Below are 140,092 nucleotides of genomic sequence, written 5' to 3'. Positions count from 1 at the left end.
AAGGGGAGAATCTACCTAAGCTGAGGAGAACCTGAGGAGCCTTCTCTCCTGGCACATCTCCAGCAAAGACTGCCAAGATGCCTTGGCCATGGACCAGTTAAGAGGGACTCAGCTGGACTTGGCGTGGCCTGCAAAGACCAGTGAAAGGAGGCCAGAGCCGTTCTGAGAGGTGCAGGAATTTGTCACGGGGCTCAGCTGCAGCTGTACACTGAAAGGGGACATTGCTGTGGGAGAGAGAGAGAGATGCTCAGTGCTGCAGACTCGGTGAGTATGGGCAAGAGCTGGACACACAGGATAGGAATCCTCCTGATGGCACTTCTGAGTGATTAGAAGGAACGGTACAATTGGTTTGTGGGACTGGGAAAATGGTTGCTAAGACCTGTTACCTGTTCACTTAAGGGGGGGCAGGTAGAGAAATACCACAATAACCATAGCCTGGCGTGTGGCCAAAATGGAGTAATTGGTGGCACCCAGTGAAAGCCCTCGCCCACCTTTGAAGAGGAAGAGGTGCAACTTCTTGACTGAAAGTATGAGGAACTACAGGGGTCAGAGCTGTTGACCTAAACATCTCAGGAAGGTGTGTTGGCTGTGGCCAAATGAGCGAGGGTTCACCACTTGTGAGGACAGTGGGTACCAGCTGAGCATACAGGTCCTTGGGTGGGCATGGGCTGAATTGAGGAGAGACCACAGTGGGCACCATGCAGCCCACTCCGCAGCTTGTTGTGAAAGGCCAGTGTCTCAACAGTGGGGTCTAGACTGTGTGGATGAAGTAGATGAGCTAAAAGATCTGATCTGTAGGGCGTGAATGACCTTGCTTAATAGGAGAAGAAGGTGTCACAACACCATCTGCACTCTACTAGTAAAAGGAAGCTGAGGAGTATCCAAGATGTGCTTTGAGAGCTGGGAAATCTTGGCAGTTAATGCTGCTGTGCATCAGGGGTGGCACCTGCATAAGCAGGTTGCTTTGGGGCAGCAGTGCAGGTTTGAAGCTGATCCCACTATGACCTCCATTCACTGCAGGCTGGCTCAGTGACAGAGCTGCCCTAGTGCGTATGAGCTTGCCTCCTGTCAGAGAACACTACTCGGGCAGTACCACTTGTGTGGTGGGGTGTTTGGTCCAGAGAAGCTGGACCCAGCCTCCCCAGGCTGCAGGCAGTGTAGATTTGGAAGCCAGTAATTGTTTCAGTCCCCTGTTGAGCCAAAATTCTTGCTAACACCAACACAGCCAGGACATATGGTAACTGTGCATTTGTGAATTATGGGCAGCAAACAGAGAGAGGGTCAGTGCTGGGTCAGGACGTCTTTTAATGACTCTAGTTAATGAAAAAGGCTATGAAACTGTGCCTCTGGTAAGGGATCAAGGATAGTTCCTCTGAGTCCTGAAGTCACTTGTTCTACTTCATAATGAAGACTCAAGGCTCATCTTTAGAGGCATTGACCCATTAAACTGCCCCACACTGTCTGGGGAGAAGGCATTGTACAGACCACTGAAGACCTAAAGGTGCCTTCAGCAGTAACTTGGATGTCGTCCACAGGTCTGGTGAAGGGAGGCAGTGGTGCATGCCTCAGTACAAAGTAGAACAGGCTGAAAGAAATAACACCGTGGCAGGTGCAGACACTGTCATGAGAGGACAACACCTTGGATATTGTGGTCTGGTTTCCATACTCGGTTTTAAGAAGAATTGGCAAGTGGCAGTGGAAGCAAAGAGCAGGGGTGAAGGGCAGGAGACAGCATTTCTACTGCGTCAGTAAGCAGCACTTGAAAGTGCCGGCTTCTGGCTGACACCGAGCGGTCTTGGAAACGGTCGCTGCAAAATAGGTCCCTCTCAGCCTGTCTGCTCTGCTGAGATGGCTCAGGGCACACTCAGAAACTGCTGGTAAGAAAGACGGCATTTACAACTAGCCTGGGATCAGATCAAGGCTACCACTGAACTTGAGCTTCCTGAAATGAGAGTTGCTTTGAAAAGGGACTACTTCTCATGGACACATAGCTCAGCCAGAGAGAGTTTTCTCTCACAAAAAGAAAAATATGGCCGTGCACAGGACTGGGCAGTTTCCCAGGCGGTCACAGATGTGCAGAGTTTTGTGGGGCTCTGCCTTTACTACGAAGACCTTGTTTGTGGATTTGCCAATATTGCAGACTTACTACCTAAACTGGGTAAGAAAGAAACACCAACTGCAGAGGCATGTGAGATTTAACCATTTCAGAATTAGGGTTTTTCTTTTGTCTTGGCAGATTCAATTTGAAAACCCCTTAGGGGTTTGTAGCCCCTGTGGGCCCATTTGCAGGTCCCTGCAAATGGGAGGCTGCTCTGAAGAAAGAATACATAGGCTATGTAAATGTGAAGATTTAATATTTAATTTATAAAGTTGAAGATCTAACATCAACAATGATCTAAGTAATCCAGAGTCATTCCAAGAGGTACGTTGCCTACAAATGGGAGAACTAGTGGAATATATAGTCACACCCATGCCCTGGAATAGGAAAAGTGTTACAAACAACTTGTCCCAGCTTCCTAGTGGAAGTCAGTTTCAAATGTTGCCCTGACAGAGTTTGATCAAGAGAGGCACTCTAGAAAAGAAGATAGTCCCTCCACTTCCATAACACGCTCAGGTTCAAAGTTTTCTGATGCCTGTCCTGAAAACTACTACTATATGCTGGAGAAATGTAAATACTTCCCAAAGTCTCTGCCTTGGATGTAACATGTTGAGTAACTAGAAAGTCTGTTGGCAAATGTTCTTATCCCTGAGTACACTGTCATTGTGGGAGACATTAAAGAGAAAATTACGAAAAAGGTGGGAAAACTTATCTAGAAATGGTTCTGGTACAAACTGGTGATCCTAAATACCTCATAGCCCAGTCCTGAGTCACTCGTGAGTTTTGAAATTTCCAGATATTTGGAGAACGCAAAAAACCTTAGACAAATATTAGAGGATTTGTGCTCAGTAAAATACCAGCAAAAAGCATAAAAAATTTGGCAATAAATAAGGTCTTTGCAATAACTAGGCTGTTGGAATGGAATAGATGTATGGATTGAGGAAGAAGCTGGCTAAGAGTTTATCAGAGAAGGGATTTAGAAAGGGAGCTCAAGAATTTCTTTCAGTCTCCTGGACTCCCCTTACAAACAGGAACATCCCCAATGAGGGAGAGAGTCTGCCACATGGCTGTACATGGCATGTGTTATACAGCTAAGGTCATGTCATCAGCTGGGAGAGAGCAGCACAGCTTCATTTTCTTTAGTGAAACAGCACCCACTCCCCCCTGCTGCAGATTTGATTCCTCTGTGTTCTTCTGCTCCAATAAGTGAGTAGGTTTTCCCAGCAACTTGGTTTTTTGGCTGTTGCTTTTTGCTGTGGGCACTGGGAGGAGAGCAAGATGCATCTTCCAAGAGCAGACTTTGAAAACAAGAAGATAACTCCTTACGCAGCCACCCTTTTGCCTCCTTCTCCTTCACCTGAGGTCAACACAGTGTGCTTGGTTAGAGCAGTTCTCTTACACTCTGCTGCAGAGAGGGAGATACCTTTCTGACTCCTGTCAGCTTTGCAGTGTGTTTAAGACCTTAATCTCAGTCTCAGGAAGAAGAAATTTTGTTTACTTTTTTAGGGAGCGAAAAAAAAAATTGAGACGGATTCTCTAAAGTTACCTTGTTCTGATCAATCCAAGTCCCTATTTATCCCTCCAGAGCACACAGCCAAAATAAAGTTATGAATAGAGTGAATAAAATGTAACCCCACCTGCTGCTGTGGGAATGGATGAGAGGGAAGACTGGGAGGGGATAGAATAAACTGAGAACATGAGGAGAAGACAGTGAAGGGCAGAGACCAGTTTGTCTCTGACATCCTGTAGACCACTTCACCCAATAACTCTGACAGCCAAGAGAGTGTGAAGCTTTTCTATGGCATCCAAAACTGTTGAGGGAGTTTTGGCAGGACTAAAGATATGGAACCATGTCCCTTGAGCTGGGGGGATCTGGAAGGGGCAGAGGCACCCATAGGGGAGGGAACAGAAGTTGGTAGGTACAGATTGAGGCAGAATGGCAAGTAGGAAAGAAGTGAGAGTATGTCCATTTTGCAGCACTAAGAGACAGTTCTGGGGATGGCAGGGGCCCAGCTGATGTGGAAAAGAGAAATCTCTGATTGGAAGGAACATCTGCAACTCAGTGTCTCTCCACTCTGACTCTGTTCAGCAATGTCTTCTGGTACTTCAGGATGAGGGCAGGAGTGCTGCTGGGAAACCTCTTTACTCCCAGCAGGGGTTGCTGCCTCAGCTCCTAGTCCTTGCTCTGGCAGTTCCTGGAGGTCCTAGGGGAGCTGGGGGAACCTCTGTGTTTAGCATCCTTAAATGTTAAGTGGGAAGAGGAGAGAGTGTTGCTGCCTGGGAGGGCTGTCCTTCTCCAAGGAGACCCAAGAGAGATACAGGTTTGCACTGACAACATGATGCTTCTCAGTCAATAGCACTTGCTCTAACAGCCTGCAGAACAAATGCTACTTCCTACCATGCCATATTGCTTACAATATTGCCACATATCAAATAAACTGAAATTCCAAACTTCCTAGGTCGTGAACTCTAGGCTGTTGCGGGCTGTGCCAGGGCACGCTAAAGCTCAGAGCACAGCAAACCTCCCAGAATCAGCAATCGCACCCACAGCCCGAGAAGGTGGCTCATTATGCCCTCCGCCAGGGCTGTTATCCAGAGAAGCTGAGGAAGATCCGTTCCTTAACTCTGGTGGGCTTGGGATCAGGTTTATATTTCTTTTGAAACCCTTGCCACATGTGCAAACAAGTTGCACTGGGTGGTGTAATCCGAGAGTGAAATTAAATGAAGAGGTGACGCGCCAACTGCACACACAAAACAAGGGAAGCGTTTCCAAATCACAAGCTGCCACGGAGCAACGAGTTTTTACATAATAACAAAATTAGGGTTTGGATGACTGGTATTCTTCAACAAACTTTTCAGAAATATTTCCTGGAGCAAACCCAAAGAGAGAATCCTCATTTACCCTATTCCTTTCAGAAGTAATTGAATTCACTTGTTTAGGGTTTCTGCCTCCTCCACCTTTCATTCAATGGCAATGTGAATTCTGCTAATCTCTCTACAAAACAGTCAATCTCCTCTAGTCTCACTAACCATCATTCAGCCACCCAGTAATGAAAAATTGCTTTGATCCTCTCTGTTTGCTTCCTCTCACAAAAATATCTCCATTTAAAAAAAAAAAAAATTTAAAAATCTTTAATAAACCCTTCCACCCAAAGGAATGTCTATGATTAGTTTGGTGGGTCTTTTTTTTTCCCCCTGCAATGGGTTGTTTGAGAAACCCTGAGAGCTAAGAAGATTGCAAAAGTGGCTCATAGCTTTGGGAAAGTGTATACAGTGTTAACATGGGTGTCCAAATGGTTATGCAAGCCATGGAAAATTACGTAGAGGAGAAGAGAGAAAATGCAGGGAGCTGACTAGTAAGCACTCTTTCTGGATACCACGTTTACAAGTATATGTGGGTTACAGATTTTTCAGATTACAGCCTTTCTGCTGTGTGCAGCTACCCAGTACTGTATTCACACCATAATATCCTTGGATAAGCAGGACAGTGCTTTTGACATCTATTCGAGGAGGAGATCTGAAAACCATCTCCCCAGGAGACTACGTTACTTGTCAATCATCTATCTACAAGCCAGAAACTTTCCCCACAATTTTTTTCAGGGCAGCTTACTGCAGCCTGTCCGTCTTCATTGAATGTATACTTTTCTACTGGTTCCTTTTCAGATATGAATTTTCACAGCAATCAGAAGAAATTAAAACCTGTTCTTGAAAAAACACCACACTCCTTCTTCTTTGCTTTTCTTGGGAGAAGTTCAGAATTGAGGAAAGTGTGAAAAATACTGTACTTCTGCCTGAGAGGAAGTAAATAAAAATCAATTCCTCCCAGTTCTCATTTTGTCCCGTTCCGTGGAAGGTACAAACACAGTCATTTCTTCACTAGTGAAAGTAGGTGCTTTTTCTCATTCCTCTTCGTTCCTTGGAAGAGAATACAGCCAGCCTCATATGGCACAAATCTCTGTTAATTTCTGTGATGAATTTACAGGCTATTTCCTCCTGCCTACTATTCTGGGCCATCAGATCATGAGATCTGCTGCTGTAAAGTACTCTGTAACACCTGGAAAAAAGTTACTGTGCTTTGAAGTCATGTAGCACTCTTCAGGAGAGAATCGCGAGGCACACTGCAAACACTTGGAGCCAGATCAAGGGAACGCTGCAAGTGAGTCATTTTACTTGAATGAAACACACTTTCATTCCCCACACAAATATGTGTCTATATGTGTGCTTTTATTTTCCTAGACACATTAGTTTTAGTTATTTACCCATTTGTGCTCCAGATAATTACATGCTGCGGATTCAATTGGATGCAGATTTATTCTTCACTTCCTGTCCTAAATTCTCTGCAATTAAACAGCTGCTGTGTGCTTGGTGTAATAAATTTACACAAAATCTGGGATGGTTTGGCATAGCAGAAAGGTTGTTTGGCAAAGGCTTAGGACAGCTACATTACGTACAACTTGCAACCCCTGTGCAGGTTATGCTTTCTCTACCAAATGAGAATCGCCCTACTGCAACCAGAACAGGTCATTTGCATGACAGAAATGTTTACAAATTTATAACTTGTTTTACTTGTCTGCTTTGAATGTTCTCTCCCAAACTGAAAAAGAAAATTTCCTTGGCTTTCCTGATTTAAGTCTTTTGAAAGACCCAGCTGAAAAGGAAAAAGAGGAATAAGTTCTTCAGGAACTCTCTGTCTGCAGAAATACCTCCACTTCATTATATCAGGCAGAGTTTTCTTCCTCCGCTGATGAGAATGGGTGGGAAATATGGGAGGGGTCCTTTTCACATATTTCTGTGTATACCATAACATTTTGCAGCATTTGGGAGCAGATCTCACAACCTCAAGTCAGGAATCTCCCCACTGATATGTGCCCATCATCCACACAGCATCTTCATCTCCTATGGCATTTGTGGCCTCAAATGGCTGTGGTCTGTGTGCCAGCATGAGCAACACACAGTCCTTTTGCGGGAGCAGATGTAAAGTCTGCTCTCATGGGGCCTGCAGACTGGAATTAGAAATGTACTTCTGTTTATGAGTTAGCACACGTGTCTTTTTGTTTCCTGATACCTTCTGCATAATGAAGTCAATGAGAGTTAAACTCCTCAGCTGTGATTCACATATTCATTAATCTCCTGCAGTAACAAGTACGAATTTTACAGCACGTACAGTGTGCTTATTACCAGTGTAAACAAATTGCTGCATCCAAAAAAAGAGTTGCAGGAATTAGGTCCCATTGTATCAAAGTGAAAGGAAGAAGGGTTAGAAAAATATGCTATGCACTGCTACCTAGCCCAGAATGGCTGTGATCTGGTTATTGCATGGCAGTAGTTCTGGATCTTGGAATGAGAGCTGGCCCCACGGTTTCCACAAGTGTCTTTGGGGTTTGCGGAGGCCCTGCAGGAATTAACAGGGATTTAGCAAAGCACGGGGGTTGCTAAAAAATGCCTAGAGAAGCAACACATCCGAACACAAGACAGATTATTCATTTAACTTATCAATTCAGCGGTGAAATGATGTCCAGGCAAAAGTGGAGGGCAGATCATGTTGGGTTTCTTCAGGAGGAGTTCCAAGGTGGTTTACTTTTCAGAGGTTGCCCCAGAGACTGACTTTTTGAGACACATGCAGAGGCATATCCCTCTCCCAGAGGGCTCTCAAGGCATTTCTGTGCTGTATCTGCTCCAAACCCATCTCCACAGAGTACACTATTGTGGTTCCCTTCAGAAACCCACACGTGGTGCTCGTGCAGCTGCAGGACCGCAGATGCCTCTGGGATTAAAGGGAATGTGATGTGCCCAGGGTAATCTTTCATAGGAAAGGCTGAAGAAACTCACTTCTTTTAAAGAAGAAACATCCATCACTTTATTGCCACTCTTTCCACAGCCTGTGACTGTGTCTACTCCTTCCCTGGGAAAGATCCATGTTGTTTTGACTTAAATAAACAATAAGTCAAGCACCCCCTTGGCCCTTGGACATTTGATAAAGGATCATTTTCCATTTCCCAAACCACTTTGACCCAGGTCCTGTTCAGATTATAGAGGATTTTCCCTACTTTTTTTCCCCCCAGCTGAGCTCTGAAGAGGAACAGGATCAGGCTCATGATATGATACAATTTCTCTTGTGTGTGAGAGAAATGCTCTTTAAAGATTCAACTCTAATCCACATATTCTTCCTCTTGTGAAATGAAGTCAGAATTATCAAGTCTTGTGGTCCAGCTGTGAGGAAGGTCTGAACCACATAAAAATACTGTGTGGATGAGAACAGGTAGCAGGTTATTAGCTCGAGGCTGCCTATAAAGATGCGTGGAGAGGACCATCTCTGCAAAGGCAGCTGACATGTTTAGTGACATAAAGTGGCTTGACTGTTAGCTTCTTTTTTTTTTTTTTCCCTTTCTAAATGACAAGACAAAGCCACCTCTGCTCTCCTCCAACTCCCCTCACCCTCCCAAGCCATCCCCTTGCCCCTAGATGCTTGGTGTTTCTTCTCTTCGAGGGGAAAAGAAAGAAAGAAAAAAAAAAAAAAAAGAAAGAAAGGGAGAGAGACATTTTCTTTCACACAAGCCCTCAGAATTACAGTTCATGAACTATTCAGTAAACTGACCGGCTTGAACCTCCCTTCAACGGCCTAATCTAAGGGGTGGATCTATGTGTTTTGTTGCTTGTCAAAAACAATCACCGCTCGGCCCATTACATTTACAGCACGTCGTCCTTTAATTGGTGTAACACACTGAGGGCTGAAAGGAAGAAAGTCCTACAAAAGCCCCCGAGTGAATGAACCCTGACTCACACAAAAATACTCTTCAGAAGTTCAGAGCTGGGCACTAACAAGGGAGGTAGAGAGTTAGTTTGAAAAGGGGTTAAGTTCAGAAATGTGCCACCTTGAAGACCCTCCCATCAAAGCCATGATAGCATTGACAAGATGCAGGGGGAAAAAAGTTAATATTCCGGCCTTTCGGGTTTGAAGGGAACGCAGGGAAGGACTGGAGATTCCTCCCGGCTCTCCTTCCCGGCCTAACCCTTTTCACTTCGGGGCCGTTCTCACTGTGTCCTTCGACTGCTTAAGAAAAATACGAGAGAAAAAAAGAAAGTAAAGAGCCCCATGAGACGCGAAACGCAGCCCAGGCCGGGCCGGGCCGGGCCGGCGGAGCGCTGACCCAGCCCGGGACAAAGCCCACTCTCCCCGCAGAACGCCGCCTCCCGCCAGGTTCCCTCCCAGGCTCGCTCTCCCCGGCCCCTAATGATTAGACTAATTAACAAAATCGATGTTTAAACGCCCGAAGCCACACTTAAGGGGGAGGCGGGGGGGCTCAGGGTGCCGGGCCCCGGGGCCCCACCGCTGCTTCCCGACTCCCCGGGGAGACCAGCGGGGGCAAAAGGGCCCGGCGAGGGCCGGGATGGGGCCGGGGCAGGACCACCGCCCCCTGCACCTTCTCTCTGGCCCTGTATCTCTGCTGACTCCTTCTCCTTTCCTTCTTCTTTCCCCTTCTCCTCTCCTCCACCTCTTACACGGACCGTTGCTGCCGCGGGATTTTTTTAATCTCTCTAGAGATACAATAACTATTTTGATGTAAATGGCGAGCCTTGGGTGGGTCCCTGGGGTAGAGAGTTAATGATTCTTCTTACACCGGGCTGTTCTTTCACTTCTCCTGCGCGCACCATGTTAATAAATTAATGCACCTTTCATTACTCCTACACGCATCAAACCTCAGCTTTGTATTTTGCGGCCTGACCCTCGTTCCTACACTTTTGTGAGCAAGTTGCCCCCATGCTAAGGCTGGGGCACTTTTAAATGCAGTCCCATAGTCCTACCCAGGTTTGTAATCCGTCAAAAAGCCGTTGATTGCTGCAAGCGTTACTTTTCATTAAGAAAACTTAGAAGCAATTTGGAAGAACCCTTCTCAATGAATACATTTACCCCCAAATGCTTTTTATTCTTTGCCTATACTTGATGAGTTTCTCTGGCACAAATCAGTTCTTACAGGCACAGAATGGGCAATCCCCTGATCCCCATCAATTGTCATCCAGAGTTTGGGCCACTTTGACCGCCAATAGTGGGGAAGTCAGAGCTAATCCTCAGAAGGAATCACGGGAAAAGAAAAGCAACAATAACCAAGTCAAGCGTAAAAAATGAAAGAGAAATCTCTATTATCACTCACTACATTTCCCAGCGATGTACTGAAAAAATCAGCTCGTTTGTCATTCGAGTCAGACACCCGGAGAAGAATATGGGGTCGTGGTGGGTTGGTAGACTCACACGACGTAAGGAACAATATTTTAGAGCAAAAGGCCTCTTCATTTGCCAAATCCTCCTCACATCCGCCATAACCATTAAATACAGACTGACTTTATTCTCTATGGGAAGAACAAGGGGAAAGGAGCCTTCAGCCACATAGCCAGACAAAAGTCCAAAGAGCCGGGGACCGGGGAGGCGAGGCGGGAGGATAGCGGCCACCCTCCTCCGCACCGGCCCCGGGCCCCGGCTCAGGGGGTGTGCGAGGGTACGGGGGGTGTCGGGGCTGGGAGGAGGTTTGGGAAGTGGGGTAATTGTCTGTCTGTCTGTCTGTCTGTCTGTCTGAGGGCGTGTGAGCAGGTGAGCTTGCAGGGAAGGTGGGGCTTATGTGCGTGTGAGTGTGCTGAGGCGTGCAGGGGGGTGCCAGGAGATGCACGTGGGCGGGAAGGGGCTTTGGGAATGTGAGGAATCCATATACTCCAGACAGCGACGCGCCGGTGTGCACTCTTGCTCGCTAGCGTGCAAGGAACGGAGGGGGAGAGGGACCTTCGCGGGTGGATACACGGGCACAGATCCTGTTCGTGAGCGGGAGATGCGGGGTGGGTGAGGAGGGACACGTGTGCGGAGAGAAAGGTGTGAACATGGGTGAAAGTGAGAGGAGGCTGTGAGGGGTGGGTGTAGCTGGGGCACCTGGTTCTGCGTGTTCAGGCAGGGCTGTGTGCGGCGGGGCTGGCCGGGGAGCTGCTGGGGGGCGAGAGAGACAGTGAGACTTTTGAGAGGCGGCAAACATTGCCGCTTTCCACGCTGACACCTACAATTAGCCCAAAGAAGGCCGTGAATCCTTTACTCCCCGGCCAAGCGAGGGGCAAAGTTAGCGCTGACAGCCAGCTGCCAAGCCTCCCGCGGCTGATACCTTTCGAGCAAGTAAACAAGTCGATAGCCATCAGCCCACTGCTGGCCCCTCGGTTTTTGAAGGGAGCTTCCCCAAAGCCCCACGGGTGTCCTTCCTTCCCGGAGGGCTGACTGAAGCTGGGTAGTTTTGCTCGGGTTTGGGTCTGTCTGTGCGAGCAGAGAGGGGGGGCGAGACAAGACAGGAGGAAAGGGAGAAGACAGTAACCGCGATGAAAGGAGGGGGCGATAGCCCCACTCGTGCTCCGTGGGGAAGGAGGTGCCCGGGACCCCGCAGGCAGCGGTGGGTCTGGTGGGACTGGTGGATCCCAAGCTTATCTTGCCTCGGCGCGACCCCCTGGATTGTGGGATCCTGGGGGCGCTCCCCGTTCTCCACAGAGACGCGGACCCTGCTCGCAGGTCGCGGCGAAGCGCTCTCCCTAGTTTTTAGCAACCCGCAGGCTCACGGGTACCTTAGTGCAGATTTTATTTTTCATTGGTGTGAGGCTTATTTGTTTTCACTTTTTTTTTTTTTTTTTTTTTTTTTTTTTTTTTTTTTTTTTTTTTTTTTTTTTTTTTTTTTTTTTTTTTTTTTTTTTTTTTTTTTTTTTTTTTTTTTTTTTTTTTTTTTTTTTTTTTTTTTTTTTTTTTTTTTTTTTAGTACAACTTACGAATAAACTTTTAAGCAAAGCTACGGGTTTTATTTTTTGGCGGGTTGGTTTTTTTGTTTTTGTTTTTGTTTTTCTTCTTCTTGTCTTGTTGCCCCACCTCGCAGATTTCAGGGCAATCCCTGTACCCGCTGCAGCCGTGTTTTCCCCCGTGTTACCCGGGCTGCTCTGGGCAGCCAGCGTCCCGCAAGCTCCATGCGGAGGCGGCCGTACACACCGGAGCCCGGAGAGGCCCCGGGGATCCGTCCCGTCCCCGTTCGGCAATCCCTGCCGGGGAGCAGCACCCCGGTCGCAGTGTCCTGGCCTGGATTTACATAAAAGTGCGGTCTCTTTGCATCATCCCTCATCTCGAAAGGGTGCTTGAAGAACTCGAGACACTCTGCAGTCCTAATTAGTGATTTTTGTCCTCTTGTTACGGGGCTCAGCATCTCATGCAAATGAACTCTTCATCGCCGTCACCATTACTACTGCGCCAGAATTAACTGACTCTTATCTTTAATGATATGCCGCTGAACTTCTCGGAGCCCGGCTAGCTTTTTATCTTGATTACTCTAATCAATAAGAAATGATAGAGTAAAATTATAAACTCTATTGGCTTTTGAATGTTGCCGACAAGCCCTCTAGATGCGCTCCCCTTTCATTGTTATTTATTAAAATGATCTTCAGCTAACTGCGGATGCAAATAGAGAAATGAACCGGCGAGGGGGCCTGGCACGGAGGGATCCCCCTCCCACTCCTTTAGGTAGCCCCGTCGGGTGGGCTCAGATGAGAGCAGAAGGGCTTCGTAAACAAATGGCTCTTTTTTTTTACCAGAAGCGCGAGTGGAAAAAAAAAAAACAACCCTACAAAACCCCCTAAACTAAAACAATAACAAACCAAACCACAGCCCCCGAAGAGCTCCCCTTGACAACAAATTAGGACGTAAAGTTTCCCCTGCTCCCCGAGGCCAGACACCCACGGGAGCTGCCCCACGGGGGGGTGCGAGGGGAGCAGGCATGGGTGGGAAACGGGGATGCTGCCACTGGCCGGTCTCTTCCCGTGGGGGCAGCACACGCAGGGCCCGATCCTGGGCGACCTCCTCCCACCCCAAAGGAGCCAGAAGCAGGAGTGCAGGATCCAGCCCGACCCCGCTGATTCCAGCAAGGCCAGCAAACACCCGCTCCTCGTCGGCGGCAACAGGGGTTCAGCATTAAACCAGCAGCAGCCCTAGTCGCCGTGGCGGAGACCTTTCCCCAGACTGATCGGTGCAGGGCTGGCCGGGAATGCGCCCCGCACTCTGCCGCCCCCTCGCCAGCCCCATCGGTCCGCCCGAAAACATCTTTTCTTATCTGTCAGCAGTAATTAGATATCCTTGTGGTGACTGAGGGATGCACGGCACCAGCACTTTGTCTCGGGGGAAAGGAATACGTGGATATGCTCGCACACACACATAAACAGAGAGCGCCGATTTTGCTGCTGCCTTTTTTTCCCTCCTTTTTTTTTTTTTTTTTTTTCCTTTCCCCCTCCTTTTTTTAGCCCCTAGGAGTGGCACTGAGCGGGTCCGGCGGCTGCCCGTGGGTCCCGAGGGCTCCCAGCGCCCGCTCCCCGGCGGACTGGGAGGCTTCTCACCCGCGGCGGGAACAACCCCTGCGAAGGAATTTGGGCACATCCCGGGCTGGCAGCACGGATCGGTGCTCCGCAGCCGCTCGTCTGTTCCGCCCCGCTCCTTTCCTTCCTTCCAGCGAGGATTCAGTTTGCTGTCAGTGCTCGAGATTTTAGCTAAATTGTTAGATGAATACGAGGAGTGGATTTAGGTGAAAATTTTTAAGTATATCGAACAGAAAAGGATACATTTAGTTATCTGTACGAAAAGGAAACCTCTCTAAAACGAATTTCTAGGGCAGAAACACGTTGACTGTAATAACAGTGGTCTGAGGGCCATCATTTCGTCGTTCTCTGATAGGCGAATTTCACGGCATTTCAGAACGGGGGACTGAAGTTCTCAAATTCCCGGCTCTTTACGGTCACCCATCGGAGAGACTTTACATATTTATTTCCACCCCTAGTCCTTAAGCCTGTTGAATACCAGCGCCTGCAGCTTTTTCTTTTTTATTTTTTTTTCCTTGAGAGTTTAATTACTTTAATATTTTCAGTATAAACCTGTTCTTACCTCTTAGGGAGAGAATTAATCAGAGCAAAGGAAGACTCACAATATCCAAGATGAGTTGGACTGCTAAAATAAAATTAGAAATCCATGAGGGACAAAATTGTTTTTCTTTCCATATATCGGACACAAGGTGGGTTATTTTCTAAATGTTCAGACGACACACAGGCACATAAAATATGTAATTGGCGTATAATGGAGCAGTACACAGGGGAAGACTAACAAAGTAGTCGTAAGCATGAAAATTGAAGTTCTGTGCCACAAAGGCAGACCTTTCCATGGGGGAAGGGCTGAATGCAGCAAAATCATGTAAAATCTCCGTTCTCAGTAACATCTCGTTATTAGGAATGATGACTAAACCTCCAGGATTATTCTGGACTGTAAGTTATCAAGAGCCCACTAATTTCACATTAAAACCCATTGACTGCAACAGCGTGATTGAAGGGTTTTTAACAATTAACATAATCAGAAAATGAGGGGAGATAATTTTTATTCAACTCATTACTTTTTAATCATGTATTTCTTTTAATTAATATCTGCTCCGTGAAAATAACAAAAAGCCGAGTCCCAGAGCGGCCTCGGGCAGGGGAGGTGACCCCGGCGGCGGCGGGGCGGGCCGGGGGGCTGGGGGCGGCGGGCTCGGGGGGGGCCCGGGGGAGCGGGGCCGGAGGGCGGCATTGCTCCCAAAGCCTCCGCCGGAGCTGCTGCCACGGCCGCTCCTCAAAACAACCCCCGCCCCATGCCAAAAAGGCCCGGCTAGTATCGGCTTCGGGCCCCCGCCTCCCCAAGCCCCGACCTCAAGGGGTGCAGGACAGCCTGGGCATATTCCAGATCCCCGACGCGGCACCGAGCGAGCTCTCCCCAGTCTCTGCCCGTTGCCCTATCCTGCCGAGGAGAAAGGGGTGGAGGGCTCAGGGGGGAATGGGAAGCCGCCCCCAGCCCCGGGAAGGCTGCCTGTGCGGTCGCCGGTGTCAACAGGTTGCTGCTGCCGCTCAGCCCCACAGCCCTCGGAACGCACCTCACCTGTGACAGGGGCAGGGTGCCCGGCTCCCGTGTGCGTGAGGCTGCGGGGTGGGTGGGGGGGAGGCCTGTGTACCCCTGTGTGCGTGCCGGGTTTCATCGGCGCTTATCCTTTCCTTTCACGAGCTTTTTAAGCCTCCCCTGTGACAAGTTCAGCGGTTGTTGTGAGGAAGGGAATACCTGACTTGGAAAAAAAACCCCAAACCCCTAAATCTGGGCTCCGGATATCCGCGCTCCGAGGGAAAAAAAAAGTCACAGCAGTTCTCCAGAGGTCTGCGTGGGAGGGAGCCCCAGTAGGCTGCCCCAGCACTGTCCTCGTCGAGACAGAGACGTGAAGAGGGGAAGGGTGCACCTGAAGTCTGTCCATCTATCTGTCCATCCGTCTGGATGGACATCCTATCTATCCTCTCCATCCCCGCCTGCCCCACTGCTCGACGCCCCCCGGGGTGCGCGGGAGGGATGCGGGGGGAGAGCACCTGTGCTCCCACGGGCAGGGAGCTCCACGCGCGACGCCGGGGCCACGCACCTTGCAACAAGGAACCATGGAGGGAGAATTCCTACGGCGGGTGTCCGGCTGTTGGACGGAGCTCACAGAAAGCGGGAGCTGGCCCCAGTCGGTGCTGGGACTGGCCAATGTGTGTATGTGTGTGTGTGTGTGTGTGTCCCTGCTTTCACCGCGAGCGAAGATGCTGAAAATCCCGTGGGAATTTTCCGGGATCAACCGTTCCTTTTTTTTTTTTTTTAATCATTTGTCGACAAATGTACCCAGGCACTGAATAGCTGGAAGACAGTGAGACATCAGTGCATGTAAGACAACCTCAGACATTCACAAACTCGTGCTGCTGACAAAGGCTTGCCCAACATGAAGAAGAATTGACAGGTTCATGTTGAATAAGTAACTCCTCTCAAACACTTCAGTTAATACAATGTAGAAAGAGTAGGGAAATCAAATTTCATTCTTTTATAAACCCTCACAGCCTGACCTCTTCTCTGTCTCTGGAGCCTCTTCTTGAAAATTTGCTTGGGGTCCTTTGCCCCTGAAAGGAGGCAGTGCAACTGTCACCTTAAATGTGGATTAGAGCTAAATCCAGCCAGCCAGAGACTTCAGGGGCGTGGTGTGAGCAGGGTGGTCAGGTTGCCTGCACTGGCCCTGCAGGTACATTTGTACAGTTCCACCCAGCAGACAAAGATTAAGTATGCAGTATTAGATCAGTTTTAAAACTGGAAATGAGTTGCGGGTTTTTCATCTGTTGCTGTTAGTCAGTTAGTTTTGGGTTTTTTTTGAGAGGGGGTGGAACTAGCTTTTTTTTTTTTTTTTTTTTTTTTTAAATAAAAACACTCTAAATGGAAAAAATTAATTTAAAAAAGAAACTATTACAAGTAAAACACCCATAATTATAATCTCAGCACTGTGAGTTACATTCAACTACATGTGATGTTTACAACTGAAACAGTATTTGCTGTTTGGTTTTTTTAATATAAATTCCATGTGAACTCTTGGAAGGGGGTAAGTGACTTTCAGGCCACAGCAGCAGGCTGAGGCTGAAACACGACAATTAACACTGTGAGGTGTGAAGGCAACTGTTCACAAAATTTCATCCAGTCTTCAACTGCCTGTAGCCTTTTGGAAGCACCTGTTTGTTCCTGCTAGCCATCTGGTACTCAGCATTATGTTTATAACCTCTTGACCAGAGCACACTCCCTTTCTTGCACACATGCAACCTCGGTGAACTCAGTTGAGCAGATTTGCAAAGTCACAGATGAGAAAGTTTAGCCCTTTGTGGAAACCACAATGGACCAGTGCTGGTGACATATCCCAGTGAAGGAACAACGCTTGGCTCTTCCCAGGTTCCTCACAGCTAACAACAGTGTGGAGGCTACAGCTGATGGAGGCCTGGTGGGATAATAGACTTCTCCTCCAGAGCTGTCTCTGCCAACTCTTCACCAGTAGGCACTTTGCTGTTACAATAACCTAAAACTGTCCTGAATAATTATTTTTTTCTTTTTTCTTTTTTTTTAACTTTTCCCATAGTCAACATAGATTAGGATAAGCAATGCTTGAATTTCAATACCTTTACTGAAATAACCTCTCATGTTTATGCTACTTTCTCTTATGGCTCATGTTGCTGTGATCTTTTATCCAGAGAAGAAAGAAAAAAAATTTTTTTTAGGGAATTATATTAGTTAATAGATTATTAATTTTCTACTATTATGGATGAAAGGACGTACCTAGGTACAATGCAAAGAAGAGATGTAAAGCAAAGAACTCCCCAGGACAGACTTGGAGACACCTGTCAAAATATTCTTTTTTCCTTAGCTGATTAGTTCAGATGTTCACGTCGGCTCCTGCACCATTGCTTCAACCTTGGCCATGTATATGCAGGAGGAAAGGGCTCCTGCTTCTGGAGCTTGTCCTCCACTGGCTCATCCTGGGTGGGCTGTAACACAAGGAGTGAAATGTGATGGGTGCACAAGCGGATCCAACATCTGCTGAAGCCCAGCTATTCTCTTCTCTCATGAGCCATGTTTTAGGTCTGTGCTTTGGGAACTTGGTAAAATTCAGTGGAGATATATGACCAGCAAGAAACAATCTGTGCAAAAGGGAAGAACAATTTTGGTTTGCTTTCTACTGTAGAGGAGACTGGGATGATACCACACTGACTCCTGGGTTACTAAAAGCAGAATTTGGCTCACTGGGTATTTTTTGAACATGGTCAGTCATCCACACTATGAAAAGAATATACCTTTCATATTATTTGTGTCAATCAAGAAGTTATTTGTGGTAATTTCACTATTATGGTGCTTCTAATGTTTTTGCTATGTTTTAAACATTATCTTCAAATGTCTTTTTTCATTCCTGCATACTTTTTTCCCCTATACATTGGTTATTTCATAGGTATCATCCTATTTTACTGTCATGAAAAATATGCAGTCTAACAGCTCTTCTTTCATTTCATAACAAATAGCACAATTAAGACTTAATTAGACTTAATATGAGTAAGGAAATGGCAATGCCACCCAGAACCTTAAATGTGATATCATTCAATTGCTCAAGTGCAGCATCCTTGGGAAAAAAAAGCGCTGAACAAAAAATCCCATCAACTTATTTCTAACTATATCTTTACAGACTGGCGTGATTGTCTACCGTCAATTATTGTTTTTCTAGTCATGATTCTAAAAATATAATGTACTTCTTTTTTTCCTTTCCACAGCAAAAACCTCTGACAGGTGCGTGGAAATGATATTTCTCCATGCAATGCATTCATAGAGAGGATAATACGCAAACATTTAAGGTCTAGGCAAAGATCATACAGCATTATATACGATTTCGGAAGCTATGATGCTGTTATACTCTTATAGAAAATAAGAGTCTTCATACAAAGGTGTGGGGTGGTTTTCTCTATTCAAAAGTGTGCTGGTGTTAAATAGGAAGAGGGTTAGCTGATTTCTGTCCCAATGTTCTCTCTCTGTTTCTTTGAGAATGGGGAACTTATTGATGGCTTTCTGGCTCACCATCGCAGGTCACTTCAATGCCTTCTGATACCTTAGCCACAGGGTCAGGACAGTGTCCAGGACTCCTCTGCTAAGCTTGTCCCAGCTGAATGTGGCCTGAGAATTCACAAGAGGCTACAAAGAACATAGGCTTCAGAAGCAGGTGGATATGGCAAATGGGTCCTGGGCAGTCTCTAGAGGATGTTGGGTGGAGGTTCATGATTCTCCAAAACGAGAATGTGGTGATTTGGCTTAGGTGAGCGAATAGTCTGCTTCACAATTAGCCATATAATTGCCCAAAACAAACACACTGCAGATCCTGGTTGAGTTGGACAGCCAGGCACAGTAGATGTAGTCCTACCTCTTTGGAAAACTGTGATGCTGTTAGTCTTTCCTTGTTTCATTTGGCAATTCTGGGAATAAAATGATTTTTGCAGAACATTCTTGAAAGAGCATTCTGTATGCGTCACTGACACACACTTTCCATAAGTCTAACATTGCTGAAGTTTTAGTTGGTGCTAGCAGTTTCTTGTATTCACCCAGAGAAAGAGGTTCCTGAGTGTGTCTTCACATTCGGAATGGACTGCCAAGAAGGGTGGTGGAGTCACTGTCCCTGGACATGTTTAAGGAAAGACTGGATGTGGCACTTGGTCTAGTTGGCGTGGTGATGATGGGCCATAGGTTGGACTCGATGAACTCAGAGGTCTTTTCCAACTTAAATGATTCTGTGATTTCAAGTGTCTGGCCTTTCCTGATTCCCTAGCAGCCAACACAACATTATTGCGTGCTCAAAGTGGGATTTGGCATCTGATTTGAAAAACCACTGATAAATTTTGGGGTTTTCTGAATAAAGACTGAAATTATTGTAAATCAATTATTTTTTTTCTTTCCTGACCTTTGAGTTCTTTTGCTTATTCTTCATAGATCAGTGCAGGTGTGACTCCGTCTTCTTGCCCTGAGTGAGAACGCTTTCATATTCTTTGCTATGCACATAAAAGAATTAAATGGGACTCCAATGGGACAATGTTACCAGGCACAGTGACTCAGGCTGGTCAGAAACGATGCAGCTAGACAAGTGTTTGTCAACTGCTTTTGAACTAAGATTACACAACCTTTGAAAATAAGAGTTGGCTCAGACCATTATACAGTATTGCCAGGATGAGTTTGACTTCCAGCCAACCAAAAATGTCTCAACATGCTGGCAGTTTATTTCACATACTTACTTCCTCTCAAGTTCACTGTCACGGATGTGATGATGATGTGTGTGTGCCCCCTTTATTAATTACATATGTGGTACTGTTTTCTGGACCACCTTCTGATGCTCTGTGGAATCTGGAAAAAAGTCACTTTAATTGAGTTACCTGCAGTTAGGCTTTGACATCAGTCACAACCAGGCATGAGGGAGCCAACACTGGCCCTGTGAATTAATAGGTACATGAAGAACTGTAATGGAGATGGGGAAGAAAAGCTTTCCATTGGCAGGGAACAGTTGCTCGTGTAATACACAGATCCTTTGTTCATGTTCAGCTTTGTCATCTTTGCAATAAAATTGGTCAAGAGATTTCCTTTTCCACAGTGCCAGAAACAGCTCTCAATGGACAAACCTCACACCTTTCTGTTCTTGCCAGCCCCTATTTCAGATGAGGAGTAGTCTGTCTTCTGTGCTGCAGTTTCAACTTCAGAGGCAGAACTCTTTCTCCCCTTTCTTCCTGCCCTCTGATCTGCAGCTTCCCCCAATCTCCCTTTCTGAGGCAATACTACTCCCCAAGCACCTAGCCTCCCAGTCATGCCTGACTCCTTTCTGTCCTAGCTATCACCTAATTTTCCGTCACTACCTTGATATTTATGGTCTGATCCTCTTCTCCCAGTCCTTTGGTGAAAAGGCTTTATCCAAGCCATGATCCTTCAAAGATAAAAAGAAAACTTGAAAAAAGAGTTTGGTTCTCAGCTCACAGTGGCATAAAGCAGGAGAAAGAATACTGAAGCTAACAGAGAGACAATCAGAAGTGAGAACCAGGTTCACAGATTCAAACTGTTAGTTTTCCTTGGTTCACACTGCCGTCTCCACAGATCCAGCAAGATGGCATAGGAAATCAATACTCATTCACTATGTTCAATTTCTGCACTTTTAAGGTAAGACTTTTCCTCTTGCTGGAGGACATACTTTCCTGTAGTCAGGGCAGGTATTGCCAAACACACATGGATGTGTTTTCAAGAATAACTGGGACTATGTAACCTCACAAGGTTTCTGATATTCTTAGATATTTCTGAGATCTGCTGGCCAAGGCCAAATTCTGCTTGCTTTAGTTGTGAGCACAACTCCTTTGATGAGGCTGAGCAGAAATTGTCACCACTTCTGCCTCTTAACAAAATTCATCTATTATCAGAGAAGGGGTTCATGCCTTCTTTAAGTCCTGGTTCTGAACCACAGTTGAGAAGTTAGTGACTTACTCTTTTTGCTTTGTAATACCATGTTTATTACTGATAATAAGGAGAATTATTTAATGACCAGACATCTTACAGCTCTGCAGCAACGCATTTATTAATGCCAGAAATGTTTATACTCCAGTTATGCCTCGGAGATTTCATCTAAAAGTCTTGAGCTTGGTCATTTTTTTTGTTGTGTGTTTTGTTGTTGTTGTTGTTGTTTTGTTTGGTTGGTTTTTGCTTTGTTTTGTTTTGTTTTGTTTTAATTCTCCTCCCTCCTCTTTTTCTTTTTTTCTATTTTTTCTTTCTCCTTTTCCCCTTTCTTTTTTTTTTTTCCCGTCTCCCCACCCCCTGAGACCGGTTTCCACACAGAGGAAGAACGCGTTCTCTCTCAGAAGAATATTTAAGTTTCTCAAGACATGGGGAAACGCATCCTCCTTGACCCGCGAAGATGAAGGTGCAGCTTTACCCTCTCCAGCCGCTCTTCCCCTGTGCCCTTGCAGACCCACGCGACGGATACCTCCGGTGAGGATGGTAAACGAGCCGTCCGGGCCGTTTTTCCATCTCTTCCTCGGGATGCAGCTGCTGTCGGGGCTGTGTGGGACACGCCGAGGGCCCTTTTTAGCCCCCCGCCGCCCCTCGGTGGGCGATGCGCGGGAGTTCTGCTGCCCTCTCCCGGGGGGATGCGGGCAGCCCGACCGTGCCCGGGGTCCGCACTGCGGGGACACCCCGCTCCCCGTGGCAGGACGGCGGGGGGCTTTGGTCGCCGGCTGGGCCGAGGGCGGCTTAGGGGCGGCAACCGACCCCTGTTCCCGTCTCCTGGCTGCGGGTTCCGGCTTGGTGCAGGCAGCACCGCCGCCCCAGGCTTTCTTGGTGCTGAGGCTGCAGCCCTGCTAATGAGCTAAGGAAAGGTGACCATCTTCTGGCCCGGCGGCCACCGGGACACAGGCGTCCTGCTAAGCAGCTTCAGGCTTCCACACGTAGTAGCCTTGCTAGCCATAGTTCCCAGAACAGCAGTCCCCGAGCAGCAGGGACTGGCGTCGAACAAAGGCTCGGTGGGACCCGCTCGGAGACTGGGCAGAGGGGCTCTGAGAAGGTCCAGGACCCAACCCAGGGCTCTCGCCCTGATCATTTGCAAGTACAGGCAATGCGGTACTTTTTAAATCAACTCTCGCATTTCTCTGTGTCAAACTCATGATGTGGTTTTAATTTGTTTTCATTCATTGCTTTGGAAGCCTGTTCTTCAGAGCTGAGGCATTCAGCCCACTCAGAGAAGCCAGATGCTCTCTGTTGGGTGCTCTTCAACTGCCTGATGGCATCTTTATTGCCTTTACTGTTGTGTTTTCACAAATCTAGCCTGGATATTTACATGCTGTGACATTTGATACATGACTGGCATAAGCCAGCACTGGGTGGGCCGGGTGACATGGAGCTGCTGGAGCTGGGTACGACTGTGTCTGTGGGGAGTTTCAAACAATCCTGAACTCCCAGCAGCTACCACTGTTGTGGCACCGTCAGCCAGCACTGTCTCCTGTCACCGGTACCATGTGTGCAGTACTGAATCAGCTGCAATAAATGGATAGGGCCATTTCTACTTGGCTCTGTTGTTCCTGAAGGCACCGTGCTATGGAATTGCAGGGCTCTGCTTTGTCTCTCTGGTGCTACTGACCAGAGCACTATAAACCCCAGACTCAGTCAGAAGCCCATGGAAATGGCTGAAAAGAGTTTTAGTCGGATGGGACAGGTATGGGGTCAAGGTGCTGCTAGATAGTCTGGCACTTCAACCCCCAGTGAGGGGTTACCTACTGCTCTACTCACTTCTCCTGAGCCGAGCAGAAGAGTTTTCCTTTGATGGCTGCAGTTTTAGTCAGAATCAGCCACGGGGAAGTTTGGAGCTAGGTACCAGCAAAGGTGGTACCTGAACAAAGGTGTACAGCTCCAGACAAGATGTGGGAAATATGTTGCCTGAAGAAAGTTGCAGTTTATTTCTCCATCACCAACTCTTTCTCTATTTTGGGGATTTTTTTTTTTTTTATTTGTTGCTGTATTTCAGCATATTTTGAAGTCGCTTCCCATGCCGCAGATACCCTTCGATTCCCTTCTCGGTTGGAGAGAGCGCTAAATGGATGAAACGCACGGCACAGACACCGCGCTCCACGCGGAGCGGGACGCATCCGACGCAGGTGCATGCCGCGGGCACAGGTACAGTCCCTACGCGCTCCGGGCCCTGCGGACGCCCTAGAGCCGTGTCCCGGGAGGAGATCCCGGGTCGGGATGCTGCTCCGAGCCCCGGCGGCTCCCGCCCCGCCCCGGGCCGCGCCCCCGGGGGCCGGCCAGCCTCCACCCCGCCCCTTGGCCCCGCCCCCTTCACCGCCACAGCCAATGAGCGGCGGCGCCCCGCGGTGGGGGCGGGTCCTCTCCCGGCGCGGCACTTCCGGTTCCCCGGCGCGGCCGCCATGGCGCCGCCGCGGTGCCTCCCGGGGGTGCTGCTGCTCGCCCTGTCGCTCGCCCCGCTCGGCCCCACCGCCACCGCCGCCACCGCCGAGGAGGAGCCGCGCTGGGCCCCGGCGCTGCAGGCGGCGGAGGGGCTGGCGGAGGAGCTGTGGGGCGCGGGGCTGCCCGGCGACCTGCCCGAGCTGGAGCCCGAGTGTCGCAGGCTGCTGGCCGCCTTTGCGGAGGGCAGCGCGGCGCTGACGGACTGCCTGGGCCGGCGCGCCCGCCCGGTGCGGTTGTGCCAGGGCTGCCACCAGCACTACCGCCGCCTGCTTGCGCTGTACGGCGGCATCGCCCGCGCCCTCGGGGTGCGTCCGCCGGGAGTGGGGGGCGAGGCTGCCGGGGCGGGGCTGTGGGCCTGGGCCTTTCCCTTGGGGCTTTCAGCCGTGGGAGTTCTGCGCCGGAGCACGTCGGGTGGAGGTGGGAAGGCAGTCTGGGAGCCTCACCAGGTTGCGCAGGTCAGCTTGGCAGAGGCTGGGAGTGTGTGGGAATCGCTGCTGCCGGTGACGGCCGCCTCCCGCTTCGTGGGGCGGCGTGGTCCGTGTAGACAGCTCGTGGCGTGGCCAGAGGCAAGGAGCTCTACCTGCAGAAAAAAGCTGTGCGAGTGGAAAAACTTGAGTTGTTCTTGCTGAGGTAGCAGTGACTGGAGCGGTGCTCTGGCTTACATGTCGTATAGCACTAATGGGGAACACTGCCAGAGCTTAGTTGCCCGACACTCCTTGGAAAATGGATGGTCTCTGTAGCTGTGCCGAGTGATGCACGTCATCGGTGAGGAGCCATGGCATGGTTTTCTTGGCTCCGAAGGTGATGGGAGTGTGTGGCAGCAAACTAGAAATCTTGAGCGCTGGCTGGAGTCCATGCACTCTCCTGGTGGGAGAACCTTGACTGAAGCTGGGGGTCTTCAGACTTTGATCATACTTTGATTAGTTTTTTTTTTTTTTCTTTCATTTCTTAGTGTTGGATGTGGTTCATGGCTTGTTTTGTTTGCTCTTGCCCAGTTTATCCATTTGTAAAAGTTAGCTCCTGGGATGATGCTAGGATGACATTAGTGGGTCAGAGGACCTTTGATCTGTGATGAAGTGAGTGCCCTGTTAAGAGAGCACATTTATAGCAGTGTGTACCCTGGACTGTGCTTCCAGTCTTGGGATTTCTGAATCCCAAAGTTTAGAATTGCCACTGACAGGAAAAATCTGTTGCTTTTTAAACCCAGGGAAACTTCAGGTGATGCAGAGTCCAGCTGCAAAGCCTTTCACAGCTTAGTTACCTGCTGTTGGAAAAGTGTTGCTTTTGGGTGGTGTTGAGTTGTTTGCCCGGTTCCCCTCACCACCCCAGTGCTTGTATTGGAAAAGTGCATGGATGTTCACTTGGTAATTGCCCTTTCCAGGGCAAACATGTAGCCACTGGTCTCTTGTTTTAGTTTGCAAGCATGTAGTCTGTTTTATCTGTTTCTCTTATGGAAGCTGTTTGTACCAGTGACTGGATAGTGTGAAAGGGTGAATTTAGTATGCAATTCTCTTGGGTACTTTTAGCATGATATTTTGGCTAGGAACAGGCTGCCAAACGTATTCCAGTACTTTGAATATGTCTGTACACACTGTAGCTGCTGTGCTTGAGCACTGGCAGCCTGGGAGGACTGGTCCACTCTGTGGTCTGGAAGACACATCTGTGTGAGAGAACGTTTGTCTTTCCTTCTGTGTGTGGATTAACTAACCAAGTAAATAAAGGAGGTGACCTCTTGCAACCTCAGTCCACTATTGCAAGTAGTCAGGTATCTGGTGTTTTTATCTTAACAATAGTTAGAGTGCAATGTGACAAGGGCAGCCAACTTGAGCTTTGGACATCTCTGAAATGTAAAATCCTCCTCACTAGGCTAATTAAAGAATCAATTAGGCAAACATGCTTAAGGAATTATTTTGGTCTACTTGATTCCGTTTTGATAAAGTGTTTTTTCCTATTCATGAGCCCAGGTGGTGAGGAAATTTCACAGTTAGAGGCCTTTGTGAAGGAACCAGAATTTCCCAGATAAGCAACATTCTTGCATATCTGTAACTTAGTAGAAATGAATGTCGGTGAGCCCAGGAGTTACCAGATATGGCAATATTTGACTTCTGCAGTTGAGCCTCCAAAGGAAAGTTCTTGTTTAACCCACCCCTCACCCCATTTTAACAAAGAGAGGCAAAAAGTGGATCTCTTGTAAAGCTCTGTAAGGAACAAGTTTCTCATTAAAGAGATTATTTTTTTCTATGTCCCACGTCACTTATCAAAGAGGCTTTTGGCAGCTTTGGCAATTTTGAGAAGTGCTTAAGTCAATTTAGCAGCCAGAAACCAGGAGCCAGAGCACGGCAGTCAGCTGACTGGAGGTCATGGTTCCGTATCTGAATTCTGATCAGGAGACTTCCTGTTTATTCTGTAGCTGCTTTTATAGTTGATCTCCACTTTTTTATGGGCTTGGTCCAGAGAATAAGTTGCTGTATGAGTTGTGCCAGAGCCTGTTGTGAGGTGTTGGGGTGGCTTGCCAAGAGAGATGAGCTTGGTGCCTGTGTGTGGGGAGGATGAGAGCCCATCCTGGGCAGAGACCTGCGGCAGTGAGTGCAGGCGCTGCTTCACAGAGGACTGTTCCTGGTGTTGCTGCACTGGGGGGAAGTTTGCTGTTGGTACAGTGGTTTTGGAGGCTGTTTTTCTGCTGTTCGGGTTTGGTTTTTTTGAGGCCACTCCATTGCTTCAGCTCCTTCAACTGTTTCTTCTGTCTAACGAGAACAACCCTGTCCTTTCCTCTGGCTGCACATGCCTTGAACTGGCTCCTGGGGTAGCGGCCCAGGAGTGGATGAATATGAGCCACCTGGCAGAGAAGGCCCTGTCTCTGTGCTTGTTTTTTTCTTTTTCTTTTGTCGTGTATTTTTGACTGACTTGTGTGCATTTCCTAGTAGGTCTTCAGAGACCATGTGCAGTAAGCTGTGTCACTCATAGTATGAGTTGGAGGATCAAAAGATTTTTGTTCTGTCTGTTCTGCCCTGCCTTTTCTGGAAATATTGATGCGATGTGTCGTGTGACTGTTTAGCTGTGCTTGTGCAAAACGTGTTTCAAATTTTTCCCTTCATATTTTTAACACTTTTTCGCTTCTTTTGTTTCTTCCTTTTGTTTCCAGAATTCTTCTGAGAGCCACAATTGTGCCAAAAGCATCTTGACCTCAGACAGGCTGCAGATAGTTGTGACCCTTTCGGAGTTCTTTAACGAAACCTGGGAGGCAGCCAACTGTGCAAGTACGTGACTCATTCTGTAGCTTTTGTGCTGCTGTTATGACTTAGCCCCAGAATTTGAACAGGTCAGAACTCTACTTATTTGTTTGAATACAGTCAGTAGATAACATGCAAATCCTATCCTATAGCCACTCCAAGAGTGTTTTCTTCTGTAAGGGCCAAAATTTGAGGGCAGTAATCTGTTGGAAAATTGAATTGTTATATAAATATTTCTTTCAGATTAATCTTTCAAAAAGTAGTCTTGCTAGTTTTCCTTGTGATTTACTTTGCTGGAGAATATTTTTTAGCTCATTGTTGTTTCTCCTCTTTTTCTGTCTTTCAGTTTTTAAAAAAAAACTTGTGTAAGAATCTTTTCCTTGTTTGTTAGTAAAGTTATTAACTCTGGGATCCTTACATGTTGAACAGTACCTGCCTCCACAGCCATGCTTTTGATTTCATTTTATGGGTGGAGGGTGTCTGAGTGTATACTTGCATCTCATGGCCTGATGCTGATGCTGCTGTGCCATCCTAGCAGCTAAACTGGCTGTTTGCCATTCTCCTGGTGTGCTAGGTGGGACCCTGCACGGACAGGTGCGCTAGGAAAGAGTGGGAATGGCACTATGGAGTTGAGTGGTAAAGATGCTGGATTTGCTGAAGAATCTTTTGAGAGCCCAGAAGAGTTTGTTTTCATTTGTGAGTCTGGGCTGTGTGAGGGCTGGAAAGGCAGAACAGGAGCAGCTCTGTGGACTGTTCTGTCCTGCCATGCTCAGCCTGTGACCTGTGTGCTGCCTGCCCGGTGCCCAGCTGAATGCTTGCCCTCACTGCTGATAACATTTGGTTCTTTCAGGAGCATTTTCTAGGATGTTGGCTTGCTCTCACAATGCTGTTGCTGAACACCTAAATTCCCAAATACTCTTGTTTTCAGAGGTTTGGCTGGTTAGAGCACCTAAAGCAGGGTAGGATGGATGGAAGCAGTAACATGGGTTGAGCCTATGACTAGGAGGAAAGCCCCAGAGCTCCCCTCAAAGCTGGTGAAAAGCTCAGCTCTTTTCTTAAAGAATAATAATCTACACTGTGATTTCTACTATTGTGTTTGTGGTCTAGCTGTTTCCTGGGTGCTCTCCGTTTCATCTCCACTGCTGGTGCACAAAATGGCTGCTACTGTTGCTGGGCAAAGCCAGATTTGTAGGCTGGAAAATAAAAGTAATGTCTTGTTTTATCTCAAAGTCCAAAGATAATTCAGTCCCCCTCTTCAGAAAGCTCTTGATGATAGTCTTCATCGTTCACTTAATCAAGGCCAATTAATTCTGAAAAGTGTTCTCGATGAAGAGTTAGGTCAGCAGGTCTGAGACATCAGTGGCAGGCAGATGAGGAACCGCAGTGTTGACTAGACCTGTCTTTTATAGTCGAGAGCTCTTTCTACAGGACTGGAGTGTCTGGGGCTTGCCAGCTGTGGAAATGTTAGGAATTAGAATATCCTGATGTTTTTCTTTCTCTTTGACAGATTGTTTAAAGAATAACAGTGAGGGATTATCGAATTCTACTGAAGAATTCCTGGATTTATTCAATAAATCTCTGACATGTTTTGAACATAACCTTCAGGTATTTGTGCTGTGTATTTAAGAGAAGCTCTAAATCCTCTAATTGCTACCAAAATCTTATTGATGTTGAATAAACCGCAGATACAGACCAGACAAATAAATTGCTGCTGAGTCTGTGAATTGTAGGCAGATAAAGGAGTGTTCTGTAAAATGCAGTTTACAGATTGAGAGCCTAAAATTAATTCTAATTGATACTCACCTTGACTTCATTTCGTATGTAATTGCAATGCTACATCACATCAGAATATCTGAACTCACTGTAGTTGATAATTATACAGTAAGAAATGTCATGTCTGCATTCTGTAAGTCTCTTTTTCTTTCATTTTTTTAGAATTGTTGTGTTTTGGCATAGAAATTCAGTCTTTGAATATCCTTTTGATAATATGGACTAGTTCAGAAAGGCCAGATACCTTAAATTGTTGTAACATTTCTTTTGACTCTTAAAATTGCGGGTAGTTAAAGTTTGGCCATATAGCAAAGGCAATATAGCTTCCTTAGTGAAATAAATATGGTAATTATCCTAAGAGAAAATGCCCTATTATAGCCTAAGAAATGGTGCATATTCCATTTCAATCAGAAACTAGCCAAGTTATGGGATCATTCAGTAGTAGAAATGGAAAGTGATGGGTATGGGGCAATCTCTGAGGGAACTGCTTCTTTATCATTAATGCTTTCTAGGAAATGTGCCTTTATGGGCTGTGTTCATTTTATAGGCCTTGTTCGGCATATTGATCACTTCAAGTGTGTAAACTAGAACTTAACCCTGTGGTCAGTGGGTAGCTGATACAGCCATTACTGTGTTGAAATATCTTCAGAGACTGTGGTTTTGTTTTTGAGTGCATTCAGGAGGTGCTGAAGGCCACAGATGAAAAGGGTTACTTAGTATGGCACCGTCTGTCCCTGTCAATAAAGCTCAGCAGTAGCAACCTAACAAATCAAACCAATTTTTTTGTAGTGCCTTAAACCAACATTCACACAGAGTTTTATAACCCTAGGTACAAACCGTTTATCTGTCACCAAATAACTACACAGAAGTGTGTAAGAACTGCAATGAAACCTACACAAGGTTGAATGACCTGTATAACAACTTGCAGAGGATGAACAGGCAAGGTGGAGAGTCTGGGCACTCAGCACACTTGTGTATTGATGTGGAAGATGCAGTAAGTGTTTATTAAGACTCAACACGGAGGCGTGGGGGTCTTTATTAATCTCAGCCATTTGTGCTCGTCTGGCCAGGGATTCCCTTTTCCCTTTGGGTGTGGGGCAGCAGTGACTTTGGCAGGCCGATGTCCCACGGTGGGAATTTAGCTTGGTGGGGCTGCCTTGCTGGGTCCTGTCCTCAGTCAGGGCTGCAGGAGCGTGACTGAAGCTCCTGATCTCTTGAGCGCGTTCCAGTTTGAACTGAATAGCCGCACTTTCATTTCTTGTTACTGTGAAAGGGATGGATTTAAAAAAAAAAACCCAAAAACAAAACTCCTAATCTTCTAGCTTTTAATATGAAGCTTTACTGCTATTGTTCAAGCTGGTGTATTAATTGATTCCTTATTGCAGCAGCTGTTTCTAGAGGTCCTCAGCACTGATGACATATGTTTGGAAAAAGCTTCTGTATATTGTGGGGGTTTAAGTGACTGGGCTAAAGGAGTGCTTGTCAAAAGTATGGAATTAGTCCTGTCCCCACAGGCTGTCAGTGAGCTCTTTGCCACATGCCTGTTTCCCAGTGTCTGCGTGTATCTGAGTATAGTTGTGTTTTTGAAGCTGGTAAAAGTTTTGATATGAAATCTTGGCCTTGTCTAAATTGTCTGTTTCTAGATTTCCAGGGATTTTCTTGCTTTTGGGGGGAGTTCTGTTAAAGTGCTGTTTTCTGAGGTGATATTTGAACACTTGAATGCCTCGAGGTCTGAGTGTTTGCCGTGCCATGCTGCACAGAAAAAATGCATGTGCTTGTTTTCATGGTTTGCTTATGTTTTCCTTTTAGATGAACATCACTCGGAAGCTTTGGAGCAGGACTTTCAACTGTTCTCTTCCCTGCAGTGACACAGTCCCAGTGATTGCAGTTTCGTCCTTTATTCTCTTCCTACCTATTGTTTTTTATCTCAGTAGCTTCCTCCACTCAAAGCAGAAGAAACGGATACTCATTTTGCGTAAGTGGTGGTGTTGGCATTTCACTGTAAGAGCTGGGTGGTGCCAGGGATTCGCTTGGCTCGTGTGGGAGAGGGGCCCAGCCAGATCTGCCTGCAGCTGTGCTGACGGCGCTAATAGCAACTATTAGTCTGCTGCTGTCCCCTGAAGAAGGGTAGTAAAGAGCTTCAGCCGCATCTTTTCATTAAAGTTTCTGGACGTGAACAGAAAGCTGTTTGCGAGTCTGTGTCGGATAAATAGAGGGAGTGGAGAGACTGGTTTTGTGGAATTCTTAGTGTTTAATTTTCATATAATTTTTCCCTTTCTAGCCAAGCGCATCCAGTCAAATGCCAGTCTTGTGAACATCCAAGAAAAATACAGCTGAGCTGCAAAACAAAACCTGAGAACTGCTGCTGGTATACAGTGGGTACAATTGTGTTGGAATGAGGCCGGCACAAAAGAGGAGTTAATTATGGTTTAGTGTAATGATACAGAGCAACACAAGTTAAACAAAATGCTGTCTGACTTCTAAGCGAGGATATTAACAAACATGACAAGGCAGGGCTGTGTGACACTGTATGGACTCTGGTTTTGAAAAATCTGTGGGTTGGTTTTTTTTTTTTTTTTCAGTCTCGGGCTGAAGCGGGTGTTTTTCTGTTTCTAAGCTTTTGTAGTTCACATCAATAGACTAGCTACACTTTCCTTGCGTGGTGTTTTCCTATATTCATCATATTTGTTTCACAAAAACCTGAGATTTTGAATCCTTTTGAGGTGATTTTTGAAAGACAGACAAAACTTGAAATAATGTTTGATGTTCCTGCTTAAAACATTATTTCTAATTTCACATAATATTCAGAATTAGGATGGACAGAAAACCTTTAAAAAAGAAAAAGTTCCCATCTTTCCTGTACCACTGTAAGGTCATGCTTTAAAAGCATGGGATCTGTTAAAAAAAAAAAACAACACACAAAACCAAAACAAAACCAAAAAGGCATGAAAAATGAAGAGAAAGTGGTAATATATAGTGTCCAAAACAGCAACAAAAGCAGCACAACTGCTAGTGCTGGACTTGAATAGTAATCATTGATGGCTACAGTATTCAGTTATCTCTGGAACAGGTGGCATATTTAGTCTTTTGCACACTTTAACCACTATAATAATTGCTTTTCAAATGCTATATTTTCAGAGGTTTATTTTATGTGTCTGCTTGGATAACGATGTTTCACTGTCTTTATTGTGCCGTTTTCTTTCCTTTTTAATTATAAAATGTTCTGGGTTTTTTTTAATGTTTTTGTAGAGGAGAAGTGAGGTAGAGTCAAGTCACTGGAGATGCTGGACTTCCTGTTCTAGAACTTGCTATGGCTTAATGCAGAGGTGTTTACAGGAACTTTGTAGGGGAGAAGTCGCCTTTTCTAGATAATATTTGTTTTAGCAGTAAGTGAACCAGAGGGTTCTCTAACTTAAAAAGTGTTCTGAAGGACAATGAATATACTGTGCTGGAAATTGGTGACTTTCAAGAAATAGTGTAAAAATATTATTCCTGTGAAATAGATGGATGTAAACAAATTTGAGCTCGCAGAGTTCCAAAGCTGATGGAGAAATTCGTGCAATAACTGCAGGAATGGGTAGTGCTTCTGTCACTCTGTGGGCACAATTCAATGGCTGCAGCAATACTGGCCGTTCAGGTTGTTTATTGTATTTCTGATTTGGGAGAGTGGTGGAATTGAAATGACTTACAGCAGTACCTGGGGTTAATGAATGTCAGAGTCTTTGCTCCAATTTTTAAATATGTTTTCTAATCTTGAGATTAAAAAATAATGGCCATTACAGCTAAAAAAATTCAAATTTCTCTTGCAATCTGTGTCTGATGTCTGTCAAAACCCCACATGAAATTGTCTTATGTATTTGATTTGCTTTGGAGCCTATAATGTTAAATTTTTCCTTTACTCTAAGGCTCAAATAAATCTATAACAGTGTAACAAAACAGTCCTAAAGCTCTTCAAATCATTTTTCTTTTTTTTTTTTTTTTTCCTGTTAGGACATACTGTTTATTTTGAAGTCAAGTTAACAGTATGTTTAATAGTAAGTAAAATACTGTGTTAGCAATTGGTCCCACCCACAATTGCCTTTTTGTGTTTTACCAGTAAGAAGTATCTGTCTCCTGCTGCTTAACATGTGAATTATGAGATCAGCTTTGTTTTAGGTAGCTTACAACAATAACATAAACCTGTTTCTCTTGCTTATTCCATAAAGTTATCTTCATGTGGCTGGGACAGGCATGCTGCCTTTAAATTAAAAAAAAGATTATTTTTTTATATCTATTATTCTTAAACTTCAACTTTCTGGGACTTAATTCAGCTGCCTGCTCTAATAGCATTACATTGATTTGGGACATCATATGATTGAGAGCTGTTCAAAGGAATCTTTCATTCGTGCAGATAAAGCCAGTTTGAATGTGCAGCATTTCAGAATGACAGCTTTTATACTGTAAGCAGTGGCTTTTTGAGCACATTCATGTTAAGTAGGTCTGAAAGTCATTACTTTTGGATATGGTGGTTAAGCACTTTAAAAAAAAAATCAGCTTTTCTTATTTTCCTCGCTCCTAAGCCAAACGGAAATACTCATGTGACTTTTGTTGTTTTTGATTTTAAAGCAGCAGCAAAGTTTACACTTGAGATTTTTAATAATACATCTACTATTTTCTCCTTTTTTCTTTTTTTTTTTCCCCTTACCCCAAACTTTGTACTACTAACTTTCTTTACACAGTGTTATATTTTTGGTAGGATATTTCATATATGAATTGATTGAATTATCTTTATACTCTATTTGCTAGAGAAATGTGGAAGCACACAGACTGTGTTGAAAGAGAAATAGAATTCTTTTTGCTGCTAGTCTTTCATCTTGGTTTATTTTTTGCCTTTTTGGTATTACATGTATTAAGTAGCATAAACTTTGAAATACTGATTGTTTGTATCTTTTTTGTGCAAATAAATATTTCTTACTGTGGGATGGCACTTTGATTCATATTTATACTTACTAGGAAACCTCTAAACATGGAAAGTCAGCTATAATAAAGATTGTTGATATACAATGATCAGTGTGGTTACTTATTTGCTTCATCTATAGTAGTTTTATCCTCCTGCTCTTCTGGGTTTGTGTGCAGAAGCACCTGTTTATTATTCCCCATTATCCATTTGCAGGAAAACAGCATCAGAAAGATGTTTTCAAAGCAGTGCTGTGCTGAATTACAGAGCAAATGAATGGCAACTGCTGAGAAAGGGTGGAGTTTAAGCTGGGTCAGAGCCTCCTAAGGTCTGTGGAAAGGCTCCTGTTAGTTGCAGTGGAGTTTCTCGGGTGGGTGTGCGTGAGTGAGGCCGGTGGGGATAACTTACTGTCCTTGTGGGGAGCCTTTTGGCTGCCTGCACTGGCCGCTTTCAGCTTCAGCAGGCATAGTGTTAGTGTTGGATTCCTGTTGGGCTGCAAGATTTCTTTAGAAACAGTGCAGTGCGTCACCATGCAGAGAGCCCGGTGTCTCGCCTGAGGGCAGGAGCCTTGTGCGCTAATGTTGGGATGTGGATTTCTCAAAGGCACATTTAAGTCTCAGTGCATCCCTTGCAAGGGGCTTCCAGGAAGGCTGGGGAAATTGTAATGCCGGTGCATGAGGTATGGCTTCAGCTGGACAACTAGGAACGGTTCTGGTTTGCCTGTATGTTTGGGGGAGAAGCTTGGAAGGGAGTCAGCACAGGGGAAGGGCAAGTGGGAAGAGCAGAGGATTTACCTACTGAGTGGAGCAGAGGCTCTGAGAGTAATTGGGGGTGGAAGTGGGGGTCTATAAACACACATGGAACCAAGTGCTTCTGAGGGAGAGGCTGCTCAAGTGCATGAGTGGTTGAAATATCCTGAGAAAAGAGGGTATGAATGGGACCTTGATTGCAGCTGAGCTGGTAGGGGGATGCTCTGGCTTCTTGGTGGAGGTGGGCCTGGAGCTGGAGGTAGGGAAACAGTGCAGCTGAGCCCTGGGTCCCCCACTAGTCTGTGATGGGACATGCAAGTGGGCTGCCTGCATAGGTCAGGAATGGGAGGAAGTAGTAGGATGACAACAGGGACTTGCTTCTGAGTTACTTAAAAGCAACTGCTTTCTTCTGGTAAGACACCTGACTTGTGTGATGGTGTCAAAATAATCCTGGTTCGAAGGTTCTTTACAAAGCTCCTCTTCTGAGCTGAGTGAGGATTCCTGTTTAGCACTAAACAAGGGACCTCTTCAAAACAAACCAGAAATAAATGTTTTTTTGTGTAATGGCTGTTCTTTCCATCTTTATTAAATACCTGCTACAATCACAAAATGGCTTCAGTTTCCTAATGTTTTGTTTCTAGTGCTTTCTGTCCAGTTAATCAAGTACCGTCAAATCTTTTTGTGTTTCTGCTAATTTATACCTTGGTTTTCGTGCCCTGAATATAGAGTTTCTCTGGAATGATAAAATGTGTGATTAGCAGAATCACTGCACTCCTAATCAGAATGTATGAGTAACTTACAAATTTTGTTCATATTTCATTGTGAATTTTCCTTCTGAGACTGTTGTAAGCTTTTTTTTTTGCCTGATCTTCATTGAGTTTGTACAGGATGCACATTCTGTGTCTTTGCCAGTGTCTTTACACACTGGAAGAGCAAAAGCCAGTAGATTCTGCAACTTCTCTGGAGCATTGCTTCTCCCAGCATTGTGATAGGTGTCTGTTGCTACTTTTTGGAGTCAGCCAGGATGATTTATGTGCAATTAGTGCATTAATGTGGCCTTGTGTTGTGCTGAGAGTTGAAATGCAGTTGCTATCTTGGAGGCCGTGGTCTAATCTAAGGCAAAAACAATATGGAAAGGAAGAAAACAGGGGTGAAGTAATCAGTGACCACAATCAGCTGTGTGATAACCTTTTCCAAGCACAGGTGTTTGATAGAGATACTAGCACCTCTGTTGGCCATTGTGAGGGCTCCTGGCACGGTCTGTACGCAGGACCGTGTGTGGGCTTAGGGAGCTGTCAGACCCGTGTCTTCTGCTGTGGCACACAGCTTCAGTGCTTTGCTCTGCTGGAAAGTTGGTGCTGCTCCAAGCTGGTTTCCCCCAGCACCTGCTTTGGGTCAGAGGTGGTGCCTGGGGCATTTCTGATTCGTGCTGGCTGAGGTGAGTGTATGGGAGCATCCATGAGCAGGCACATTTCTCCAGAGCTGCAGTGGGCTAAGATGGACCTTCATACCTTACACAGGTTGGAGGTGAAGGAAAAGGGATGTTTTTGTTTTGCGGAGAGATTTTGTTACTTTCAGGCTTACACAGAGAAGAAAGTGCTGTATTTTTTTTCCCCACAGACAAAACAACTTCCCAGTGAATCCTTGCTTTGGTGTTTCGGTGTATGCTGTGTGGGACAGGAGCTTGATTACTGCAAATGTCATTGGTGTTTTACCCAGAGGTCTCCACTCTACATGGACAAATTGCTGAAGCTGAGGGGAGGCCATCTGGCAACGAGGAGCCCTTTGCTCCTTTACCTAAGCCTTAACTGTGTTTCTTCTCCTGCCAGCCCTACTTTGAAACCCCTTAAAGGTCACTAAATTGCTGCTCAAGTGTGGCCATCGCCAAATGGACAGACTCCAAAAGGACCCATTCCTCTGAACTGTGGCAGGGATAGTGCCAGGGAGCTGGTGCAATGTGGGAAAGCAATATGGGAATACTCTGCAGTATAGCTTTGAGAGGAGCCTGTTGCTTGAAGTGTGAGCTAGGTTTGGGCTTTTTTACTTCTGTGCGTTGTTTGCAAAGGGGATTGGGCAGAATAGGGTTGACTGGGCATAGGGACAGCAGGGACACGGCTGCAACGTTTCTGGTGTCAGAGAGGCAAATCTGTGCCAAAGTAAACGATAACTATTTTTTAAAAATAACTTAATTAGTTGTGGCAGAAAGAAGTTAAACAGTTACATGAGCTTGGAAATCTTCCCTGCTCCCATCTGAAGTGAAAATATTGGAATGCTTTTTCAAATATTTAATAAAAGGGAGATACTTGCTAGTAGCTTGATTGAAGTTTTAACTTCTAATACTGAAAATTCCCCTCTGGTGCCAGCACAGTAAGTATCATGGATTGCTGCAATTAAACCAGTGCATTAAGTTATTCATAATACTCTTTCTGGGCAGTGTTCCCACCTGCTTAATCTGTGCTATACAAGCGTTTATTAGAACTGACTGTTGAAAAACGCCAAGCTAAATCGGACACTAAAAAAAAAATATTGAAAAATCAATATGATGCCCTAAACTGGTTTAATATGTCTTTCCTCTTCAATAATCCTACATGTTACTGATTTATTTGCTGTAATGAACATGCCATTCAACCGAAACAAGATTAGCTGCTTAAACTGCAGCATTAAGCACAGAGCAACTTTAATACTGCTTTATATTTCATTTTAATGCTCACTGCTTACAGTGGTGTCTCTTTCTCTCCTCTGCAATAATAAGTTCGCGTGAGGATCATGGAAGGCTCCAGAATGATGTTCTGATAAAGCGTTTGAAACAGTAAATTTGAGTTGGGGAGCTGCAGCGTGGCACCTCCTTCATCCAAACCTAAGTGGATCCAAACCAGTGAGCAGGATTAATGCACAAATTTATATTCCCTGCAGGATTTTTCCGGGGTTAACCATGAAATAAATGGCTTATGTCAAACTGATCTAGGTTAAGACAGAGAAAACAGCCACTGGCTATTCCTCTGGACTTCATTCAAATTTTTTTTCAAGCATTTCAAAGGGTAGCAATTTACTGTGCTGCAGGAAAAAAACAAACTGCAAGGAGCAGGCATCTTGGCTTTGCAAGGAAGAGTCCTAAGATAGATGTGGTAAAGACTTAAGGTTTTCAAAGGGGCTTATGGCAGGAGACAGGGAAATAAGAGTGATACTGGTATTTTATACCTGTTCAGTATTGTATAATAGAAAGTCTGTTCTATTGTATAATACTGGCCAGGTCTGAAAAGCTTAAGCTCTCCAGTTTCCAGGTAAAACTTTGTGGTGTTCTCTTCCTGATACAGGGGCTGACTTCAACTGGGGAGTCTGTGGGTTTCAGTTACTGTTTTGTTCTTTCCCTCTGTCATGAAAACACATGCTTTAGATAATTAGCTTCCCTTCTTGTTGATTAAGAAGCAAGTTGTATTTGTATCAGTATATGCTCCATAGTTCTAAAGATTGAATTTTCTGCTTGCAATACAGTGTTATGTTTCTTTTTCTTTGGAAGATTACGATGAGTTGCCAGTATGTATTTCAGCAGCTTTTTAGGGTCTTGGAGTCAAACTTAGAATATCGAAACCAGAGAAATGGTTTTCAAAGTATTGCAGATGTGTGCTGAGTTGAGAGCAATTACTTAAACATGTGGAAATGAGAAAGAACGTGAAAAGTAGTGCATTTGCACTGTGCTGGAGTTGGTTTTCAAATGCAGGTGGTGGTTCTTACTCTGGAAGGTTCATGTTATTTCTGGTGAATGCTGCTTTCCTCCATGTGACCAGAACAGAAAATTGAAAGTGATCTGGCAAAGGGAGAGTTGAGGGATCGAAGAAGGCTGTTTCTGAAGAAGGAAATGCACTCTGGAAGTCTGTTAGGAGGAGCAGCATCACTTTGCGTTTCTCCATTAAAAAAAAAAAAAAAAATAGCCTGAAGATGCTTTCAGAACATTTGCTTGAAGGGTGAGTACTGGGGTGCACAGAAATTTGCCACTGATATGACACTTCTTTATGGAAAAACAGAATCTCAAGATGAATGTGATGGAGTGCCCTAAAAGGAACATGCATGCTTCAAGGGGAAAATAATGTCCTCATCAGCTCACATGAGCAACTTTAGGCCCACTTGTAAGGTCCCACAGTCATACTTCATTCAAAGACCAAGTGATTTATGTGCTCTGACTCACAGACATGGAAGCATCTGGACTCACCTGTTCGATGTCCAAGCAAGCATCAAGAGAAGGGACAGTGAGAAGGAAGGAATGAGGGAGCAACAGTGAAACTGAGCAAGGGAAAGGAGGATTGAATAGTCCTGGGAAAGCCTCTGCCCTGCCTTGGCTTGTATAATGGGGGCTTATACAACACGTAACCCAATCTGACCCTTACCCTGCCAGTGCTCAGGGACTATATTTTTACTAAGATTAAGCTTTTCTTTTCTTTTTTTTCTTGGAACAATTTCATTGGTTTTTAGCTTGCCTGTTGGCTGGCATGGCCAAAGCAACCTCGCCTGTTTATTTCTATGATATTTAGCTGGCTGCTTTCTGCAAAAGGCATGCACACAGCTTGCCCCCTGGAGTTCCACAGCAGCATCTCATCAGGGAAGGCCGCTGGCAGGAGGTTCACTACCCACCGGAAATGCTGTCTGTTCTCTGCTGGCAACAACATTGTTGGGAAAGGAAAGAAAAATGTGGTAAATATAACAGCACCCTCCAGTTTAGCAAAGCAGCTGTAAACTCCTTAAGTAAAGTGGGTCTCTTGTTTCTTGAAATGCTATAGGAGTTGCCAGAGCTTAATTCCTCCAGGAAGTGCGGTTTTTTCTGCCTTTTGGATTTTTATTCATGGTAACGTGAGGGACTGGAGCCTCTGGCTTCAGCCTGGTGTCAGCAGCGCTGCTGCGTCTTTGTGCACTGGGAAGTTGCTGGAGTCCAACACACTTCTGGACCATGCCAAAGCCCAGCAGCTTTCCCTGTGACAGCTGTCCTGCCCATCTATTGCATCCATGAGGCAACAGCTAGGATTTCTGAGGGAACAAGTGACAACCATTTTCCCCATTAGTGACTTGGAAGTCCACACCTAGCCTTCAGAAATGTATTCAAACTCTCTGACCCACAGCAGTGTAGCATCCCAACAGCCAAGCCACTTTGAAAGCAGGACTTGGGCTCCTGTGATACTTATTATTTTTGAATAATACTCCTTCTTTTTCAGCTGTAAGGTATTTTTGAAAATACTGGGTCAAGTTCAGCATTCAAATGGTCTTTAGTTCCTGTCTGTCAACCTTATTTCAGTTGATAGTCTCCTGTTTTTTCACTAGTGGGGCTTTGAACTTGCTTTATTCAAAGTATGCTGTACAGGTATGTGAACTTGCTTTTCCTGGTCACCTCCCTGGAGACCTTCAGTGCAATGTGTGGCACCGCTGAGGCTGAAAACCACAACTCTAACTCAATCACAGGCTGTTAGGGTCAATGCAAGGGGAAGCATCATGACATCCCTGACTGGTGCTGCGTACCAGACCATCCTTCTCTGACTGTTTCTTCTGACTGTAAAATCTACAGTCAACATCTTTCAGGTGTTCTGATCTCCCAGGATTCGGTGTCACATCTCCTAGCTCTAAAATCCATGATGTCTGGTGGTTCTTCTGCCTTTATACTACTACAACGTGATGGAGTAACCTCTGCCATCTCAGAAAGAGTTTCTGCACCCTGTGCTTGCTGCTCTGTCTTTAATACCTGCAATCCTGATTCAAGCAGGGTGAGTGCAGCTTACTGTGGTTTCACCAGATGGGAGCTGAGTTCTCACAATACTGCAAATAACTATGGCAGCTTTCCCTGAGGATGTGCTATCCAGCTGACTGCGAGGGACAGGGCAGCAGAGATTCATGGTCACTAGGGTTGGAAAGAAAAGAGAAGTCCATGACCTTTAAGGACAAGAAAGACTGTTGGAGATGAAAGCAACTTTGCACAGACTGTCTCCCAAAGATGATCTTAGGGCAGAATCCCTTTAACACTTGCAGCACAAGCAGATGGTGTTTTATTAGAAAGTGTTATTTATCTCTGTCTGGTATCGAAATACTTCAAAAAGAGCTTTACACCTGAACACGGAGATTCTCTTCCCAGTAACACAAGTTGCTGAATGCTACAAATCCTCAAGCTTTGCAGTGGGTTGCAGACTGCTGGAGCCCTTAGTGAGCAGAGGCTGTTCCTGCACACCCACGGGGCACAGAGCTGAAAGAAAAGCTGCCCACAAAGCTAGCAAGGAAACTTCAATGTGGCTCTTCCTGAGCAGAGAGTAGGGAGGCTCTCCTCTCCTGCCTGTTATTAGTTCAGAGGCTGAAGCAGTGCTGACAGATTTCATTTTCTCTGCAGAAGCACCCAGCCTTCCTTTTCAGTTTGCTCAGCTGGAGGCTCCTTTCCCTGTATGGCTGCTGCCAGGGCTCTGGCAATGATCCCACTGCCCATACCTGAAGGGTCACAGGCACCAGAGGTTCATCGTGCGCTGTGCAGCACATATCATAAAGAGATTCTGATATGTAACCAGACATCCAGGTCACTAATGATAAGAGCAATTGTTGGCTTTGCATGTGAGTAGAGGCTTAGAGAGTCCTGAGAAGCTGTGCCATCAGTGTGCATGTTTCTCTGCATCCTAAGAGCCATACAGCAGAGGCTGCTTTGACCCAGCACCCCTGGGCGTGCCAGCCTTGCTGGGGAGTGTGTGGCTGTCTCACAAAACAGCTGGCTAGCAAGGAACCACTCTAAAAATGGAGCAGATGAAGGGGCTTCCCATGCCTAGTTTCTTTATATGGTTTCTCTCTCGCTTTCCTTGGCAGATTGTGTGCAAAAGCTGATCCCCTGTGACTGGTAGCAGGGGCAGATTTCTGCTGCTTATGCGCAGAGATGTCTACTTACTTCAGTTCAAGTGAAAGCAACCCACTGTAATAAGATGTCGGAAGTAAAACCACGTGTTCTGCACTTTCTGACAATGATGCAGAGGGACTACAGCTCTGGGACAGGGACCAGGCTTCTCCCTCGGGCTTGGGAGTTTATCCCCAGGTGAGATAACTGCCCTGCAGCGCACACCTTGCCGTACAGCAGTCAGCAGTCTTACATACAGGTACGTAAGCTCAAGAAAAAAGCAAAGCATATACAGTTGTGCTCTGTCTGATCTCTCCACTTCTCAAGGTTTTTGCTGCTGCCTTGTCTAGAGGTCTGTAAACAAAATGGCCACATCGCAGAGATTTGGATACATGGCTGTTGAGCATAAGGATGCCAGATGTGACCCATGTGCTCTGCGCTTGAACCAGCTCTTCTCAATCAGCTATAAGATCTTGAAGGCACTTAAGCTGGGCAAAACCATGTTTTCTTCTGTGCTGTGGTTCCTATTTCTGAACATTTTATTTCAAGATCTGTAGTTTCCCCCCTCCGCCCCCGAAAATTTATGTTCACCCAGCTGTGAGAGCTCAGTAAGGGAGTAGCACCAGCCTTTATGCGGTTGGGGTAGAAATCAAGCTGTAAGTTGTCTTTATTGTCTGAAATTATGAAACTCATATTTTTACCCTGGAAACTCATTCCAAGGGGACAGTAAGCATAAGACAACATGAACAGGTATGGAAGTAACAGATGAAAATGTCCAAAACACATCTATAGATATTTAGAATCTATTTCTTTTTCCTCTTAAGTTCACCTTCTTAATTTCAGAGCCCATTGCTTCAAAGCTTCTATGCCATGAGTCTGTCTGTGAAATGGGGGTGCACAGACTTCTACTGTACTTGCTTCCAGCATCTGAGAGGGAAAATGAGGTAAAAGGGGGAAAAACAAGCGCAGAGATTGTTAGACCTAAGACTAAGAAACCCCATCTTACTCACTGGTAGAAAAAAATGCATATGCTGTTAAAAGGGGATAAAAAAACCCATAAATTCCAGTCAGATGTGCCTCTTGTGCAAAATGACTAATTAAATGACATTGGTAGCCTAAAAATAGACCTTGCTTTAATGGGAAAATAGTTTAGAGGTCATTTAGAAATAAATCAAAAATCCAGGAAAGTTGAAGAGAGTATGACTGCCTGCCTGGGCTTTGTTATTTCTTAGAAGTAAATCTCATTTTGTGGGCAGCTTTCAGGAACAGCAGTTAAGCCCAGCACATGTACAATAGCCAGGCTCATACAAACAAGTGTGGTCTGGGGCTCACAAAGGGGCTGCAGAGGTCAGAAAACAAGTGCTGAGTCATCAGTAAACTAATTCAGCCTCTACTGACCCTTGGGCAAACCTTACGGCACCTACCACTTTGAGAGAGGGACCCACACAAGATTCACCCCCCCCCCCATGGAAGCAGGAGCCTTTCTGCCCTTACCCCACTCAGGGAGGCGGAAAGCTGCTGGCTCTCTGCACACAGTGGCAAACCCACGCTGCCCTGAGCCTGGCACCAGCCTGGGAGTGGCCAGGCAGGGTCACAGCTGCTGGAGCAGCCCAGCACTGCTCATGCCATGTGTAAGCACAGCGGGGCGTCTGCGATAAGTTTCTTGCGTCACTGAAACATGGCCTGGGCATCTGTGGCTTCCAGGGATGGGCTTTGGGGTGACCAGGGCATAATGCCCGCTGAAGAAAGTAAGAGCTGCTGTAGCGGGTCATCTCTAGTCCAGCATCCTGTCTCCACTGTGCCTGCCAATCCTGATACGATGGGGTAGGACTCATCATTTTTTGTTCTTTCTCTCTGTGCTGGCTGGGATTTTCTAAACCTTTGCCATTCCTCTTCAGTAGCACACATGCCCCAAATAACTGTTTCTCAAACCGTGTGCTTGAACACCTGCAAGATGAGATTTTTAAAAATTAGTTTATATACTGGAAACATGAAAAGGATTAATGCAAAGGGGAAGCGTTTGATCTCTTTCACCAAATAACCATATCAAAAGCTCTTTTCAACGCCTTTTGTTGAAACATATAAAAGTCATGAACTCCTTGGCTGCTGGCCAGTGCATCAGAACATTGCCTGGTGTAAACTAATGTTGCTCTGTTGATCTCCAAGGACATGAACTGACTCTTGCCATGCCCAGATTCAGCCTCTGGGGATTAACGGGGTGTTTGTATGACCGACAGTGCTGTATGTTCTGCAATGAAATGGGATAAATATGTATGAAAACCTGTGAATGTATTTGAGAAGACAAGCTAGCTCCTGAAGTACAACAGATATTATCTCCAAGAGAAACAGGTTGATAGACTATCTTTGAGGTGATTAATAAGAAAAGAAACCACACATTTTTTAAAATAACCTGGGAGTTTTAATGAAAACCAGGCTTTGTTCCAAATACTACAATTTTTATGTCATGGTGTTTGCCAGGAAAGGTTGCTCTCCAGTAAAGGAGAAGTTCCCTTCCAGTCTTGTTATAATAACAGCAAAACTAATTTATGGGAAATTCTCCTTCTCTTTGCCTGAGCTGATGGTTCAAACAGAAAGGAAGACATTTCCTACTTTAATTTTTCACCCTGTATTTTACTTCAGTGCTATTTCCAGCTAATTTGGAGGGGTACTGTAAATGACAAAGTTAAAATTATGAGGGTGCTTTGCAACTACAGTGAAGTTTATTACCATGAGCAGGTAATGGCACAATCACTTGGTAAACATCAAGCAATCCAATGAGTGCAGCCAGAAAAAGTTGGTGGGAGAGATTACCATTGATGGTTTTACAGGTCCCAGAACAACCCCAGTCACCATGGTCCTGTGCTGCCAGCCCAGGGGCTCTGACCAGGAACCAACAGGGAGCCCAGGGAGCTGTAATGCCAAGGAAATCACTGCAGAAATGGGCAGGCACACGGAGGGGAAGCAGAAGCTCTGAGAGGTGCACAGGGCACTCAGGATTGGGTGTCCCAGCAGTGTTCCACTTGGGCAGGATAGCCGGCAAAGCTCCTGGAGTCTGCAGGGTGGGAAAAACTCTTCGCTGTGTCCTATAAGCAGCTTCCTCTGCTTGCTTTTCAAAGAAGTCCTTGGTTCTTCCCCCTAGTGCTTCCTTGCAGCATTTCCGCCATGTCTATGAGTAGCCCTTCATTTGAGAGCACCCAGGGTGGCTTTGAAGATTCATCCATCATCACTCCTAGGGTGGTTTGATTCCAGAATCACAGTCCTTACTTCATGCAGGCTATGGAGTAAATCCACAGCTCGGTACTGTTGTGCACAGCAAATATACGCTGGTCCTCCTCACAGTATCACAGAATTCTTGATGATGGAAGGGACCTCTGCAGGTCATCTGGTCCAACTCCCCTGTTCAAACGGGGTCACATAGAGACAGTTGCCCCAAAGTAAGTCTATGCTTACCTTCTTAGTTACCTGTTTTTGCAGGGGCACCTCTGAAAGTAAGCCCAGTGGCTCCAGGAAGGTGCTGAGAAAGGACTGCTGGAGGTCAGATCCCGTGCCCAGCTCCTTGCTGGGTCAGTATTGTGTCCAGCATAATCCTACAAAAATCTCTTCTGGGCTACCCTGTGTCCTCCAGGAGCTGTGGCTTCTCCTGCTCATTAACCCCAGTCCAGAGTGAGCATGAGAGCACCTGCACGACGGCATTCCTTCGTTTTGGGGCCAACTCTGACCCAGGTCCCTTCCTCACCATGACAGAAGCTGCTGCTGCTATTGCTGCTGAGTGACACAGTGCCTATTGTAAACACGGGATGGTTAAAACTGTGCTCTTTGCATGGTATTTGAAGGAAAAAAAAGCTCTCAATGAATGGTAGGGCAAGAACATTCCGAGCTTGCCTTCCCGAGGAAAGAAAGCTTGCGTCTTATGGGGTTTGAATGAAGATTATGATCTCTTACATTTTGAATGTCTTGGCAAATCTTAATCAAACTGGACTCAAGGGAGAACATGCCGTAGGAGTTCTCACAAGTTTGATGATAAGGGCTTGCTGAGGAGAGGAAAGAAATTACCCCTCAGAGAGGCAGCAGCTTGACCTCTCTGTTGGTTAGCTATGACAAAATCCCACAAGATGGAGCCTGTAAAAGTCCCAGCTGAAGGAGAATCTAAGGTCAGATTTTGCATCTTCCTGGGCACCACAGTCAATTGACCACAGGGCACAGAGTTTGGTTTTTTTAGTTCCAGTCCGTGAGGGCTACCTGAGCCAGCTTACCTGTTCTGGTTTACCCCCAAGTCTTTCTGTGCCACACTGGCAGCCCTGGGACCCTCCTGGAGAGGCCAAAATAACCAGCCCAAGGTAGTGGTGGAACCACCTGTCTTTGGTAGGATCTCGGAAAGTTGCAGTCTGTCAGAAGTGTATGTGCCCACAGTGCTGACTACTGCTGTGTTTCTCAAATAAAAGGGGATTTTCTTTCCCCTTGGTACCAAGGAGTTCTATGCTGAGTTGACTGAATAAGACTTTTCGGCAGAATAATTTCCCTGAAACATAAGGGAAGTCAAATATTTCTTAAGATCTCTATCATGTCTGAAATTTCTTTATCCCACATATGAATTACTTTTTTCCTTTTAAACCAATGCACGCACCAAACCTGAACCCAATGCTTTCCCTCTGAGCTGTTGCTGTTTAGCTACTCCCTTCTCTACTTGGAAATTTTTTAGTTCTTTTTTTTTTTTTAAGGTGAGAGCCTGAGAGAGGTTAGCTGGAGCGCAAGTGCTCTGCTTTTCCCTTTAATTAGCAGAAGCGATGGCTACACATGGATTTCAAATTTGTTTCAGCTCTTACTGGGAGCTCTTTACAACGTGAAGCAGGGATTGATTGTCTGTGAAGAGGCTCTGTGACAACAAAGGCAGAAGTCAGGCAGGGAAGGTCTGACATGTGAGCTGTCAGAGGTGGTGTCACTGCCAGCTGACCCATCATAAGACTGCCGGGAACAGCCAACGAGTGCCCCGCTCGGGAGGTTCTAGTGCCCTGCTCCCTGCTAGTTTGTGCTTGGAAACAGATTGACTAACATAATAGAGTGATTTTGTAATCTGTCATAATACCATAAGCTACAGATCCACAGACTTTGACCCCTCACAGGTATAATGAGCTCCTTTATTCAGCTGCACATGCTCTCTCGATGGGGGAGAGAGAGGGGAGCCTTTTCTAATTATATATCCAAAGCATATGTTTTGCCCAGAAACAAAGCATTATATTCATTAGTAAAATCCTATAAGCTAGGCTCTTTTTATTAGCCAGTTAACTAATTGACAGTTAAGAACATGTATTAATATCATAGTGTAACCATGCAGTCACTTAATCTGACAGCTTTATTAAAATCATAGCATTGCTCCTCTAAGTTGCTACAGTGAAGGGCTGTAGCATTTGCATTAGAAACCCTGGTGTTTGGAGATGTATAGCTCAGTTGTGAGAAAAAAGTCAACAACAAACACAAAGTCTCAGCCTGGTGTTGGTCTCTGTTAATCCTTTGTCAGTGTCGGAGAAGAGCGCTAAAGGCCCTTGCATTGATCTTTAAAAATCTGCCCAATCAATTTAAAGTAGCTTTAGGGACATACAAAAACACGTGTTAGTACATTATCCATTTTCCTTACTGCGTCAGAGAATTGTCTAGCAGCAAAATGCAGAGCATTACACATCTGGAGGAATAATGTGAAACACTTGGTGCAGTTCGGGCAGGGGGTGTGTGTCATGCCAGTGAGAAGGGAAGCCCAAGTACAGCTGTGGTTGTGGCACTGAACACAGCCCTTCCATTTCCTATGATATTTTACAAAGGTAAATAACCTGTGAATGGAAAGGCTTAGAAAATAAATAGTGGTAATGGAATTAATGTCATCACAGTATGATGACATAGTACAAATCAATCTTACATCCTCACCTCACCAAAGTAATGCTATCTATAGTAGCCCATGTCTGAAAAGGTTGAGGTTGCAGAATTTTGTCAAGAAGTGCAGTGCTTTCATGAGAATGGTAATAAAAGATCTACAGAATCACATTACTCCTCTCATTATGCTTGCACAGCCTCTGCATTTGGTTTATAGATCTTGATCATCTGATGGCTGACACATAAGAAGGAGAACACAAAACACCTCTGGGTTTGTCAGATTGGTAGCTACAGAGGGAAAAAAAAAAAGTAAAAAAATGAAAATCAGAGAAGGAAAAATAAATATGAAAACAGATCTTTACTTCATATGGATTGACAGACATCATGGCAAAAAATGCCCACAACATTTTAAGATGCACCCCCGCTGAGCAGCAAGGCTGCCCACTGTCTGGGCCTGCCTTCCCCACTGCAGCTGTGAGAGTTGTGTTTGGCTGGGCTGGAGCTACAGTGCATTTACTGGCCTGGTATGAATCACTGTGTGGCCAGGACTGCCTGGAGTGGTGGCCTGGCACTATGCATAGCAAAGATGTGCACTAACCCATCCTTGCTAGGCTGGGCAAAATCCCTCTGATTAAAATATCTACCTGCACTCTCTGCCCTCTAAGCCTAAAATACCCATGACCATTATTTTAGCTCAGCGAGCTAGAAGACCAGAGTCTGGCACCAAAGGCCATTTTACTCCGGACACCCTGGATATGCGAGTCAGGCAAGCACTCAGCATGCCCAAAGGTGAGCAGCTATAAGCTGGTGATGTTCTGTTCTGTCATGTGTTGTCCCAGCCCCATACTGGGAGAGTCACAGCCTGGTCTGCTGCTCTGATGCACTGGGACAGTTTTAGAGCACTCCCTGAGTCCACCGTTTAGAAAAGAGGCTCCACCCCCTTCTTCATTTATTACAGACTTCCCATCTTTTACCACAGGCAGCATAGAAATACACATCACAGAACTGTGTAACCAGACTGATCTCACAGCCAGTTCTTTTTGCATAAAAGATCTCATCTGGAATGTTTTAGGACCAAGTGGAAATCACGGTGGCTGAACAAGATGGATTTGGGCTGGACATTCCTGGTGCAGAAACAGAGAAGTCAAAGTGTTTACTAGAGATTATTGATTACAAAGCAGGCGAGAAGGTTGTTCATGAATAAAACGGTAATTTTTTGAAGCAAAGAATCCTCTCCACCAGAAGTGGGCTGAAGTCACATGGGTACACATGGAGACAAACACATTTGTTTTCACTGGGCAGAGGCTAATGGGAGAGAGCACATGAGCCTTGCCGCCTTCTACAGTCCATCCCCCCACTTTCTCTACTGTATCTGGTGCTCCTGTGCTAGGGATATTCAGGGATATGTCCTGGCCTAGTCCTTTTAGTATCCTCCCGTGGATCTATTGTCCGTCTGATTCCTTTATCAACTTGCTAACAACCTGTCCTTTCTAAGCCACTCCCTGCGCAGAGTCCCAGCCTGCCTCCTTACTCCCTGTAAGATAATCTTCAGATGACCTCCTTGATCATTTAAGTTGTGCTTCCCTGTAACGCTGTGATTCCTCTAGTTCTGCTTTCTATCAAGAGTATATATCAATGGGTGTCTGCTCTAGCCACCAACGGTAGGTGTAGATCAGTTTAGCCAGACTTCTATTAGGCATTAACTGCTTTTTAATCTTAATGAAAAATGTTTTTTATCCTTTCTTTGCATTCTGACACGTTCATCTAAACCCACACTCTCTTGCCCCTTAAAAATAAGCAAAGACAAAGTAAATCAGGGAACTGTAACTAATTTTAAATGGTTGATGAAAGCTGATAAAAACTCTCTGGAAGCCAGCACAAGCCTCTGTGCATAACATTGGTTAACACTGACAAGACCTGAGGGAATGACACAAAGCTGTGTCAGGGGAGGTTTATGTTAAGTATTAAGAAAAGGTTTTTCACCCGAAGGGTGATCGGGCTTTGGAACAGGCTCCCCAGGGAAGTGGTGACAGCACCAAGCCTGACAGAGTTCAAGAAGCTTTTGGACAATGCTCTCTGGCACATGGTGTGACTCTTATGACTGTCTTGTGCAGGGCCAGGAGCTGGATAGGTCCCTTATGGGTCCCTTCCAACTCAGGGTATTCTATGGTTGTGTTCTGTGATTCATTGCATTGACGGTTTTATAATCATTTCTTCAACAAGTCTTGCACTGGTAGCAGCCAGGCAATGGCATCAATGTGAATTTCACCTGATCACTGGCAGCATGATTGAGATTATTAAGGAATAAATAAAATGTCAAGGAAAGCCCCTCTTAAACATTCAAGCAACATTCATTAACAAAGCCCAGCCATGGTGAAGACGGCTGCTGTGTATTGGAACAGGCTTGTGGGAAGGACCATAATATCACACTTCCTGAGCATTTTCAGAACAGCAGAGGAGTAAACAATACCTCTAATGCGAAATCAGAGGTAAAATGAATTAGGTGGTGATAACCCTTGAAAAAGAAAAGGTATTTTGTGAGTTTCTGTACAAAGACCTTTTGAGCTCTAAGCTTCATAATCAGCTTGGAAAATAGTTTAACTTGCAGGAATCTTTGTGACTTACTTCTGTCTTCCCCAGTTTGCAAGGTCAACTATCAAAACAGTGTTTGGAGAGCTCTGAATGACAATTGTTAAGCATAATTTGCAAATGATTTTCCATTTCTAAAGGCAGTGCTATTGCATCATTTTGGGGCCATGGTTAACAATATGGCATAAATAGTTAACTTAAACAAAAATGGGAAATTCAGAGGGAAAAAGTGAGGGGGAGGACTTTTCAGATAATCTACTTACTGCATCTTTGTTGTGCCTATCCTCATAATACCCCTGAGTCCCAGTTGCTGGATTTAACCATAACACCAATTTCCAGAGAAGCAGCAGCCACACTCTGGCTTTCACTGCTAATATTCCTGGCATTAGTGCCCTGTGAAACCCTCCAGCAAAGCCTGCACCTCCTCAAGGGCAAAACCTTCCTGTCCACTCCCCGTATGAAGAAAGAGGAGAAAGGTCAATATTTTGGACCTAGGACACTGGAAACCCTCAACCTCTAAAGCACTGCTCAGCTTCAGTATTGCATGCCCACAGTTACTCAGGAAAGAACAAAATAGCCCAAAATGCCAACCAGTTTGATTCCTGATGTAACTCAACCATCGGATTTCTGCTAAGGGTAAGAACCCAGGGAATCACAGCCCAAATGTCACGATGAACTTACGAGGCACATAAGCCAGCCGGATCGCTTTCACCTCTGCAAACCAATAGGATTCACCTTGTCCTTCAGCAGACAGCTGTGGTTAAACCACGACATCCATCCTACAGATTTCCACACCGCTGCTCCCAGTGCTTTGGTTTATTGATTCAGGGGAGGCCAAGTCAAACCCTGTTATGGTGGCTGCTATCTGTAATTTTCGTAGCAGTTTGCCAACCCAGATGGGACTCCAGGCAACCACCACTGGATGCTGGATGCTCTCACCTCCAAATGTCCAGCTGCTGATATCGGGTGAGTTCATCTGGGAACTTTGGAGACAGGAGGCACTGACTGACCGTTGCCAAAATTCCGCTACTAAATTCTGGATATTCTGGCTTCAAGTGGGTTCAAGTCCCAGTTCAGAAGCATGCTAGGAGAGGTGTGCATGACCTGATCAGAGCTAGGCACACAGATTTGGCATACAGGTATGGGGAACAGACCTGGGATAGAGAAGGGAATGCCCTTAATTGAGGTACTGGAAAATTGGAGGAAAATAGGCAGTCCATCAAAAACCTGAGCAGTAGCAATGGGCCAGGATGAATAGCTGACAATGACAAAGAAGCAGAGGGGTGTGTGTTGGCGTGGCCCTATGAAGGATTCTTTGACCAAAAGAAAATAACTTTGCTATGGCATATAGTGGGATATTCAAAACCTTATCAAATGGATTTCTGGCATTTCTGGGACAACTGGGCCTATGACTGCAGTAAAGGAGGTGGTTGGAAAAGTTCACAGAGAACCTGGGTTATGAATCCAGCTGTGGCAGGCATAAGTGATCCAAAAGGTATGCTTGTGGAACCTGCTCCACCACTGCACTCCCCTCTCTGCTTTTTCTAACCCACGTTTTACTACTGCTTCTGCCACTCCTCCATCTAATGCTTATGCCAATGTTCTTCAAAATCCTGTAGCAGGGAAAACTAACACTCCTCCTCTAGCATTGCATGTACTTACTAATCAACCTTGGAATCCTGGAGATCACAGAATCATAGAACGGCCCAGGCTGGAAGGGACCTTGGAAGTTCATCTGGTGCAGCGTTCCATGGAAAAGAGAGCCTAGACGAAATCATCTAGAACCCTGTCCAGTCACATCTTGCAAACCTCCAGAGATGGGGACTCTACCATGTCCCTGGGAAGGTTGTTCCAGTGTGTGATTGTTCTCACTGTAAAAAATGTCTGCAGCACTGTCACAGAGTTTACAGCTAAAAGAGTGAGGGAGGGGATTTCCCCCTTGGAGAGAACAAAACAGAGCAGAGGCAGGTCAGATCAGAGATTTGAAAGAGGAATGAGAAGACACGGAATTAACCTGGAGGAAAAGTATCATTACTGTGGAAAACTTGGTCACTGGCAAAGAAAATGCCCACTTCATCCGCAGGAGCTTCAAAGGGAACTGGACATGGAAGATTTAAGACAGGAATCATGAAGTAATATGCAATGAATGAAGGCAGGGAACTCAGAAGACTGTGGAAATTGGAGTCTATGGCATGTAGAAAGCTCAGCTGAATCAAAAGGGACATAAAATTAGGAAAACAGAGGGAGAGGAAGCTGAATTTTTAGTTGACGCAAGAACCAACACTATCACTTAAATTTTGCACCAAAGTGAACTGCATCACAGGACAAGGGTTTAATTCAAGGGGTAACAGGAAAAGCAGAACATGTTTTAAGTAAATCATTACCATCCACAAGAGGAAATAAAGGGCTACAGGGAAGATTTGTAATACCAGAAGTGTTCCCATCTTGTCTATTAGGAAGACAACTCCTCTAAACCCTGGATGTACATTTACATCTATCACCCAGGATTACCAGTTTGACAATCGCAGGGGTATGAGTAACATCTGAAGCTCAGGAGTCCAACCTGGAAGCTGGTGCCCACGGAATTGCAGAGTCAATCGCGAAGTGAAGCGGGACTGCTGAAACACGCCTGAAAACAAAGGGAGGCGCGCCCTCTGCTGTGAAATAGCAGCCCATCCCCGGGAAGCAGGGAAAAGTATTCAAAAAAAACTAGCTCAGCACCCTGTCCGAGGAATCTTAGAAGTGTCTGAATTCCCATATAAAACCCCAGTGTTACCAGTAAGAAAAAACAGACTGGAAAATGACGGAGATCCCGAGTTTTGATTTGTTCTAGATTTGAGAGCAAGTACGTCACTGTCTCACACCCCATAGTGCCAGATCCCACTCCTGTACTCTTGCAAATCCTGCACTGGGCTTTGTGTTTTACTGTGACTAATTTGACTGCACTGTTCTTCACTATTCCTACAGACGGAGAAAACCATCCCCTGTTTGCATTTACTTGGAAGAGACGACAGCTGACATGAACTTGTCTTTTCTATGAGTTTAATGGGTCTCCCACCATCTTTTCCCAGATATTAAAAGATTTCAAGAATATTGAGTCACCTTGTGGATAAGTTTTAGTGCAATATGTAGATGATTCATTTACTATTTATGTACTAATAGCTAGTAGAAATTGTAATGACTGTTTAAAAGATACTATACATTTAGGTACTGCTTTAGCAACCAAGGACTTATCTCCGTCCAAGCTCCAGCTTTGTCAAATGGAAGTATAACATTCGGGATTCATTTCAAAGGAAGGACACCAGGTAACAGATACAGAAAGAATAAAAGCTATAAATGAAACTCCTCTGCCAGTTACAAAAAAAAAAAAACCCTCCCCAGCTATGAGGGCTTTGAGATGCAGCTGGGTTTTGCTGACCATGGATACCAGGATTAGGGGAACTAATGTAATCTCTAACAGAAGCAACAACAACAACAACAACAACAAAAACAACAACAAAAAAAGAAGAAATAGAACCCATTACATGGGAGTCTTGGCTTTGTCTCCAGCATTACGACTTCCAGACTACACAAAGCATTTTGACCTGTATATATATATGAGGCTAGTGGTGTTTTAATGCAGAAATTAGGACCCCATCAAAGACCTGTGGTTAGTATCCTGTCCAGCTGGATCCAGTGGCATCTGGAGCTCCAGCATGCACCAGATCAGTGGCAGTGGCAGCTGGAATAGTAGAAAAAAGTCAATCTTTAGTATTAGAGCACTTCACCAATTACAATCTATCTGCCACATGAAGTCGAATTACTTCACAAACACTGTGCAATACAAGCCTTGTCCCCCCAGTAAGCATATAAATATAAATTAAATCTTCTAAACGCAGATAATGTGACTCTAAACAGGTGCAATACATTGAACCTGGCAACACTATTACCAATACCTGGAGAAGGGGAAGAGGACCAACAATGTGGCACACTAATCCAGACTACTAGTAAGGCACGAGCAGATTTCACAGACAGAACTCAGATCTTGTTTTATTCACAGATGGTCACCCTACTGTTTACACGGGCAATCAAAAACTGGCTAAAAAGTGTGGACCAGCAGCAGGTTGCAAATGCCAGACCCCTTCCAGACACAGTTAGTGCTTAAGGGGCAGAGTTAATTGTGTTAGCCGAGCAGCTTGCCTGGGAAGAGTAACTGCCCATATGGATTCAAGGTGTGTATGCCAAACCAAAGGTTGTATTGTGGAAAGAACGGTGGTTTCTCACCTCCTCAGGAAAAGCTATGGCTAATGGAACAGAAATTTGGTACTTGCTGGACACAATCCCACTTCCCAAAGAAACTGCTGTGGTTTGCTGTCCAGCCTGTACAAGGGACACTACTGTAACCAGCAAAGGCAGTGCCTTAGTTGGTACAGCAGCAAAAGCCATGGTTCATCAGCCGGTGGTGAACATTATGGCAGTTACTTCAGATAAGAGCTCATGGCCAGATGCTGACCATCCAAAAGAATTATACCAATTGATATGACAAATGAAGAAAAGGAACAGTGGGAAAAGTGGGAAGCAGTGGAGGATGAAGATGGAATATGAACAATAGGGACAAACCCTGTCTTACCAAAGAAATACCTGATAACTGGATGTTTCCACGAAGTTGTAAGAACAAGTAAAATTAATTCATTAAGTACAGTTGGACAGTACTTCAGCAAGATTCCAAGAAGTACGGTCTCTTCTTCACCAGTACTTCACCATGAAGTATTGGGTCACCTCCTGGGTACCTGATTAGAAGCTTGGGCAAAATGAATTCTTTGTGGATTATTTCCTTTTTGCCTCTTTGTTTGTATTCGATGTTGTAACACTTGCTGTACTCAACTGTGCTCACACCTGAGGTTATACAAATATTCTGCTCCCATGTAACAGGAATGTTAATAAAAACAAAAGAACGTGCTAGTTTAAATTTAGCACTAGAAGCTTAAACATTAACAGCTAGAATATGCAAAGCCGATAGATTGTGGTAAATGAACTGTAACAACCATATTACAGCATGTTGAATAGCTAACTACAGAACCAGATGAAAACAACCTAAGAGGATGTGAAACAGGACACAGAACCACTGTATATTGTATAAGAAGATGATCACTTAGCAACTGCTTAGTAATGAAACAGCAAGAAAATCAAACTAGTAAAAAACAAGAAGATCCCAGACCCCAATATTACCACTTGGACAAACTGCCATGTGAGAGGTCAACTTGGATTGTAAGGGAATGATTGCCCAGGGATTTCTTTGTTTGGGGTCCATCTTCAGGGGTGCCCAGCTCAAGCTGTAGCACTTTCGATAAAAAAGGACTTCATACAAGAGTCTCTTTTCGACTTACGGATTAAGCGGAAGCCGTGTCGAACCCTGTTAGGGTGGCTGCTTCGCGTGATCTCCACAGCACCATCTGCCGGCCAAACATTCCCTCTGGAGATCCCCGCTCTCCGGACTGTCAGCTGCAGGAAGGCAGTCCACCAACTCACAGAACATTGTGAAGGTTATGACGTATCGGACACAAATTCCCCCAGTTGTAGGCGTATCTGCTGATTGTAATTTCCATTTTTACAATAAAATAATGAAGTTTTCCATTCTGTTTGGAAAGCACGTACCCGTTATGGCTAAATTGTTCTAAGTTTCATCATTCCTATCCACTAAACCAGTCTGACTGTCATCTTTGGCACCATACCAGGTTTGTAATTGTTTTTCTTCCACAAATATTATGGGATCTTGTCAAAGCGCACTTTCTTCTGACAGTGATTTGGGTCTCTGGCTTTTGTGGTGGAATTTTTGTGGAATTAAGGTGGGATTGAATTCAGCCAGCTGCATTTCTTGTAACTAAGCCTGACAAAAGCAGGTGCACACTCAGCAGAGGTGGTCAGCGACCCGCAGTCTCCCATGAGATCAGAAATGTCACCAGTGGATGTGCAGGAGAGGTGCTGATAGCTGTGAAACCACTGAGCAAATGACCATGTGTGTAACAATGAGTAGTTTGAACCCAGTCCAGGGTGCTGAAGGGAAGCCAGGTGGATGGCCAAGTGTGCCATGAGATGCTGAGAGCAGCTCCCACAGCTGCAGAACCCATCTCTGCAGACCCTGCCCGTGTGGAAAAGCCCACTACGACACCTAGTAGCATGAGGGAGCTGTGTTGCAAAAAAGGCCACTTCTGTGAGTTGATACAACAGGTCCTTAAAGAATTTTGAGAGCATTTGGGGAAAATCAAATTCCTCTAGGTTAGAAATTATTATCTACTTAGGAGATGCCATAATGGTATCTTCACCTCCAGTGGACGAAGTTGCTCCTCAAGTGCAGGCAGTTGGAGTTTATTTTACGTGGGTGACCTTCCAGACAGGCCATGAGTGGAAAAAGCAACATCGCTTCTTCCCTTTTCCTGAGATGCAAGGGTTCACCATTACTTTTTATAGGAAAATCAAGTGTGTAAGGAAAGGCACTCAAATAAACTGTTAGGGTTTAGGCTAGAATGGTCTCTGTTCACAACTATTCAATTATGGGGCATCCCCTCTCTTGGCTGGGGAAACCTGCATACTGGTGCCGACAGTAAGAATTATTTTTTTCAGGCCCTCATTTCCAGTGGCTCCTGGCTAATAGCTAGAACAGGCTGGCAGGGAGAAGGCAGAGACAGGATGAGGCTGAAAGCATACCCTTAGGATTTCCTTGCTAGGTCAGTTAATGCCACAGGCAACCAACACCCTCACACACCAGTGGGACAAAGGAGTGATGTTGCCAACAATGGTTAGAAAATCTGTAGCTGGGTTCTTAAACAATGACATTAAGAAACCACCTGATTATCTGCAAGATGAGTGATGCCTGCTTTTCTCCTGCTCGGGCTCCTGTGATCAGCTGAAGGCATGGACCAGGGATTTTCTACAGGGCACTTACTCACACTACCTCCCACGTGGATTTTACTGTGTCTAGTAAGATCTTGGCTCACCTACTGCTGGTCCTTCAGGCTGGTGCACTCACAAGCCTTCCTCATCTAACAGGCTGCTTTCACAAAACCTGTAGAAATGTAATCGTCTTTGAGAGCTTTGTCCCTTTATCTGACTGAAGTAACAAACTCAGCAGATGAGCACAGCTGGAGAAAGAGCATTCCCTCTGCTTACAAAACTGGGTTGACTATGTGTGTAGGTTTTTACCTGTCTTACTTCTTATTTGCTGTACAGAAGCTTTTCACTGCCTCACTGTAAAACATTAAGGACTAGAAACCCAGAGGGAGGTGGATTTCATACGCTCAGGTATCTTCCAAAACAACTACTGCAAGAGTTGCCATCACTGCAGAGCGTGTGCAATACTCAGTGCATGTAGCAAAAGACACAGAAGGAAATATCTTAAACTTTGCCTGTGAACCTTAAAAGGATTTAACTGGGAGCAATTACAAAGAGTATCAATGAAAAAAAAAAATAGGATCTTTTATTTTAAAACATTTAAATTAACACAAAATCCTTTCCCAGAAAAAAAATTAGAGATTTCTTCCATTCGTGGATTACCATATCATGGCACGAGGACATTTGGTGCCACTCACTGGTTGTGGCATTGTCTTACCTTTATCTCCACTTCCCACATCAGTCTTTGTTAATGTTGGGACAGAACTTCTTCCTAAGGAATGCCTAATGCTCCCCTTGCACATGATGCCATGACTTACTTCTGTGTCACATTTTCCCATAGCCTGAACTTACAAGTACTAAAGCTGTGAGATCTGTATGAGATCGTGGTTATGAGTTGCTCACATGCTGGCCTCTAGAGCCATAGAGATGGGCACATTCTCATGAATGGACTTGATTATCAACCTTGTTTACCTCAAAGAGGTAACTTGCCATTAACGCTGCGATGAGTCACAGTACCTGCCTTCTGATTTCACACCTTTAAGGTCACAGCCCCTTGCAGAGTATGATCATTCCTGCAACTGAAGTCAGAATTAGACACATTTTAAATGTTTTTTCTCACATGGCTGATGAGGATCCACCCTCCAAATCCTGAGAACTTTAGCATGTTTGAAATATTTTCTTTACCCCAGGCTCTTCTCAGCCGTGCCAAGTAATAGGACAAGAGTTAACAGGCAGAAACTGATGCACAGGAAGTTCCACCTGAACATGAGGAAGAATTTATTTACTGTGTGAGTGATCATATTCTGAGTGATCTGAACAGACTGCTCAGAAAGGCTGTGGAGTCTCCTTCACTGGAGATATTCAAGAACCATCTGGATGCAATCCTGTACTGCTGAATAGATTCAGTGGGATCTTGATAGGGTGGAGAATTGGGTGGAGAGAAACCTACTGAAGTTCAACAAGGGCAAGTGCAAGGTACTGCACCTGGGCAGGAATAACCCCAAATACCAGTACAGGCTGGGGGCTGACCTACTAGAGAGTAGCTTTGTGGAGGAGGACCTGGGAGTCTTGGTGGATGACAAGTTGACCATGAGCCAGCAGTGTGACCTTGCAACCAGGAGCACTAATGGTGTCCTGGGGTGCATTGGGAAGAGGGAGTTGATCCTCCCCCTCTACTCAGCCCTGGTGAGGCCACATCTGGAGTGCTGTATCCAGTTCTGGGCTCCTCAGTACAAAAAAAGGCAAGGAGCTACTGGAGAGGGTCCAGTAGAAGGCCACAAAGATGATGAGGGGTGTGGAGCACCTCTCTTGTGAGGAGAGATTGAAGGAGCTGTGCCTGTTTAGTCTTGAGAAGACTGAGAAGCAATCTCATTAATGCATGTAAATATCCCAAAGGCAGGTGCCGAGAGGGCGGTGCCCAGTGACAGGACAAGGAGCAACGGCCATAAACAGGAGTTTCCCCTCAACGTAAGAAAGAACTTCTTTATACTGAAGGTGGTAGAGCACTGGAACAGGCTGCTCCGGGAGGCAGTGGAGACTCCCCCTCTGGAGACATTCCAAACCCACGCGGATGAGTTCCTGTGTCACCTGCTCCAGGGGACCCTGCCTTGGCAGGGGGTTGGACTGGATGATCTCCAGAGGTCTCCCCCCCCAACCCGAACAGTTCTGTGATTCTGTGCCATGTGCTCCAGGTCGGCCCTGTCTGAGCAGGCCGGCCGGACCATGCGCCCCACTGAGCTCCCTCCCAGCCTTCCCCATCCTGCGATTCCGTGATGGATCCCCCGATCCCGACGGGAGGGGCTTTCCGACGAGCCAACCAGCGGCCGGGGAGGGGCTTTGGGCGGGCGGGCCTGTGACGCCACGGTCTCGGCTATGGTGGCTGAGCAGTGACACGTCTCCTTCTGGCCCGGGAAGGGGCGGGGGAGCGGGAGCGTGGGATCTCGCGGGATCCCGGAGCGGCTGGATCGGCCCCGGGGCGGCGACACCGGGGGGCCGCCGGCGGCAGCGGCGGGGACGGGCGGGCGGCGCGGCCATGGCGGGGCAGCAGTTCCAGTACGACGACAGCGGCAACACGTTCTTCTACTTCCTCACCAGCTTCGTGGGGCTCATCGTCATCCCCGCCACCTACTACCTGTGGCCGCGGGACCAGCACGCCGGTGAGCGGCCCGGCCCCGGGCACGGCCGGCTCCTCCTCGCACGCTCCGCCCGCCATCCCCCCCGCCGCGGCACAGCGGGGCCGGGCCGGGGCCGCGGCGGGGCCGCCCCGGTGGGGGCTCCCGGCCGGCCCGGCCCGGCCCGGCCCTGCCCCGCCACCCCGGGGGGGCGGCGGCGGCCCCCGCGGGGTGTTCGCCGTCAGCCCCCGAGCGGTGCCCGGGGGGTCCGAGGGGCCGCCCCCCTCCCCGAGCCCGCCCGGCTCCGCGCCGCTGCTCCTGCAGAGTCATCGCTGCGCCGGGGTCCGGGGCTTTGTTCGGGGCTTGGGTTTTCCTGCCTGCCTGCCTTCCCGGAGTGTTTCGGGGCGGGTGACCTAAATTTTAGCCACGGGGAAGAGAATAAGCTATTGAGTTGAGGCCGGAGAGGAAAAGTTACTGGGCTCTGCTTTTTTTGTGCCATAAGGTCACAGCGAGTGTGAAAATCGGATTTAGTTTTTTTCCCCGCTACAAGTCGCGGTTAAATGTCCGAAGGGTTACATTTCAGTTCCAGCCTTCGAGGTGATGCTCTGTATCACCGAGCAATGTTAGAAAGTTTCTCCTGATAGTTCAGAATTTCGTTTCCAAAGTAAATTTCGTCTTTGTCTTTTCTGCATCCCTCTATTCTTGGAAGGAGAAGGCGTTTTGGTATATGGGCTGCACGGGAACACATTTTTAACTGCCGTTTTGAGATTAAAAAGGCTATAGAAATTGTATTTAAAGGCAGGAGTAAACGCTGAGTAAACCAGGGATGCTTGATGCTGGTTCCCACGGCTGAAACCTGCGGACCTCTTAAGAACACTTGTGTCTTGAAATCTGTGAAGAATCCCTTTTGCTCCCTGCATCTTTTTACGTTCAGTATCTGATGCCTACTTGGTGTTTTTGATGCCGTTTTAAATGGCTTGCCAGGGTCTGCTTAACTTAGTTTTATATGTAAAAGAAGTACTCAGCAATGAAACCTTAATCCTGTGCCTTCTGTTGGGGAGTAAGACAACAAATGTTTTGGTGCTAAATAATAGCTGTTCACAGTCTTGATTGCTGACAGATGTGCCTGTGACTTCTGACAGGACCTCTTTGGAGGATTGGTCTCTGCCCTCCAGATACTACCTGTTGTATGGCTGAGGGGTTAGTGCTTTCTGCTGAAAAGAAAGGTTTCTCTGTCTCATCTTTCTGTGTCCTGACTGTTGCAAGAGGGAGGCGTTACTGTTGCTGAAGATGTTTTGTAATCTTTGGGTTGTATTTAAGGAAGAGGGGATAGGAGAGAGGAGATTACTTCTGTAACCTTTTTCCAAAACTCAGTATTTTTGTTTTATTTTTGTTCTGGTGAAGGGTGGGAGGCAGTGGGGGAGAAAATTGCTCTTTCTCTTGAATAATGCTTTATTTCCTCTGTAGTTCTGAAGAGCTGCTTCTTGGGAAAATGGTTGTGACTTACTTGAGATGCTGTATAGAATGGTATGGCCAGCAGGCACACTCAGTGATGTTAACTTCAGTTTCAAGGGGCTGACAGAAGCACGAGAAGCTGTAGAAATGCTGTTGAACTTGGAAACACTTTACTTGCCTTACATATTTGATCTTCAGATATCCTTACAGAATGGCAGGTAGTGAAAACCTGATTTAGGAATATGGCTGTATGGATTTTACTCAGTTTTCAAATAGGCCTGCCATTACACATTACTAATTTCTTTCCTCTATCCAGCATTGTCCAGTATATGGAGGGCCTGTTGCATATTGTGCTGCAATTAGTGCTAGATTCTTACAAGGCTATATCAAACCGTACTTTCCAAAACAAAAGATAAATTTTATTATGCCCTTGGTACAAAAAAAATGAATCAACGAGGTGAAAATTACCAGGCATAGCAATGAATGGAAGTGAAAGAATGATTTCTGCCTCATAATTGTCTTAATGGATTTTAAAATGTGAATATAGTCCAATTTTTAGCATATAGATTAATAGTGTGCCTGCAGTCTCCTGAGTGAGTTCTGTTCTGCAGTCTCTTTTTTAAATGAAGAGTTGAGGTGTTGTGCAGATCAACATTGGGAACTAATGTTGATCTATGAAGTAAGATCTTACTAAGTAAGTCTGCTAAGTAGTAAAATATTGTGTTGTTTGAGTTGTTTAAGTGTGTGGCTCCTGGGTGGCTCATTTCCAGCAAAATCCCCTCAGTAGTTTTCTCACAGCTTTTTGTATTAATTCAACCATACCTGCCCTGGCATTTGAACCAGATTTCAAGAATAAATTAAAACCTTATAATGATGCCAAGTACAGATTGTTCAGCCATGACTTTATGTTTTCAGAGTAATTCACTATTTTAAAAAAACCAACAAACCAAGACAAAACCAAAACACACATTTCAGAAGCTGAGAGAAGGCCTATGTCTTGAGAAGTTTTCCAGCACTGTTAGTTCCCGATTCCTTTAGTAAGCAGGAATATCTGGATGTTGACATGAGATGTTTATTTTTATGTTCATTTAGAGCAGGGTTTCCAACTAGAGGGGCACAGTGCTGGACCAAATTGAATAAGCTCTGGCGAGACCTGTGCTTTCTGTGCATAGAACTAACTAACATTTTTGTTGTGGAACTGTGTTTTGCCATGCCTGTGCTGGAGAACCCAGCCTTTGTGGCCCTGGGTGGAGTTGGTGAAGTGCAGCTGGACAGGTGAGCTGTTTCAGCTGCAGCTGGAGGAGAGCCTGCAGGCAGAGAAAAGAGCAGGTCAGAGAGAACTTTTGAAGCAGATCAGATGCCTGCCCTCCTTGCTTCAAGACCCTTTCTGCAATGCAAAGCAGAGCTTCCAGAAGACACACACCAGATTCCTTTTTTGGTAAAAACTAGGTTGGAAGATGAGCTTCAGCCACATTGTTTTGTAAGAGGAGACTAGAGCTAGTCTGAAGCAAGAGCATAATGCTTTTAGCGGGGAGGTCGAACCTTTGGTGCTTGCAGTTGCCTTCTACAAGTGCACTGCCGTGGATTGCTGGTGTGTGATACAGGTAGAGAGTGCCAGTGGAGGGAGAGGAACAGCAAAAATCTGGAAATTGCTGATGGCCTGTAGCATTCTAGGATTTGTTCTGTGCTGCAGTTTTGTAGTAAATGCTCATAGAATAAATAAACCCCCGAAACCTCAGTGTTTGTTTTCGCTCTAGTGAAGATTGGAGAGTAAGACTGTATCTATATTGCTTTACTACACCAAGGAAACTCAAAATGTGTTGCCTGATGTCAGATTTTTAGTAGGATAGCCATTAAGATTTTGCTGTTAGTGCTGCTTAAAATAAACTTCTGAAAGGCCTTTTCAGTACTACTCTTGGGAAGAACAGCAAGATTTGTGTCTCAAAAGTCCTGAGTAAAATTTGAGCTGCTTTTATTTCCTGAGTGTCTAAACCTGCCTCCTCCAGACGTTCTGAGAGAGTCCATGTGAAGTGTTGCTGCTAATATTTGGGAGAGTTTTGCTGTGATGTGCTAGTCACCCTGTGAACTGTCCTATAATTTCATTACCTCAGCTTTGATAAACCAAACAAGCAGATAATTTACTTTTTAAACTGCATTTATCCCAGTGACTTTGCCTCCTCGGTGTTCACTCTAGAGCTAATAAGGCTCTCATAAAAGGTTAATTGTACAGCTTTGTGTCTTGGGCTGCAGTTTCATAACTGCATCGAGGTAGTAGTGCTGTAACACAGTAAGTTTTATTTCTCACCCTCCCTTGTGCCAGATAGAGCACCCGAGCAGTGTGGGTGACTTGAAGAAACTTGTTTTAGCTAAGATTAATTTTTGCTTTTTTTTTTCTTCTTTTTTTCTTCTTTCAGTCTTACTTTTGATGTGTGTGAGTTTCTGGGTAGGACTTTGTAGATGCTGGGGGTGGTGCAGGATGTGACAGTGAGGGAAGAAGATTGATCCTTTCAGTGGTGGTGATGGCTTCAGGTGATGGTGAAACTGCTATAATTGCTTATCCTTGACTGGTATCTTGAGAACATATATGTGTTTTATTACTGAAAGAATTTGATACTTTTTTCTGGATCACCTCTGTTTTGGGAAAATACTAGTATAAATTTAGCCTAATTACTGTGAGGAAAACTATTGCAAGGAGTGCTCTCAATTTGGAACAAAAAGTATGATTGCTAAAAAGTTATGCTGGTGCAGATTTGCTTCTTAATGAGAAAGTACTTTCTGCAATGGGAATTTTTAAGTTGTCTTTCAACAAATTAATTGCAAGAGTTGAAGAAAAGATGGTTTTTCTTCTCAGCAGTTTGGGGTAGAGGAGTGCCCATCAAAGTATCTTCCTATCGTTGGACTTGCTTTGAACCAGTTTCAGTGAAGGCTTATGTAGATTAAATGTCAGAATCTAGAAAGGGAATGGAGAGCAAGAGGTGAATGAGTTTAGCTGGATAATTTGCCAGTTGTTGCACAATGCTGATGTGTTTGCTGAACTTCGTGTACTTTTTGACTTCCACCTGTGCTGCTGAACTGAGACTCATAAAGCTGTGCTCAAACAGGTGGTCATAGGCTGTGATGTGCTTTGTAGTTAAGTGCATCTATCTGGAAGTTTTTCATTTTATCTATTGGTTTTAGTTTCTTTAGGTTTGTGTTAAATAAATTATCCTGTTTTAGGTAATTTGGTATTCATAATGTATTACAAAGTTGCTGGATAGAATAAATGTCTCTATTCTGAGTCTTTTACAGTAACTTGAACAAAAAGAAGATGTTGAAAATAGTTTGGAACCCCCCAAGAATAACAGCTATGAAGGCAGGGATACCATTAATAAAAGTTTGCAGTCTCTAATAGAAAAGAGGCTGTAGCAGCTATTCTGCTTGGAACACAGATCTTCCTTCTGGAAGTGTAAGAATAGAAAAACCTGCTGTAGGAAAGGAAAAAAAGAAAAAATGAAAAAGATCTGCTGCATTTTTGTATGTAGGAAAAAGTAATGATATGAAGTGGATAAAAGCTGTTCAGTGTACTTTCAGTATAATAGAGATCCATACAGAGTGTGTGTGTGGTTTTTTGTTTGTTTGTTTTTGGTTGGTTGTTTGTGTTTAGCTTTTGTTGGGGGGCGGGGGGCGTTGTTGTTGTTGTTGGGGAGCCCTGGCTATATGTGGTTCTGTTGCTCTTTAACCTTTTTCCCTTGCACTCTGCCCTCAAACAGAAACAAGCGTTTCTATTTGAGATGTAGTAAAATTTTTTTGAAGAGCACTGGGTCAATACAAAGAATACCTTTAAAAAAATCTGGCTAAAAGAGGCTATTCCCTGCCAATCTTTGAAGATGCCATGCCTCTAGGAAGTAGCACAGGCAGTTTGAGAGCTCTGGTTCTAGGCCAGCCTTTTTGCTTTGAGGGTGGGCAGAGTGCAGCAACATTTTAAAAATACAGCTTACTAGGTGGCTATTAAAAGGGGGACTATAATGTAATGTTGAAACCTAATAAGCTGTAATACTGTTTTGAAGCAGTGGTGGTTTTTGCATACTTCTATAGTTAGGCAGTACTTGACACCCACTTTCAAAACCTTGAGTAGAAGACCTGAGAAAGATTTTCTGTATTAAGAACCATATTTCTGTGTATACCTGCCCACTATACTAGGTATCTCTATGTAGTAGTGTAAATATGAAGGTTTCTCTGTAATTTTTTGGTACATTTTTCATCTGTGTATCTTGAGGCTGTTTTCAGAGATTCATAATAATCCCCTGCTTTAAGATGAAAGTAAGGGAGCAGAGGCTATAAAGTTTATTTGGCTCTCTAAGGACAAGCAGTGAGTCTGCAACTTAGATGTGACTCAAGCCAGTGCAGAGAATGCAGGCAGTGATTCTTCTGTTTTATCTGGAATGGATTAATGAGCATTTCTATCCCACAGCAGCTGGGGGAGATGCTGCTTCCACTCCTGGTAAAATTCTTCTGTGCTGCTTCTAATCCTCTAGTGTGAGATAAGATTGGTTGGAGTGGGTTAATTGTGATGCCTGTTCATGGCCACAGCTGACTGAAATCTCATTAAGCTTACTCCAGAAGTATTTCACAGCATTTTGGTATTTGCTAATACAGGATAAAGTACAGGATGCTGGTAAAGGACAGGATAAAAGGACAGGATAAAACCACAGGATGCCACGCTCATTGCTACTGCGGTGGATAAGCACGAGTGTGAAAACTTGATATCTGTGAATATAAACATTTTGTGCCCATATGTGTGTGTGCTTATCCTTTCCTGTTAATATAACCTTTCATCATTGTGTCAGGAAGTGGGAGGAGAGTCAGTGAAACACAGTTATGCATTTAAGAACTGTTTCTTACATATAAATTCAGATTTTTGAGGTACTGAGAGGTTGAGTGTACCATGGTTGACTTAAACCATTTTAAGTTCAGAAAAACACAGCTTATTTGGTGACTGTTAAAAGGCAGAATACAATGTAATTGTGATGTTTAATGCTATTTTGGTAAATTTTTTATATATTGCTATTTTGAAGCAGTAGGGTTTTTTTGAGAAGCATTTGAAGAAGGGGCAAACATTATGAGATGTCACTGGTAGTGCCTAGCAATTATCTCTAAAAATATTTTTCAAAACAAAGCATTTGTATAGAGTTATCCAAACTGCTCTGTTATTTCTGGGGAAAATAAAAAGCCTGTCATTTCATGGAATTTTTTAAGTATTGTAATGTTATTATGAGCACTGTGGCTTCCTAGCAGTAAAATAAAATTAATAGCCCTTTGTTAGAGATTAGTTGAGCAGTTTCAAAATTCTCCAGAACACTTAACTCTGAAGAGCTTTTTGTGGCAAGTTGAAGACCAAGCTATTACAAGAACTTTACTTCCACTGTATGCACATGAAAATAAAGTAGTTTTTATTTTTAAAAAATTCAACCTTTGTTACGGAAGCTTATGTAAACTGTGTCCTCAGTTTTATTACACACCTTGTTCATTTAATACTTGCTTCAAGGGTATCTTCATTACTCACACAGATGATACTAAACTATCAGGACATACAGGCTACGTATTAGAGAATTCAAGTTGGTGCTATCTAACCTGATAAATTCAATAGTGAAGTGTGATGATTCAGTTATGGTCTCAGGAGCAGCTAAACCATTCTGACAGGGGGAGCAGGAATTTTGAGAGAGGAGCAAGGTAAATGACAAAGAATGGAATGAACAGGTTTTTTTGTGGTTGGTTGGTTGGTTTGTTTCGTTTGCTTGATTGTGGTGGAGGTTTTTTTTTTTTTATTTGTTCTTCAAATTCATGCTTGTGAAGAAGGGTTTAGATCTGCTGCAATTTGAATAAGTATAAACTACGTTTCTGCTGTGTCCTTGTGACCCTGCAGTGCTACCTTCTCCCACTGTGAGGTTTGCAGACCTTTCCCTCAGTTATTAGCCAGGACCTGACACCCACGTGTCTCTGTTTCGTGGTGAGGGGGGCCATGCTGGCTAGAACATACTAAGAACAGGGAGAAGCCCCAAAATAAGTGCTTAATTTCTTACCTGAGCAAAAAGATTAGTGTCTGCTCCAGTTTTTAAATAATTGTACGATTAAGAAGATTGAAGAGGTGTTTTCAGATTTTCACTTAGTATTCCCCTTTTACAGAAAATTGCTTACAAGTTTTTTAAATTCAGAAGATTCCTTTATCTTGGTTTGCTGGATGAACTGTTTGAAACTAGAATATTTGCAAGGATTGTGGCTTCTGCAAAGGCTTACCAATAAAGTTTCAAATACCCTTTTTTCTTTAGAAACAAAGGAATGGATATTCCGGGTCAGGTCAGGTGTCTCTTTTATGCGGTGTTACAGAAGTGTATGCCTTAAGGAAGGAATAACAGGACAAGCATAAATGCTGCTTCCTTTGCACGTTCTCCGTTTCCAGTGGTTTTCAGCTCAGCAACTCTTTTATTATAGCATCTCTACCATCCTATGGCAAGGGGACCACCAGCTCAGCTGCCCGCCCTGCAAATAATCCTCTTTGTTTTGCACCATCTTCTGATGTTACTTGACGATCCTTATTTCCTCTACTGGAAGAGGCAGTAAACGTTCAGTTCTGTCTGTCCTGGCTGTCACTTAGGTTTTTTACAGCCTTCTATTACCTCTCCTTGCTCTTGACTCTCTCCCACCTGGAAGATTTGTAGCTTATATCTTGAACATAAATCTTCTCGTATGTTTGATGACCCTTGCTCACCTTAATCGAATGTTTTCTAGTTGCCCCTCTTTGAAAGGTGGAGACTAGGACAGGGCATCATACTTGAGGTTGTACGTGCCTCAAACTTATGTGGTGGAATAACGTTCCCCTCCTTTCCTCATAGGAATGCTCTAAGCATTTGCCGTGATTTTTATAACAAATAAACGTTCAGCTGAGGTTTATACAGGGCGGTTTTTCACAACACCTAAACTGCATTCCTGAGAGATAATGGTCAGCCTCAAGTTCACCGTAGTATATATAACATTAGGATAGTTCCCATTGCTCTTCACATTTTCATACCCTGAATTTCGCTTGCCGTTCTGTAGTGTACTCACTTGATCTTTACGACTCTTGAGGATGCCCTTGTCCTTGTTACCCAGAGTGGGTTAAAATCATCCAGAAGCCTTATTTTACTTCTCACTCTTTTGCTCAGGTTACTTGTTAGTGAAATGTGAGTGTTGTAGGTGCAATTCCTGCAGAGCTCCTGGTGATTTCCTTCTGTTGGCCGTTCACTCTGTCTTCTAGTCACATATTTATTTTTGCAATAGTTAGATGGTTGTCCTGAAAGACTTCAGCAAGGAACCTTTCAAAAGCCTTTTGGAAAGCACAGACTATATCAGTAGTATCTCCTCTTCCGTAAGTTTACTTCCTTTAGAGGACTTCACCTTCACGAAGCCCCACTGATGATAACTGGATGTATGGTACTTATCCCTGTGTCCGCTAACTCAGTCCTTTATTATAGTTTCTTCGAGGTGTGCATCAGAACAACACTGAACACAGGCATTTTTAGTGATTGGTGATACGCTAAGTGACTTTCGTCTACATTTGTTTTGGATTGAATGATTCTTGTTTCCTACCACACGAAACTGATAAAATCAACCTTATAATTAAGAATGTGTATTCTTGGAGCCCAGCATTATTGTTGTTGGTTTCATCTAAAGTTGTTAACCTTGACCCACGTGGGTGTCGTTCCATATTAAAATGTCCAGTTTCCTGATTCTTCTCAGATTACATTAAAGTTTTGCAATACACCTGTAGGTCCAGCTCTACTATAAATGTGATAATTTAGGTGATGTATAGCTTAAAATTTAGTATAGTTGTTCCCACTGATGGTTTTGTCAGTGCAAATAAGGCAGTATACTAATAAGAAAGGCAGGGTTTGGAAATGGCTTGATTAGGAGTAGTGCAATGTGGAACTGTGCCCTGAGACCAGCAAGGCTGACTGTAAACAGAAAGTTTGAGTAAGTAAACTCTGAAAAGAAGTTAACTTGCAAGATGTTGAATCATCTTATGTTGCTGTGTATTAAAATTTTTAGTAAGAAATGCTATATTTTAGTCGGCACCTACGTGTGGAACTGTGTGAATGAAAGGTTACTTTTTGTCCCTTTTAAGCTCAATCTAGTTGCTGCAAAACATGCTCTGGAAAAAGCAGCCTTTCTACCTGAGTCTTTCACAGGACTTTTTGTAGTTTATGGACTGCTTGGAGCTTTAATGTGACTCAAAGCACATGCCATTTTCTTGATTATTTCTATGAATATTTGCTAGACAGAAAAAATCTTTTTGAGAACAACTAGGGTCAGATTATTCATCTGTAAATGTTGCAGTGAAGAGGCTAACTTGGACAGGACCTCTTTATAGCTAAACTCAAGGTAATGACAACAATTCTTACAATAATAGACATTAAAGTTAGAAAGCAGATATTAGATCATTTCATTCTTTACTGTTATTGTCAGTACAAAGTACTGAAACACACTTTTTCCCCCCCTTTTTTCCTTTTTCCTTTTTTTCCCCTATTCTTCCTTTTTTTTTTCTTTTCCCCCCCTTCTTTCCTTTTTTCCTCTTTTATTTTTTCCTTTTTTCCTGTCTTCCTTTTTTCTTTTTTCCCCTTTTTTCTTTTTTTTTCTTTTTTTCTTTTTTTTTCCTTTTTTTTTCCTCCTTTCTTTTTCTTTTTTAAAATCTTAATGAAAGCACTCTTGGTCATTTGTATGATTCTGGATTTAAGCAAGTGCATTTTAGAACTCTTTAAAATTAATTTAATTTAGTTCATGCCTCTTTAATTTGGAGTTTTGCAGTGAAAGTCAATCCTATTATATTAAGGTTTGAAATTACTTAGTACTTCAGAGGAGTTGCTGACTTTGTGCATTTACTGTGAATTTGAATCCTGTCTTTTAATTGCTGGCAAAGATGGGTTACTATTTTAAGACATTTAATATCAGTGTTATCAGTGTTTATTAGTAACTTTTTTGTAGAGTTTTTCCTAACACTGATTTTTAAATTGTTCTCAGTCACCATACTGTACTCAGTTACTATACTCCACATATATCGAGTATTATTTTATAATAATTATCAAGGAAAATGTCAATAGAGTTAAGCAAAATGGCCTAGTAAGGCAGTAGGGTAGCCTTTTCATACTTATATTCTTCAGCTGTTATCTGCGAAACGCTTCAGTGCTTAAGAAGTAAATTTGTTCAGAGATCCTCAGTTCGAGACCTCAGTAAATAAATAAATTGTTCATACAGTTGTTTAATTTCTGTGATTGTTGAAGCAGGAAAAAGCCCAAGACCTCAGATTTTGTGTACAGATACATATACATAGCTGTTGAAAGTAAATGGGAAGAACCTATTTAGTGCACAGTTTAGTGGATTAAAACTGTAGAACCCTGAATAAAACCCAGCAAACCCGGAAACTCAAGAGCGGTGTTTCAACTGAACCTGTTGCCCTCAGTTTTAACAGAACAGGTTTATGTTCAGGGCTGCAGTACTCTTGGGTTGTAGCCTTTACTCAAGACTTGCATGCTGTGTGTATTACTTGCATCTCTCGATGCTTTCCATAGGTACATTTGAGTGTAGAGAGAGGATGACGTGCTGCAAATAAGTTTTGTGAAAGTCTGTTTTTAAAGTGATCTTGGCATATCCTAGGGCTGCAGAGCTGTGTCAGTCTGTGTTCCTTGCTGAAAGATGTAATTTTCTTTTGAAACCAAGCAGCATTCTCCTTTGGGTGAATTGTCTGCATCTGGTGGGCAGAATGTTTCATGTGCACCTCTTCCTTCCTATTTCTCTTTCTCACAGGGTCCACTGGAGCTGTATTTTAGACTTTCTGCCTTTGCTTTTTTTGGTAGCCTGGAGGTAGAAAGGACATAAGAGGCTAGGAAGTACTTCTTTTCTCTCCTGCTGTTTGAGGTAGAATGATGGAAAACCAGTGGCTTCCATGTATTCTGGGTATTAGTTTTTTTGGTAGCTTTTGGCTGTCCTACAAATAAACTTTGATATTTTTAAACTTTTATATGCTTTATAAGCACTGATGCCAATAGCCTTATCTGTGGTATTTTTTTCCCTGAAGCTGACCTGTGTTTGTTGCAGCTAAAACAATATTCTGGAGATTAAAACTTTTCTGTACAATTCCATGTGTACTTCTTTCCATTCTATCACTTCTGAAAGATTTACCCACTTCCAATAAGTGTGTAATTCTTGTTTCTTTCCTAAGGAGGATGAAAAAGAATATTCCTTAGGTTTTCTTTTGGATCACTTCTTGGGACCTCCAGAACCTGGAGATTAGGTCTAGGTAGGGATCGTTTGTTGAGCATTCCTAAGGATTAAGTGTATCCTCCTGTTTCTTTGGAAACAAATATATAAGATGGGTGAACTTCAAAACCAAGCTTAAAAGTCAGAAGTGGCTCAGTTGTAGACACAATCTATGGAAACAGCAAATCCAGCCTGTGAATAGCTTCCCTCTGTGTTCATGTGTACTGTGTTCTTCACCCACTGTGTGATAGGTAAATGAACAGAGGTTGAGACAGGTATGAGAAGGACTGTTGCCTCACGAGAATGGATCAAACTGTAGAACAGGTTACTCAGAAGGACAGTGAGCTCTCTGTCCTTGAAGCTACTCGAAGGCCTACAGCCAGACCTTGAACAGCTGCTTTGTTGACTCTCTGGAGCAGCAGGGTTGGATTAGGTGATCTCCAGAGATCTCTTCCAGCCTGAAGTGTTTAATTGTTCTGTTTTTACCCAAGAACTGTATGGTCTAGGTTACCCACCCAGAAAGAGCAGATACCTCTGGCTTACAGACCTGAATATTCCAGAGGTATATGTAGGTTCTGATCAAGGGAAGTCAATTGTTTACTTAAACATTCTCCACTTATACCCATGTTGTCACCTGGAATACAAAGGAAGTGACTGCAATATCAACAAGGGAAGACCAACCTATGTCATCTACCTAAACTTCTGTAAGGCCTCTGTGACGGTCCCACACAACATCCTTATCTTCAAATTGGAGAGATACAAGTTGAAGGCTGGACTATTCAGTGAAAAAATAATTGGCTCGATGGGTGCTGCCAGAGAGTTGTGGTCAATGACTCTGTCCAGGTGGAGACTGGTGCTGAGGGATGTCCCTCGGGGCTCTGTCTCTAGTGACATAGTAAGATCGAGTGCACCCTCAGCAAGTTTGCAGATGACACAAAGCTGAACGGTGCAGTTGACACTCCTGAAGGATGGGATGCCATCCAGAGGAACCTGGACAAACTTGAGAAGTGGGCCTGTGAGAACATCGTGAGTTTCAACAAGTCCAAGTGCAAAGTGCTGCATCTGGGTCAGGGCAATCCCAGACATGAGTACAGGCTGGAGAAGAACTCATTGAGAGAAGCCCTGTGGAGAAGGACATGGGGGTTCTTGTGGATGAAAAGCTGGACGTGAGCCAGCAGTGTGTGCTTGCAGCCCACAGACTCACCTGTATCCTGGGCTGCCTCAAGAGAAGTGAGGCCAGTGGGCTGAGGGATGTGGTTCTGTCCCTCAGCTCTAGTCTTGTGAAACCTGTGTCCAGGTCTGGGGTCCTCAGTACAAGAAAGACATGGACTTGTTCGAAGAAGTCCAGAGGAGGACCCTAAAGATTTATCAGAGGGCTGGAGTGCCCCCTCTATGAAGATAGCCTGAGAGAACTGAAGTTGTTCAGCCTGGAGAAGAAAAGGCTCTGAATAGACCTTATTGTAGCTTTTCAGTACTTAAAGAGGACTTAGAGTGAATATAACTATCACACAGGTGAATAGTTATAGGACGGTGTGTCGATGTGTTTTTAAAAGAAGGAGAGATTTAGATTAGATGTTAGGAAGAAATTCTTTACTGTGAGGGTGGCAAGGAACTGAAGGAGGTTGCCCAGGGACGTTGTGGATGCCCTGTCCCTGGCAGTGTTCAAAGCCAGATTGCACAGGGCTTTGAGCAACCTGGTCTAGTGAGTGGCATCCCTGCTCAGGACAGGGGGTTTCAGACTAGATGATCCTTAAGGTCCCTTCCAACCCAACCATTCTATGGTGCTTTCTGAATAAATAACAGAGATGGTACACAGATTTTCTTTTGTATCAGTACTAGTTGTATTTCTTGACAACTTGAAAAGTATATTAAGATGTAGTTTTGGCTGGATATTCGTATACATTTGTTAAGGTATTATACACAGGTACCTGTGAGAACCCTTGTGAGTCAGAATTGTATTGGCAAAAATCTGCTTGTGTATCAGGAACTTTGGATGGGTCTGGAACAATTTGGAGGGAAATAAAGCAAGTGTGGGATGCTTTCCCAGATTATTTACAGAAGTGAACTGCAGTCGGCATCATCATCTGAGAGGGTGCTTTAACAATATCTCGATGAAAGGATTGTTGTCAGTGAAATTAACTCAAAAGCCCAGGGATGTGTTATGCTTTTGCTTTTCAAGGCTGTTTAATACCTATTTTAAAAACGTAGGAGAGATTCACTATTGTTAAGGGGTTTGCCCATCGAATGAGAAGTCATTTTGACTAAAGATAAAGCATTTCCCCCCTCAACCCTCCGCTCCCCTCAACTTGTCTCCCTGTAAAGATGGATCATCAAAGGATGTTGTCAGAAGTGCTCTTATGCTGTAATGGGGAGCAGTGATAGGGACCAACAAGAAACAGAAGAACTCTTGTCTGCTTTTCAAACTCTGAACCTCTTTCCCTGACAGAAAAATGATTCCAGAGCTAAAATCCAAAGAAGGTACAGTTCACATTTCACTGCAGAGCTTTACCTTGAGCACTATGTAATGGTCCCTTTTTTTTTTTTTTTAAAAACTTCCTATCCTCTTTTTTCCTCTCTTTTTATCTTTTTTTTTTTCTTTTTATTTGTCCTGCAATCAGTGTCTTCCTAACAAGATAAGTGTTTTCTTTGCTGCAATCACATACATTGTCTGTAAATAAACAGGAAACCTTTTTTTCCTGGATACAGTAGGAATATAGCTTTCTTACTCAGTATGGTATTTTGCCAGTGGCTTTCTGCCTCAACTGGGAGGGGTGCTCTCTGTACTCCTTCTTTTGCCCAAGTAGTTGCCTGTTTTTGAATTCCACAAGTTTATATGTGTTAATGATGACATGTGACAGAGGAAGTGCCTCAGGATACCTGTGAAGAATTTCAGTAGTCTGGACTTTAGTCTCAACTTGAGTAGGATTTTATTCTTCCTTTATATTCTGAACAGGTAACTGTAAACAATCCTTCATCTTTTGAGTGCCCTTTTTCCTTCTGGGATTGATAGTCAAATGAGACCATTGCCATCCCAAGATCAGAAAGAGATTAATAAACTGCTTTTGCTTTGATATTGTTTAATCAACTGTAATTAGATTTGATCTAGAGCTATTCAGATGTGTAAAAAAGGCAATGGCTGCTTAGCATCATGCCTTAATTCAGTATTTGGCTGAAGAGGTCTCCCTGTGCAGCATATCTGCTCCAGGATTCCGTTTGCCAGTTTTTACCTGACTTAGGTGTGTGCTGTTTACATATTCACAGGGCTTAAATTTTGCATACACCGTTTGCCATGGGTTGGTATTTTTGTTTTTCTTTTGGTGCTGTTGTCAGACTGGTCACAAAATGTGTCTTCTTCAGCTGTTGCTGGAAGACTGTTCCAAAACCTCAATTCTCTGATGATTATAAACCACAGTTAGTGGTCAGTTTTTCTTTGACTTTATTCCAAGTCTTCAGTTTATCTTGCACAACTGTTTTATGTTTCTCCAAGGTGCCTTTCTCTAAGGCATTTTTGGAAGGTTTTTGGCATGGTAAGGTAAAGGGTACTGGTGCTTCTTGCAGGGAGGATGCTGAGCGGGGAAAGGAGAGAGTCATCTGGTCCTTGCAGGGCTGGCCATCAGCAGGTTTGAGAAACGGGGAGTTATGGTGTAGGTTTTTACAGACAAGGCACAGCAGCTTGTTAAAACATCCTAGCAAAACACTAAAAGGAATCATATCCTGTTAGGCTTAGTTTTTACATGATTAGGTAAACAGAGTTCTGTTAGTCACCTTCTGTTTCTCCAAGAGCACTGGTACCTCATTTTCACGTTTATGTTAGGTATTTCTACAAGCAGTGTAGTCAGGTCAGTCAGGACGGTGAGCAAACAGCACTGCCTCTTGGTTGTGCTGCAGAAATGTCACTGGGGCTGCAATACAGATTGGACCAGGCCGAACTGCTGAACAGTTGGTTTCATCTTGCTTCAGCACCGAATGACTGATTTCATCGACAATATTTGAAATGAGGGTTTTAGGCTTCACATAAGCACGTGTGTCTTCTGTGACTGTTGTGATGCCTGATTTGTTGAAGTATAATCAGTGAGTTTTTCATAAAAGCATCACACTATGGCTCATAGTTGTCCAGTGACCATTTAAAACCTTCAGAACACTCCTCCCTGTTTCTGTAGCAGAGCTTTTTAGTCCTCATAACTTGTCAGTCTAGTCTTTAATGGTGTGATTTTTTTGATTTTTTTGAAATGCCAATTTTATGTTTAGTTCTATGTCTCTTCAGTTTTCCTTTAAAAATTGTAGCTTAGTTTGAAGTAACAGCTCACTTCTGGTTGAGAGAGATCTCCCACAATTTTTGTCTTAACAAAAAAAAAAAAAAAGGAGAGAGAGAGAGTAAATGCCAAATGAATTGTTATTCTACCAATAGGTAGTCAGTGTTGCATTTTAATTGTATACTGAACTTTTCCTTCACAGTGTTTTCTAAAGCCTTACATGAATAAAAGTAACTGAGCAATTGCTTAACCAAATTTTAGTCATATCCTTTTTGTACCTTTCAGGTACTAACTGTGTAATACCTGTTTCAGGTATGTGAAGAATCTTTGCAGATCAGGGGAGCTGCACAGTACTTGTGTGGTTTCTCTGTTGCACAGAATAGTGAGGCAAGTTGGAATCTTATTTTGAAGCACTGCAAGAGTTCGTTCAGTTGCAGGGGATTGAATTATCCTCTTCCATTTCTCTCTCTTTTGGGGGTGATGGGACTACTAGTAGTCTCAGGAATTGCATCAACTTGTTTAATGTCATATTTTGAGTTTTGAGGAAGCTATACTTTATAGACTTAAGTAGTTCAGAATAAGCTGATACACTTTTTTTTTTTTTTTACCTGGTTCCAGTACCTTGTCTCTACAAACTTCAATTTTTGACTGCTTTACTAATTTGTGGGTGGCCACGTGTCATCTGTGTTCCCACTCTCTGCCAAATCAGCCAGAGTTTGAGATAACATCCAATGCTCACACCTGATCTGCCTTAAATCTGAACTCATGGTTGATGTGGTACACAGTGTTGGCACTTATGGTCATGTTTCTCTGCCTCAGCTGGTTTGGTGACTGCAAATTGGAGTTCTGCATTTTTCATCTGAATTACATTCTTGCTTAGAAATTCGAGTAGATCACTGAACACTGTATCCCACCTCCCAATACCTCCAGAATAACTAAACAGAGGTTGTCACTGCCCTCCATAATAAATGTTTCCATGTATCATAACTACTATTGTAGTTGAGATGAGTTTAAGGTCAGGGTGGGGCTTTGAGTAACCTGGTCTAGTGAAAGGTGTCCCCCCCACCTATGGCAGGAAACTTGGACTAAATGATCTTTAAGGCCCCTTTCAATCCAAAGCGTTCTGTGATTCCGTGAAGACATCACCTGGTCAAAATGTGCTTCCGATCAAAGTTGTTAATATAATTCCCATATTTAGATAATTCAAAATTGTCTTCCTAAATTCTGTTCACCAGCAATATCTAAATGTATTGAGGCAGGATGAATTTTTTTCTCTTATTCCTTTCTCGTTTAGTCTGAAAAGGGCCAAGTGATCTTGTTCTTTTGCAAGTAAGGTGATTAATAGTGACCTCCTCACTTCAGAAGTGTTGCAGGTCAGAGTGCTTAGTTTATGGATAGACAAGTTACTTAAACAGGACTGAAGTCACTTTTGAACATGTAATTTCAGTACTTACAGAAATTCTATACAAGCTATTTGCTTTTCACTGTACTTTTCTTAGCATAAAAGAATTCCTTGGCCAAGGCTAAGTTGATCTTGATCAACTCTGAAATACAATTAAAGCTCTTAACAGAGAGAGCTTCCATGCCTCATCATGATGAGTTTGACAGTATAAATACAATTTCCTTCCAGCCTCATCCTGTCCTAAAAGACAGGAGGAACTCTTGTTGGCTACTTTGTCATTAATATGGATACTCCGTTGCCAAAGGCAGGGATTACTGATCTACATGGCTTACAAGTAACTATTAATCTTCTTTCCTTTTCCTGTTCAACAGAAAAACACAAATGAAGAGAACTTACAAAAGCAGATGTCACAAAGAGCAGGAAAATACATCATATTTTGAATTGAGGAAGGAACTGTTACTGTTGCTGCGCTCTTTAGTTGTATACAAACACCGGTTTGGATGTGGGTTAGGTTCTGTTTGTTTTCCCTACACTCAGCAGTTGACATACTGAAATGGGAAACTTGTTGGAGTTGAGTATAAAATGGCAGGAGCAAAGTTTATAGGTGCATATTAGACAGGCAAAGGCTGGGTTCACAAGTGATGGTTGCTGTGTGGCATGTGGGAAACAGAATGTGCTCCTTTTAGGTAACAGAAAGTAATCCGACCCACTTCTTATGATTATGGATGTGCAGTGTCACTTCAGTGGATAAAAAGCATTCTTTCCTCCAGTGATACTGGACCTTTTGGCAGTCCTCCAACAGACCATGTACTGCCTACTCCAGGGTGAAGTGAGCATGTTTGTTGTTCTGCGTTTTGTCGACTTGCTTAATCATAATCTTTCTCTTTATTTTTACAGAGCAAATTCGATTAAAGAACATAAGAAATGTTTATGGAAGATGCTTGTGGTACCGTTTGCGACTGTTACAACCGCAACAAAACATAATTCCTACAGTAAAGTACGTATGTTTCATTTCCATGACTTTCATTAAAGCAGTTCTTACTGCTTTTTTAAATAAAAATATATTTTTTTGTAATCAAAGCAGCTGGAATTAGTTTTGTAGCATTGGCTTTTGTGTCACTGAAAAGATATTTGCAATCTGCTATATTTGAATAATTAATAGTTAATCATTATTATTTAGTAGGGCTTGAAATCAAGATGGATGCTATTTGTCCTGCGTAAAGTACCTTCTAAATGAAACCAGTGAACCTCAGCAGTAAAAAAAATAAGTAAACAATGCATTTATTTGCTCAAAAAAATAATTCTCCCTCACTGAAATTAGTAGTGCTAGGGATGTGTTTTGATTTAAATATTTAGTATCTGAACATATATACTCAAATATAAAAGAGTAATAATTTTGTATGTTTGAAGTCAATAACTTTATATCCATACTCCCACTCTGAAAATATTTTTCTGACTTTGTCTAGGATTGAGTCATCCTTTAAAAATATGAAATACTATTCAACTGTCTGCTAAGGACAGACAGTTATAGAATGGAATGATTCTTTGTAAGAGTGGCTTGCCTTTGTTAAAAACTAGGAAAATTAGAAATCAGAGCAGCTCTTATCTGTGTCAAAGGTGATATTGTAACTGAATTACTAATACCTGCTTTAATGTTTTTCGCTATTTTAATATTGTTTCTTGAAGACTGATATCAAATGGCTTCTAATGTTACTTGTAGAATGGTGCTAGAGCTAGTGGATTTGTGTATTTTAAAAATTCTTTCTTCCAATCAGGAAAATAGTCCTCCTTGCTGGCTGGGCATTATTTCTGTTTCTTGCATACAAAGTTTCCAAAACTGACCGAGAGTATCAAGAATACAACCCTTATGAGGTGTTACATTTGGATCATGTAAGTAATAGCATCTTTCACTAGTTTGAACTGTTTTACTGTATATTCTGTGTCTAGATGCCAAATTTGAGATTGTTTTTTCAAAGTTAACTTTAGTGAATGTATCTACTGTTTTTGTCCTTTTTTGGCCTGGAGAAGTTGCTGCTGCATATTATAAAGTCAGTCATTATGGGGTTTTTTGCCTATATCTGTACTAATTTATAACTTTTGTATCTAGCTCCTTCAAAATTCTAACAACTTAATACAGTGAGGTGGGTTTTTTAAACCTATTTTGAATCTTATTCTGATGTTGTTTTCCTCTCTTGGTACAAGAAAACAAAACAAAACCAAATTCTGCATTGTATGCCCTGTGAAAAATCTCAATAGCCTTTTTTAGGGGTGCAGAAGAAACTATATAAAAAAATGTGAATTCATTTGATTTACAGTTGTTGTACAGCAATATTTCTCTTGCAAATGAGAGGTTTCACTGAAGGGTGTTGGTGACGCCCATTTGATGTAGTAAAGGTTACCTTGAACGTTGCTTGTATCTGTGAATGCAAACAACAAATTCTAAATAGTGATACCAGCCAATGGGTTTATTAAACTGGGAAAAAAAGAGACATAATGCTTAATTAGAAAACAGATGCAGGGCTTTATTTATATTGAAGGACTGACTCAAAATGGTTATAAAAAATTACATATCCCAAGGAGACAAATAGACCTTCTGAACAGCTCTCAAAGTCTTGGTTAATCTAGTCAAATTCTTCATTTTAACCACAGTACCTCGAGCAAATTCTCTTCTTATGTTAATTATTTCCTGATCCTAAGCTCCTCTTTTGAATAACAGTGGAGTCATCTTTTCAGTTCTGAAGTCTGAGATAATGTTTCACTCTCATGTCTAAGGAAGTACACTTGTGGATACAGTTCAACACAAGAATTTGAATGAACTTTGAATGTAGCTGTTTTGATTAAACTTGATGTATACTATTAGTGTGAGAGAGCTTAATTTGTATATGAACGTTCACAAACACATCTCTTGCCATTAGTGATGCGGCTTGTCAGCACAGAAAAGCAGTACCTTATGCTGTGAAAGCCATTATAGCAGATAAGTAAGTAGTCTGTAGCCTATTTCTAGCTAGACAGGTGTAACACCTGCCTGCCATGCCTAGAGGCAAGTTATTTAAATTCAACCCCTGCTCAGTTCCTCCATGACTGACTGGTTGCTGACTTGAGTTCTCTCACTGGCGCACAGGAAGGAACAAGGTAAATTTTTACTCTTGAATGGTATCTGTTGGACCCGTGGAGTTTAAATGTACATAGATCTGGGTTAACTTTGATTAAACAAACTAAGCTAGGGATTAGGTCATCTGAGGATTTTCCTTTGTCATCTTTGGCAAATTTCTACAAATAACAACCCAGAGGGCAAAAAGGTATGTATGTGGTGAATTATAACTTCATGTTTGTTAATGAAACCCTGTACATATGCACAAGACAAGAGAAAGAAGACAATATTGGAATGTCTCAAGGATGGCGGGATGGAGCATATTGTCATAAGGACAAGGTGAATGAAAGCCAAAGATGTTACATGGGGAATGAAGAGATGGATTTGAAGATAGGCAGTTGAAGTAGGGCTCAAAATAAGTGTCTGATGTCCCAGAGTGTGTCTTATGTATTTCTTGCTATCAGGTGATATCTGTTAAATCCTCTTGAAAAGCTTTTAATTTGGACTACATGAAAATTAACAACTTTCTTTTGTTACCATACAAGTGGAACATTGAGAGTTGTTGCCAACCCTCCTGATAAAGCGACACGAATGTTGAAGTGTTGTTAGATAATGGAAATGTTATTGTTGTTTAAAAACCAAAACCAAACCAAAAAAACGCAGCTAAAAAAAAAAAAAAACCAAACTTAAACAAATGAAAAGGTTGCAGATTCAAGCACTTTAAAGTTTTGATACACAGTAATAATTTCCTTCTTTGCATTCAAACTCTGGTCAAGATTAGGTTTTTTTATTTTATGTTAGCATATCAGTTTATAACAAGAGGAGAACCACAACACAGACAAAGTCCACATAATGTCCAAACAGCTTATTTTATGTATAATATCAACACTTTCTTTTGAACATGGTATAACTCTTCTTGAAGCGCATCACTTAAATTAACTAATACGTAAACCACTCAGATATTACTGATTTATTAAATAAGTATCTGTACTGCAGTTTAGAGATGGGATCCAAGGCATAAAGATGAAGCTCAAAAGTGATTATAATTTTGATTCTTTAAGTAAGAAAATTGGGGTGTTACGTTTTTCCTTTTCTTTGCAAGTAGTTAATATAGGGATGCTCTGTGTTCCAATCAGAGTGCTGACACCAACTGTCCTAGGCTACTAAGCATTTCTGTAAATCAGGCCTAATCTGTATAGCCTAGCTTTTGAAAATGAGGAATAAGCAATGAGTGATAGATAGAAAACTTGTCGTCAGCTTATCAGGGATCATATGCACACTATGAGTCAGAGTGAGGAAAGATTAGTTTTGTTTTTTTTATGGACAGCATTCATGTGAGCTATGAAAACTCATCTCTACTCAACCAACTTGATTCCCCCCCCACTTTCCAGATTCTGCTGCTCATCTGGCTTTCTTCATTTAGTCTTGAAACACCTGTTTTTACTTGAAGTGTAATTTATTATGGAGTAAATTCATCCTGCGCATTAAATGAGGCAGGAATGCTGTTGAAAAATAGTATTAGAATATGATAGACTGCATAAAGCGAGATAAAGCAACAGCAAGTGAAGCCTCATGGTAGTTCAACTTCTGGTTTAAATTTATTGAAATAGTACCATCACCTGTAAATAACTTCTTGTGTGTTTATTATGCAGTTAATGTCAGCATACTAGGCTTCTCTACCACAAAAAATTGAAAAGTCACCACGGCAGTGGTTTTATGTTAGCAGATAAAGTTTCTTCTAATATGTTATCTGAACTTACTGTAAAGTTCTGTGGGTTTTCTTGAGCAGTGAAGTTCACAGTCCAAGCTGAAAGTTAACGCACAGGGGATTGTGTTGGTGGCATTTAACAATGTGCTGTAGTAGAATAAAAATCGATCTTTCTCAGGTATAGGTAATGTATTCCCTTTGTTCAAGAAGTTAGAAATAATTTATGGGTAGGATGATTCTAGTCAAAGGCATTCTTAAGCAGCAGGGAAACCTGCTGTTCCTGGTGACTGACAGATTTATTTCTGCAGGCAAGATCCAAGTGAACCATCATACTTGATCTATGAACTCTTGCTTAAATAGAAGAAGTCTTACTTAAATATTCTCACTGCAAGTGAGAATTCCTCGTATTCATGAATATGTTTTAGAAAGGATAAGATTTGGCAAACAGATAAGAAACCCTTTCTTTCTTATGTAGACAGATGAGCAAAATAATCTGGGAAAAGCCAGCACCAGTCATCCGAATGTCTTTTTTTTAGACTGTGACTTCTACCATGATTTAAAAATATAATGGGAACAAGAAGGCTATTAGAAAAATAATATAATATTGTTTTCATGAAATATATATGTAGTTTCGTGATCCTATATTAGAACATAATTCTTTTGTTCAGAGAAATAATTTGCAGTGTGTGTTAGAATTACATATATAAGAATGAATTTTATGTAAGATATTTATTGATAAACTCAAACCTTTCCTTTTTAAGGGAGCAAGTTTGTCAGAAATTAAGAAACAGTACCGTGCACTATCGCTAAAATACCATCCAGATAAAGGAGGAGATGAAGTTATGTTTATGAGGATTGCTAAAGCCTATGCAGCGTAAGTTTCTTTTTTGCTCATAAAAAAAATGGGAATGTAATGTTATGGGGAGGGAAGCCTTTGTGATAATAGCAAGGATGGCTGAAGCAGACAAGAATAAGTGTGTTTGGATATGGAATGCAAGTCAAAACATGTCTCAGTTCAGTGAGTGTTTCTCTGTAAATATTAGCAAGGATAATTTGTTTTGAAACTGTCAGAATATGGTAAGGTGTTTGATCTTTGTTTTAAACTTCTGTGTCAGCTAGGAAAAATGTTTCCAATGCAACACATATAAAATCTTAGAGATGACAAAAAACAAAATGGGTGTTGTGGTTTTTAACCAACCAACTCCATCGCAGCAGTCTTGAAGCGATGCTTAGAAAATAAATACACTGTTTATTTCATCTGGTGATAAAGCCAAGGAGTGAGAAACAGCATTTTAACTCTGTTCCAGTCTAGTGACAAAGTTGTTTCATTCTGGTTTTGACTCAGTTTTCTCTCAGCTTACCCGTCTCCCTTTCTATTTGCGCTTGCCTTGCAGTTCTGATTTTTTATGTGGTGACTGTTTCACATTACCTGTGCAGTTCTTAAAAGCTGAATCGTTGAGTCTTCTTTTCTTCTAGAGTATTTTTTGGTCTTACCTCTACTTACAGCTTTTTTTTTTTAGTATCTGAAAGAAGATATCTAATATTAGAATCTGGTATCAAGGAAATCTCTCTTTATTGATTTTTTTTTTTCCATAATCAAGATGTGGTTTGGTTTTTGTAATGCTATTAGTACATGGAATGTCAATACAACCTTATAATCTTCTCTACTCTAAATGATCATCTGTCAGAGTCCAGTAGTCTCTACTCAGTTCTTTTAGATATTCCATGTGTGGAATGTTTAATATCAAAATTGCTTAGAAGACAGTTAATGTGACACGTGATCTCTGACTTAGTGGGGTGATAAATTTGTATTGTGTTTTTAGTGTATTTTGCAAATTAGACATAGCAAAATATAGGAATTTCAATACACAGTTCAATCACGATACCAATGTGATTCCCATTACCAGTCTCATACACTCACTGTCACACTGCTGGGTGTTCTCAGCTGATGGGAAGGCATGTGTGGGTTGAGCTTGTTGTTGCCTTGAAAATTCTTTTGCTAGTTGTCTAGTTTCTAGACTCTGTTGGGCTGAGCCAGGTGTGTGCTCCTCCCATGCTGGTGTCTCAAACTTGAGGAGACATTCATACTTTTTTAATGCACTCAAAGAAACATGTTGGTAGGTGTTTTGTCTAAAACAAAGACCATTTTCGTGTCCCCGTTGTGCTGAGATTGCGTCAGCTTCTTTGTAGCAAGCTGTGCCGAGTCACTGTGGTCACTCAGTGGCATGGCACACAGCCCTTGCCCATCCCTCTGAGCCGTCTTCCATTGTAGGGATTCATTGGGTCAGTCACATCATCAAGAGCCTAGGAAGTTGGTGATTTCTGCTGTGAAGCCAGTTATCTGTGTGGCTGACCTTACTGACTGAGAGTCCTGTTTGGGGCAAGGCGAGAAGGAGAACCAACACCATGCTCACTTGAGCAGTTTTGAATTCTGCTTAAACGCATCTGTAATCACTATGAAAGTCTCCTCAATAGCAAATTCTGGTATGGCTTTCTGAACTGCCAAAACATATAAATTATTTGCTTTGCAAGCTAGCACTCAAATGCTTGGTGCTACACTTTGATACTTTGAACACTAGTGCAAGGGCTGTGGCAGAGGCATATCTTGAAGTAAATGATGGTGAAGTTCCTTAGCCATGCCATCTTGGAAGAACATAAAATCTGCCCATTAAGTGAGTCTGATTGCCAGCGAACGTGAGACTCAGAAGTGATCAGCAGATACCTGGTTCATTCACTGGGTTTCTTCTATGAGACAAAGTCTTCCATATAGTGGATGCCTGGTATTTTGTTTTCTAAAGCAATATTCTTCCTTCTAATAGCAAGGATTCTGCTGAGGTGGCATACTATTGCCAATAAACCGGCATTACAGAACAGGTGCTGAAACTGGAAGATTTAGAATGTGGTATCTTGTTTAAGAAGAGAGAATTAAATTGTGAAACGGGGGGAAAAAAAAAAAAAAGCCAAGAACAAAACACATGCTCTCAAAGGCCAACAGTCTAGAATACGATCATTAAAGGCCCATATATGGACCACTTGTGCTCTATCAATTCATCTTTCATATTCACCTTCCTTCCAAAAACCCTAGAACGTTTTCAACCTCTATTGTCTTTCAAAATTTGCTCTACCATAACCTTGCATCAAAAAGTGCTCTTTGCTGATGGTTATGCAGTCACTGTTGTGAAAGGGAGATGTGATTATTCTGTTTCCTGCGCATGCATTTTCTGTGTCTGATTTCTTTTCCTGTCAGAGTGCTAAAAGAATTTGCCTGTGTATTATGAAGGAGTACAGCAGTATTGTGTCATATTAGATTGCACACAGAAAATAGTAAAACCTGTTTAGCTTGCCCAACCATCTTAAAAGGGTAGTATGAATACCACATTTTAAAATTTCTATATGTTAATAATTTAGGGGAGTATCTTTACTTCTGTATTAACTTTGTATCTCTTCTTGTAACTAGCTTAACTGATGAAGAATCACGAAAAAATTGGGAAGAATATGGTAATCCAGATGGACCACAAGGTAACAATTATGAATTATAGAATTTTATATATTGATAGCTAATATGGTAATCCAGATGGACCACAAGGTAACAATTATGAATTATAGAATTTTATATATTGAGAGCTAATATCTGATCAGTTGATTAGTGCCCAGTTCTTTATATGTTTAAATACAGTAACTTTCTCCTGTGTTTTGAAGCAATGCATCTGATCAATTCTTTGCTTGTCAAACTGGCTCTGGGGTGATGGTGGCAGCATGGAAAAGCAGGAAAGAGTTTGAATTTATATTTCTCAAACTTATTATTATGTTAAAAAGAGAAGGGTTATTTTTTGACTACTTGGCTGTAATAGGTATCTAGAGAGTCTTGCCAATATTAATTAAGGTATAAGCAAAAAATAGAATAATACTTACCAGAAACTTGTCAATTTTAAACCTTTCTTGGTATTTATGATCAAATATTATAGATGTATATTGAAAAATTAACAACTAGCAATAATGCAACAAACACACTTTGAAGGGATGTACATAAGGATGCGTATATACTGAAATAAATATTGTACACACATCTGCCTTCCATTTGCTGAAAGCGGTACTATTTGAGTGTAGCCCTATGCCTCCTTCATCCTGAGGAGTGGAAGTGATTATCCCGTTGTAGATTGTTCCTGGGCAGGTAGCTACATGAAAATAATCATGATGATGGTGTGTCAAAGTTGTACGGTAGGTGATCCAATTTAAAACAATTAAAGCTGAAAGTTAGTAGTTTTTTTCCCTGTTTGCAGTTGTGTGAGTTGCTTATAAAACATTTTTTTGACTGTTATTGAAGTGGCTATTAGAAGCAAAATTGAAACCTGCCATTTGTTAGGGCAGGCTTCCATAGATCTGTGCTGTTTATGCCCTGTATTTTGGGAGGCTAAGTATATACTACTTATCTATGTGGAATGGGATACAGCCAGCTTGGAAGTAGTAAATGGGATTTGTAACTTAACTGTGAAGTTACAGTGAAATGAGGGAACTCTGTGTTGGAAATTCTTCTTCTGAATTGTATCTATCCAACATGGGAAATTAATTTTTAAAGGAAAAAAAATAACCTCAGCTCTTGAACCAGTGTTTCAAAGAAACAAAAAAGAAATCTTCCCTCTCCCTTAAAAAAAAAACCAGCTCTGCCAACAGTCTGACAAAGGCATTTTTGATCGACTAAGGTGGTGGTTAACTCTCTGTAACCACTGTGTTTTGTAACATAGCAGATTTCTTTCAGCTCCTACCTTCTTGTGGTTCCCTAGCTGTGCAAGTAGGAGGTCTCTGTCCCTCTTGCTGCAAAATACAAATAAAATCTTTTGTCAGAAATACTGTCACAATATTAGCAAAATGGTACCGTAAGTTTTAGACTGGTATACGCACAAATAACATTCCTAGGACCTTTCTTGATGCCAAATTGTTTTTTTACATCCACAAGCTAATAACTTCATGTTGCTAAGGCGTAGGATTTCAAGTTCAGCAGTATGTCAGTGTCCTTGAATGGACCCGAGGCTATGACTTAAAAGAAAACTCAGCCAAAAGTTGAGAATTTAAAGGCATGAATATCATTATGTGGTTGGCTCAGTGATTGTTTTCATAAATTTAAGAGACTTTGGATTCCCAGAGGGCAAAATGAAATGATCCTTTGATAGGGCAGCAGTTCATACTGTGAGCGTGAAGCCTCTGCCTTTTCTGAAAACTCTGCCTCAGACTACAGTGGAATTAGAGTTCTCTGCTTTGTTTCTAGACTGCTTCATCTGAAGGGTGGGAGAAGTCCCTTAAATTTTCTCTCTCCCTTCTCAAATTGTAACCTTTGTTTCAATGTTCCAAATTGAAGTGTTAGGAGCTTTCTAATTTAATGAAATTTGTCTTCATTTCTACATCTGTAACGTAAAAATCTGTATCCAAGCTCTGTACGCTAGTTTTGTAGTTCTGTGTAGTCAAAGAATGGATGCTGTCCCTTATAGAGATATTTTCTGGGATGAGCTGAAGCACATCCTGGTGTTAGACACATCTAACCAAGTTAGATTTGGTACATTCCCCCCCTTCCCCCGTACCTAGCACAGAGGAACAGTGAGAAGTATTCCTCTCTATCCAACTGTAACTTAATGTGGTAAATTCACTGGATGTTACTCTGTTGAACTCCTATGCTTGAGGTATGGTTAAGTATGTCAGAGGTTTAATTTGTGTCTCACCAAATTATAGTTTTCAACTTAATTATAGAATATTAGGCTTGTACATAACAACTGTTTGTCTGAGTTGATGGCTATCACGATCTGCTGAAGATAATATCAGAATAGTAACTAAGTATATAGGGATCCCAGTCCGTCCTTATTAAAGACATTACTCCTCATCGATACCTGCTAGTACTGAGGAAAGCATGTTGTTTTCCTTTTAAGCAGGTTCAGGAAATCTGTAGTCTTTTTTTTTCTTTCCACCCTTTCATTTCTTAGAACATTTTGGTATTGGGATAGATAGTGTTTGCAAAATTTAATTTATTACCACTAATGTGTCTGAAGACAAGCTATTTTATGCTATTCTGCATTCAGATCTGTATGCTGTAGATGTTACTGTTGGAGAATCAAATCTTCCCTTTTGTGCAGCCTAGCTCCTTTTGAACTGAAAAATGTTCTTTTTCTTATCAATCAAACAGAAATTTGAAGTGACAGAGGGTTTTGTTTTTACAATTTACATCTTAGAACACTTTCCTAGAGGTACAAACTAATAAAACTTCCTATAGAAGTCATTTACTCAGACCATTTTCATGTGTTTACTGAACTATATGTGTCCAAACTGCTGAAAACTCTGCAGTGCAAAACTCATCTTTCAATCTGTGAAATTTTTTTTAAAATAGGCAAGATTTATTAATATATATTTCACAGCAATATGTTAAGCTAAACTATTTGATATTTCAGATGTTGTATTTAAGTCTTAGTTATTGCATATTTGGGCATGTTTCTAATAAGTTTCTTGATTTTGCTATATTTGTTAAAACGTTGCTTGTTGAAGTGATGAACGTGAATTTTTTTTGTGGGTTTGTTGTTTTGTTTGTTAGGCATAATGTGACTTTAAAACTGTTCCTTAATATTTTATAGTGAATTTCTTTTCTTTCATCCTGCAGCTACAAGCTTTGGTATAGCTTTGCCAGCTTGGATTGTGGATCAGAAAAATTCAATTTTGGTGAGTCAGCTTACTTAGCTTAAGATTTTAAGGTGAACTTTCAAGTGTTCACCTTAAAATGTTTGTGCCTAATACTGCACATTTTTAGTCAAAACACGTAGTTTATAGTACTTTGGTCCAAATGCATATCTTTGAAGCAAATGTCAGGAGTCATAAATATTAGAGTAGCTTAATTCTAATGTTTGAGAGTATTAATATGCTTGGAAGGATCTCATTCCAATGATAATAGGGCTCTACTATGGTCACCCCTGCGACAAACTGTGTGTTTGCTGTTGCAAGAAAACACACATAGAACTGTTTCCTGGGTTTCTGGAGTTGCATTTGGTTTGCTAGTGATGCTATGATCACACAGTGACTAAATGTTGTATCTGTTGTGTTTGTTGCTCTAAGGTATTTGGCTTAACCACTTGACTTCTTTTTAATCATTCCTGTCCACTGCATCACAGTTTAGCTGCCAACTTTTTAATTATTAAAGAAACTTCTGAGACAATGCATGAATCATTTAAAAGATTACTCACACTAAACTGATACTCCTTATTTAAACCCTACCCATCTAATTATATTACTTGTAAGTTGTTCTTCAGAAATGGTGACAGGTATTATGCAATAAACTTGCATTAATTTGTAGTAGGCTTGTGGTGATAATACTTGACTGTATTTAGAATAAAGTTTAAAAAGTATCTAATGCAGTGTGTTTCATGTTTTTTCACTAGGTTTTGTTTGTATATGGATTAGCATTTATGGTTATTCTTCCAGTTGTTGTGGTAAGTATTATCTGATTAATATTCTACCCTTTAAGCTTTAAGTTACCCTTTTAAACAAAGCTGTCTTGGATATAGAGTTGCTCATTCTTGCCTCATGGAGGGAGAGTGTTAGTGAGCCTTTTTTTTTTTTTTTTTAATGCATGTGGGTTTTTTATTGCGAAAGAAGTGTAGCTACGGTAGAGTTTGCAGAAAAATGCAGTGCCATGATAGAGAGGGAGCTGCAGGGAAAATTTTACATATCACAGAAGTTAGTTATGTTATCTGTCTTGTACCTTTTTTCATTCATGTGAAGAAAATTAATATGAGGGGATGAGCTCAAGAGGATATTCAGTGGTGTCACAGCAGAGCCAAGACTGAGATCTGTAGCTGGTGGTGCTAGAATAATTACTGCATGTGGAACAGGTGGTTGATTTGGTTTCTCCTGGCTGACTTTGCTTTCATAACTTCAGCTTTTATTGATCTTCTGTACACCATGAGATGTGTGCCCTTGAGATTTCTTTGTGTGAGGAATCAATTGCTAGATGAGTGTTATTTCAGGGATTGGGTTTGCCCTAGAGTACTAGTTTTGAACAATGTCCCCTTATCCAGTGATTGTGCATTTGGGGTATGGCATGAAGAAAGACTCAGAAAGTTGACACCCAAAACCCTTCATGTTCTTGGGAAGAAGATTTTCATTTGAGAAAGTGTCCTGAGGTCTTGGCAGCTGCATGCATCAATGTGTGCAGAAATTCAGCCAGACATTATCCCTTCCCTTTGAGAGTCTTTCTGTGTAATTGAAGATTTAGTGTAGAAACTTGAATGTGGTGATTTCAGCAAGTTGTTGAATAAGACGTCTAAAATCCAGGATGCAACGTCTACATGTTTTTCATGTCTCTCCTTTTAAGTTTCAGTTGGTGTCTGTTGATGTTTTTTTGCATACTATACTTTTAGTTATTTATTCCAGGTTTATCGTTGCTCAAGTGAAAGTAAACATCCTTTGTGTTGTACGAAGAAATGTTCTGAGCACAATAAAAATAATCTGCCTCTTCTTGCCCCGTACCAGATGTAGGCTTCTGCATTCAGACTTGTCACTGTAAATTTCTTTTATAGTCAGTGAAGAGGAATAGTCATTTTTATGGAGCAAGTTATTTTATCATTTCATTCTAAAGTAGACATACAAGATGATTCATGCCTTTAATAGGCCTCTTTCTCTTTTATGAATCAATAAAGAAGTCGAGGTTGACGACAATGTAGTCATCTTATAGTTGATAGACAACTAAAATAAAGTAAGGCTACTTGAACCCTTTGAATCCAGATCTCCACTGACCTAAATAATATTCTGAATATGAGGCAAGAGACATGAGCTACATCAAAAGCAGTTAGGGCAGCCTCTTTCATGGAGATTTAGACTGACTGTAGTTCTTTTTTTCTTCCAATACCTGTACTTAGACAAAAATTTGACATCTGTGGGATTGTAATCTAAATTTTTCTGCAGAAAAACTTTTTATGAAGTTGTGTACTGTTTTGTGTCAGGGTTCATCTATTCATGGAAGAATCAAACTTAATAAATTAAGAAGTTTGTGGGGAGACAGTCCTATAGCATTTCCTAAATAATAAGTAGATTGCGAGGTTCTTGCTATAGTTGCCTATTAAATTAATAGTAGTAAGCATCACTTACTACTTTCCTGCTTGTTACTCTTTACTAGTGGTAAACTTAACAGTAAATTAAGAAGTATCTTCAAGAGTTTTTTTCATGTTAAGTAAGCTTTGGTTGCAGGGGAGAGTTTAATAAAGAGACTGCAGTTTATAACCCATCACACCATTTTTCTGAAAATATATAGTACAATCACTGTAGAGTGAGTTCCATAATTTCAGGCAGTGGTGTAATGCTAGTTATTCAATTATTGGAGTGTTGCTGAAGGTTTGGAAAACTTTTTCTGTCTGTCTGAAGGCATATGGCTTAATTCTGAAAATCTACAGCAATAGCACTGGGCTGCCTCCAGATTCCTCTTCTCAGAAGTGTTTTCTGCTTAGGTTATCTAATTTTTTTTTTTGGCAATTTTTCTTATAGTGAAGTAAACCTCATATTTGTTCTTGGTTTGGCCTTGATCTGACTAAAGTACGTTTGATTTGAATGCTGTGTTGCACTCTAAGGAGTTACCATGTATACAGAGTGGTAGATCTGTGGATTTACTGTTTAGTGAGTTCACTAAAACAACATCAGAAATAAACAAAGCTGTGTATATGTGTGCAGGTGTATATCCTTGGGGGAATTCCCTAGGCTAGAGGTCATCCAAAACCATATAGCATCAGATTCTCTCAAATGAATTTATCACTGTGCTTTTAAAATTTGTTTCAGCAAATATTTTTTTTCATTTCCCGCTCCTGTCAGAAAGTCAGTTGGCCTTAACGTTGGTAAAATCAGTTGGGTTGAGATACCTGGTTGTCAATAGACATGAGGTCAGCCATCCAGTTTTGTTGTGTTTTGATGCTTCCATATATCTGACACCAGCTTGTTCTTGTTGAATGTCTCAGGGCTCCTGGTGGTACCGATCAATACGATATAGTGGAGATCAGATTCTCATTCGGACAACTCAAATATATACGTATTTTGTCTATAAAACACGGAACATGGACATGAAACGTAAGTAAAAGGCATCTTGCAATGCCGATATGTTCGTCTGGAAATGTCAGTCTGCTGATATTTAAACACTCCTACTTTATAAGCCTTTGTTAGGTCAAAAAAATGGTTCTGGTTCTTCTAGAGCGTTTTTAAAACTTCATTTTGTTGCAGGTGAAGAGTACTCTAAGAAGACTTAAGTATTTGGGAGAGGGAGTTGTACAGATCTATATTTATGTCCATCTATACATTAAAAAAAGAAAGAAAAAAGGATGTTTTATGTTGGGAAAAATATGTTGACCTGCCTGTAGCCCTCAGTTACTATGTGGCCACTGGAAGCCGACCTTTATCTGTGTATTTTTTTCTGTTAGTGTAACAAAATAGGCTTCAGGAATTTTCTAGGGGCTGTCATAAAAAATTTCTATTCATACAGAATGAAACAGCATTTCTGGTTCTCTAATATTACTTGTTGTATTAGAGCTAAATTTCTGTTTAAAAATTTTGCTATCAATTTCATGTTAAGTCATTACTTGTTTGTAGTTTTCAGTATACTTATTTTTCTTCTCACTTTTAAAGGAATTTAAAACCCCTTTTTCTGGGGAAATCTGTAGATGCATTACGTTGGTACAGAATTTTACCTTTCGATTTGGGGGCTGGCATGGCCCTGAGGAATCAGTGTAGTACTAGATAGTTCTAGATTGGATTTAACTAGATTACTTGCTCAGAGCAATTGAGAAGCAGAGTAGAAGAGTCCCTAAAACCTTCTAAAAAGGTTCATTAAAGTATTTTCTTACTCCTTTGAACTGCACTGTTGTTCAGCTTTAGATTTGCTGGAAGAGTGCTGAAATCTGCTCTTGATACATCCTTTTCCTACTGAGCAGAAGTGCTTCACAAACAATCCAAGAGGTGTAGGAGATAAGAGTACAGAAATATGTTAGCCTTCTACTCACAGCGCACATGGATTTATGAGTGGGATTAGTTCAGACCAGTTTATATTCTTCATAAACCTTATTCTTTATAATCTTATGCTTTTTCCTCTCTCCAGCTAGGTGAGAAAGGAGGAATTGGGAGAATAGGTGAGATGTTAGAAGCTTAGGGACATCACTTCAAACCTGGTCTCTTCTTTCTCCAAACTTGTCGTCAACAGTAGATTATTTCATGTTAAACCTTGCTCAGAACCATAGGTTTGAGGCTTGCCTTGTCTCTCCTACAGATTTAGTTAAAAGGCTAACCCTAGGTTTAAGTGGCCTTATTTAAGGACTTCACACTTTCAAGTAGTCCTGGGATCAGGGGCAGGTCAGGTTTTATTAAACTGAGGTCCGTTGTGCAGTCTGAATGAAAAATGAGGTGCAGCTGAGGTGGCTTAGACAAACCACACAGTGGTCAGGTAGGGCTTCTGGTTGGTTGTGAATTCCACAGTGGTGTGGTATCAGTGCAAAAACTCAGAGCTTAAACCTGGGCAAATGTAATCAAATTGGGCTAGGAAAATGGTGGGATAGACCTTCATGACTTGGCTTCTTTAAGGTATTTTTTCAGGCTTCAGGCAAACTCTTTAAAATTTCCTTTCCTGAGGATCCACAGTTGTTGATCTTAAATAATGGGAAGATATTTATAGTTGTCTGAAACTCTTCAATATGCTTTGCTCAGGAAGTGAATAGATAATAGAGGGCGGAAATGAAAATTGATGCTCAGGGAACTTGACTCATTTTTAGTAGCTGGAATTCACTGGGCACTGCAAGTAGGCAAAAATAATTCTGATTGCTCAGAAGAAAACTTGCTCAAAATTGAAGAAAGAAGCTTGAGTAACTATTGCTGAAAATGTTATTTTAACTGTAGCAAATGATTCCCTGATTCTGATTGCTTATGGGTGAGGGGTCTTGGATGTTTATGAGCAGAAAGCTTATGACGGGACTACAATGCCCAGTTGTGTAGGGCCTTTGTCCTAGTTACACAACAGATTGTTTTGAGTTAGTGTGAATTTTCCTAATCACATTAGCAAAAGAGCAGTCCATCATCTCTGTGCAATTTTTTGCAGGGGAATTTATTGAACTGTTTTTCTAATAATTAAAAGAATTTTTGGGGGGTGAATTTTCAATGCTGACTGAACGGAAAATTGAGTTGAATTTTTGTCCTTTCTGCCTCCCCCTTCAGTACACATCATCATACTGCTGCAGGCATATGGATTGCTGAGAGCATGCAATAGTAGTCAAACTGCTTTGCAGTGATGTCTGCTAGTCCTAAAGAAGCCTAATTTTGTTTTTGTGAAGACATTTAGTGTCAAATGCTGGACTTGATGCCATGCAAAATGGAGGACTGAGTGATCTCCTTTGTCTCGTGCCAGGCATTGATTCTTTCTTCCACTTTGTTGCGTGGCAATAGCGACGATCCGCTAAACAGAGAACGTGGGTATTCATGGTTGTTGAAGAGTGGGAGTAAGTTTTATGGCTGAAAGTGCTGAAGAATCAGTCAGTGGCTTAGGATGTTGCTGACATTTTCTTTGTCTGACTCCAATTATCTTTGCAGGGCTTATCATGGTTTTAGCAGGGGCGTCTGAATTTGATCCTCAGTACAATAAAGATGCGACGAGCAGACCGGCAGACAACATCTGGATACCACAGGTCAGTTATACCAAGAGAAGTTCAATAAATAACTGACCCCTTCAAGGGAAGAGGGAGATGGTGCTTCTAGGTGACCAGCTGACAGAATTCAAGTTCTCAGAGCATTAATTTTGTTGAGATACAACTGTATCCCTTTAGATATAGGAATTAGAAGCTAGACATGATTTAAAGTTTTTTAAAAGAAAAGATAACATTAATTGGTACTAATGCTTATTTTAAATGGAATCAGTTTATAGACTGCTGGGTTCAGCCTTTGGGGAGGGGTAAACTAAATAAAAAATTAGAGTGTCAGTCCTTATAAATTTTGAGTATTGATATAAGGAGGTGATCACCATTTGGTAAAGTTCTTTTAAATCATTACCACAGATCTAGTTGGGTGTGTTAATACTGAAATAAAGTTATTATCCAATGTCTGAATTAATAATGTCTTGAAATATTATAAAGATTCCTCCATGAATGTCTATTCCCCTCTGGTTTCCTTTTGTATTCATTTCCACTCAGTGTTTCCAACAGAGATGCCATAGTGCATATTGTGGCAAATAATTATTACTAGCAGAGTTTTGGAAGTCTTATTTATCAGGAATTAACACTTGGCTTTTAAGACATTTAAAGCACAGTATACAAAATGTTCCATTGAAAATGTTTTGAATTGGCAAAATGAGGGGAGATAGTCCCACAGATTTAATCTTTTATACACACAATTGAATTTTCTTATTGTAAGTGTATTTTCATGACCTAAACCTAAAGAAAATAGACTGAGATACCTCTTTACTCAGTTGTCTTTTTCTCTTTTACAAATTATTTACCATGCTGTGGACTTGAAGAGTAGGAAATGGAATTGTGGTAAGGTGAAGTTTTTCAGAAGTCATAGCAAAGGGTTGGAAAAGATCACCTTGATCTTCGGTCCTTTTCCTATGCTGTTGCAAGCATTGGCATTTTGCAAGCCCTTTACATTTAATCATTCATTATTTAAAAGGCAGTCAAGTCTCCTGTAACCATATCCTACTGAGAAGCTGTTCCAGAACTTGCAGTTCTAGTGGTTAGGAGTCTTGTTTGTGACCAGTTTAGAGCCTTGTTTTTTATCATCACTATTCTAGAGTCAAAATGATTCTTGCTGTCTATCATTAATGCATCTGTAGACAGAAGCAGTAGCCCATTTGCTATCTTTTTGTCTTTATTTTGCTAAGTTGGAAAAGCTGCTGTCTTTTATTCCCCTCTGTTCCAAAAGGCTCTTTATTTCCCTCCTCCCACTACATGCTGAAAGGGGTACTGTTCCCAGGCAATATATTTCTATATTTTGCATTATTTTTAATTTGCTTAGAATTTTCCACGGTTTTCTATGTTAAGTCTTAGCAGTGCCCTTAGTCAGTGGCACTGAATACTGTTCCTGTATTTCTGCAAGGAATAGCTTTCAGTATACTGTTGTCCACAAATGTTTCATATGGTGGTTAGTACAATTAGAGTGGGATCTCAATGTTTTCTGGATTTCCCTTGTCGTAGGGTGTTTCTGTTTTCTAGCTAACAGGCTTCTGTCTTTGAGCTGCAGTTCTTGTTAGTTAGTATGCATGTTTATTGCATTTATACCAGTGGATTTTGTTCCCTTTCTAAAGCTCCAGTGATCAGTGTTATCTGGGTTCTTTTTTTTTCTGAACATATGGCAGTAAATTCTCTGAAGAATCAATATAGAAGGGTATTGCTAATAATTTTTATTAGTGTGTCCTGTTTTTGGGGCCATGATCATTGTTCCCATTTTTATTTCATTGTTTTATCCTCAACCAAGAATTGATGGTTTTCACAACGTTTTCTTATCCAAGTTTTACTACTCTTGGTCTAGTGTTATACCAGGATGTGCTTAAGATCTTTTTTTCAAGAGCAGGGGAAGAGTGGTCAAAGGTTGGTGTAGCTAAGCTGTTGATACCCAGACTTCTCTTCTTGGCTGGAGATTTTGAAATCTCTGTCTTTCCTCAGGTAGCTTTTTGACCTAAAAAGTGAAACTTCTGGGCTATATATTGGTGCTGCTTTATCTGAGCTCCTGTTACTCAGACCTGTTTGAGCTGTGGCTCTTGGTCTGGTTGGGATCAAGAAAGGTCATCCTGAATAAAGAACACCCTGCTTTTTTCAAGTTGGTGCAGCTTATAAGCAAGTTAAAATACTTGATCTTCAGCCTAAGGGATTTCAGGCTTATAAACCTCCTTCCTGTGATAACTGAGAGTGTTTCTGGGGAAGTTTGCTGTGTCTTAGATGGGTGAAAGGTCTCAAGGTCATGCTGTTGCTTGTGTGTTTCGAATTTAATGTAAATACCTTACAAATATGGTTGAAGCTAGTAAACCTTGGCAGTAAAGTGAGATTTAAAAAATATTTGTCTGCCAATACAAATTTCTTTAAAGATATTCAAGATAAGTTTCTTGCTACCCTCCTGTACTTCCCCCTCATTTCCACATTGAAACAATGCATATAAAGACACTTGTTTACTTTGTGGAGCTGGGTTATGAATAAAGGGGGAAATGTTTATCTCTGCAGAAGTTTCCAGGGAAAAGTTACTTAAAGGCTTGCTTTTGTGACCATACCTATTTTTCCTTGTAAACTGTTGTCCTATATCTGCTTCTCTTTGGCAACAAAATAGCTGTTTGTGTTTGACTGTTTAATTTTAGCTAATCAGAGAAATTGGTGGCATAAATTTAAAGAAGAATGAGCCTCCTCTCACCTGCCCTTACAGTCTGAAAGCCAGAGTTCTGTTGTTGACTCATCTTGCCCGGATAAAAGTTCCTGAGGTCCTTGAAGAAGGTAATGGCTTTTCCCCTAATCAGATATTGTTGGAAACAGAGCAGGTTGTTGCCTCCTACAGTACTTATGATTCTTGTCCATTAAAGAGTTGAATGAATCTCTGCTTAATAGCCTTTATGCAGACTACTTAGTTTTTCAACTTTAATGACTCTTTAGAACTTTTACTTAGCTTTTACTCATTCTCCTGGCAGCCCTGTAATACTGATATCTTGTTTTTTACTGCCTTTGGCTGCAAATATGGCTAAGATAAACTTTTTTTTAATCTTTGTAATAGGGTAAAAGGTAAAACAAGTGAAGTTTATTTGCTTTTTCAGAGCAAAGAAATCCAAGACAAGCATAATGCTGCTCTCTATAACATTTCCATGCATGTTTATTTTTGGAGTTTTTTAGCCCTCTATGTGAAACAAAGATGACAAGACTAAAACTATCTAACAATTACCTATGAGCTTCAGTTTGTGTTTTGGAATTTTTCATACTTGTAAATATTTAAGCTGAAATGTTCCTAAATGCAGTTCTTAAGTTTAAACCATGAAAGTCACGGTTTTAGGCTGACCAGCAAACTTGAGATGTTCTACATTTTAGTGCAAATAACAAACAAACAAACAAACAAAAACCAGCAAAACAGGGAAGATGCTTTGGTTCAAGTTTTTCAGTTTCTTTTAAAAGAAAAATAATCAGTTTTACATAGTCACAAAAATGTCTCATCTTCCTTGCCAACGTAGTTACTGTTTGTACTTACCACTTCATAGAACTGTATTCAAAAGTAGTTGCTCCTTCACAAATAATGTTTTTCCCCAAACAGGTGTTTCACTTAAATTTTTTTAACCTGTGATTATTTAGAGAATTCATGCTATTTTAATATGACTGATAAATTGTTAATGGCATTCTGTTGCTTTTCTTTTGGTGGATCTATTCATTTGGTGTGGAAGCTGGTATACAAAATTTGTTTCCTCTTATCACACGCTTATTCCTGTTTTGTTGAGAAATGCTACAGATGGATGTGTCATCTGTAGCATGAGATGAGAATAAAGTGGTATTTTCAGTAGTACAAGAATAAGTAGAAGACCACACCATTAAAATGTCCAGTTCATGTAAACTAATTTTTTCCCCCCTTAAAGTAGTACAGCATAATTGCAGCCAGTTTTATCTTGCAGATCAGCAGTTTATCCTTAAAAAGAGTCCTGCATTACTTCAAGAAATGATTAATGTGATCTGCCAACTAATAATAATGGCTCGAAGCCGGGAAGGTAAGAAAAGAAGCTGTATAATTAAACCCAGTAAATATGTTTCTTCATGGCAATACTTCATAAAGTCTTTGGTTCTTGTGTGAAACTTAACCTGTGATATTTAGAAATGTGTAAATGCACTTTTGCTCTTTTTATTGTAATGAGAGAGTTCTCTGTTTTGTGGGTTGAAATGCTGCTGCTGCTGCTGCCAGGCTCTGCTCTGAAATCCTGAGTATGTGTGTTCTGCTTGTAATTTTTGCAATTAGAGTTTCTCCTTAAATGCAGCTGAAAACCTTTTCTTAAAGATCTGATACATTTTCAGTAGCAAAGCACTTTGTATAAGACCTTGTGTTCATTCATCTTTCCCTTTGCACTTTTACAATTTTTCTCTCCTTTTGTGAGTACCACTTCTTTTTTAGATAATTTCTTTGCCGTTACTTCACTGTTTGTTGCTCATATTTCTCCGTTTCAGGATTCTATACTGTTTAACCTGCTATGTAGTTGCACTCTGATTTTGTAGGGCAGGTGCTTAGCTGTACATTGTCATAGACATTACAATTAAACTGAAATGTAATGTTTAGGCTTTTTTCTTTTCATTGTAAAAAGGCAGTTACTCTGAAGGTGGTTATTTGCAGTGTAAGGAAGCAAAGACTTGGATGTCATTCCTTTATTGCAACAAAGATAGGCCAGGCATTTTTTTTACCCCGAACTGGTGACCATTTTATTTGCTGTCAAACAGTATGTGTTGGTTGAACTTTACTACACCGAAATTTCTTTAACGAGCACTGATAACCTCCTAACAAGAACAGTTTTGGGAAAGATATTTCCCAGCACTATTGCAAGTGGTGCTGGAAGTTTGCTTCATAACAAAATGAAGTGTGAGAGGGGACACGAGCAGATAAGGATGTCCTATTTTAGAAAGATTAGGTGTATTTCTATTTCTCTTTGAAACCCTATATTGACTAACCTGTGAAACTGCTGGGGAGAAAACTTGAAATCTGGAAGTCCGCAGTAGCTGTAGTTTTTCTTGTAGAAGTAATCGTCACCTAACGTTAGCTTACATTTATTAACGAGTATCATATTACGAGCTCAGCTGTGGATATATTTTTGTTAATATTTTCCATACTGGCACTGTAACAAAGTTGCAAAGATATGCTGTGAAACTTTGTTGAACATTTATTTCATAAGAAGCTAAGTAGTTGTTTTTGAAAGTGTGTGTGTGGTAGTTCTGTGGGTTTTTTTTTGAAGTTTTGCTCTCTCAGACAGACCAGGGCCACATATTGCAGCTAATTACGAAAAGTGCTTGAATACTTCTTTATAAGCCCTCTTATATGCCAAGTGTGGGGGTGTCTTCTTTTTGTCTGTGTGGTAGTTTATAAAAAATACTTGAACCTTTGAGATACTGTAAAATACTTCAAAGCTCTGAAAGATGTCTTCTAAGATGAACTACATATGTATGAGTCAACTAGTAAATGCTTGTTTTCTTTTGTGCAAAATGAAATCAAAATAATACAGCCAGAAGCTTCTTTTGTGCAACAGAACTGGAAATCTTGAAAAATTAAAAATACCTGTAGTTCTTCTTGTAAAAGCTGAAATAAGATGCTGAGCATAGTACAGAATACGTGACATACCTTGCAACTTAAATGACCTTGAAGTAGGTGTATTCTTCTCTACTTCTGAATGTACATGGAGATGGCTTTTTAATAAGAGAGTAAAATGATCATATATAGATGCAGTGTTTTTAATAAATTGCTTTGAAGTTCCAGAAAATTTAGATTTTAGCTTAAATTAAAATAAATGGTTTTTTTTTGGAAGACAGTAGTGTAAACTAATTTTCCAATTGCATGTGAAAGGGAAGTGATGTGTACTTATAAACAAAATCTGAACAACCTCTACAGCTAACAATTTCTGGAGATCATGATCTCTTCCAGTCTCAGTGAGTCTGTGAAAGTGGAAGAGGATTTATGGCTGTCAATACGTACAGTAGATTTGGGAAAAAAATAGGAAAGTGACAGTTATTCAGAAATTTGGTCTTTGATCTAAAGCAAAATCACTGCTTAGTAAAAGCACTTAGCAAATGTGACACATTGACCCTATTTTTGATGACTTTACTTGTGAAGAGAACATTGCTGCCCTGCTGACTGTTCTTGGGAAACAACTGGAAATTGTAAATGTTTTAGTTTTGGTTTTTTGGTTTTTTTTTTGGGGGGGTGGATTTGATTTTGTTTCCTTTTGTTTTTCCTTTTTTTATTTTTATTTTTTTTGTTATGTTTTTTTAAGTGTAAAATTGAAGTTAGATTTTGAAATTTTTGAGAGACTCTTTTGTTAAGTTTGTGTATATGCCAGCGTAATTTTAAATATCTTGAAGCTTAACTGAAGGTGTTTTGGGGGTTAGTTTTAATTTTCACTTAAATCAGCCTTGACATGGTACATAAAATTATCACATTCTATAACTAGCCTTACTTTTTCAGCAGACCTGATCTGTGAAAATACGAAGATGATGGCATATGTTAATACTATCTAAAGAAAAATTTTGGGGACAAATCTTACGTTGTGAAACCCAAGTTGGTGGTGGGACGAGGAGTCGCCTTTTGTGCTGCATTTGTGTCTTTCAAATATCCTGAATTGTTTTTGTTATTATAATAAGCTTAAAAATGTCTGTACCCATTTATGCGTACTTTGTAATCCAGTCTTTTGAAGAAAAGCACTTGGGATGAATTTTCACAATCTTGGCACTTAGCTTTGCTTTGTGGCATTCATTGCTTGTATCCATTGTTCTGTGGCAATTAACTGATGGCTGATAATCAGCAGGTCTGAATTATTTTCATGGCTTCTTTGAGATCATCTTTAAGTATGTTAAGTAGATAGCTGTCTTGCCAACTGAGGAGTTTTGCTGCCAAAAACACGGAATGTGCTCTAGTAACTGTCTGCAGAAGAGTTAGGCATCAGTTCAGTTGTCCAGTCAAGGCACACTCCTTAATTCAGGTTGAAAGTTGCAGTGTAATGTAGAGGTGGTGGTTTGACCCAGGTGTATACCATTCCTTCACAAGGAACTATAATTTGCAGTTAAATTTGTGTTTGACTGCTTTGATGTCATATGTTGGGTTTTAAAGGATGGGTTTATATAAGGAAGAAACTCTTCCCTGTTTCTGTTTTAGTGGAAGGTGTCCCTGCCCAGGGACAGGGGGTTGAAACCAGATCATCTCTAAGGTCAACCCAAACCATTCTCAGATTCTATATTTTTGGATGATTTTACAACCTTAGATTGTTGTGCACATTGACAATCAGGAGATGTCAAAATTTGTACAGCAAAGGCATTAATTTTATGGCAGGGGTTTCTGGAGGGTGTTAAAGGCTACACTGTTCTCAGGTCCACTCTCAGGGAATACAAAGACCTGTGTTCTTTTCAGGAAACCAAAGTAATCTTTTCCAACTTTGTTGAAATATTTTTCTACTGTCATATGGATGATGGGTCAATCCTTTAAGGAAGAGAATATTTTGTACTCTGACTAATGCTCTGGGGTCTCAAAGCTGTAGGTAAATTTCCTGCAAAAGCCAGTTTGTCAGACAATATTTAGAATTCTTTTATTGACTTGTTTTGCGGTGTGATTTTTTTTTAAATTTAAAAAATCCTCTGACTTTCCTTAGCAGCAGCCAAAAAATTTAAAGGGGAGGTGGAAAATAGGTAAGATGGAAAGTAAATGTGGTGTTATTTAGTTGGAAGATTAGTCTTTGTACTTTTTTTTTTCCTAGAAGTGGAAGTTACATCTTTCTCAGTTACCAACATGTCTAGCCAGGTAGTTCCATTCCTGTGTTATATCTCTCTTTGCATTGCATATAATCTTCACAGTATTTATTAACACACTAGATTTACAAAAAAATCGTACCATGTAATTTTATTTGATAGCTGATTACATTTATAGCTTGGTGTAATTAGTGAAGAAATAGGTGATTCGAAAGGGAGAGAGGCAGGTGCAGATTTAGTGCCTTTCGTATTTCCTCTTTTAAATGTTTTAAATTAAATTTAAACTTGGCTTTTTATCAAAATACATGGCCGTTGGCACTTAGACATTTAGCAGTTGTGGCTTTGGTACCCTTTTGGTCAGGTGCAGGTAATAAATAGCCTGTCTACCTTCTCACCCAGGTGTCAGTAAACCCACTTTTATCTGCATCTCTAATTACCTTGATAGTGTACTAAGCTTGATCACACAGCCCTAGCAGAGTGGGCATTCTCCTTCTGACCACTGGTCTAATTAATCTATTGAAAGATGCCTCTGTGCCCCTGTGGTAGTGTCCCAAATATACCAACCAAATATGTCCGTGCCAAATGTATGTATTTGTATACGTAAATGAGTAAATTTCTGTATGTTCATACAGACATTTTTATTTATGCTTACATTTATATGTTTATATGCATATAAATGTAATATATAAATGTAATATACCTGTAACAGTCAAGGTACTCAAAGGTTAATTGTTTCTCAGAAAAGGTTTTGAAGTATAGGAGAAAACATATGCCAACTCTTAAATTAAATGACAGGCATCATAAATTACAGGTGCCTTCTGTAATACTTGCTTAAAATGGCCTTCAGTTCTTTCATATACCACATGTAAGGTCAGAAAAAGATTTAAGTAGCTTAAATTACACTTGCTTCTCTGAAGAGGACCTAACTTATTTTTCTGTTTCATGGTAAAGAATATATAGAGTGACCCAAACACGACCAGTTCTGAACTTGCAGCAGCTCTTGAGCTGCAGGGGAACTCTGTAATGATTTCCTTAAACAGGGTTTATGAGAGGTTTTATTTATGAATGAATGGTTGTCAAACAAAATTATGTAGCAGTATGTGCCTGCTCTGCTTTTTCATTTATTTGCAGATATGATGAAGATTATTAAAAAGACTAATTGTCTTTTTGGTAGATTTTTTTGTTGTTGTTTCCTTTTGCTCTGTTTTGGCTAGGGCTTTCTCCTTGTTTATCTTATAATTTAAATTATGTGCAGTGTAGGTCTTTTTGTACTTTAAAATATTAAAATTTAAAAAAGAATTATATGTAGTTTCTAAAGGGAAAGTCAAATAGGTCTTTGCTTAAACACTCTCTTTAACCTTTATAAATAAACCTAAAAATCATGCATTTGATATTTTTCTAGATGTTCTCGCTGCCTTCTAACATAATATGATATGCTCTGCTTAGGTTCACTCATACATAAAGTTTTTTCTTTAATGTAATAGGCTGTTACCTTTATGTTCATCTCTCAAGATGAAAATCTTATAAATAATGTATTATGTTGTAAAAGATTAATGTTTAATCATAAACTATATTTAATTATATGCTTTCAAAGTAGAGCTAAATATGTTATACAGACACACATATATAAAATAAACAAATATAAGCCACATTTGTTTTGGTGCTGCAGTTTTTTTACTTAATTGGTGGAGTTTCTCTCTGTAATAATTGCATAGATACAGTGTGCTGTTGTTCCCTGAGACAATGTTAGATGGAAGTCTTTCCCTTTCTTAGCGTTCAGTTGTGACACTCTAAATAGAGGGGAAAAAATGTCTGCTGAGCTGTGTGACTGCAGTGAGAGTAAAAGGAACGCCTGGTTAATTATGCTGAACATTTTAAGATGTCTCTTTTGCTTGGTGGACTGAAAACAAGGTTTTCTGTGGCTTGTAATACAAGTATACGTTGTAAAAGTGTAAGAAGAAAAAAAGTTTAAAATTATGTTGGTTTTTTCATTCTCCCCAAGAAAGGGAGTTCCGTGCTCCATCTTTGGGATCTTTGGAAAATTGCATGAAGCTTTCCCAGATGACAGTCCAGGGGCTTCAGCAGTTCAAGTCTCCCCTTTTACAGCTGCCTCACATCGAAGAGGACAATCTTAGGCGAGTTTCCAATCATAAAAAGGTATAAAACTACAAATGATACTTGTTATCTTCTTAAAGTGCTTTCTTCTTCTTCTACCTACTTTCCTGTAAGGAAGCAAGGTCATGAATTAGCTAAGAAAATAAAAATAGATTTGTTTCACAGCAAGTCAATACAATGCTTCCTAGGTCTGTCTACTTTTCGTTTCTTTAAAGTCCATCTCAGTTAGGAGGTGGAAATTAAGATTAGACATCTGGTAAATGTAAAGAAGTGTAAAAGATCAGTCTATGTTGACCTCATAAACAGAAGAAATTGAGTTTATTTATTAGTACAATGTACTATCTCCTGTTTAGAATTTTACCAGAATGTGTCTGGAATATCCTACTGGGAGTTTTTTTTTCAGAGTGGCTGGGGATGAACAGGGGAAGCTTGTTTGGCTTTACATAATTCTTAATCTCTTTTGATAGAAAACAGATTCAGAAGCTTACACAGAGGAGTTCATAAAAGTAAAAAAAAAAAAAAAAAACCAGTTACTGTGGGAAGTATTTCAGGTTTTGTGATCCTTTACATTTGACAGAGGGTGTCTTATAAAGCTCTTGCTGTGCAGTTGTAGTGGGGAAAGTGTTGCTATTTGTAGAATTTAAGGATGAAAAAGAATAGTCTTGTTTGAATACCTGCATGTGTTTTTTGCTTTGTTTTACTGCTTGTCCTGTATTCAAACCTGCTTGTTGGTTTGGATCCAGTATATCTTCTAGGAATGCCTGGTTAGAAACAAGCAGTTGTCTTCTACTAGAAGCTGTTGACTTTTCTGGTAGTTTTATTACAGTGGTTAATTTGGATAGATCTTGAAAATATTCTCTCTGATGGAAGTTTTGTTTACCTTTAAGTACAGCCTTAGGGGATGTTTAAATGCTTCTGTGTTACTGTGAAGACTAAGAATTCTTAGGTACTGCTTTTTTTTTTTTTTTTAATCCCTTTTGAAGATGCTCGTTCATTAAATATTTGAGTAATGTTATCATTTGGGTGAAGTAAAAGAACCATTCTCCTATAGGTATCATTAAATTCTTTTTTAATGCAGCCCTGAACTACAAGGAGTATAAAAAATATGCAGTTTTAGATGCATTTTTTGACATGTGCAGTGTAACTAAGCACAAAAATCAAGAATTTGACTATGTTATAATCCCACCTGTCCTTGCCCTGAAAGAGGGAAGAGACCAGTTTATTAGATTTGTTTGTACATTGTCCAATGCTTAGAGCTCTTCAAAAATACAGTGCCCTATATTGGAGGTATGGTCAGTCTACCTGGATGCATGAAATTGTTTTTAATAAAGTACATACATTTATAGTGGTGAGGTAATCAAGTGTTCAAATCTGTGTCTGTTTTATCCCTTTAACTCTGCTCTTAAAAGGATCAGGTTTAGATTCATTTCCAGTTCAGTAAAAAAAAAAAAAAAGTAATTTTTATTTAACTGTTCCTGCTAATACAAATCTCCAAGCACTGAAGTACTCTATCTAAATAAAAAAACCCTATTAGTAAGATTTCTTGGCTCAACTTTTTGAAAAACCTGGCTGAAATAGTAGTTTTATAAGAAACTATAAAGTGCCATTTCTAAGGGGTGACGCATACTAAGGAACACGTCAGTGTTCAAAGCAGTGTTATTTAGTAGGTTTTAATGCAACCTCTTATGTTTATTGTTTCTCAAAATATATGCTTGCTAGTTTCCTAAGGTGCGGGTTTTTTTATAAGAGCAAATCAAGTGGTGTGTATGTATTAGTAACGTAGGGACACGAGTGGTGTGTTATCAAGAGTTTATTTGTGGTCTGTGTTATGTGCTACCACGTGACTTCCTTTCCTTTTTATTTCTTTTTCATTTCAGTATAAAATCAAAAGTATTCAGGATTTGGTGAGTTTGAAAGGCTCAGATCGTCGCAATTTACTGCACTTCCTAGAAGATAAGAAGTATGAAGAAGTTATGGCTGTCCTTGGCAGCTTTCCATATGTCACGATGGATATAAAACCACAGGGTGAGCGGGAGGTCCTTTTGTTCTGTATATGTCGCTCTTCTGACATTTTGATAGTCTATTGGCAGTAGGCTTTTAGAAGATGCTGAAACACAACTCACTGTTATTTATGTGGCCTGGAAATTACATACTTTTTTGAGTGGCAGGTTCTTGTACATGAGATTTATAGTCTGAGGAGGTAAAGTACACTGAAACATTTCCCAGATTCCCAAACCAGCCGTAGTTTCTCCTAAAGGAGCTTATCAGATATTTTGTCTGTTGTTTTAATATTTCATGAGCAATGTGGAATTCTGGTTGAAATACCACTTTTATTGGCTATCTTTAAAAGTTCTGCTTATTCCAGAATTTATGCTCAGCTTACTCCAGCATGGAGAGACCTTTGTGAGATTTTGATTTGGAGACCCTAAAGACTAAATATTCATGGGTTCCTTTGTGATAATCCTTGTATAATTTTTATATCTGGCAGAATTTGTCTGTGCTATGCTTAGCTACCTTTTGTGTGCACTGTTTCCATGAATGTGTAATGCTCTCCCCCTCTGAAGATATTAGGTATATTGTTAAGCAGTTCCTGTTAGGCAGCCTTGCAGTGGAAAGTGAATTGATTCTGCCTTCTCCTTTCCTTTGTAGATCGGTGCTAGTAAATGTGTGATATTTGAAAGGTTGTTCCAATTCTTGTTTCTAGTTTATGTTGTTGCTGTGATAGCATTGATCAAATTCAGAATGTGATATGCTTTGCTTGAGTAGCCTGATTTGTATTTTGGCTTATGCATAGTCCTGTAAGAAGCAAATGTTAATGGAAATACCTGTTAAGAAAGCAAATGTCTCCAAATCTTGGTGTTTCTAAATGTTGTTTATAGGTGTTTTTAAAAGCAAATAAACAAAAGACTTTATCTTACTGTAGCACAGGATTGTATACAGTCCTGTTAATCTACTTAAAATTGAGTCTTGGAGTACTTCCCATATTTTGGCAAACAATCCTTTTCTGCCCATAGTCTTCATTTGTCACACAGCTGCACTCTGGTGTGGTATGAAGGATTAAACAATGCATATGCATTTCTGTTTAGCTCAGTATTGTCGTTATATAAATATATATGTAAGACTAGTGCGTAGTAAAACTGCTTTCTCAGGAAGGGGTTGGGAGGGAATAAAAAAATGTCTACACTGGGATATAACTATTCCCTTTCAACCTGCAATTCTTCAGCTTATAGGTCGGAAATATAAACTCCTCAATGGCTGTCCTGCAGGGTTTATGTTTGATATTTTACTTAAACTAATCATTGCTGCTCTTTTATTTTCCTTTGCCTTCTCCTTAAAAAAAGAATTAAATGCATGATTGTTAATGTGGCATTGAAATTGAGTTGTTAATCTTATGAAAGTCAGGAAAATGAAAATTACGATTCCCAGAACAAATATAATGGGGTCCCTTTGGTCATGTGCAGTATTTCATGTTTCTGAAGTTTTATGCTTTAATATATAATGCACAATATTACAGGGTTACGGTTCCCACCGCAGCTATAACTTCAAATTTTCTAACTTTCTTGCAATTAAAATTTCAAACTCAATGTTGCAGTTTTATATTTTTTTACCAGCCCTCCTCCTGACAGTATATTTGAGGTTGTAAGAGACTTATTAAGAGACTTACTGTTGTAAGAGACTTATTAAATAATATTTTGAAATTTTCTATTGTTAAAAATTCTGGAATTTGTATGCTTATATTTAGAAGTGGCAGAAACAATGTTTAATGGAAAAAAAAGGTTTTAAAGAAGTCTAATAGATGTGTTGCTTTTCTTTTTATACTAGTTTTGGATGATGAAGACAGCAACAATATTACAGTAGGTTCTCTTGTCACTGTTCTGGTCACACTAACACGACAGACCATGGCAGTAAGTATTAAAAATATTTGTTCTTTCAGCGTCACTGCAGATATATACTAGTAAACAGGCATTTCTGCTTTTCAAGCTAACGTAGTGTTTTATAAATATAACTGTAAAGTTAAGATTTGAAATTGAGAACTTGTGCTCTTAATCCTTCGTTATGTTTTTGTTTCTGAGTGAAAAAGTTTTCCTGGAATAAAACCAGAATTCAGTCTGACCCATTGCTGTTGTCTAGGGAATGGTAAAAGAATATGGCAAGTGATACTGCTCTGAGGTTTGTAAATAACAGGAAAAGAGACATTCAGAGACTTGGTTCTTGAACTAAAATATTCACTCAAGTCCTTAGGACAGGGTTTGATTTCACTTTATGTGTGCTCATAGTGTTTCAAATCTCCTGGGTGTTTTAGACACTTTTGTGAAAGAAATTCAGTCCAGCAGAATGCAGAATACGCATAACTTAATAGAGAGGAAGTACACCAGTGCTACATGAAGAAAGTGGACTGCTGAATAAGTAACAGTGTGACATAATCAAAATTATACTACACCCTAGTAGTTAAGCTTCTGACTTGTGCTTATTTTTGAGCTTAAAACGCAGTACTTTCTTTGAACAAGATGCCTTAATGCACAGGAACTAAACAATCTCTGACGTAACAAAGACTACTGTGTCAGTTTTTTGCAACTGTACTCATTACATAATTGTTTAAGTAAACAGAAAGTCTGAGTTATGCCTCTAAGGTAAGGCACACAGTCCATGAGTACTACAGTTGAAGATCACACTTGCCACTGAAGCCAGTTCAGCCGACAGTCTCTGTATAAAAGTACTGTGTGCTCATGCTGTGGTAGCTGAGGGTACAGCAGGTAAAATGTAAAAGCATTGTATCACTACGCTGGAATGAAAAAATGAAAGAAACTGAAAATTATGAGAATACTGGACTGTACTTAAAAAATGAAGATGTCCAACAGCATATAGAAAACTCATTTAAAATGTTTCCTATGTGACCTCCACTAGGCAGTGTGGCATTGAAATACATGACTGCAAAACTAGAGCTAGCCTTTTTTATACAGTGCTTTTTTTTTTCTTTTTTTTTTTTTTTTTTTTTTTTTTTTTTTTTTTTTTTTTTTTTTTGTGGTGGTATCTCCTATTGCCATCTTTATATAAGACTGTTTTGGTTTTGGTGTGTTTTTTTTAATGGCGTATAGTATGCTTTGAAGAGAGAAATGCAAGGAAAAAAGATCCATTTTCATAGAGATGTCCTAGTCTACAGAATACTGACGTTGTGTTGTGTCCTAATGTTTCATATTTCTGGTTTGATTTGTTGTTTTCTGTCCCTCAGTAACAGAGCAGCTGTTGAAGTTTTTAATGCTCTGACAACTGGAGCAGAATTAGCATTTTACTACTGCTTGCTTTTGTGATATAGGACTTCTATGCTTTATAAAACATGTAGATTCTTTTGAACAAGGTGACATGTTGCCACTGAATTTTTTTATAATACTAGTGATGGAAAAATCTGAGACCAAATGTTTGAAATAGTGTTCAATTTTGATCTGTTAGTCCCCTGTTGTGTCTGTCACTGATAAAAGAATTTACCATAATGAGTAAAGCATTCAGACCTGATTAAGGTGATTAAGTTCAAATATGAAATAATAATTTGCTTTTTTGGTACAGAGAGGCATTAGTAGTTTTCACATCTTTCTCTAACCAGGAAGTGTTTGAAAAGGAACAGTCTATATGTGCAGCGGAAGAGCAACCAACAGAAGAAGGGGTAAGTGAAGAGTGAATGTTCCTTTTGCTAATTAAAGAGAACTTTCTCGCAGATCTTGAGTTGCTAATTGTGCACTTCTCAAGCATTTTTTTTCAGAAATGCCTCCTGAAGTGCCTTTTAATTTTGTTTCTCAGTTTAAATTGCTTAAACTACAGTTGAATGCCAGAAATTTTACGAACAGAATAAATATTTTAAATACTGCTTTTCTACAGCAAGGAGATGTCAACAAAGTTAAGAGCAAAGGATGGCAGCAAAAGAATAAAGGCACCAAGAAAGCTTCGAAATCAAAGAAAAAGAAGCCATTGAAAAAGAAACCTGTGCCACCTTCATTGCAACCAGCGAAACAGCAGAAGCAAAAACAAGCTAATGGGGTAGCTCATAGATTCAATGATATTTTATAATTTTATTAAGTTTATCACTGCAAATCTGAGGCAGGTTTTATATTTGTCTCTTACGTTTCAGTTTGTGCTTTTGTGAAGTGTATCTTCTAAAATAGCATTTGTTTTCTTTACATTTAAAAATTACTAGTAAAGTAATCAGGGAACCACCAAGGTAATGTTTTCAATGGCCTGCTGGAAGTTGTTCTCAATTATTTCAGAAATCTGGCTTCATAGTCCCTTCTTATTATTAGTTCTTGTTATGCAGCCTTCTGGGAGGTGAATTGTACTGTAACTTCTACTTTTCCCTTAAAAGAAAAAACTGAAATTAAACTTTTTTTGATAAATTAAGTAGCTTTAGTACCTTTATGCTTCCACTGTATGGTGTTTTCTCTACCTCGTGGGCTGTGTTGTAGGTACTCTCTTAAGTTCTCTTTGATTTTCTTGAGGCTTCTTGAAATGCAGTCCCAGAGTCATAGAATGGCTTGAGTTGGAAGGGACCTTGAAGATCGTCTAGTTCCAACCCTTCTGACATGGGCAGGCATGCAACCCACTAGACCAGTTTGCCCAGGGCCCCATCCAAACTGGCCTTGAACACTTCCAGGGATGGGGCAGACAATCCAGGAATCAAATACTGCTTTTTCCTGTTCCTGTTGTGGGTGCCATAAGGAGAAGGAGAATTGCTTCCTTCCTCCTTTTAGCACATGATCTGAAAAGGATTAACGTTTGTTGTAGACAAACTTTGTGATACAAGAACAGTGCAGATCCTGTGGCCCTAGGATAGGTGCTGTGAGTGCTGTGTACTACAGTAATGCAGACAAACTAAGTTAGAGGTGTTGTCTTTTCTTTTTCTTTCCCATTAGGAAGTTGTTGTGAAGGAAGAAGAAGAGGAGGTCTCTGATAAAGGAAGTGATTCTGAAGAAGAAGAAACAAACAGGGACTCTCAAAGTGAAAAAGATGATGGAAGTGACAGAGACTCTGACAGAGAACAAGACGAGAAGCAAAACAAAGATGATGAAGCTGTAAGCCTTACTTTGTCTTGGAGGGTAATGTTGCCTCTGGGGTTGACAGAAGATGCATTTAATTCTCTAGCGTCCCCTCAGGCCAGGCAACACTAGGATGAAGGAGTAATACCAGTTCTCCAGAGGTTTTCAGACCTCATTCTTGTGTAGAGCTTTGTCACTTCAATTTGTTTCAGAGAGAGTACTGAAGGGTCTTTGCAGCCTAGTCAGAAAACTTAAAAATGACATGAGAAAAATGGCTAAACTTGAGGAAAAGATTGTAGTGTTTCTTTTAGCTTAATTTGATTACTAGCTGCTGCAGACTTTGTGAGATAGTCTCTCCCTTGAACTGTGTTCTTGACAGGCAGTGGCTGTTACACGCTGCACAGTTCCAAGCATTCCCTTTATCATATTTAGTGTAGCACAAGTACTTGTCATGTGTACCGTTTTCATGGACCAAAATTTCTGTCTTTTTAATGCAGAAGAAAGCTAGTGCACAGTTATTCTTTAACCTTATCTTTGACAGGAGTGGCAAGAACTACAGCAAAGTATACAGAGAAAGGAACGAGCCCTTCTTGAAACAAAGTCAAAGATAACGCATCCTGTTTACAGTCTTTTTTTTCCCGAGGTCAGTAATGGAAAACATTACAGTTGTAAAATGTGAGAATTAATGATAATACAAATTAATTGTTCTTTTTGTATTTTTGCTGTAAATACTGTGCTTTTAAAAAAGTCTTAATACTTGAAAAAAACCCCATCTTAACTTTATAAAGTCTTAACTTATAAAATCCTATTAAACTCCTTCAGATGCTTTTCTAAAAACTTTTTATTTATCATCTTCCTATCCAGTTCCCAGAGACTTGCAAACTGTGACTGTGGTTTTTTTCCTACTGATCTGCTACATATAGGTAGATTATGTCTGAAAGCTTTTAATCTGATAGGTATGAAATTTATAGTCCTTTTCTTTACCTTTTTTTTTTTTTTTTTGGGGTCATTTTGCTATGGGATGTGAAAGCACAGCTCTAATAAAGAGCGAGTAGTATTCTACCCTTAACTCTATATCTAACTGCAAATACCTGTGACTGGGGTTGGTCCTGACCTCTCCTGTGTTAACAGTAATGACAGGAGAGTTTGGGAGTCAGCAGATTGTTTTGGCTTACTGCTTGACTTAAGTCTCAGTGCAACATCGTGGTGGCAGCACAGTGTGCAGCTGTGGAAGATGGAGTTGGTTGGCAAAGCTATGTCTTTGTACCACAATGTGGTCTGGAAGTGGTGGAAGCCAACTGTGAAACAGTCTTTCATAAAGAGCTCAAAAATACAGGTCCAGGTGTGAATGGGTATAGGAGGAAGGGATGTATTTGAGAGGGGCGGCTCAAGTGTCTCTACAGCAGCCTTTGGTGTTGAAAGTACGTTGTGATGTTGTTACTTACACAAACAACAAACCACTCAGTAACTGTCTGAAAACCCCTTGCAGCAATGAAACCTTGAAAAAGATGAGATTTTTCAAAGCATGGGGTTTGTGTCCTGAGCAGATAACTTAGCTGTTTGGGGGTGACCAGACTGGAACCAGGAGGAAGGAGTATTTGGCCACATTTTCTTTCCAGGACAGTGGTTCAGACATTTCCTTTGTTTCCTTGCAGTCTGACTAGGGAACTAATCTAGGAACTATTCTTTGTGTGCTATCTCCAATAACAGAGGTGGGATGCAAAGCTTATGCTTCCTCTTGTGGTTTGAAGAAGACAACTGAGATGGGGAAGAAGAGTAAAACACAAGAAAAAAGGAAGATAGTGTGTATATTTGCTCTCTCCTCTCAGTGCCCAGAGCTCTTTACACCTTAAAGCTTGTTGCATGTGCAAACATACACCGTTGTCTGCATGCTTGTGATCAGACTGTTCTTGCTGGTTTTACCTAGTGTAATCATTGGAAAGCAAATTGTGGGAAGCAAGACCTTGTTCCTAAGGACCTAGAGAGGGTATACAAATAAAGCAAATACACTGATTTCCTGAAGGCCTTAGCTGAGAGCTGTCTGGCCTTTTGACATCTAGTTTCACAATGGCTGATCTTAATGCTGTATTTTCCTGACGCTGTTGGGTATGCTCTCATCTCTCAGTACAGCTTCCAGAAGTACACCAGCATAACAGAAAAAGGTGTACTGGCATTTTGCTCTTCTGGCTGCCTTAGATCATGTCAAATATGCTGCAGAGTCTTAATACCTCCTTGCTGCGAAGGCAGCTGGCTTTGGTCATCAGTTGAAGTTCAGAGAACGAGTATGTGCAATGCCCAGTGCCTCAGGGGTGTATTTCTCTTTTGATGCACTTGAGGGTTCCTTCTGAGATTTTGCTTATACTTGTACTCTGTACCAAGCTGCATAAGCTTCAGCTGCGTCTACCCAAGCTACAGATGGGTTTTATGATAAAACCTAAATACAGTTCACTGCTAGAAAAATTCTAGGGCTGAACTAAATACTTGAACTTGAAAGATACATGTGTGTTCTCTCACAGCACTGCAGTTGTAAATTTTCAACTTTTCTTTGTGGATTTCATGAAAGTTGAATGCAGCTGTGTGTGGTGCTGTAGCTGCAGTTGGAGCATGTTCAGATAGAGGTGATCTGCAACATCCGAAGAACAAAATCTACTGTACTCTCTGGGGATTTTTTTTGCATCTGTTAGAGTATTGCACGTATTGTGGTCATGGCCAGTTCAGAGATGCAGAGTTAAGAATAAAATGGTGTATTCCAGAACTTGCAGATGTTTGAGTGTAGCTGAGCCTAATATACTTGTCCCCGGGAGAAAGCCTTATTGCTGTTTCATCCAAGTTTTGGGGCAGTTGATTACTCTGCCAGAGATGTGTCTTTAATTTGTGCAGGTTCCTAAATAATTATCTTTTGCTCCTGAACCCATGGATCCAGGAACTGCACAGATTGTAGTTTTGACATTTTTAGGTAGAAACTGGCCTTGATGTTCCAATTTCATGAACATACTGGTTCCCTGGCATGCCAAACCTTGCACCCATCTGTTAAAGGGCATTTTGCCCACTTGCCTGTTAGTTTGCCAGATTCTCACAGGCATAGACTTTAAATTCCACCCAATAAGAGGGGGGAAAATGCCACTCCTACACAGTTGTCCTTTCTGTAAAAAAGCGATGGCACTTTGGGGTCAATAGCTTTGCTTCCAAGTGGTTTGCTAGATAGATTCCTTGATCATTAGATCAATGAATGTCATTTGACCTGGTATTTCTTCCCCCCTTGGTTGTTATTTTTTACCAGTTTTTGTGAAAATCCACTTGGCAGTTTTGATCTTTGTTCTTAAAAAAAATAAAGATTACTTACCATTGGGAGTGATGGAAACATACACAATGTATAGCCAGTCAGCCCAGTGTTTTGGTAACATCAAAAATAATATATTGATACAACTGCAGATGCTTTTTTTCTCTGGTGAACGTCTTTATAGGCCCAAAATGCTGAGTAGCCATTCTGTAATGGACCTAGCTTGTGGCTCTTGTTCGTCTGTACTATTTATACTGTTCATCTTTCTATTCCTAGAGGCCTCTTGGCTAGGAAATAAACACTCCAACTGCATAAGAACCTTCTTTGCTACTGCTGTCAAGGAGATTGACAGTATATTTTCTGTTGAAACTTACAGATAAAATAACTTATACTTTTTAATCACATGGGGTGGTTTTTCCTTAAGAAAGTCACTTGGATTAGTTGTAAGAATTTAGAATGCTACATGTGGTCTTAAATAGTATAGGAATAGGTTTTTGTCCTGTTCACAGTTCCAGTTCCAAAAACAGGAAGGAGTGCTGTTGCTTTACTGTGATGCAGTTGCTTTTGCTTTTATACACTGTCAAATGGTCACTTAACATATTGAGTTAATTTTACCTTTCTGTATTCTGGGACTCAATAGTGCTCATCAGGGTGTTTTGATGGTTGGTGTGACTGTCTTGCTATTGTAAATAGTTGAATATTTCAGTGAGATTGTGATAGTTATTACTAGCATAACATTTAGTCACTTCAAAAGAGAAAAGGAGTTAATTCATCTTTTGTAACTTTTCAATGTACATTATTTAAATTTCAGATCACCAGACATTGTTTTCTGAAATGTTAAAAATATCTTAAACTACTGAACTTCTGATTCTTTCAGTAGAGACAAAAGTTCTTCAAATTCTACATATTAACAGCATTTACTTCCCATCAGTGGAATTTAGATGATCAGTGATGGTGTGGAAGTCCACTGTATCCATTAATTCATTCCTTCTAATGCTGTTAGATTAAAAATTTAACAAAACAACCACTTTTTATGTGACGCTGAAACAACTACCTGATTGGTTTTGGTGTAAATATGTAATAATTGGCCTCCTGGTTTGGAGCTTTGACTGCTCCAAACAGGAGTTCTGACATGCACTCTTTAGGGCTTCAGTCTGTTATAGATGTCACCAGTTACCAAACCATCAGGGGTGGATAAAAATTGTTTTGGAAACATGGATCGACATTTGAATTGTGTAAAAGGAGTGTGTGTTTCCTCCTTTTTTCCCTGAAGGGCAAGATTATGTTGTTATGACTATTACCTATCTACTAAAATACTTCATCATGAAGAAGTCTTCCCCCTCATGCCCCCACTATTCTCACTTCTTTTAAAAAAAAGACTTAAGGAGATGAAGGAATGGAAACTTGCTTTGTAGTACTAAACTAGCTTTTTTACAACAAAAAGGTTTCAGCTTCTACTAAAACAAGGTGGATTTTGCTTAAAATGAGTGCCAGAGGGTTAACCAAAGAGATGTAGTGTTTAAATGAAGAACAGTTAATGCCGAAGAACTGTCTTTCCCATTTGAGAGTCGTTGTGTCTGTGCTGCTGAACTGAACCACAGTTTTAAAAATCTGACTCCAATTGAAGGAAAAACTATTATTTTTTACAGTGTTTCTGTCTTTTATGAAAGACCACACTCATTTAATTTCATTTTATTTAGGAACTCTGTTTTGGTGCTTGCAGTGGCAAAACCTTTGAGACCTCTAGCTATTTTGAAAGCTGTGTGTGATAGGCAGCAGTTGTTGGGTATCCTTTACAAATATAAATCAGTATTGACTGATATTGAGTCACTTCCTCGAAGTGAAATCTCAGTAGGTTCCAATTTCATTTTTCAGCAGATTCCCACTTTTTGGAGCGGGGAGCTGTGGGTAAAGTACACTTGCCTGAAAAAGATTTTACTGGGAAGAGTACTTTATCTGTCTCTAGGTGTTCCTTGCTTTATATGCTGAACTTTTTATCCAGGCTGGATTTCTGTAGAAGGATCTAAGGTAGTAGTATATTGCATCAAGTTGCTCATTAACCCTCAGTGAACACAATTCTTCGGAATGGTTCCATGTCCCACATAGTAGTTTAAGTTAAATATATGGAATGAAGCCTTTGGAGACCAGCAGTCACTTGTGATAATCTGTTTGCCTTTAGTGTACAGTATATACTATATATTTTACTCATGCATATCCAAGAGCTTAAAAAACCCACAGAACACAAACTGCCTCCTTTCTGTCTGTCTTACAAGGATCAGCAATTCCTAATTACCTGTTATAAAGTGCAGGGGCATAATTTTCTATGACTTCAATAATCCTGGTGTTTTTGTTTTCTTTCTTTTTTTTTTTTCCCCTTCTGAAAGGAAAAGCAAGAATGGTGGTGGCTCTATATTGCAGATCGGAAGGAGCAGATGCTAATATGTATGCCATATCACGTTTGTACACTAAAAGATAAAGAAGAGGTAAAGTACTGGGAGAGTTTTCTTTTTGGAGTATTAGAAAAGTCTATTGAAGTGTCTATGGTATGCAAATACATCTAGATTTTAATTATTTTTAATACTTACGTATTAAGATGGAAAACAAATTTTACTCTCCTGATAAAAGTAGGGAAGAGCCTTTTAACTATGAAAATTGTTAATGGAGAAAGAAAAAGTAATTTAAGATGACTTCCAAGTTTCTTTGCAGAGTATGTTTTCCTGATATCAAAAGCTGATGAAACCCAGTATTCATATACAATGACATTCTTAAAGTTATAAAACTTGTTAGAAATATTAAGTGTCCTCTTTCTTTAAAGCAGAGACTATGACAAATTAATTAGCTTTGGCTCCTGTGAACCTTTCTGAGACTGTAACCTTTGGCTGTGTTCTTCTTGATGCTTTTCCGTAAAAGGAAGACTTAATGTAGTTGTTCTTCCAAACTGGATGTTATGTTCAATTTCAAATAACAGTAGAGTTAAGATAATACTTTCAGCAGACTAAATATTTTAACCTGTTTGAGTTTTTGAGACTTAGCATACCAGGGGGTGAAATTCTGTACTCAATGTAATTACTTGGTCTAACTCAGAAAACATGTGACTAATTATTCAGGAATGTTTTGTGCTTGGGTGTTGTGACTCTTTTCTGTGTCTGTTTTATTGCGTAGAGATTTTCAAAGAAATGTCACTACTAAGAAACTAAAACTTTTTAAGAAAAAGATATTACTTGGTAGTAGTATTTATTCATTGGAGTACTCAGGTACTTGTTTTAATGTGTCCTTTGAAAGCAGTAAGAACTTACGGCATAAATTCTATTTTGTAGGTAGAGCTGAAGTTCCCTGCACCAGGCAAGCCTGGAAACTATCAGTACACAGTTTATTTAAGATCGGATTCATATATGGGATTGGACCAGATTAAACCATTGAAGGTGATGTTTGACTGTGTTATGTATTTGTATTACACTGAAAGCTACTTCATATGGTTATTAAAACCCCAGAAGTCCTGTTATCTGTAAGAATTCAACCTGTCCTAATTTTAAAACAAGTGGGAAGGAGGGAGTTACAAGTGGTTTCTGCCTGATGTCAGTAGTTGCTATTTTATGATGGATTAAACAGGACTAAAGTTTGTGACGCTTTCCAGTGCCTATGTATTTTATTCACATTTTTCTAACATTTATTCAATTTCTGCAGTATGGTTGGGTCTGGCTTTGTATACCTTGAGGTTTGCCATGGCATTTCTCTGCCCTTAGTCCTAGATTCATACAGTTAATGAGAAAAATCTGGCATGCTGTATTTCTGGAAGCAGCTCTTGGTTTTGTTTTGGATTTTTGGGGTGAGATGGGATTTGTTTTCTTGTTTGGTTGGTTGGTTTTTTAACTATCCTTTTTGTGTGGTGTGTCATTTGTTTTGGGTGGGTGGGTGGGTTTGCTTGTTTTCCTGAATTGCTGTTTATTGCCTGTAACTTTTTCTTCCCCCTCTTCTCTTTCCTTATCCAATTGCAGCTGGAAGTTCATGAGGCAAAACCAGTGCCAGAAAATCATCCACAATGGGATACAGCAATAGAAGGTGATGAGGACCAGGAAGACAGTGAGGGCTTTGAAGACAGTTTTGAGGAGGAAGAGGAAGAGGAGGAAGACGATGGTTAAACAGTACTATTGATTGACTACAATATCTGCACATACTGCAAACTCTTGGTCTGACTGTGGAACTTGTAAAATAACCAAGAAACACAGTACAGAAGCTTTGAGAAGGCTGAGTTTAAATTTTCTTTACCAATTAAGAGTGCATTATGTAACTTCTCAGTGGAGGTGAAACAAATCTGTTGCCATTGATTCACCTTGGAATATGCTTATGGCTCATTATAGCCTTCAAAGTGCAGGATGGTGCATTTGTTTCAATTGAAAATAAAAGCTTTTTTATTATAAATGTCCAAAAGTGTGGGCTATGTATTGTCTGATCAGTTTGGGGTCCAATTTAAATAAAAGGTACTATTAGCTAGGAGCAAACTTTCACAATTTTTCTGCATTAAGAATTTATTTTAGAAAATTTTTTTGGTATATTTGACATTACAAATCTCTGCTGATTGAAACAACATCTGCTCAACTTTCAAACTTGATTGGTTCTGTGGTATTCATTAACTATTTTGCTGTGATACTGCTCACATCATTCATAGCTTTAAAAATCTGTTTTACTTAATGTCATCATTATAAATTGGCATCATACCCATTGCCACATTCCATATATTCTGGAGGGCTGCTTTTTTTAGGACTGTTGCCTTTTTATGCCCGAGATTATAATGGAAATCATAAACTTTCTTGACTCTGCCATAGGATACTTACTAATGGCTTAAAACATTTTTAAGCCTTTATTTCATCAGGTCAGCAGATGATCTGAGTCTTTTGATAAACAGAATGTCTGAAAGAAGTTTTGGGACCACGTGTTATGTAAGTAAGCGGCTTTTGTGTAATACCTTTATAAAAGGTACATCCTGAAAGCTGAAGTATATTCTGAGTCTACCTGACACCGTCAGAAACGTTCAAAGGGTAAAAATACAACATGCTTAGAGGGCATGTTTTGTATCAATTTTGAATTCCCATGAATAAACTGGACAATTTGATGGCTGTTTGCATTTGTAATAGTGTGCCTCTTTGTCTGAGTTGTTTTTGTTTTTTTTTTTACCTCAGTCTCCTGCAGGATTGTAAACAAGACAGATTGTTTGATTCTGTCCCTACTCCTGTTTAAAAAAAAAAAAAATCAAGTCTAATTAGAGAATAATTTCAGGGAGGAGAGAATCAGGGCTGTTAGTGTATTGTATGACTTGACAAAAGCCATGGATGGATTCTTCCTTTTCTTCCTCTCAATAAAACAAATGAAAATTACTGAAAATGTTGCATTTCTATACTTCAGAAATACCTGTGAGTGTTCTGCAAGTAGGAACAGATGTATTTCTGTTCCTGTGTATTGAATTAGGAAAATGCAATGCTGTAAAATGTGACAAGTTGCCATGAGGGAAAAATTCCATCCTATGAAAATTGCCCAAAATCGGAATAGGTGCACACTAATTTGTGACCTTGTTTATTAGAAAAGGTTGTCACTTTAAATGCAAATTTACATTGTTATATTCTTTGTAATTGCAATAGAGCAAATAAAATTTGAAGATGTTCTAAATGAGATTGTTATCTTTTAGAGTACTTTTGAAGTGCACATTGTGCAGAAAAAAACTCTTGAAAACCATAAGCAGTGTCAGGTGTTCAAACACAAGAATGAAGAATAGCTTTAAATTAAATGGCTTCTACGCTTGATGCCTTTTAACTCCAGTTTTTATTTGCAAAATACAGTAGGAAAATAACAACAAAAAAATGTAGTTGCATTCCATAGGCTTTTGAGCCAAATTCTGCATTGGTGAGAGAAATGATAGTAAAAAAATCTGGTGACTCTTTCTCAAGCAACTAGGTGACATGAATGGTAAGATTACATCGTTCTGTCAGAACAACTCACAGTGAAATTCTGCAGTTGTTAAAAGCAAGAAAATGATTATAGTTAGGAGATATAGTTGATAATAAAAGCATTTGGGGGTGGGGGCGTGTTGGGCTTGTTCTCCAAATGTTACTGTTTAAAGTCAAGGTATATACTGGCAAGATGTGACTACACTGAAATGATTTTAAGAAGAAAAAAAAAAAGATTCATGTCCCTGGTCTGAACACTGAACTGTTTTCCTCTTAAAGATCAAAGCTGACAGCTGGGATTACACTGAAAGTTTGCAAACCAAGGATAATTCTATTGAGCCAACAGAGGCTAAATCTAATACTTCTTCAAATATGTGTCTCCTCTATAGTCAAGGTAACTTAATAGAAGATGTGAGAAGAAAAATTGTGGTGGTATTGGAAATCTTGATAACACGAAGAAGACGTGCTGATACTTTTTCTTTTAAAAATGCTGGCTATGTAGTTGTGCATAATTTTATAATACCTTCCAAGACATGCAAAAGTGGGGCTGAGGAGGTATTTAAGAGCTTCACAGAGTTGAAACCCCCCAGCTGCAGATGCCCAGCATTACTGAGTTGTTGGTTCATCTGTTGTGTGGTGTGTCTATTAATAACCCTTTTGTAATAAAAATTTGAATTGTTATTCAAGCATTGACAAGCTCCCTCTTGCATAAGAGTTACCAGGATGGGAAAAGCTTTACAGGAAGAAGCAGCATTTTGTGCTCACTATTTTGTATATGACTCATTTTCTGATAGGGTTTAGGAATGAATTTGGCCAGTTTTGTACCTTCTGAAACTCTGGGCTAGTAACTGAAGAGCAAAAAAAAAAAAAGTTCTAGAAATAAAATCTGCATTGCTGCTTCCATCCCTGTGCAATAGTGACCCAAGCATAACTGGGAAGCAGCTGGTATTCTTTTGTGTGAATAGATTTGCTTCTGCCCTGCTGCTGTCGCACTCCTTTTCGTAGCCCCATGTTCTAGGTCAGAGGGGGCAACTGCAGAGCCCAACTGTCCACCCCACCAGAGATGCTGCAAATACCTTTGTGCCTTGCAGCACTTCCGAGGGGTAAAAATGGGACTTTGCTGGAATAGGCAGGAGGGTGATGCAGTGTGACTGTCCCTGCTCCTCCTGGCCCAGCTCGCGTATGGGTGTGGGCTGCTGTGGCTGCATTTGTAGAGAGAAGCACCACGAATTAGATTTAGGGCAGATAAATGCTGCTTGATGAAGCGGATGGGTGTAGGTATAAGGAAGAATTAATAAAAATGAGATTTTTCTTGTTTGTTTGTGTGATTTGATTTAACCTTCTGCCCTACAAAACATTGACAGAGTTTGATTAATATTAAAAGTAATTAAATACTAGCAAGTGCCTGTGAGTTGGAAAACTCTTTAGTTGTAGGGGAAGAGAAGGTGCTTTTCCCAAGGAGCAGGCGCAGTTCCCGTCTGCGTTCGGCAGGGGGAGGCAGGGGCATGGATTTCTTCAGGAAACCCTGGAATTCTTCCAGGGGGTGCTTACCGTGTTTTGAGCTGTAGGTTTGGTTTTGTGTTTCTCCTTTCTGAAGGGGGAAAGAGCATAGATAGAGATTTATTTATTTTTTTCTTTTCAAGAAATTCTACTGTTATATTTGCATGCCCTCTATTTCTGTGTTTGTTTTTTTCCCCCCAAACTGCTTGCTGACTCTTCATTTAAAAACTGCTGAAGGAAACCCATTTTAATATTGGAATTAGTACTATTATTATTAAACTATTTTGAAATAAAAACCTACCAGAGAAAGAAAGGCAGAGCTTCCTTTTTTTAGGAGGAAATGGGTTGTTAATGAGTGTTTTGAGCTATAAAAATTGCTTTGTTTTAGTTTTTGGAAAAGTGTTTGCATAAGATGGTCATTGAGAAGGTATCTCTGATTCAGCTGTACTTTGAGCTCTGCAAGGGGAGATGCATTAGTTGGTTCTACGATGAGGATGCCGTGCCTTGAAGAGCCGGTCTGTGGGATACCAGGGGCACCTTGTGGGCATCCACAGTGTGCCGTGATCACTCGAGTTTTATGTTCTGTGCAGGGAAATGTGAAAATGCCCCTGGCAGTATCATCCTCAAAATCTGTGCGTGACAGTGGTGCTCTTTTTTTCTTAGGGTTTGTCGAAGGCTTGGCAGAGCACCCAGCTGCTGGATTAGAGGTTGAGCGCGTGCTTAAACTCATTTCTATTCAGTAAGGTAAGCAAGTGCTTGTTGCTGTGTTGGGAGCAAACAGAAGAGAGAGCTTTGTGTGACTCCAGTATTGACCTCCAGCTGGGATACTAAATTGGTACATCATGGTGATGTTCGTGGTTTGCACGTCATTTCTTTCATGTCGGTGTTTTGTTTTAAGATGCAGTTCGAGCTGACACTGACACTATTTAGGTGGTAGAAATAATTTTCTACCAAAGTTGTTTATGTTTATCATTCAGGTAAATAAAAGAACTGTTATTGGCAATGAAACCTATTAATAAATCTAATTAGCACAGTAGATTGTAAAGCTAATGATAGTATTTTTAAGCCAAATTGCATACACTCTACCTAGAATTTGATTTCACGTGTGTGCTGAATCAGGAAGCACTGAATAATTTTCAGTCTTTCACTGTGTATAAGCCCTCCACATTATGCTCTAATCCCTAAACAGGGAAGAGGTTATAGTTACATTCCATGTGTGGAATTTATTGGCACAAAGGAGACTGCGTGGACCACCTTGAGCAATTGCTTTTAATTCATCCACCTTTACTTTAAATTAAGGTGTGAATGCTTTTCTTTATGGCAAGCAACATAGCTAGATGCTTCATGGCATAAAGCTGGAGGCGTTCTATGGAGAAACCCTAGAAAACTGGACATCTTGCAGGTACTTCCCGCAAGGTAGTCCCTGATCTGGGAAAACCCTGATGCCTCTGGGACATTTATGGTCTCACACAGGCCAGTGAGGATCACCCAGGCATTGCTTTTGGCTTTGCTGGGGCATGGTTACTACATACTCCAAAGTCCAACCTGTTAGGAGGCCACCTTTAACTTCAGGTAGCTGAAAATGAAACACTGTCCTTGCTGCAAAAGGTTGTCCTGGATTTTGCATGGTTCTCCATCACTGGAGTTGTTCACAAGTATGCCACAGATACAGCACCTTTTGTGGTCTTTATGACCTGTGCCATTATACCCCGTCAACCCACTCTGCTGTCTCCGAAGGATATACACCCCAAACGTAAGCAGGGATCGGAATGAGGCCATACTCACCAATATGCCAGGCTGATGTTTCCTGCAGCTGGGAAATGGGATAGCAGTGACAGTGGGACTTTGCCTTCTACCTCCAAGTATCCAAACTGAGATGTCCAGATTTATTTGCAAGCCTTCCTCCCATTGAGGAGACACTCACGGAGTGGGAGGTGTGAAAGACCAGCAGCGTATTGCTTACTGTTTATTTTTTTCCTTCCCACCATACAACCCTTTCTCTGTGCCCAGATTACAGCTATGGAATTTGTGTTTCCCAATATATGTGTGTACAGTAAATTAAACTCAAACTGAATGACAATTTCCTCACCACTGAAGCTCCATTAATTACTATGTGTAAATCACATTAGCTGAGATTAGGTTGTAATGGCTGTAAAATAGACAGTGTCCATGACAGGGTGGTGAGGTTTGGAGACCCAGGTGACAATCGCTTTGGTTGTTTGAAGTGAACAGATGAAATGAGACAGCTTTTGCTTCATTCTGCACCCAGCTGTTGGGCCACCCATGTCACCCAGCTGCACAGGTCATTCCAGATCAGTTCAGCCTGTTCCTCTCTCAGCCTCATGTACAAGGCATGGGTGTCAGCTTCCCGATCAGGAGGAAATTTGAGCTACCTCATTTACATCACTAGCTTCTCTTAAACATCTCGGGGCAGAAGGGACTGCTGTGTACAGGTACTTCTTTCTGAAGTTATGAGGATTTACTCTTTGCAGTTAACTTCCCCACATAAGGTTTTATCTTGGTTGTATCTTTTTATGATTCCCTCCTGATGTAGATTTGTTAGGTGTATTTGATCTCTCTTATTTTTTACCTCCCTCATTGCAACGGGAACTGAGGAGTTCATTCATAAGATGAAAAGCTACCCCATTATATTTTACATTCAAATTCATATTTAATCTATAGTATGTATACTAAAAATTACCAGTTATTTAAAATATGGAGACTCCTCTACATGGTTCTTCATTCTTCTGGCCCACCTCTCAGAAAGCTTATAAGACTCAGAGGTGATCAGGCAGGGCAGCTGGGGCTGCACCTTGCAGTGGGGTACAAATGATCTGTGTCACCTGCTTGTCCCCCAGCCCATCCCCACCCTGAGAACCAGTACCTCTGGGTCCAGCACTGGGGCAGGGAGGGTCAGGCTCTTTTGGACAAGCGAAGAACCTCTTCTCTCCTTTGGTATTTTTGCCTGCTAACCATGGAAGTCAGGATGATGGCCCCCCACCTCCTGAAGGATTGTCTCTTGGAAAGAGGATATTAGTGGGGGATGGCTGGGTGCTGCTGCTCCTCACACGATGACATTGTGTCCTCACAGTGACCCCAGAGCTGGCTCTGCCAGGCACACAGAAACAGACAGGGTGCTGCATTGAGCACTGTGGAAGTAAATGAGACAAGCTGAGCATTAGAAGCAAGAAGAGAATAGGTAGCAAGACAAGGGGGACCATCTTCATTATGAGCTCAATAGAAGCACAAGACTTAAAAGAGAAATAACCGGGATGAAAGCAACTTAGCTTGTTCAGTCCATTGCTTCCTTGTAACATCGGTGCTGACATTATTCTTGCCTGGTTCACCTCTAACCTCTTTCAAATTTCATGTCTTGAGTGGTGTCTGTGAGATGTCACCAGGGCATCAGCAGCCACGGGTGAGCTCCAGCTGCCCGCACGCTCCTGGACAGCCCTGCCCAGCGCAGCAGCTTCTGCACTCGCTGCTAAAAGCCCATTAAAACAAAAAATAGGGCAATGTTGTTCAAACTCCCGTGTCTCTTAAAAGGGAAGCACAGACCTCTTGGTCAAATGTGAGCCTGGGAGACTTGCAGGAGTGACAGCAATTAATCACCACGCTGCTTTGAATCTTTATGTAAGTGCTCAGTGTTAAACATTTCAACGGCACTGATGTGGAAGCTGACACCAGCCTTTGTAAGCCAGGTCTCTGTAGATGCGAGGTTGTAGGCTAGGCAATAATAAAATAGTTCAGCTCGTTAGACACAGGCAAGGCTTTTTGGTATGCACATCACGCCAGCCTCAAAAATGATGAAGTGTCAGAATAGCAGAGGAGGGAAAATATAAGGAAAACCCTAAAATCAAGCCTTTATTCAAATGATATCACCACTAAAATTAGATTAGTTTTATTGTAGTCACAATATGATTTCTGAAGTTTAGCATGTAAGCAATAATCAGATCAGATTACAACTGAGAAGTATGTTTTGGTTCTGATTTTTGTTTGTTTGGTTTTTTTGTTGTCTGTTTGGTATGTTTAGTTTTGTTTTCCCCTTTTTTCTCTGTTGGTGGCTATTTCACATCTGGAAAAAAGAAAAACTTGTCCCTTCTCTGGCATACAGCAGAGGCCATTTGCAGAGTCTAAACCTCCTTTGCTAGTTCAGTTATTTGCTCACCTGTGAAAGGCTTCAACAAGTCTTTGCAGAGTTACATGTGGATGAAGGACAACAGAGCCTGACCTGGGATTCTGAATTTCACACGACTTTGGGGTGCTTTCAGGCTAAACTGTACCAAAGTACTTTCCTCACTCCCTAGTAAAATGAAATCCAGATACAGATCATCCTCAGAAGCTGAGGATGCTGAAATTTTTATATATTTCTGATCTCTGGCAGTATTATTATTTTAATTTTTTTGTTGTTGTTGTTAAAGAAAAATAGTGTATAGCTAAGAAATGTAGCTGGTGTCAGTTTTGTCAGTGAGGTGAACTTGTGTGTAGGCACCACAGCTGCCTGGGTGGCTGCACAGCTGCATTTTAGAGAGCCCTGCTCCCTGCCCCTACTCACAGCTGATGGATATCACAGCTGATATCACAGCTGATGGAAGTGTGCTGGGGCTCCCTGTGCCTCTCCCAACCATCACTGACCTCTGATGGGAGGTCAGTGGAGCAACCCATGGAGAGGGGTCTCCGTATTCCCTCCAGCCTGGGGACATGCATGATGTACACTGGGCAGGAAAGGGTTTTTGCAATCAGTGTTGGAGGTGGTGCTTTGACTTACTGACCAAGGAGGGACTCCTGTCCCATCTGCCCATCTGTCAGGTTTTTTGGAAGTGGAGAACTGCATTTATGTTCCTAAATCCATGCTCATCACCGAAGTACCCTCTTCCACCTAGGCCCCCATTTTCTCCTCCAAGTGAGGAGCTGTGGCATTTGAGCCCTTGGTTCAACACTGTACTGCAGTTTGGCTCCTAGGAAGGGTCTGTCCCTCGTTGATTGTACAAGCAGACGCTGTGTAGGGAAGTTTCTTGACTGAGTTTGTATGCAAACAACACGCAGCTCCTGACTGCTGATGGCTATCCAAATCCCCAGCTAATTAAAATCTATAAACTATGCTGGCATATGTAATTTAAAAAAATAGCTATGCTATAGTATGGCTATGCATGTGTATTGACTAAAAATAGCACTTGCCAAGAGAAAACCAGAGATAATTACAGTGAATTTGGATAGCAACAGATTTTATTTTTTTATTGAATTAGGAAAAGGAGTATGCAAACATAACTTATATAGAGACATATATCTTTACTGCTCTTTTTGCTGTGGAGGAAAATATAATCTACTGGACTTGTATATTTGATAAAATTTTATTATATGAGGTTGCTACTAATGGCTTTCTCTCTGATGAGTTTGGCTTGAAGTTGGCAGCTCAGCCCACCCCTGCTGGTGAGATGCAGTGCTCCTCTGGCAGGAGGTGGCACCATCACACCTTGTCTTTCCTCTCACTGATGTGCGAGCAATTGTTCAGTCTGGGGAAGAACAGCTTTCTATGTGACGTGGACATGCAGTGACTGCTGGGGAGGACCTGCCGTGGAAGCACAGATTCCTCCATGCAGTAGTCTCAGTGACTACTAAAAGACAAACTTTCGGGACTGAATTCCTGGCTGGGAATGGCTTTCTTGACCTTCATCCTCCTCAGGTGTGACATTCATCGGCTATTTTTGTCACCATGCCTATCATCTTCAGCACCATTTCTTTCAGAATTTCACTGCTAACTTGCATTCAGAAGTGTCTTTTTTTTTTTTTTTTTTCCCCATGGGAATAATATGCTTTCCTACTGCCAGAGCAGTTTTCCAAGCCTAAAGAAAGGGAGGAAGCTGGAGAGGGTGTGATCCTGCCCTAGCCCGAGGGGGAAGAGCCCACACAAAGGCATGGCATGCACTGTAGCAGCTGCTGGGGAGGGGGAATGGCCCCCTCTGCTGAACAACAGCTTGCCTTTGCTTCTCTTTTAATCCCATCCATGCAGCAAGCCCAGCAGCTCGGGCTTTGCACCTCTAAGGCAGAGCGGGGCTCACAGGGAAGCAGACCACGGACGTCTGCGCTGAATGGAGAGTAGATCAATGAAATCTGATGGCATCTCACCCAGGAACGGCGTTTGCTGGCCGTGGTCTCCCACTGGAGAGTAGGGAGCTGCCGGCAGCTGCCATGCTGTGGGTGTTTAATTGGTTAAGTGCCTGGAGAGTCTCTGGGGTGGAAATGACTGTAGAAACAGCAAAGTAATCCAAGGAACAAAACCCCTCAATTGGAGGATTTTTTTTTTTTTTAATTACTGCTCAGACCCAGTAATCTCTAGTGCAGAAAGTTAGGCTGTTTGAGACAAGTTATTTGAGAAAGGTGCTCAAAGATACATCCCCGTGGGGCCACCCCTCTGCCACTTCTGTCTCTTCACGAGAGGGTTTGCTGGGTTGCTGACAGCACGGGTGAAAGAAACCTCCATTGACCTTCAGGTGCTGAACTGTGAGGTTGTGACCCCGCAGGGTGACATGCACAATGCTGGAAGTGGGGACAGGGCTGAAGGGGAGAGCAGGGCTCCTAAATATTTGCAGAAAAGCAAGTTAGTGTTTTGCACCCTAGCCAGCACTGATGCAAGCTCCTTGCTCCAGACCTGGAGGCACATCACTGTTTTATCATCACTGCTGACACTGGCCAGACAGAGATGGTCCATGGCCAGCCTCCTCAGTCACATAAACAAACATATCACGAATGACCATGTGTGTCAAGCACCTTAACCTTGGGGGATGAATAAGGTTTCTTTGTTTCTTAGCTGCAGCAGGTTGCTTTGGAGCTCCTGAGCTTTGACTACAGCTTATTTCACTTTGTTCTACCTGCCCACTCCGGGTGCATGGGATTTTCCCCAGGCACTTGGCCTTTTGGGTGTAGTTGCTCTTGGGTTTTTTTGCTTGAAATAAACTCAGAAGGGAAGGGAGAAGGCATGATTTCTGCAGCTCTAGGGATTATTTCTTTTATCACTAAGGATGCTGTGTGGCTTTATTGCCTTTCTGAGCTCTTTAACACAGCAATAAACGAGCCGTTAAAATATTTTAAAATCAATAAATGTAATAAAGAACCAAGCAAATTACAAAGCGGCTCCTGATGTTTAGTGATTTGGGAAATAATCATGTCCTCAAGCGAGCAGTGAGTTGGGGTGGGGAGGTAATTGGGTGACCTTGCAGGGGCTGGTGTGCCAGGGATGGAGGAGGCAGAGCAGGTCCAAAACCCATCTAGGGGAAAGAAGGGGGAGTGTGGGGTAGTCTGTGGGTGCAGGCTGGGCTCAGTGGGGATCTGAGGGGGATGGGAATCCTGTCCTGCCACCCCTTGCCCATCCAGGCTGCTGCCAGGCTTGTATTTGGGATTTCTCTTTGCCTTGGGCATAGGCTTAATTTTCAGCTCAGCCTCCAGAGCAGATTGCTGGAGCGCGTCTGAAAGTCTCTGTGGCTTTACTTCCATTTAGCAACAGTGCCTAAACAAAAGGTGACCTCCGGGGCTGGGCTGGGCTGGGCAGGGGGTGACTGGCAGTGGTGTGGGGCCCTGGCAGCCTAGAGATTTCTTGCTTGCCCAAGAGCTGCTGTCACGCATCGATTCCTTTGCTGGGCAAGCTGGAAGGAGCTGGGGTGCAAGCAGGGAATGCTGGTAGCCAGGGCTGCAGTTGCAGCTCCTCTCACTGCTGTTTTCAAAGGTTCACGTGTCTAAATGACTTCTCAGCAGCTGTCCTCCCTGGAGACCCGCTTTCTTGAAAGATGATACTGCTCTTGTAATTAAGGTAATTGTTTAAATTCATTCCCTTAAACTGGACCCCATCATAACTTAACCAACTGTATCTATGCAAGCATGGGGGGGTTGAAGAGGGTCGGGGTGGGTGTCATGAGTTTGATTCATCGTCTGGAAAGATTTATAGGTTAAAATCCTCTTAAACTGAAATGCCTAATAAAGATGCAGAGGAAAATCACATAGAGGGCATAACCTGGGCAGGCAGCTGCCATTTGTGCTGCGGTGACTGACAGGGGGAATGTCACCCCTGCAGCCAGGTGGAAAGATGTGCACCAAGCCCCCCCTGCCCTGCTCATCTTCTGCCCAAATAGCAAGTAGGGCTGCACACACTTGGGCTGTTCTGGGATATTTAATTTCCTTTCTCACTTACCATGAATTGTGGAAATCTGAAGGTAATTGAATGTAATTGTTTAAAGAATCAAGTTATTTAAATTATAACGTAATGCTTGAAATAAAGTGACAATCTGTGGAAGTTTATTAACAGTGGTGGTGGATGGAGAGTGGTGATGTGTGCCAAACTGCCCAGCACATGGCTGCAGAGCTGGCTGTGCCACGGAGCCCACGGCTGAGGTGTGACAATGGCACAAGGTCAGGATCCAGAATGGTCCTCTTTGATACTCAGCAAAGCCCAGATCATGGCCAGGTTTGTCTTCTATCTGAAACGGCTTGGGCAGTTCAGCAAGAGCTGGTGGCTCAGCCCAATTTGAGGCTGTTTCAGGACACCTAGGGGGAGTGACGGAAATCACCCTGAGGATAAGAGCTGTTCCTCTACCTGTTCCCCATTGCTACATGGATGGCAATGGGCGTTTGAGAGCTCAACCAATGGAACTACCAAAAGAGGAGCCTACAGCAGAGAGCAGAGCAGGGCTTTCGTGTGGCTGCTGGTATTTCAGATGCGATGGCAAAAGTTATGTATGTGGAACAGAAGGATACCCACCTAGTCTGGAGACTAGCAAAGCCCTTGTGCCCAGGAGATCAGACAAACTAGGGGCTAATCCAGCACTTAAAAATCCGTGTCCAAACCTTGGGTGTTGAGCTGCCTCCCTGCTGATCATTAAAACCCTGGTCCTTCGTCCCTCACCATACTATCACCTGCCCCAAAAGCTTCACTTCCACATCAGGTGGCTGTTCCTGTTCAGAGGAGGCTGTGAAGACAAGTAGTGGAGGGAACGTTTGAAAAATAATCAGTACAAATGAGGTGGAATACAAATATCAGGGTACTGATGAAAAGAACATGGAGGTGGACAGAGGACACAATGAAGAGGATTTGTATTTAAAAAAAATAATTTTGGAGATTGATGATGGCCTGCGGCTCAAATAGTTGGGGAAGCAGCAACAGGAGGTAGGAGGCTTCAGCTGTGTTCCTTGCTCTGCTACTGCCTGCCTCTCTGTGCAGAGATCCTTAATATCCCTCTGTAGCGTCACCTTCATTTGCAAACCTTATGCTTACAGAGCATGATTGTTTTTGAGGCTGAGTGACATCTAATGCCTCACATAAACAAGACCTTTTCTTCCCCCCCTCCCCAGCCCCCCCATATTATAATCTTTTTCCCTTTTATTTGGAAATGAAGCAAGTGATTACATTGCTCAACAATATTTCTGGTGTTTGGTTGGCAGATTTACTTGGGCAGCAATTTTAAGCTCTCCTACCTCCTCCACCCACTCTTCTCCTCACCCCAAAGTCAGGCATGTCTCTCTGCATGTGTGAGGGGGCTGTAAACCAGCCTTGGGTGACAGGGCCAGCCTTGGGTTGAAGCCACCAGTGGGTGACTGTGGCTGTTCAGATGGCTCCGAGACTCACATGCGCACGCTGCAAGCATGCAGGCAGACTGTTCCCCTGCACCATCCTGGGCACAACCTTCCCCTTGGCTCCACCTCTGGCTCGTCTCCCAGTGCCCCTCACTCCTCTTTTGTGGAGCCTGAGATCTGGGAATGAGCCTTGCATTTGACTCCATAGCAGACTCAAACACACTGAACCAATCCCCCAACGCTATTTCACCTGCCCTTGCTTTCAGCTGTTAAGCTACTCTCCAGACCAGCTGTATGTTTTAAACCAAAATTCAAGACCCTTTAATTTAAACTTTAAATTCAAGGCTGTCAAATGAGCCCTCCAAAGAGCACAGTCCAAGGAATTCTTCAATCCCTCACTGAGCAGAACTTGCTCGCAAAGCAGTGGGTATTTGGCTGGTTTGAGACCTGCAAAATTACACACAGCATTAACCACAGCAGTGATGAAAAAGCAAAATTCCCACTTTGCTCTTGTGTTGCATTGTATTAATATGATATTTTTTTTGTGAGAGGCCACAGCTGATGCCTCCGTGCTGTGAGGTTGTGCCAGCCCGCCCGTGGTAAATGATATCAGTAACGTGGTGTGACACAAACAACAGCACCGTGTGTGACAAGCCACAGCAGAAATGCATCTGTGGAGGCAATGTGAAATGACAGGGATGGTTAAGACTCATGCTCAAAATTTTAAATGGCTTTCGAGAGAAGTGAAGCTTTTTAAAAGATCCTGTCACAATTTTTTTGTAATCTCTAGTACTTTTCCCCATTTATCCTGTTGGGGAACTTGAAACAGGAATTTGCATGGTGTTTCAGTTGCCTCTATTTTACGCTGGTGTGGGAATCCATGAATGCTGGGCCACTGAAAAAAAAAAAAAAGAGAAGAGGGAAAAGGAGGGATTAGAGGTCTTTGCCAGAATGAAGGTTGGGTTGAGGAGCCTTTGTGTACATCCTTGCCCAGTGTATTCATGAGCACCATGGGTTTCATACACCAGTAGCAGGAGACAGAAAACAGTTGTTCCAATTCTGTGTGAATATATTTTTCACACCTACAACGTCTGTCAAGTTTATACCAGTGTAATAAAGAAAAAAAAAGAGAATAAATGCCACTTTGTTTCTCCTGAATTTTCCAAACCTCTTTTTTTTTTTTTTTTTTTTTTTTTTAATTTGAATGTACAGAGTTTTTCTCTAGCCATGACTCTAAGAAACAAATAATACCCTGACCATCCTCCTGAACTGGCAAGGGACTGGTGGAGTGAGCTTGAGCATCTCACCTTGCTCAGTCGCTGCTGGGCAGGTGCTTGCCCTTCTCCCCTCTGCCAGGGAAGGGCACCAGCAAAACCCAGGCTCTTATTGCTACAAATGTTCCAGGATTTGTGGTTTCTTGCTTTCTCTCTTCTTCCTCGGTAAATAAAACAGGCTTAACAGTCATCTCCTCTTCTGTGGTGGCAAGTCGAAAGTAACTCCCCTAAAATCCATAAAGCCTGACCAGCGCAAAACCAGTGCACAGGAACCACAAAACCAGCAGAACCAGTGGCAGTGGCTGCAAGCCTGTCTGATGAGGCGCTCACGGGACTGGAACGAAAGAGGTGAGGAGCACATTTGGCTTGCCATGAATACTGAGTAACAATATATGTGAGCATGTGAAGTGGGCAGCGGGGAGCTGTGCAACACTCACAAACAACTGTGACAAGCCCCTTTGCTGGGATAATTTGATCTAGCACAGTCAATGGAGCATGGCAGGATTATTATGATCGTTATTTATCATACGTACTGCAGAAAATTTTTTTTTTTTTGATGGTGAGAGCCGCTAGTGCTGCGCTAAAAAAGGGAAGATCTGGTGCCTTCCGTGATGAGTGACTGGAAATTCAATGAAAAGCTGCTCCTGCATTCAGTCCAAATGACATGGCATGGCTGCGATAACTGATATTTCCGTGTATTACGGATATCATTGTCTGGCCATACCTGTAAGATTCTCCTCACAGCTGACTCAGTGTGCTTGTGTACAGGTACACGTGTGTGTGAGTGAACAGCACTGTACACACACACCTAGTGTTGCCAGCAAGAAGACTCTAAGAGCTATTCCCCAAATTTCCATGTAAATTATCCAAAACTAAGTGACTGGTCCTTCTCATCCGTGGCACATCACATAAGCTCAGCATCAGGCCAGGCTGCTGCAGGAGTGGGACAAAGGGCTGATGCTACAGTCCGGTTTCCATGGCAACAGAGGAGGGGTAGTGAGACCAGAAATGTTGCAAACACCCCTTCTTCTCACTGCAGCCCAATGCACTGTATTGCAAAAGGCAGTGCCGTTTTGAGGGGGGGTTGAAGGGTGGGAAGAGTCCAAATGCCTTTACCTTTCAGGTTGCGGAGTTCCTGAAATAAAAAGAAATGGCAATTTTTTTTCTCAATGTAGTTGCAAAGGGAAAGGAAACCCACCACGCAGGCCTCGTTTTCTGCGTGTTAAATGCGTGTGTTCTTTAAAAGGCAGTGGTTGGCTGCTTTTCCGGACATGATGTGGTTGAAGCTGTCATCATAATGGAAATTCATTGCTGTAGCTATGGTAAATCGAGTTTTCTGCCTGTGCTGAATGCATTAGTCTAATGAGATGTTTGCAGCTGGAGAGCTGAGCTGCTGGAGACTTACACTATCCTAAAAGACAGGGAGAAGATGGCTTTTGCTGGGATCTCTGTGACTGTGCTGAAAGTCCTCTGCCCTTTGGGTCCCAGTGCCTGGGCTCTCTAAAGACTCTGCTCAGTGTTTTAGCCTAAGCAATAGGTAAGGGGAAAGCATGCTTCTTCTTTTTCTTCTTCTTCTTCTTCTCTGCCTGGTGTTTGTCATCCAGCCTTGTTGGAGCAGTCCTTGTTCTGCCTGTCTGTACGTGGTAACTTTGCAGTTCCTCAGTTGGAGACTCTCTTTGCCAAAGCACACCCTTGCTGAGCCCTGGGAGCAGTTGGTGTGAGGAGAGGGGCAGCAGATCCGCCTGTGCTGCCGGCTTGTGCTGCGCGGCAGCGGGAGCGTGTCTGTGTGTGTGTATGTGTGTGTGTGTGTGTCTGAACGAGGTGGTGAAGACTTCTAACTGCAGAGCACTCTGCATGAAGTGTGGCTTTGGGCTTTTCCAAAAAAGTGGGTTTGGGCATTTTTGGGTTTTTTTGCTGCCAGGTAAATGCCTCTTCCATTTTAAAAGCCACTAATGTTGCAATATACATAGCAAAGAGTATTTACATCACATATTCTGGGGTTTAGTATAGATCATAGAGCAATGAGCTTAATTATAATCTCCTCATATCTTCAAACCAGATGGTAAGTTGAATTTTTATCCTTAACTGAAAACTGTAGGGAGTGATACTGTTTATACGCTGGGTTTTTCCTTCGAGACTAACAGGCATCTTGCTTACGAGAGATGCCAAGGAGCACACTTCAGCACAGTTGTCTGTGTGTGTCTTTTCAGGTGTTTTAAAGCTAACTTGCAGAGAGGACAGAGCACAGGGATGCAATGTGTGAGGGCACCTGGCTAACCCTGACGGTCCCTCCTTAGCTCTCAAGCCCCTGCTGCCGCCCCAGCCTGCAGCCTACCGCTCGCTGACAGAGGGTGAAGCCCAGCGTGGTTCAGTGAGTATTTTTGCCTTTGAGATCTGGGCACTGTTCCCCTTTCCATTGCTGGTGAATGTCTGTGAGGGTTGGTTTCTTTGCCTGGGACTCATCTGTTGGCAGCGGTCTGGAAGAAAGAAGTTGCTTTTGGGTTTGGTGCATGCAGGGCGTGTGGCAGGAATAAAGTTAATCTGGTGAGCTGCAGAAGGAAAGTTGCTTGAATTCTCAGTTTGGAGGGGGATCACTGTTTAATCCTGGGTTTATTTCAAAGAGGGTCATGAAGACATTTTTCTCAAGGGTAGACCAAGGTCTTTTCAAATTGAATTAAGGCACAGTGGAAGAGGTAAAGTAAAGGAAGGAATGTTGTTTCTGGGAGCAGAGCTGAAGTGTAAAAACTATCTTTGTGCTACAGGAATACTTAGAGCATCCTCCATCCCACTGTGCTGTCAGTCCCTGGTGCAGCTAAGCACCAGGCAGTCAGCTGCTGGTGTAAATCATCATAAGTTCCTGGGCTCCAGCCTCATCTGACACCAGCTTAGGATATGGCTTGGAGATTTGCAAATTCAGATTTTGTGACCTTATTCAGATGAGGTGCCTCCCAGTCCTCCCTGGGTGCAGGTGACTTTGTATTTTAATTCAGATGTCACACGGATTTTCCCAATTAGGCAGAGTGCTTCTGTCCCATCATATAAGTTATTTAGCCTGTACACATGTTCTTCAGATTAGAAAGGCTGCCAAGGACACGAGCTTTTTAGTGATGGAGTGTGGAAGAGGGACTGGAAAAAAAAATCTACCAACAGGAAAAGTACATGTGCTGAATGAGATCAGAAACTTTGCAGAAGGTGTACCTTGAGAAACACTTTGTTGGTGAGCACAGTAACTCAGATGTTTCTGTTTTGTTTATTGGAAATGCTTAGATCAAGTACTTCCCTGTGTTTTGTGGAGAAGAGTGGGTAAAAAGAGGCAATTTTCTTACTTGGGCAATCAGTGACTTGCCATGAGCTTTCTCACCTGCTGAGAACACATGGCTATACAGGTGCTGGTTGGTGGCTACGAGACCTAGAAAGAAGAAATTGCAATGGGAAGTTTTTCCCTCAGTTCCATGCTTGACACAGAAATTTGGGGGCTTTTTACATATTAAAAAGAAAAAGTTAGAAAGAGAAATGTGATATAGCACCCGATCATGGTACGTGATGACACCCTGAGCTTCAGGAGGCTGAGATGTGATCTTACACGGATGCCAAGATGATCACAGGTTGCAAAGTGAAGCCGCAAAGTGGGGTGTGGGACAGTTGTCCATTCAAGCCTGATAACAGGAGACAGGCAAGCCCTGCCAGCTGGGCTTCTGCCCCCTCCCTCAGCCAGCGCTGCTGGAGGGAGGCAGCTGAGAAAGGGCCTCGCTGCTGGGACATTGTTTGCCCTTGGTGGGGATGTGTCCATCCTCCTCATTCCTGGCTGTGCCAGGACCTCTGGTGTCCTTGCAGACTCCCCCAGCACCTAGCTGTGGTAGGAGCGAACTCAAATGTGATAATAGAAAATGGGATCATTTAATTGAATCATCAAAGTTGAACTTCAGTGATTCTTGTCGGTCCCTTTCAACTTAGGATACTCTATGATTCTAATTCCCCAGCATCACCACTTCTCAGTGGGCTCTGCCCAGAGGTACTCCTCGGCTCCTTTCCTACTACAAACTGAACTCACATCCCTAAGGTTAGCCCATATTCCTAGCACTAGTTTGGAAACTTCTGGGATACTTTATATGGGAGAATGAAGCACTCCTCCTGCAAATAGTGGGAAGCCACACATGCCTATCAAGTAAATATGAGGCGTAAAAGCACAGTTCACGTAAGGAAGACCTTCAGGAAATAGTTGATGAGAGTAAGACAGCAGTGATTTCTGTTAAAAACTGAATGAAGCAAAATGTTTATATTTGATAACATTGAAGTCAGCAAAGCCCTGTTATCTTCAGGGGATTTTTGTTCACTTTCATAAAGTATACTCAAAAACCACATGATGTCTTAAACAAAAAAAAAAGAGAGAAAAAATACCCCAATTCCATAGAATCCCGCTCTACAGAAGTACTTCTGTAGAGCTTTAAAATGGTGCAAAGGAGTCAGCTTTATTTACATAAAACACTCCCAGCTGAGTTCTCCAGCTGACCATTAAGAGCAGGTGCAGCATTTAAAAGGTGAATCTCCCTGCAGTGAGCATGAACAATAATTGGTTTACTTATGCAAAGAAAAATATTCCAGGCCCACCTTGCAGGGAAAAATTTATTACATGTATTAATTCTGCCATAACAAGTTGCTTCATGAGGAATTGGTTTCCTGTACAAAGGAAGCAAAATTTTCTCTTTATTTTGCTGTATATTAAAAAAAGAAACTTCATTAAAAATTATGTGTCAGGAGATTGCACACCGCTCTGCCAAACAGAATCATGATATATGGGTGCACTAAAGGTACTGGCTAATTTGCTATTGACTAATAAAATTGAAAAGACTTTATAATCTAATCTAGCATCTTGGTACCAAGTTTTCCTATGGATGAGGACGACTGAATGGAGAAGAGGCAATGTGCAGTGAAGGTGAAGTTATAATTTACTAATTAAAGATTTAAACTTCTGATATTCTCTTTTTTAAATAAAATCTCATAAAGATGATGAGCCTGTAAGTCATTCATTAAGAATTGGCTGTTCCCTTTAGGAACTAATGTAAATTTGGCCCAAATAAAGGATTGCCCAGAGAGAATCCGGATGTGTAATTATGTTCCACTGAAGGATGAATAATTCCTCCTGAACTGAACAGTTTGCTGTTGCCCTGCAGTTTATGCTGACCCCATATTTAAAGGTGATTCTCATCATACAGAAGAAGTGGTACTATAAGTGCTAGACTGCTTCTCCCTGCCTAAGAGTTAATTGCTCTGTTCACTTCGGGTATGGGGTGCAAAAGATGGGGTTTCCTTCCCAAATCAGTTGGCAGTGTGGCCAGGAATATGCCTCTGGTTTCTTGCTCCTCTTACCTGGCACGTGCACGGACACCAGCGTGCTTGGCATGCGAAATGTCAGGCTGACAAAAGCGTTTGCAGGAGCCAGCTGTTGCTCTTGTTGCTTCAGGTATTTATATACGTGGGGATCCCAGGGGTATTCCCTGGCACTTTCTTCATTTACAACATGCGTGATGACTGAAATTGAGCATTCAGAGTTGTGCCCTAAATTCCTCTGGGTGCTTTGGATACCCTTCTCCTCGCAGAGGGTCCTCTTCCCTCTGTATCACGGCATGCACAGACCCTGGGTGCCCATGCAGATCTGCTGCAGCTGGGGGCAGGAGGGAAGGGGACTGCACTGGGTGCAGGGCAGAGGGAGGGCTAAGGTCTCACTCCTTTGTTAACCCTGCCCTGGCATGCTGGCACTGCCCACCTTCCTGTCGCCATGCTGCAGCTCCCAGATCCCGGCTTGGGAGATGAGCAGCTGGCTAAGGCCACTTGCAGCTCTATCCCAAATGCACACTGGTAGAGATATATTTTTTTCTACACCTGGAAGTGAAGCAGTGCCTGGCTCTCTGCGTTGGTTCCCGTCTCAGCTCAGGGTGCTGGGCAGTAGCAGCAGCTCAGCTGCTGGACTTCTGCTGGCACCTGTGAAAGCTTTGCTTTCCCTTGGAGAGCTACAGAGGGGTAATCCCACGGAACGTGAAAGGATAGGTGTTTCCCTGTGGCATTGTCCACGATTTCAAGAAATTTGTAAAAAATCAGCTGGATTTCTCCGAGTCATGCTCCTTGGACTTGAGAGCAAGTGTGCATGTGCCTTTTGCTGTGAGTTGGGTATCTGAGAGCTGCCGTACCTCTCTGCTAGAAAAGCACATTTTTCTAATGCTTGCTTCCATCTCTCCCTGTCTCTGCTTATGTGCCAATGGTGTGAAGGAGGTGCGACAAAAACGTGTCATATTTTACTTGGCGGGAGTTGCAGGGAAGGTGCCTTCTCCTTTCAGCCCATCTTCCTGCAGGCGTCACCCACCCAAGCTTTCAAAGTGAGTGCTTTTTCTTTGAAAAGTGATTTGGATTTAATGGTGAGGACATTTAGGGCATTAATGGTGATGACAGGCTGTCCCCTCACCTTGAGCCTTTCAGGACAGTCCCAAGAGGCAGTTTGCCCTCAGCCAACAGGGCTACCTGCAGGCTGCAATGAGCATTTCCTACAGAGAAAGACCTCCAAAAATAGCTCCCTGGAGGAAGATGCTGCCCTGAGACTGGCTTATTGACATCTGTCTCTGCAAGAGGCTCAGGTCCCCAAGCTGCCAGATCCACAAAACTCAGGATAAGTCCTTGGTGACCTGAAAACCTCTAGGCAGCATTGGCCCCCAATGATTTCTTCCTGCCTGCCTGCCAGGGAGGATACCACAGGCAGGTAGGTTTTAACCCAGATCTTGTCTTATGACATGGGCAAATTCATAGAGAATTACAATAGTTGTCATCCCAAGAGGCTCCAGCAGGTGTTTAGGCACTCTATAAACTCCCAGTCTGAGGAAGTGTTGTCACTCAAACACCTAGCCTATCAAGGCAGGAGAGAGGAAAGGTGGGAGTGAGACCACCACTGGTCTTATTAGCTGGGTTGCTACTTCCTGTGCCCTTGCCACAAAATCAGTGTCTTGGTTATCCTCTGCTCCCTGACTGTCTCCCACTGCTCTCTGGCCCCACAGCCCAACCTGAATTTGGGGCAGGGTGGGCAGATCTGAGCCATAAGGCCAGCCCTGCATGCTGCAAGAAGCACTGGAGGCTGTCCTGGGGAGACAGCGGGGGTGCACAGCAACACTGGGAGGGGCACAAGCTCCTTTGTGGTGGGGGCTCCATTTTATAGAGCTGGTGTGTAAAATGATCTGATTTCCAAAGTATTACTGGAGGTTTGCAGCCATCAGCACCTGTGGGCACTGTGGGGAGAGAAACATGACTGGAGGCAGAGAGCAAAGATTTGGGAAGGGTCTTCAAACCTGGTCATAGACAACACTTGGACAGAAGAGATTTTGACAGGAGAGGCAGGTACTGAACAGCAGAAAGGGGAGCTCTGAGGTCTTAGATAAGGTCAAACCCAAAAGGCAACATTACAAGAGGATATTTCATGTAAAGAACCCACGAGATTGCTTGGGGTTGTTTTGGTTCTTTTTGTCTCTGCTATAATTTCTGTTTGAGGCTGAGCTGCCACTGTGCCTGGCCACCCTGAGCTGTCCTTCCAGGCAGCCAGGCAAGCACAGTGGTGGTGCTAGCCTCTCTGTCTCTGCTCACACATGGCTAGGCAGGGAAGATACCTGCATACCCTCAGTTCTGTGCTCTCAAACTTGAATAGATCCAGCAGGTCAGAGCTGACATGGGGATTCTGGAAAGACTAGGCATTTGTTGGTGACTCCCATGAAAAACCTCACAGCACCAGTAGGGTTGCAGCCCAGTAGATGTTGTGGAGTCTAATGGTCTTTCAACATATGTATCTGCATATTTCCAAGAGCATGTATGCGCATGGGAACTATCCTACTGAACTGTGTAATAC

The 140,092-nt window shown here is 42.0% G+C and overlaps 2 protein-coding genes across 2 annotated transcripts; both read left to right on the top strand.

Moving 5' to 3' along the window:
* Positions 1-23,416: 23,416 nt before the first annotated feature.
* OSTM1 (osteoclastogenesis associated transmembrane protein 1) lies at positions 23,417-31,373 on the top strand. Its single transcript, XM_027895429.1, has 6 exons — positions 23,417-23,761; positions 26,599-26,713; positions 28,194-28,291; positions 29,286-29,450; positions 30,266-30,431; positions 30,738-31,373. Exons 1-6 carry the CDS (start codon positions 23,417-23,419, stop codon positions 30,791-30,793), a joined length of 945 nt encoding a protein of 314 aa, XP_027751230.1. The 3' UTR covers positions 30,794-31,373.
* A 27,411-nt stretch (positions 31,374-58,784) lies between these two features.
* SEC63 (SEC63 homolog, protein translocation regulator) lies at positions 58,785-119,068 on the top strand. The gene is made up of 21 exons (XM_027895416.1): positions 58,785-58,960; positions 77,189-77,288; positions 78,067-78,181; positions 81,852-81,964; positions 84,548-84,609; positions 87,728-87,786; positions 88,500-88,550; positions 91,065-91,173; positions 93,673-93,767; positions 96,419-96,551; positions 97,706-97,798; positions 103,525-103,679; positions 105,515-105,662; positions 107,460-107,542; positions 109,237-109,296; positions 109,509-109,667; positions 110,537-110,695; positions 111,201-111,302; positions 116,324-116,422; positions 117,257-117,361; positions 117,935-119,068. Exons 1-21 carry the CDS (start codon positions 58,837-58,839, stop codon positions 118,076-118,078), a joined length of 2,268 nt encoding a protein of 755 aa, XP_027751217.1. The 5' UTR covers positions 58,785-58,836; the 3' UTR covers positions 118,079-119,068.
* Positions 119,069-140,092: the final 21,024 nt, after the last annotated feature.

The sequence above is a fragment of the Empidonax traillii genome, unplaced genomic scaffold, assembly GCF_003031625.1.
Source record: "Empidonax traillii isolate 1590-97213 ecotype Southwest subspecies unplaced genomic scaffold, ASM303162v1 scaffold16:size2589160, whole genome shotgun sequence".
Classification (NCBI taxonomy): domain Eukaryota; kingdom Metazoa; phylum Chordata; class Aves; order Passeriformes; family Tyrannidae; genus Empidonax; species Empidonax traillii.
The sequence above is the reverse complement of the archived record's forward strand: the minus strand, read 5'-3'. Positions and strand labels throughout refer to the sequence as shown.

Excerpts from the sequence above, each read along its gene's own strand:
- OSTM1 (XM_027895429.1), top strand. The coding sequence starts at position 23,417 with ATGGCGCCGCCGCGGTGCCTCCCGGGGGTGCTGCTGCTCGCCCTGTCG. Across the intron at positions 26,714-28,193 it reads GGAGGCAGCCAACTGTGCAA|ATTGTTTAAAGAATAACAGT; the intron begins GTACGTGACTCA and ends TCTCTTTGACAG. Across the intron at positions 30,432-30,737 it reads GAAACGGATACTCATTTTGC|CCAAGCGCATCCAGTCAAAT; the intron begins GTAAGTGGTGGT and ends TTCCCTTTCTAG.
- SEC63 (XM_027895416.1), top strand. The coding sequence starts at position 58,837 with ATGGCGGGGCAGCAGTTCCAGTACGACGACAGCGGCAACACGTTCTTC. Across the intron at positions 96,552-97,705 it reads TCCTGAGGTCCTTGAAGAAG|ATCAGCAGTTTATCCTTAAA; the intron begins GTAATGGCTTTT and ends TTTATCTTGCAG. Across the intron at positions 97,799-103,524 it reads AATGGCTCGAAGCCGGGAAG|AAAGGGAGTTCCGTGCTCCA; the intron begins GTAAGAAAAGAA and ends ATTCTCCCCAAG.